The following is a 111,726-nucleotide window of genomic DNA, read 5'->3' on the forward strand; positions in this document are numbered from 1 at the left end:
TTTCTCCAAAGAAGACATACAGATGGCCAACAAACACATGAAAAGATGCTCAACCTCACTAATCATTAGAGAAATGCAAGTCAAAGCCACAATGAGGTATCACCTCACACCAATCAGAATGGCCATCATCACAAAGTCTGGAAACCACAAATGTTGGAGAGAGTGTGGAGAAAAGGGAACTCTCCTGCACTGTTGGTGGGACTGTAAGTTGGTACAGCCACTATGGAAAACAATTTGGAGGTTCCTTAAAAAACTACAAATAGAACTACCATATGATCCAGTAATCCCACTCCTGGGCATATACCCAAAGAAAACCATAATCCCAAAAGAAACTTGTACCATAATGTCTATTGCAGCACTATCTACAATAGCCAGGACATGGAAGCAACCTAAATGCCCATCAACAAATGAATGGATACAGAAGATGTGGCATATATATACAATGGAATATTACTCAGCTATAAAAAGGGATGAGATGGAGCTATATGTAATGAGGTGGATAGAACTACAATCTGTCATACATAGTGAAGTAAGTCAGAAAGAGAAGGACAAATATTGTATGCTAACTCACATATACGGAATCTAAAAATGGTACTGATGAACTCAGTGACAAGAACAAGGATGCAGATACAGAGAATGGACTGGAGAACTCGAGGTATGGGAGGGGGCGGGGGGTGAAGGGGAAACTGAGACGAAGCGAGAGAGTAGCACAGACATATATATACTACCAACTGTGAAATAGTCAGTGGGAAGTTGTATAACAAAGGGTGTTCAACTCGAGGATGGAAGATGCCTTAGAGGACTGGGGCGGGGAGGGTGGGGGGGACTCGAGGGGGGGAGTCAAGGAAGGGAGGGAATACGGGGATATGTGTATAAAAACAGATGATTGAAACTGGTGTAGCCCCCCCCAAAAAAAAAAAAAAACCGCTGCTGAGCTGGTACAAATAGAAGTATTCCCACAAAGGCAAAAAATGAAGTAAAATCAGGAAGCCTGGGAGATGAGTGCCAAAGTCAGCTTTTCTCTCCAAAGGTTTCTGTGAAACACAGGAGACCTTGAGTCTCTCCCAGACTGCAGGAGACAAAGAGATAAAGCCCAAGGCTCTACCAAGATAGTGGGAGATTTGGGCATGTGATTAGGATCTCCTACAAGCTCAGTATAAAGGCATGTGGAAACAAAAACCAAAACCCATTTTAGGAAGGAGGGAGCAAGGGAGCTTGCCTGTCTCCACCTTGAATGGAAGAAAAAATAATCTTTCCCCAAAACCTGAAACTACAACCCAGCCCTTCCACCGTTTGTCCTGAAATTCACACTTGAGGAGCCCAAGAAAACCTTCACAAAATGCAAAGGCTTCCCAGGTCACCAGTGCAGCCGTGCACCAGGTGAAGGCAAATACCCATTCTCTCTATAGGTATGCCACTTTGATCAAGGACTCAAAGTTCTCCCACTTATCTAATTCCAAGGAAAAAGAGCAACTCACAATCTAAAGCAATAAAACACACAAGCAAACCATGAGTTGCCGAAAGAGACCACAGAACTGCACCTGCAAAGACCGGGGCCGCGCCAAGTCACATCAGGGTCGAGGCAAACAGGGAGAAATCATTCACATGGATCCTTTTAAAATTTAAAATGTTACCATTTCATTCATCATGGATTTTTACATTACTTTTGATTTTTAAAATATTGCATTAAAATATCATTTATCTTGATGAGGTTTTTTTCCGCCCCTTAAATTTTGTGCCTGTGGAGAGCACTGTGCTTGCCTCGCCCTGGCAGACTTCACTTATCTAATTGCCATTTGTGACAAGATGGATGGACCTTGAGGGCATTATGCTAAGTGAAATGTCAAACAGGAAAAAGAAATACTATATAGGGTCTTCCCTGGTGGCCCAGTGGTTGGGACTCTGCACTTCTACTGCAGGGGGCATGGGTTCAACCCCTGGTCGGGGAACTAGGATCCCACATGCTGCATGGCATGGCCAAAAAATAAGAAGAAATACTATAATCTCACTTACATGTGGAATCTAAAACAGAGCAAAAAGTAAACTCATAAAAAAGGAAATCAGATTCGTGGTTGTGGGGGTGGGGTGGAGGAATTAGATGAAGGTGGTCAAAAGATACAAACCTCTACTTATAAAATAAGTACTAGGGATGTCATGTACAACATGACTGTAGTTAATACTGTTGTATGGTTACACTGGAAAGTTGTTTAAAGAGTAAATCCTGAGTTCTCATCACAAGAAAAAAAGCCATTTCTTTCTGTTTAACATTCTATTATTCCATCAATATACGGTGAAAGAGCTGTCTGGAATTATGTTCACCAATTGCCAACAGTAATTCAGGGGATTGAGGAGATATTTTTTTCTACAGTGCTTGGACTTTTTTATAATATCCTTTTATAAAAGCAAGTCCTCTCTTTCAAAACAATTTAAGATCTAAATTAAATATTGTAAAATCATATCTACCATCTAAAATCTTAGTGATAAACTAATAGATCTTGGTCATGTTACTTTCTAAACAATCTTTTGAAATATTTCAGGGAGTTCCCTTGTGCCCTAGTGGTTAGGATTAGGACTCTGGGCTTTCACTGCCATGGCCTTGGGTTCAGTCCCTGATCAGGGACCTGAGATCCTGCAGGCCACATGGCCAAAATGCAAAGAAGAAAGGAACTAATGAAACGAAATATGAAATGGCCAACTGAAAACAGCAAATTATCACCAAGTCCTTTAACATAAGCTTTAAAACATATCCTAGTATCCATAATTTGCTCATTGTTGGTTTGAGGCCAAAACAGACTGATTAGAAGTGTCTCGAGAAACATGCAGGAAAAATACCCAAAGAAATTATGCCTCCTGGTGGTGGTGGTAAGGGTAATAAATTTTTGTGCTTCTGTGCTGCACCTTCTGTACTTGTCTAAGTTATGTATTATGGTAATCAGTAAAATTAGTTAAAAAGATGTCATGTCAATATTGCTTTAATGCAGAACGAGGCCTACATCTATCTGTTCAACCACAAAGTCAGGACAGAGCAATGCCTGGCACAAAGTAGGTATTTGTCTGGTGAAAGAATGTCCTGTCTGCGTGTTTTTCTGCCCCTGCCCCAACAACAGGGATCAGCTAACATGTGATATATGCGACAGCATCCCAGGCAGGCAGCAGGGGCCTGGGTGTTCTTGCCTCCTAATAAAGCACTCAACAGACAGACCTTTGGTCAAAATTAGTAAACTTTATTTAAACTTCAAAAAATAAAATAACAGACAAGAGGCAGCTTTCGCTTTGTTCTTCGAGGATCAGATGTAATGACCCAGAGCAGGAACTACCCCTAAGAAGTTAAAATACCCTTTACCCCTCAATCAAGCCACAGGCAAGAAGGATCCTGCATCTGGGGACAGGTCTGGGGTAGGCGGGGCAGGAAAAGGACCACTGCGGCGGGCGAGTGGGTTCCAAGACAGCACAAGTGGAGAACAAGACAAAAGCCCCAGCAGAAATGGGACCAGAACCTCCACAGGGAACTTTGTCACGAAGAGCTATGTACAAGGCAGCTGGAGCGAGGCCGGAACCCCACGGGTGGGGAGGGCTACAAGGCGCCCCAGAGCCGCCCGTCACCCAGCCGGGTGCCCGCACCCTCAGTTCTCCTCATCGCTGTCATCCGGGCTGATGGCTGGGCTGCTGAGGCTATAGGTGGGGCTCGTGGGCGAGTAGCCAGGGGAGGTGGGTGAATAGGTCGAGCCTTTGGGGGAAGTAGGAGAGTAGGTAGGGCTGGTGGGCGAGTACTTGGGGGAGGTGGGTGAGTAGGTGGGGCTAGTGGGTGAATACTTGGGGGAGGTTGGGGTATAGACCGGAGAGGTTGGTGAATAAGTAGGAGATGTTGGCGAATATTTGGGGGTGGTGGGCGAGTAGGTGGGGCTGGTAGGAGAGTACTTGGGGGAGGTGGGTGAATACTTTGGGCTGGTAGGTGAGTACTTGGGAGAGGTCGGGGTGTACTCCGGTGAGCTGGGGCTGTAGGAAGGACTGGTTGGGGTGTACTTTGGTGAGGTTGGGCTGTAGCTGGGCGAGCTGGGGCTGTAGCTGGGTGAGCTCGGGGTATAGGTGGGAGACTGTGGTGTATATCGTGGGCTCGAAGGGGAGTAGCTTGGCGAGGTCGGGGAGTAGCTGGGGGAAGTCGGAGAGTAGCTTGGAGAGGTTGGGCTGTAGTTGGGGCTTGTCGGTGTGTAGTTGGGACTAGTAGGTGAGTAGCTGGGGGATGTTGGGCTATAGCTGGGTGATGTCGGGGTGTAATTGGGACTGGTTGGAGAATAGTTAGGGCTGGTGGGCGAGTAACTTGGGGAAGTTGGTGAGTAGCTCGGTGATGTCGGCGAATAGCTTGGAGATGTCGGCGAGTAGCTGGGCGAGGTGGGCGAGTAGCTGGGTGAAGTTGGCGAGTAGCTGGGAGAGGTGGGAGAGTAGCTGGGAGAGGTTGGAGAGTAGCTGGGTGATGTGGGCGAGTAGCTAGGTGATGTGGGCGAGTAGCTTGGGGAAGTGGGCGAGTAGCTTGGGGAAGTGGGCGAGTAGCTGGGCGAGGTGGGCGAGTAGCTGGGCGAGGTGGGCGAGTAGCTGGGCGAGGTGGGCGAGTAGCTGGGTGAGGTGGGGCTGTAGTTGGGGCTGGTTGGAGAATAGGATGGAGAGGTAGGGGAGTAGGAGGGTGAAGTGGGGGAGTAGGAGGGACTCTGGGGCGTGTAGCCCCCAGGAGAGCGGGGCTCGTAGGCAGGTGACGTAGGGGAGTAGCTGGGAGACATGGCACCCCCTGTGGGAGAGAAGCAGAAAGGCGTTAAGTGATGGAGAGACTCACCCAGGAAGAAAGATCAAGGACAAAATAGAGCTGGCCTTTGACAGACAAGGACAACTCACCTGGTGAGGGGATGTATGGGCTTGAGGGGCCCGGGGAGCCTGGAGAACCCGGTGTGGGAGACCAGGCCGGGGAGTAACCAGGGCTGAAGCCACTGGCGTCTGAAGCAGCACTGGGAGAGAAGCCTGCTGCCCCCGGGGTCATCCCACTCCCTGCGAAGTGAGAGAAACATTAGTTAAAACCAGAGCTGGAGCCCAACACGTTCCCAGAACCCTAGGGCCCCCAGCGTCTCCACATGGGGGACCCCTCATGAGCCCAGGCCACCCGCCCTCTGAACCACCCAGAGGGCTGTCTTCCTGGTGGCCACTCACCAACACTGGGGGACCAGGCGCCGTAGGCTGGGGTTGCGCCCTGGTTCCAGGGTGTCATGGCTGGAGAAATTCCTCCCATGGGACTGGGGGCTGAGCCGAAGAACATGCCAGTGGCTGCAGAAAGGCACATGGTGACTCACAAGAAATGGCACCCAGGGATTGGCTGCCCTCCCATGCACGGCCTCCCCACTGCCCCACCTCCACCTTGTAAGACCCTCATACTCACGTCCGGCAGCCCCCAAGCCGGGGATGTTGGTGGGGATCTCCATGCCATACTTGCACTTCTCTGCATCGAGCAGGAGGTCAAAACAGCCAGTGCCGGCCGGAGCCAGCTGGCCCAGCATGATGTTCTCGGACACCCCCTTCATGGGGTCGCTCTCTCCGTGTGCAGCCGCTTCCATAAGCACATCCACCTAAACCCCAGAAGAGGGGGGGTGCCATGAGACCCCGCCCCTGCATCGTCACAGCTGCCCACCCAACAGAGAGGAGAGTGCACGGAGGCCCATCACACTCAGTGCAGGACGCCCTCTTCCCACAGCCATCCCTCCTCCCCCCGCTCTCTCCTCCTACCCTGTCCAACTTCTGCTATTACCGTTTCCTCAAAAGAGCACTTCATGAGAGGTCCGGTATCCTGGCGGTTGACTCCGTGTCGGGTGATGGCCATCAAGTGGCCGCGACAGGTCATGGTATCACACAGGAGCGCCAAGTGCCGGTAATTGACGTAAGAACCATCAAAGGAGATAACGTGGTACAGCTCCCGCTCCAGGGCCTTCCGCACAGCTTCTATGCCCAGCACCTGGCAAGGGGATGGGGGGCGGGGGAGGGTCAAGACCAAGTAACTCTGCTCTCCGCCCGCTGCCACTACCACCCAGACCCAAAGAGGGGTAGTCAGGAGTCAGAGAAGCCCAGACACAAAAGTGGATTCAGGCATAAAACCACCTGAGCAAGGAAATGCGCTGAGGGGAGAACAGGGACCACAACCACTGCCCAAGAGCCAGGGAGGGGGCCTCGAGCCACCGGGGTCTGGGAAGAAGGCTCTGAGGGGCTCACCGTGAAGATCTCCACGATGTCATTGGACGTGGTGCGCACGGGGTCCACGTCCTTCTCGCTCAGCACCCGCATCAGGCTCACGCCGTCTGTCTCCAGGATCCACTCCTGCAGGGCCTTGAACTCGCCGTCCTCGGTGATGATGATCTTCTTCTTGTTGTCTGTCTGCGGCAGGTGCATGTACACCTGTGGGGGGGGGGGGGGGGGGGCAGAGCGTGCTCAGGCTGGGGGCGGGTGGGGGGGTCAGGGCCAGACGGGCTACGCGGAGGGACCGGCTGACCTTGCTGATCTGCTCGATGCCCTGCAGGGTCATATCTGTCAGCATGTTGGACTCGATGCAGCGCAGGAAGACGTCGTCATCCATCTTGTCCACCACCTCTTCTTCCTGCGACAGGAACGCGTCAGCCCTCCCAGAGTCCTCTGGCCTCTCCCCGGCCTCACCCCAAACCACAGTCTGACCTGGAGAGCTGTGTCTGGCCCAGACCTGCCCTCTTCAGTTCCAGTGAGGTTATTTCCTGTCATGTTTTTACGATGGTATTTAAAGAAACCTCAGGAAAGGCAGCCGCACCCCACCACCCTAACACAATGCCCACCCTGTGTGCCACTCCAGGGGCAGCAGCAAAGCGCACGGCCCCCCCACTCTCGTCCTGACGCTCCCGTGCTCGCCTCGCACTCGGCCGCCCACCAACGCCTTGACATGCGATGGGATCTCACACTGTCCTCCCTCAAGACACGTCCATGTGTTCTTAACCACTCTCCTCCGGTTCAATAGCAAGTTCTGAGTTTTTATTACTAAAGCACCAGGCATCCACATCTGCTGAACAACGTTTTAGGAGCCATGCCCAGGAGTGAAGTCACTGGTCAAACATTTTCCTGGGTCTTGTTACACCCACTGTCACACCACTTTCCCTAGGACACAGCAATTCCTACTGTCCGACCTGCCCTCACGCAGAAGCCGCAGCAGGCTAAGGGGACGCCCCCACAGCAACACTGTCTGTTTTGGGTTTTTTTTTTTTTGGCCACACCCCACAGCCTGCTGGGTCTTAGTTTCCTGACCAGGGACTGAACCCACGCCCTTGGCAGTGAAAGCACGAGTCCTAACCACTGGACAGCCAGGGAAGTCCCCAACACCATCTGTTTTATCTATGTGGCCGCTACTTCACGTTTCAAAGATTTCTTGCTGCTAAAAGTTTTGAAAATCACTGCTACCCACCTTCCCCCCCTCTCTACTTTAGGTGGTGTGACTGGCACTCAACGCTGCTTTCACTTTAATGTCTTTGGTCAGGAACCGGAGTTAACGGTTTCTGTGTCTGACGTCTAATTTCGCCTTGGGTCCCATTTACCTCTTGCATCTTGTTCTCATCACTGTTCATGATGCGGATACGGAGCACCAGCTTCTCTGCGTTATCATCGTTAAAGATGCAGTTCAAGTCATCGCCGAAACCTGGGGAGAAACAAGAATGATGACAGCTGCAGGACTGCTTCCACTCACAGCTTGTCCGCAGCTCTCCCCATATGGGCTCTCTTTCGGCTTCCCCTCTCTCTTACAGAACCCTTCTCGAAAGAGGGAGGGGAAACAATGAGAAGGAAAAGGCAGTGCAGAGGGGACCTAGAGAAGAGGTGCCATGGAGGAGCAGAACCAGTGTGTGGAAGGTGGTGGGCTTGGGCGGCTTGTCTGGGACGAGTGCGCAGGGACAGGACGGGCAGCTGGGGGAGCCTGGGCAGGACCTCCCAGCCTCACCAGCATTGATCTTTTCAGCAATCTGCTCCATGGTCAGCTTCCGGTCAGTCATGTGCTTCCGGTCCAATTCCACCCGCAAAAGCCAGGGGGAGATTCGGGCCACGTCAAAGTCAGGCATCTCGTAGTAGACATTCACCCACTCCTGATCCTCCGCCACCACTGTGCTCTGGGGGTTGGGGTCATAGTAGATGGCCGTGTTGGCAGTCACCTTCCTCAACGTTGTATGTTCCAGGCGGCACAGAATATCCTGGCAAGGAAAAGGGATTCATGACACAGGCATCTGGGTGGCTCCAAAGGCCTCTTCAAACCCACCTGCAGAGGGAATCCCAAACCTTTTACTTAAGGGAAGGAGCTCCCCCCACCATCCTCCTGCCAAGAAGCCCCACCTTGGCTCTCTCAGCATCTCGAGCAGACTGGCCCAGCAGGAAGACAGTAAGTGAGGGAGTCTTTGGCTTCTTGGAAATGTTGATGAGCTCCTTAAGTCGGGGCACACCCAGCGTCACGTTCTTGGCGGACACACCAGCATAGTGGAAGGTGTTCAAGGTCATCTGGGTGGCAGGTTCTCCGAGGGACTGTGCAGCCAGAGCCCCCACCATTTCCCCAGGATGGGCCTGGGGAGTGAGAAGAGCCAGGCTCAGAAGAGCAAATCCCTCCCCATCGGTGAACAAGAGAGAGATGCTGTCAGGGCTGGGCAGAGGCATTTGGAAACGGCAGAGACTTGAAAAAATCAGTCTTATTGGATCATCCCCTTCCTCAGACGGCATTTCAATTCACGCCTGCCATTTAGCGCCTGACATGCCGCACAACCAAGAAAAGGGAACACGCCATCTAAATCCCACATTTGTAAAAGTAGTACATGCTAAGGTTACAGGGTAAACATTCTTTTGATAAATGTCTTCTATACGGCAAGCACCCAATGCATTGTTTAAATTGAGACAGAATCACATACCATAAAATTTAATTTTTTTAAAAGATTTTTTTGATGTGGATAATTTTTAAACTCTTTTATCGAATTTGTTACAATATTCCTTCTGTTTTATGGTTTGGTTTTTTGGCCACAAGGCATGTGGGATCTTAGCTTCCTGACCAGGGATCGAACCCGCACTCCCTGCGCTGGAAGGCAAAGTCTTACAGACTGGACCACCAGGGAAGTCCTCAAAATTAAATCTCTTAATTGGAATCATCCAGTATGTAGCCTTTTCAGACTAGTTTCTTTACTTAGTGATACTATGTAAGGTTGATCGCTGTCTTTTTATGGCTTGAGATCTTGGTACTTTTATCTCAGAATAATATTCCTTTATGTTGTTCATCCTTCATCAATGGATGAACATTTAGGTTGTTTCCACTGCTTGGCTATTATCAATAATACTGCTCCAAACAGCCGTGTGCACGTCTTTGTGCAGACATGTGCTTCCGATTCTCCTGGGCATATTCCTAGGAGTGAAACTGCTGGGTCATATGGTAACCCTATGTTTAAACTTTTGAGAAACTGCCACACAGTTTCCCAAAGCAGTGCAACATTCCCAGCAGCAGTGTATGAAAGCTCCAATTTCTCTACATCCTTGCCAACACTTGTTTATTTTTCCTTTTAGGCATCCTAGGGGCAGGAAGTGGTGCCTCACTGTGGTTCTGAGTTGCATTTTCCCCGACCGCTAATGATGTTGACCATCTTTTCACGTGTTTGCCTCTCCACAGCTCACTTTTTGTTTCTGCAACATGGGACTAACAGCCCCTCCCCTACGAGGGTCGTCTTAAGCCTGCTAAGGAATAAAGGTATAAAGCTCCCAACACAGGACTTGGCTCACGGCAGTGTCTCAATGAATGACACCTACCATTACGCAATTACGGGCAGAGGTGGGCTCTTTTCAGAACTCAGAGAAGTCAATAGGACAAAAGAGAGAACGCAGGTTAGGGTGAGGAGTACGACACTCACAATAGCTTGGTTGAACTTGGACTCAATCTCTCCGAGCAGCCAGTCGAAGGCCTCCCCGCTGAGCCGGAACTCCTCGGCCATGCGGCGGGCGCACAGCGTGGACCGCAGGTGGATGTTGAAGAGCAGGGTGGCGTTCTCCTGCGCCTGCCGGCTCAGCGGGTCATCCCCATTCACTATCACCAGCTTCTTGCTCAACTCTTTGACGCCTGGGGGCCACACGGGGGATGAAGAGGTTGCAGACCAGGACCCTGCTGGCGGAGCCTGGCCTGGCGGCCCCAAAGCAGATACTCACCCTCTACCACCTTGATGGGGTGCAGGTCGGAGGGCAGGCGAGGGTTGATGTGGAAGATCTTCTGAGCGTTCCAGATCATGCGCAGCAGGTTGCAGGGGAGGACAACCTGAGGCAGGGGGAGGGAGGCAGGACCCCAGGTCAAGGACGGCCACGTGGGGCCAGCCCTTCCCCACTCTAGCCCTTCCCGCATGCACGTACCTTGCTGTCACCAGTTGGGAAGATGACCCTGAGCACCTCCCGGTCCTCACGCATCCGCTCAAATTCTCGCTCCAGCTCGTTCTGAATATGTGCGTTGCTCAGCACGTCCTTCACCACGTCCTCCTGCAGGGTGCGCCTCAGGGCCCTCTCATTGGTATAATCAAAGCGAAACCTGCAGGTGACAGGGGTGGAGTCAAGGGGCAGGTGGGCCCTGATCCCAGCAAAGAACAGTGCAAGGTTCCTGAGATGTGCGGCCCACAGGAACAGGGCTGTGAAAAACCCTGGGCAGGGAAACATAATAAGATCCAGACCCAAGGGCGTCCAACGGGCCTTGAGCTTGTGCCCACCCCTCTGGACAAAGTGGGGATGGGTCTCAATTCTGCTCTCCATCTGCCCTCTCCCATCTCACAGCTGCTGCCAGATGGGTGGGGAAGGGGCGGAATAAGGCCCACTGCACGACATGGTCCAGGTGATCTCACCATGTGTGGGGAGGGGAACCCCTACAACTCTGGCCCTGAGCCCAGGGGCAAGAACCACCCCGCCTGCCGCCTCCTCACTTCTTCTCGAAGGCCTTGTTGGAAGGCTTGAGGGTAGCCAGGTTCTGGAACTCAACGCTCTCGCCCGCCAGGCCGTCCTCGCCATAGCGCAGCTGTACCACCTGATTGATGGAGTTCCGCACGGTGGCATCATACTTCACCATCACCGACTCCATGGACTTGATCAGCCGCCGCTGGATGTATCCTGGGGGGGGGGGGGGGGGGGGAGGGGGGAGGCGCGAGGAATCAACTGAGGGACCCAGAGCAAGAAGAGGAGCCTCTCTATCTCATCTGGTCCTCAGGCGAGCCAGCTAGGAGCCCCTTATCCCCAAGACCTCTCAATGAAAGCCATGCCCACCACCAGACGGAACCAGGGCCCAGTAGAGACCCCCAGGAACCACCCCCCACGTGACAGGTCAGGAGCCCAGACCCTGAAGCTCTATCCCTGCATCACAGAATGCTGCATGGCAACCAGAACAAGGGTGTTTACATAACTCCTGACCTTCAGTCTCCATTCTTCCCACAAAGACCAAAACTACTTCTCTGGGGACAGAAGACTTTAGCCTGAGAACCCCACTCAGACCCCCCAGGGGCTTCCCTGCCTGTGGTCCTCCCTGGGACCAGCCCGCGGAAGGGCCCTGGATCCGAAGGCCTCACCTGTCTCAGCAGTCTTGACAGCGGTGTCGATGAGCCCCTCACGACCGCCCATGGCATGGAAGAAGAACTCGGTGGGCGTGAGGCCGGCCAGGTAGGAGTTCTCCACAAAGCCTCGGCTCTCCGGCCCATAGTCATCTTTGATGAAGTGAGGCAAAGTTCGGTGCTTGAATCCAAACGGGATCCGCTTGCCCTCCACGTTCTGCTGCCCGACGACAGCAATGACCTGGGGAACAGAAAAGGTGGGGTGCATCCAACGCCCTCTGCCTCGAGAATAAGAGTTCCCTGTACCTTTCCCCCAACTCCCACTGAAGCAGCACACCCCCTCCGCCTTCAGTGTGGCCCCACTTCTGGAAAGACAAGGCTCCCCACCTGGGAGATGTTGATCTTGGAACCTTTAGCCCCAGACACAACCATAGACTTAAAGTTGTTGTATTCAGACAGGGATTTCTGGGCAGAGGAGCCAGTCTTGTCTCGGGCATCGTTGAGAATGCGGTTCACCTGGTTCTCAAACGTCTGCCGCAGAGTGTTCCCTGGGGTGGGCTCCAGCTCGTTGTTATGCGCCTTCTCGATGACCTGGGTGCAAAAGAGGAGGAGTTCTCAGGGAGACATCAGTCTCTTCTGCTCCCAGTCCCTCTAACCCCGACGTCCCCTTCACTCCTCCCCAGTTCAAAGCCACTGAGAGCCTCTTATTCAGTCTTTGCCCAGCCTTCCCTCTCACCTCTATTACATCCTGCTTGGCCTTCTTAATAGTGTTCTGAATATCTTGGTAAGTCTTAGAATCAGCGATGGAGTCCCCAATGCCAATGGTATGACCTAGAAATAAAGAAAACCATCACCAACTGCTTCTTTGGACTCCCAAGAAACATGGGATGGAATCACAGCCAAAAGAGTAGATGAAGAGACACCAAATCCAAGGGAAGAAGAGAAAGGGATGGAAGACGAGCAGGAAGAAGTGAGAGGGATGGGATTTATAGAGAGGATGTAGTACAGCCCCAGGATGGAAGACGAGCAGTAAGAAGTGAGAGGGATGGGATTTATAGAGAGGATTTGGTACAGCCCCTGGGCTTACCCTCAATGAGGAGCCAGTTGTTAATGACAGTCTGAATGTTGGAGTAGAAGAGGCGGGTGATGTCATGACCCATCTCTAGGTAAGAGATGTGGACCAGAGAGCCGGCTGATGTGCCCAAAGACTTCTTACACAGGATGCCCATGATCAGCTCCCCGTTCTCCACCACCACCTGCAGAGAGAGCACTGCTCACCACCCCTGCTGCAGCTCCCATGCCCAAAGCCGTTCCCCACACATCCAGAAGCCAGGCCCTACCTTGGTGTCCCCAGGAGAGATGTGTTTGTAAGGGCCACTGTCCTCATCATCGGGATGGGTGCTGTGGGTACGGATACAGTTGATGTGGCCGGGAATGATAAGTGAGAAGATCTGCTTCCCTGTCCACAGCGGCCGGGGCTTCAGGATGGCCGGCTGCGGGACCTTCCCGTCCCACGTGGACAGGAACATCAGGAGGTTCATCACTTCCCCCTGGCAGAGAAAGAGCAAGAAAGACAAGAGGTCAGAACTGGAGGCCTCACCTCTTGGGAACGTCAGGGGAGGCCTCCCTGCCTGAGGGGGAAAGCCAGACTTCGGAAGCAAAAAGATGGCAAGAACAATGTTTTCCAAACTTTTACTAAAGAATTCACTGTGAAGTGAGACTTTGGGTTTGTTTTTCTTTAAACAGTCAGTACAAATTACTTTTAATAATTAGGAAATAAGGAGAAAGTAAAAAGAAATAGATACATAGAATCTTAACAAAGTCATTTATTTTCTCCTTTCACCTTTACTTTCCAGGTGACACCTTAAATTACACAATATTTTAAGGAACTAAATGGGGAGCTAAAGCCATACACCATCTTCGGCCTTGATCTCTGCTAACCCCCTTCCCTTCTGCTGTCTCACATACAGGTCAATGTAGAGCAAGTCAGGGCACCAGTCACTGCTCCTCCCCTGGTCCTCACTGTGCTGGGCCCCTGCCCACCCACACCAGGTTTCCACCGCCCCGGCCTCGGCCCTGGGACAACACACCCGCTCCAGGAAGACGTCCCTCTTGGTGAACTTGCGCACAGCCGTCAGTGTGTCCTGCACAATGCCCATGACAGGGCGGTTGCTCTGGGGGGTGACGATCATGCGTGGCACCATGGCGAGCTCCTGGATCTCAGCCCGCGTCTCCAGGGACTGTGGCAGGTGCAGGTTCATCTCATCCCCATCAAAGTCGGCATTGTACGGGGTTGTCACACTACAGTGAAAGAAGGAAGTGAGTTGGAAAGATGCCACAGTGAGACCCAGGGAGCAGCCTAGCCCCAGCCACCAGACTGACCTAAGATTCAAGCGAAAAGTAGACCAGGGCAGGATGCGGACCCGATGTCCCATCATGGACATTTTGTGCAAAGTTGGCTGCCGGTTGAAGATAACAATGTCCCCATCGCACATGTGCCGTTCCACCTGGGGAGGGGGTGTGGGAGACCTCAGTGAAGGAGGTGTGCTGAGAACGGCAGTGACAGGGGACCTAAGACGCTTTGAAACAGATGACACTGTGGTGTTAATTTCACCTGAAATGCTTATCAACCACACCTGCTTTAGGCTAGGCCCTGGGCTAGATTCCAGGTTATGAGAGAAAATGAAGACTTAGTCCCCAAACCTCAGCGAATTCAGCTGGGAGAGAAAACCGCGAGAGACTCTGAACACGAAGCCTTCTGCTCTGTTTCCCCCCCGGATCTCCCTTCCTGCCACGTGTCCCTCAGGCTGCCCGTGGGTTTATGTGACGCCCACCCTGAATGCCAGGGGCTGGCAGTTACAAGCTTGCCTAGGACAGCAGGAATCTTTTAAAAGGGCAATAAGTTTGGATTCTAACGAAGAGGACAGCCTCAGACGGCCCGCTCCTGCTGGCCCTCAGTCCAGAGAGCTTCCTGCTCAGAGAGCTTCCTGCTCAGATAAGAGAAACCCTGGTCTATTACATGCCTTATAGCCAGTCTGCAGGTGAAGGTCACTGGGCTTGGGGTGGAAACGCAAGTCAATGCGATCACCATTGTCCCGGATGATGTACTTGGCCCCTGGGTACTGGCTGTTCCCTCGGCGCACTAGTTCCTGAAGCCTGGGAAGGAAAGAGGTGCAATGAACAAAACGCTTCCCGAAAAACCCTTGTTGCCAGCCTTACTCCAAAGTCCCAAGCGGTAGCCCGAACTTCTAAACCTCGATGGCCTCTCCTTCTTGCTCTGAGCCCATTTCCCCCTGGCCTGGCATCCCCAACCCCACCAGGCAGGGCTGCTGAGCTGAGCACACCTGTCAATGTTGAAGGGGGTGACGATCTCCGCAAAGGTCATGTTGGCGGCAATGGAGCGAGGCACGCCGACCTGGTCAATGGAGAGGTTGGGGTCGGGGGTGATGACAGTGCGGGCCGAGAAGTCCACCCGCTTGCCCATCAGGTTCCCGCGCACACGGCCTTCCTTGCCCTTCAACCGCTGCTTCAGGGACTTGAGGGGACGCCCAGACTTCTGCATGGCCTGTGAGGAAACACAGCGAGGGGGGCGCCCCAGCAGTCAGTCCCGGCCCCCACCCCGGCCTCCCCCTTCCCCCAGGCTCAGGGCACGGGGAGCCTGCCCACTCACGCGAGGCAGGCCGGGCAGCTCGTTGTCCACCATGGTGGCCACGTGGAACTGGAGGAGCTTCACGTCCTCGGCGATGACGTGGGCGGCCGCGCCATTCTGCTCGTTGCGCCGAAGCTGATTGTTGATCTTCACGATGTCGGCCAGTTTGTGTGTCAGGTCATCCTGAGGTGGGAAGTCAGCACCATCACAATTCAGCCACCCCTGAGCACTCAGCCTGCACCTGCCAGCACGCAGCGCCTCTCTCCCCCTCACACCACCCTGGGAGGTGGCTCTGGGCTCTCGGTTCACAGATCCAGAAGCACCTTTGTGAGCTTTAACCTCCTTAAGGGGCTCCCTAAAGGTCACACAGCCAGCATGTGCAGGGTATCGTCAGGCCCAGGTGACCTGTCGGTCACCCCTGTACACCTTCGGCCCCAGCCCCGGGCTCCCTCCGCTCAGACACCGGGCCTAGCTGAGAGGCAGGGTCCTGAAGGCGCTGACCTGGTTGCGGGCAGAGCCCTGCATCACGACGGCGGGCCGCACAGACAGCGGGGGTACGGGCAGCACGGTGACGATCATCCACTCCGGCCGGGCGTAGCGCGGCTCCATACCCAGCACGAAGCACTCCTCATCCGAGATGCGTTTGAAGATCTCGTGCACCCGCTCGGGACTCAGCAGGATCTTCTTCTCCTGAGAGTCCTCGTTGACGTGCTTCCACTCTGCGTACAGCTCCAAGCCGGAGCGCCGGATCCTGGGCTGGTACCGCCCACAGCCGCCGTGACCCTTTCGGGGAGACAGATGGGCCATCAGAGCCCGGAGGTCAGGTCTTCTCCCCCACACCTGGCCGGGCCAGCCCCTCACACTCTTCTGTGCCTTTTGGGCTCCAGCTGCTTCTACCGCTTCCCCTTCTTCTTCCCTCCAGGCCTCTAGGACCAGCCCTCACCCCCTCCCTAGAGTCTGGGCAGCCCCGGCTACCTTTTCTTTGGTCAAATCCTCATCGCCCTCAGGCTGCTCCACGCCGAACTTGTTGTCCATCTCCTCCCCGCCCTCACAGATGTTTTTGCCCTTGCAGAGGTCATAGACGTGTGTGAGCCGCTTCTTGGGCTGCCCCTTGGACTTAGCCAAGATGTCCTTGATCTTTGGGTTGTTCTGAGGACAGAGCACAGCAGGGTCAGCTGGGGCTGCTCCCCTGCCCCCCACCCCAAGCAAGCCCTCCCCCAGGCCAGAGCCCATCTTCCACTCACAGAGTCCACAAGCAATTTGGAGCAGAAGAAGCAGACGCAGCGCAAGACTTTCATTGTCTTGACCAGGAAGCCGACGTGAAACACAGGTTTGGCCAGCTCAATGTGGCCAAAGTGGCCGGGACACTCTGTCATGTTCCCTGTGGGAACACACACCGGCACTTTCCTCCCAGCACTCATCTCAGAGACCAGGTCTCCAGGTGTCCACCCTCAGTCCCAGTTTTCTGTAAGGACAAGCCTCTCCCTCCCTCTTGGGGTCCAGGCCAGCCCTCCGTGCCTACCTGCACATGTCTGGCAGCGGCCGGTCCTCTCAATCACCCCCTGCCTCGGATCCATCAGCCCCCCAAGCTTGGGACGGCCTCCCTCGGTGGTCTCTGGGTATTTGATGCCGCCCTCTGTCACAGACATTCGTTTCTGCAGGAAAAAAAGGCCAATAACAACTAAATAGGACTCCTAGTTTCCAGACTTCGAGGCTGGGGAGCTCTGTACTAAGGCCCCAAAGATCCCCAAACTACTTCCAGAAGAACTAAGCAGGTTTAGCCCGGAGCAAGGGGAATGGGGGTCAGTGTGTGTGATATTCAACTCTGGAACCGCCAAAGTCAGATATCACAGGTCAAAAGCTCTTTCCAGTCACTGTCTGAGCGGGAGAGGGCGCTCAGACTAGTGTGTGGTCGACTCTGGGCTCCATACAAAGTCACCTACTTCCAGGACTTGAACCCTGGATATCCCACGGGGTTGAATTCTAGGTCACTGTCATCCACAGAATTTAACCACAGAAGAAACAGAAGTTGTTTCAAGGGGGAAAAACTCAATGCCTTGTTTCTTTCCCGAAGCTGAAATCAAGGCCAGAACCTCCCCGTGCAGCACCCCCACCATGACAGCTCAGGTGTCCTGCCCCAAGACACGCCCTGTCAGCTCTAACTGCAGCTCCGAAAGTTACGCACTCTTTGCCCTCATCCTTGTCACCTCTTGCTTCTCAAGGGCCTAGACCAACCTGAACCCTTCCATGTTCAGATACTTCAGGGTAAGACAGGAGAGGAGGGCGCTAGACCAGAGGGGTGGTGAAAATTATTTCGAGCAGAAGCGAACCCTGGAGCCTCAAGAGATGGAGGTAGAGCCAAGGGCCAGAATCCTGGGACAGGCGGAGCCAGCACTTGGCAGGACCAATTCAGTGGGGGAAAGGGAGAGAAGGAAAAGCTCAGAAGTAGGTACAATTTGAAGAAGGGATTTCTGCTCTGAGCTAAAGGCTATTCGAGGAAACCTTTGGCATCTTTTCACACACTGAAAACCAAGAACTTTAAAATTAGTTAAGCTTTGCTCCACTAAACTTACAGAGGGAAGAACTTAGAAGAATTTAATGAAAGCTTCTATTTGAGTGTCAACTTCATACCAGACACCAAACGTACCTAATGTACCTTGTTTCTCTAACCCTAATCACTAACCTTTGAGAACTGAATTCCTATCTCTTAGACACGAGAAACCTGAGGCTGTGTGAAGTGACTGCCCAAGGCCTCAACCTCAAGGAGCCAGAAGTCAAACCCAGCTCCCTCTGATGCCAAACATATGCTCACCCTATTCTACTGTACTGCAGCAGAAACAACTCTTTAAACTCTAGGATACGAAGCAGCACTATTTACAACAGCCAAGACATGGAAGCAACCTAAATGCCCATCGACAGATGAATGGATAAAGAAGATGTGATTCATATATACAACGGAATACTACTCAGCCCTAAAAAAAGTGAAATAATGCCATGCGTAGCAACCTAGAGATGGACCTAGAGATGACCATACTAAGTCAAGTCAGACACAGAAAGACAAAAATCATATGACATCACTTACATGTGAAATCTAAAATATGACACAAATGAACTTATTTACAAAACAGAAACAGACTCACAGGCATAGAGAACAAATTTATGGTTCCCAAAGGGGAAAGGATGTCTTGGTCTGCTCCTTAAACACTGCCATGCCCATCGTCTTTGCTCTTGCACACTTCTCATCGCACCCAAATGCTATGCTGTGATTCTCACTATTCACTCACAACAGATCTCTCCCCTCCAAGCCTTGCCTGTCTTCTGGACTGCAGCTTAACGTATCAAACCACCGACTGAACCCCCTGTAGATATTCCCAATAAATCAAATCCAACATGTCTAAAAGCAAACTCCCTTCTCCAGGAAAACCTCTCCTTGTCCTTTAGTCCCCATCTAAGTCAGTGGCACTCAAGTCAGAAATCAATACTTACCCTTCCTCACCCGCAGGCGTAAAGCAGTGGAACAAGCATGGCCTGGAGTCAGAGTCCCTAATTTGCAATTCTCGCTCTCTCTCTTATCATCTATATAACCATTAACCTGGATTTAATTCGCCTGCTTAAATCGAGGACGGTTAACAGGTGTTCAATGTATGATAGCTGTTGTTATCCAGTCATTCACCAAGTGCCGGTCAATTTTACCTCGTGAACAGTTCTTGAATCTTGCCCCTCTTCTCCACCCTTACATCTGCTGCCCTAGCTCAAGCCTGTCCTGTGTAGTCTATACCTGAGCATTCCACAGGTCACCAGGTCACCAGCCCGTCTCTCCAACCCATCTATACTATGATCAGGGTGCTCTTTCTAAAACGGAAATCTAATATTCATACCCTCTTGTTCTCAGAATGACGTCCAAATTCAGCAGGATGGCTTACAGAGAGTTTTATGACGTTTCCACCTTCCTTTCTTCCTCCACATCAGTAGCAGAGCCCCCGGCGGCCTCCCTATCACCCAGCATATGTGCTGCACTCCATGGAGTCTTTGTATCTTTGCTTGGGATGCCCTCCTCACAAGACAAACTGCCATCTGAAGTCTCAGCTCAGGCACTGCTTCTTCCAGGAAGCCTTTCCACAGCCTCCCTAGCCAGAATGGCACCCCTCTCTGTGCCTCCATAACCCTACCATCACTGCACATCTCATAATGCAGTGAAATGATCTATTGGGGTTTGTCTTCCGCATAGATTATAAGCATCTCTCAGGCAGATAGCATTCCTCTATCACCCTGATCCGATGGCTCTCTATAAATGTTTGTTAAACGGAACTAAAATGCTTAGGACCCTCTACTGCAGGGAAGTGCCCTCAAAGAACTTGAAAAAAAGAAAGAAAAAAAACACTCAATAAGAGAGAGAAGGTTGTCCCCTGACAGTCAAACCAATAATCCTCTCATAATGGATCTGATTAGCCACTTGCTGGTCAGAAACCAAAATAATCTACAGATGCAAGGCTAAGAGGTTCTGAACACCCACAACGCTCGTCAAGATGACCTGACGAAATCTCAGGGAGACAGGCCAGTGGTGACTAAGTTCACAAAGCTGGAACTCCATCTGCTGCATCGTGTCTCGTGAGAAACACAAAGCAGGGGTTTGCTCACCTTGAATGAGACACAAAAAAGCACGAGCAGGCCTGAACTCGGTTGCCAGAGGAAGCACCAGTCACTAGAGAGAGACCTAAAGAAAACCACACTCAAAGCTTTTCACCTCCCTCTGCTCCAAGTCCATGCTCACCACTCTCTCTGCTTTCAGGCATTGAGGCTGGGCAGGGGCTGTCCCAGAATGTTCTGGACTAACCCGCTACATAGTTATATTTTGGATTATATACAAACTACTTTAGCCCCCAATCCTTCATCCAAATACTGGTTCTCACTGCCCTCATGATAAAGCCCCCGCCCTCAACATTTATGCTCTAACTACAATCGATTTCTCAAAATTCCTTTTCTTCAAATGCCCCCCTTTCCAGCAAACTTCTATTCATTTTGAAGACCCAGTTCAAATGTCACCTCTTTATAAAGAATCCTCTAACTCTTCCTAGTCTTATCCATACCCCAGCAAGGTTCTCAGCCCAACTTTAATTACCTGTTTACACATTTGTCTCTCCCACTGGACTGTAATCCTCGAGGGCAAGGATCATGTTTCATTTAACTTTATATCCTCAGGGCTTAGCAAAGTAACCAGCAAATGGTAGGGGCTCAGTAATTGTCTGTTGCATGTAGAGGAAACCCCCAATGAGTTATAAATAATTTGAGGACAAGGATAACCTCCTGACTCACCACAGTAGCCCACACTCTACCTAAAAGAGTATATTGCTGTTTTAAATCCCTCTTGGAATAAGTCGGGGTATAAACATATTGAGTTATGCTTTCCACGGCGGACAACCGCTTTTAATGAATAGGGAGCAACTCGGACTGTGATCAAGAGCCCACTTCCCCTGATTCTGTACAAGCTTTGCACAAAGCCCCAGCACCAACCCTCCTTGCTTCCTTCCCCTCACTCGGCAACATCCAAACCCTTCTTACAACACCAAGGAGAACTGCTCTATCTTGCAGCCAATTCTAAGAGCCCTCTGTATTTTGATACATACCCCACCCCAAGACTTCTGGAAAATATTCTACTTTTAAATACTATCTGTGCCACAAAAGGCTCCTTACCCACCCATCCTCCTAGCCCAAGCAGAACCATGTTATTCCCTCTAAATACTGGAGCACTATATAAACTGAAAGCCATGGAGAGCAAAATCAGTCCCCTATAAACCTACATGCCAGAGAAGATGCCTGTGAAGTTCTGTGAACTGCCTTTCATGCTTTTTAAAAAATGCAAGTATGTTCCCATTTTTACATAAATGGGTCCTCATTCTGCATACTGTTGAGTAACTTTTTCATTTATCCAGATTGCAAAACTTCATCAGTTCACAATGCCCTTAATGCCTCACTACCTTTCACAGCACTCCCTAGGCCAAAAGAGATCCTCTTACTAAATACCTAGATCCAAACAACTTAATAAGTATTTACATTCTAGCAACTTAATAGCCATTAAAAAAAAAAACACACATAAACTGAGACAGATATTATTTTAATATATTAAAATAAAAATAACATTTTTACTTTATTTCCCAAATAACCACAATTACTTATGGCACCTGTTGGGCACTGCACTTCTCAAATCTTGGAATCAGACAGGACAACACCACTCTTACCTCCTGCTCTGATTTTGGCTTACAATTTTTTTGCCCAGTATTTAGCAACTGCTATAAAAACCCAGCTTCACAAAGATATGACGTCATCCAAAGGGCTCTGGCGCCACCTAATGCTGAAAGGGAACTGCCCAATCGACTAGTTCCCAGGGCGACAGGCAAATGCTTCATGCTTCTCTTAAAAATGTAAAAGCTCTCCCTGGGCCCCAGTTGAGTTTGCTGCGGTGCCTCAGCAGTTTGGGAGCAGGGGATCTGGGGGTTTAACCTACTGGGAAAGTCTTGTTCTATCGTAACAAACCCTGAATTATTCAATAGGATTCTTATTAGTAAATATTTGGGTGATTCGTAATTTCAAACAATGTTGCAATAAAAATCCTTCTACATGTATCTCTATATACCTTTCCAATCATTTTATTCACTCACTTATTCAAATAACTTCTATTACATGCCTACTATGTGCCAAGCACTATTTGAGATGCCAGAGAAAGAGATGAATACAAAGTCCCTCACAAAATTTACATTCTGTTGAGGAAGCAAGAAACTAACAGAAAAACTAATCCTTTTAGTAAAATCAAGCGGAGACTTGGGGTTAGAGAATGCAAAGGGATGCTACTTAAATAGGGTGGTTGGGGAACAGTGCCTAATGATATGACATCTGAGTGGAGAACATACGGACATAAAGGAACAGACCTACAGAGGTCTGAGCAATGTTGTTATAAGCAGCAGGACCAGCGAATAATAAAGTCCCCGAGACAGGAATGAGCTCCTAGCTCTGGAAGAACTAGCAGGTCAGTGGGGTTAAAGAGAAAAAAGGAGATTGGGAATGAGATGGACAGGCAATCAGGGGTCAGACAGCACACGATCTCACAGATCTGAGTAAGGAATCTGGATCCTCTGAAGAGGATTCCATGCAGAAAAAGAGACATGATTCAAAGATCTCTCTAGCTGCTCTGCGAGCTGTAGGAGGAACAACTGGAGTCTAGGACTACTGGAGTACTGCATGGGAAAGATGACTGCAGGGTGGGCAAGGTGGCCAAGACAGTCACAGATGGATGGATTCCACATACATTTTGAAAGGTAGAACCGACAGACTGGCAGATGGGATTGAGCAGAGGTTGGGAGAAAGAGAAGAATCAAAAAGATGGCTTTTAGGTTTGGGGCATCAGCCACTTGTTGAAACAGGCAAGACTCTGGGAGGCGCATGTTCCAGGGAAGACCTTAAGAGTCTTTTATTTAAGGATAGATTTTTAGAAGTGTGGCACTCGGCCAAGGAATCTGCATATTAACCAAGTCATAAAAGGGTCAGACTGTCCTCTAAGGTTACACACCAGTTTTTCCTACCAAAAACTGTGTAAGCAACCCTATTTCCCAATATTTTTGTCAGCAGGGAAAAATCAGGAGAAAATTTTTTATTTTAATCTGCATGTTTTCATTAGTAAGCTGAATGTTTTTATTGGCCATCTGTAGTACTTTTGTGCGCTGCCTACTTGTATCCATGATCCATTTGTCTAGTAGATGTGTGCTTTCCTTACTGATTTGTCGGTGCTCCTTGCACATTAAGTAATCTAATCTTGTCCGTCACATTGCAAATATTGTTTCCCGGTGTATTTTTTAGCTGCCCCTGGTGTCTCTAATAAACAGAAGTGGCTCTTATTTTTATGTAGTGAAATCTGCTTTGCTGTTCCTTGTAGATAAAATGCTTAGCTCAGTACCTATCAAATAATAAGCAGTCAATAAAACTTACCTACAATTCATTCATTAGTATTAAGGGTTTCTGCCCCTGGTATCAGCCTCCAAAAGCCTTCTATATCTTCCGAGTGTTTTACATTTCTGTTTTTTAGATTTCAACCTCAACTCCACCTGGAATTTATTCTGTGTGGTCTAAGTTCAGGTGGTTCTAACTCCTGACAAAACTTTCCTACAGCTGAGCCTCCACCTCTAGCAAAACCAGTTCACTCCACAAAAGAGTCCAAGTTACCAACAGCTCTCCCTCCTCCCTGGTCTCTCCTGCTTCCATTCTTAGTCCTCCTCCCCAGTCAGTTCTTCACAGGACGTAGTAATTTTTTTTTTTAATGTAAACTTGATATCACTCTCCTGCTTATAACTCTCCAATGGCTTCCAACTGAAAATAGAATGAAATCCAGATTCCTTACGGTGATTTATAATATCCCACTTGGCCTGCCCAACTCACGCTTCTCCAAGAATGGTTTAATAATACTCTCCTCTTCCACTAAACCCCAGCCATCCTGGCCACCTTTCAGTCCCCGGGGCCCCTTTGCACTTGCTCTTTCCTCTGCCTGAAAAGCTCTTGTCCTAGAATCTATGGCCGAGGAGACTGGTTGCTTCTCATCATTCGGATACTGTCACCTCCTCAGACAGGCTTTCCCAGACCCTGACACCGATCCAGCTAAAGTAGCCTCACTTTGGGCACTCTCCATCGCACTACACCGTTTCACTTTATTCAAGGCACCTGCCCTTATCTGAAATATCCTGCTCATTGATTTACTGGCGTTTATTGTCTGTCTCCCCCGCCCCTTCCCCAAAAAAGTGCTCTAGAAGGCAGGGTCCCCATCGGTCTTGTTCAACTCTGCAGCCCCACCGTCTGTTATGTCTATCAGGTAGCAGGTGCTCAATTAATATTTGTAGGAGGTGGAGGGGAAAAAAATCTGGGGCTCCGTTTCTCATCCAAACTTGCAAAGGCCTCCTATAGGATTCGTGTGATCTCGTTTAACGTCGGGAACTGCGATGTGGAGCCAATCAACCTTCTCTCCCTCCTTCTCACCCTCCAGCCCTCCTGCGGCCGGGCCCCCAGCTCGGACACAGCGCTAAGCTTGCTGACCCCCTGGAAAAATTTAAGTCTGGTTGCCCGCGAGGCTGGACCCAGCACTGCCTTGGCGCCGCTAACCCATCCTCCCCGCCTGTACCCCTTGGGCAGGGAGAAGCGCCAAGTTTCCGCGGCGGCCGTCAAGCCCCGCCCGCGACGCGGGAGGAGGAGTGGGAGGGCAGAGCCGCTTACCAGTTCATCCGGACTGAGGACTCCGAACTGCACTCTCTTGATGGTGCGCAGCGGGCATGCGCTGTCCCCGGAGGGGGGGCCACCCCCGTGCATCGCGCAGGCAGGCGCGCTGCGCAGGCGCAAACCTCACTACAAAAAGCCTGAGCCGCCTCCACCTAGGCGCTCAGACCCCGTCGGGGCGGCCGCCGGGAAGGACCTCCCAGAGTTGGGAGGAAAAAGCCGGGGGAGGGAAAGGTGGGGGAGGGAAGGAGGCGGGGAAACGAAAAGGAGCGAAAGGAGCTCTCCTCCGCCTTTGAGGAGATTTTTCGTCTCCAAAAAAGAAAAAAAAAAGAGGAAGGGAAAGGAAAAGGTTTGGGGGGAGGAAGAAGAAAAAGGGTAACGAATAAATAAGTAACCGGGTTCCTGAACGGCAGAGGTTACGGCAGTTTGTCCCTCCCCCTTCCGGGAGCCGCCTTCTTCTCCAACCGTTCCGGCCGCGCTCTCGGCGCTTCTGAGGAGCGAACTGGCCGGTTGACGCCCTTTATAGCTTCGCCCCGGCATTCCCCCGCCCCTTCCTTTCCCGCCCTCCCTTGCGCTACGGGGTCGCCTGCGCCGGCGTGCACGGGGCGCGCGCTCGCGTCGTTGATAGTCCCTCCCCGGTTCCCTGGCTGGGTGACCTTTTGAAACGACGAGGTGGAAGGGAAGTTTTTATCCCGCCGCCTCCCCTCGCTACTACCTCCCGCCCTGAGGTTTAAGGTTTGAAGATTCGAGGGTAAATATAGGCCGCTTTTATTCTAGTTCAGCGTGTGGTTTCATCTTTAGCCAAAGTTTCTCATGAATATCACCCCCCCACGCTGGAAAATGGTCTGTTCTGAGAATCGGTAATGAAGGAGGCGGGGCCGGTCGGATCCTCCCAAGTGGATTCCCGACGCGGGGGGAGTGCTGGGGCCATCCTTGGTCATGAATATGCAGTAGTCGCGCTGAATATGCAAGAACAGATCAAGATGGCGAGGCCAATTGCTGGTCCGGAAGTAGCTGATTTCGGTTGAGCGGCCTGCTGGGACGGGTGGGCATCTCCTGGTCTCTAATGGGGCGCTGTACGGAGCTCTGGTTCTGGATCCTCGACCTGAGCCGCTCGAAGGAGCCTCATTTCAGAGGCCCTCTCCGGAAGGACGCTGGCCACTGTCCGGGAGAGATCACGGGACCGCGACAATCCAGGAAAAGCAGATTAGCCATTGGGCGGGACACAGACGTCCTGAGGGACTCAGGGTCAAGGCATCTGAACATTAGGAAATCCTCCCCCTTCTAGACTATTTCAAAAATAAGATGGGGGGGTGCGGGGATCCCAAGGGATTCTCCAATAAGAGCAAGGGGTAGGACTTACACTGTCCTTCCGAAGCAGAGATGACACCAACTGCACAGCTACATTCAGAGTGATCCTTGTTTGATGTCAATATCACGTCACCACCCCAAGGTGGGGAGGCATGACCACGAGGAAGGGAAACCATCGCTCAGGGGAAAAAAAGCACACTCCCTTCCCCCACCGCAGCTGCTTGCTCTGTTTGCCTGAAAGCCCCAAACACTGCAGCCCCAAGGCCCTTTTCTCTGCTGCGGAGGGAAAAATCCTCCCCGTGACTCAAGGCTTTCCTGCCTCAGCCCCTTTGATCTGCTCCTCAGACCTCCCTTCAAGCCCCAGGCTAGACTCCAAATATGTTGGTGTCCAGGCTTGTTCCAGGTCTTCTAGGCAGCCCCTCTCCACCGAGTCCCCAAGTCACCCTTGACTGCAAGGACTGTCCCTCTCCCACATCAGTTCTTTTCCAGTCACTTGTTCTCCCATGTTTGTATTCCAGTTTTTCCTTCTATTTACCCAGCCCCGCCCCCCCCCCCCCCCCCCCAGGCTCTCAAGTTCGATCTCACTCCTCCACCTGCCCTTCCCTCTCCCAGCTGAGGTTCTGGGCGGTGATGATGGCAATGCTGCCCAACACGACCCCTGCCCCCATGATGTCAGAAGGTGCCACGGTCTCATAGAGCACGTAATACTGCAACATCAGGGCCACCACCACCTCAGAGTGCAGGACGGCACACACCAGGGCAGGATGGGCCTTGGTGACTGCATAACTCACACACACAAAGGAGACCAGGGCGAGGATCCCCACTGCCCCCACACAGCTCCAACTCAGAGGATCACTGGGCAACACGGGGGTCTGCAGCATAAAGAGGCCTGGCACAGAGCCCACCAGCCCCACCAAGCCAAACAGGAAGGCCACTGTGGGTAGACAGGAGGGGAAGTCCAGGGAGCGATACACCAGCAGCCCCAGGGACAGGGCCAGGCCACCCAGGAAGGCGAGCACATAGCCCAGGGCAGTGTAGAGGCCCGTGGTCCCCTCCTGCAGTGTCCCCAGTCCAGGTCCCACGATGATGATGAGTCCCAGGGTGCTGCCCAACAAGCCACACCAGTCATAGCCGCTGAGACGCTGGCTCTCGAGGCAGAGGGCGAGGAGAGCAGAGCAGACGGTGGAAGAACCTTTGCGGACGGTGGCAGCGTTGCCAGCGGGCACCACCTGAACCGCACTGTAGGCACATCCGATGCTGAGGACGTTGAGCAGGGCGTGGAGGCAGGCCCGGCCCCGGACATCGGGAGGTCCCAAGAGGGGGTCGCCACGCAGTTTAAGTAGCAGGGCAATGGGGAGGTGGAAGACGCATCGACAGATGAGCAGCTCCAGTGAGGGTAAGTGTGAAGCCTGGTAAGCCATACGGGAGAAGGGGCCCACGAAGCCAGCGGGCAGGCCCCCACCCAGCAGGGCCACGAGCAGGCCCTTGGTGGCGTCAGAGGGCCGGCAGCGCTGGTGCGAGGGGAGGCTGGACGGAGTGGAGGGCGGTGATGGCTGGGTGAAGTCGGGCAGGTTGAAGTAGGGGTGACTGCCAGCCTGTTAGGGAGAAAGGAGCTTGGGCATTAGGGCAGCCATAGCCCAGGGGACCTGGGGCAGGACGAATGCCAGGCTGGGTTCTGGGACCCTGTGGGGCAGTAGAGGGGCAGGCTGTCTTGCTAAGGAACTCTTGGGAGCTAGAAAGGGCCTGAAAGATGTTTGAGGTGGTACAGTGTGGGCCTTAAGCCTCTAAAGCAGGAAGCAGGGAGTGAGCAGTCCTGGAGCATTGTGTTTTTCTGGGTAAGTTGTTCCTGGGAGGAGAAAAAGAGGACCCAGGGATGCTCTGTTGGTTTGAGGAAGGGGAAGTGGCCTCAGATGCTGTGTGTCTGTGTGATGTCACAGGTTCCAGGGACATCTGGGAACATCATTACGGATTTCACTTGCGGGTGTCTAGGAAAGCTGGGAAGTTTTAGGGAAAGAAGGGAAAGGGAGCAGCCAGGAACTACAGGGAGGGGGGCTGTGCGCCCCTGCCCCCTACACTCACCATCTTTCCTTGGACTTCCTGCTCTCCTCCTGGTTCAGGGGCCCTGGGCCCTTCAGAGCTCAAGCCATTGTGACCTGGTTGGAGGGGTCGTGGGGTTCTTCCCTGGAACCTTCCTGAGGTGGGGGTAGGAGGTTCTTCCCTGGAATCTCCCTCAGGTGGGAGTGGGCCTATTTTCTTATTGTTTCCCACTCTGCTTGCTTTCTGTTTTTGTGATTCCAGAGCCTCTCTGATTCTTTTCTTCCTCTTTTCAACTACTTCTGTGATGAGACGTCTTCGGTTTTTAGTTAATTTGTTTATTTATGTCTTGCCCTATTTCAGAAAGGTTTTATGGAAAGGACCGCTGAGGGCCAGCTCCTCTGTCTCCTCAGTTGGTGAATTTTTTGAACGCCAGGGAGGAGTCCCTGGGACTGTCCCTCTGGAGTTTCAGGATTGTGTTTCTTCTCTGTGTGCTTCCACCTGGTGTTGTTGGTGCTGTCCCAGGAGGTCCACACCAAATCCTCTGCACTTACGCAGAGTATAGAGATGTGGATATTTCTGCCGGTGGGAACAAAATAGCAAGCTGCGTGTTCATCTTCGCTGGTAGTCATTTCTGTGTACCTGTTCTGTAGGGCTGAGGCCTTCCCAACCCGCGGCCGGGTGGGGGGTCCCTGTACCTTTCTGAAGAGGGAGTGTGTGGGTGTGTGTGTGTGTGTGTGTGTGTGTGTGTGTCTCCAGGGTTGCCCCTGTGAGTTTGTTGAGCCTGGGTCTGCGGGTCCCACTGGGCCTGACTGTGAGCCTGCCACGTTGTGTGTCTGCGGAGAGGGTGTGCGTGCTCTGGGCGATGTGCACCACTGAGTGAAGGGCGCGCAGGGGGCGGGGGCGGGGGTAGGGGCAGCCTCTTCCCAGGGACTGGGTGGTCGTGCGGCCGGGCGCCGCTGCTGCTGCCTCCAGGCCGGCGCCCAGCTCGGTGCCCACTCGTCCGGCGGCCCTGCGTGGCGCCGCTCCCTTCCTGGGATCGTTCCGGGCGCAGGCCGTCGGGCGCGCTCGCCCCAAGTCCGAGCCCGGAGCCTGGTGTCTGTGCCGGCTGCGCTGCGCCGGCCTCCTCTCGGCGGCGGCGGCGGCGGCGCTGGGGGGGTACTGTTTCCGGGGGTGGGGGTGGGGGTAGGACCGGGGCGGGGGGAGCCGATGATGTCAGCGGCGGCGGCGGCGGCGGCGGGGCCGGGCCGGGGCCGGGCGCTGGGGGGGCCGGGGCCGAAGCCGGAGCCGGAGCCGGAGCTGGAGGCGGGCGAAACCGGAGCGGCCGGGGGCGGCCACGGTGATGAGCCGGGCCTGGCGGACGCGGCGCCATCGCAGTCAGGTGGGCCCCGGGGCGAACCGGGCAGGGCCAGGGCGGACCGGAGCCAACAGCCGGGCCCCCTCCCCGCTGCCCGGAGCCGCGGGGGCCCGGGCCGCGCCCCACGCCGCGCCCGCTCCCCTTTGGGGCTGACCTGGGGGCTCAGGGGTCGCGGGCTGAGTCTGGCCCCGCCTCCAGGCGCGCACGGCGCTGGGGGGCGACTAAGGGGGCCCGGGTACGGCGTCCGACCCAGCAGCGGCCGGGGGGCGCGATCGCCTGAGGCCGTGGAGAGGGCCGCGCTCACTCCCCACTTGAAGGGTTAATTCTGCAGCCCAGTGTCCCCCTCCCCCCGTGGGGCAGGTTGGGGGTGGGGTGGGGCGGGTGTGAGCCCGGGCCGGCGCTGCAAGCTGCTGGGAGGGCGATGGCGTAGGAGCCAGGCAGAGGGGGGGAGGGGTGGGCCGCCGAGCGCCCCAGAGTTGGGGTGTGCGGGGTGCGCAGGGCGAGCAGGGGCCCCGGAGCCGCCGCGCCGTCGGGGCAGGGTTGTGGCTGTGACTCCTGGAGCTTGTGTGTCTCCTGCTGTGTTGTGGGGCAAGGTAAACCTCTCCTGGTCACCACCGTTTGCTGGTCTGGCAGGCAGGGGTCCTGCAGGGCCCTCCGGGGCCATGGGGACAGAAAGCCAGATGGAGGGGTGTTCTGTGTTATGGGGCAGAATTACAAGATGTGGCCCTGTGGCTTTGGGTGACAGGTCTGCATTCGAAGCAGGCGCAGTACCTGCGGAGTTTGTTAGGTGTGGGGTTTTACGTATGTGTTTTCTTGCACATATGTGTCTGGTGCCGCACATGTGAACTATTTGTGAACTGCTGTTTTCTGCATAGCTGGGGAGGGGTAAGTGCTGTGGAGGGCACGGGAGTGCACGGTGTGTGTGCGCAGTTGGAGGGGACGGTTGCGTACCCTTGAGTCAGAAGGTGTCAGTCGGGTCCCGTTTCTGCGGCCCTGCCGAGGTGTGGTCCACTCTTGGCGAGGTTGACCCGCTGGATGGGTTTATGGAAGTCCGTGTGACGATCGGGTGGCACGGGGTTGCATGTCTAGAACTCAGGTCCCGCAGGTCCTGCGGGAAGCGAGAAGCCCCAGGGTGTGTCTCAGGTACCCGTGGGACAGCTGGCACTGGTGTGAGGGGCTCTGGGTGGAACGTGCAGGTTGTGTTTATGGGATCCGGGGCAGCCGAGCTAGGGGAAGGTTGTGTGCAACATTCCCTACGGGATTCTTTTGTGACGTTGTTTGTGGGAGCCCGTCTGTGCTGTTGGGCTGGGAGGCGAGCTGGTCAGAAAACACTTGTGGGGAGGGAGGTGGCGTGACAAGGGCAATGTGGGCCTCAGACTCCGGAGATCAGGCGCGAGCTGTGTGTGCGTGCCTGCTCCTGCGTGTTGAAGTGGCCGTGTGGGGCTGCTGGGGGATGTTATGAAGAAGGCGGGGAGATAAATATGGGGCAGAACAAGGGCAGCAGGCGGGAGGCCTGGGTGTTGTCGGGCAGCCCAGCTAGTCTGTGCAGGGTCTGTGTGCTCGCCCCTCGCCGACCCACCCCGCGCGTCAGGGTCACCGGGAGGAGAGGCCTGGTGGCTGCAAGGAAACTGAGCTTGGACAGAGTGGCTCCTTGGCCATGTTTACGTAAAGGCCGGGTGTGACTCTTGTCACTGAAATGGAAAAAAGAAACACGAAGTTTTCAGTCTCCTCCTCCCGCTTCACCCTCTCTCTGCCCGCCTTGCGGGTATCTCTGCTTTTCTGTCTCCTCTGTGACGCACACTGGGCCGCTCCTGCGACTGTGGAAGGGTCTGGGAACGGAATTTGCTCGCTAGGCAGATTCCTCAGAACAGGTTTTCCTCACCTTTTGGGCCTGCGCCCTTCTGCAGATGTGTGTGTGTGTATGTGTGTGTGTGCATGTGTGTGTATGTTTGTGTTCCAAGTGTACACACCGCTGTGGTCTCTGCCTGGCCTGGCTGCGAGGGCATATGTGGATGGGGGTAGGGAGGACACTAGGGCTTGGGCCCCCCTGCACGGGGGCGTGCTGGCTGCTGTGTCAGGCCTGCACAACAGGTGCACCACGGCCTGGTGGAGGGGGAGGACGCCTAGACTAGACTCGAGGAGCTCAGGCTCTACCACTTCCTCGCTGGCACTTTCCCTAAGTGAGCCTCAGTTCCTCATCTTTAAAATGGGGCTAATCACCTGCCCTGTCCATCTTCCAACAGGGCTGTAGCTAGGTAGCCCATGGGAAACGTACCTGGAAAGTAGCTACAGTTTGGGGACTCTGCCTGTGCCAGCCACTGTCAGTCCTCTGCCAGCACTGAGCCCCTTCTTGGGGCTAGGTTAATAACAACAGCAAACACTTACTTAACAGTGGGTACCAGGCACTGTTCTCAGTGCTTTCACATATGATCACTTACTCAGTCTTCCCAGCGCCGGGTGGAAGTATGAATTCTAGTTACCTCCCTTTTTCAGATGAGACAGCCGAGGCCCAGAAAAGTAATTTGCCCAAGGCAACTTAGTTAGTAAGAGGTAAAGCTGGATTTGAACCCAGGCAGTCTGATTCCAGATCCTCTGCTCTTATATGCTGTCCCCTACTGCCCTTCTGAAGCTTTCTGTGGGCCGCTCTGTGCACCCCCGCCCCCCAAACACACACACACTTCTGCCTAATTTCTGCAGAATTTAACACCTGCACCAGTCCATTTCAGAAGACTGGTGTGTTTAGACAGTGACTCAGGGAGTCCCAGCCTGGGAGGGAAAACCTAGCATCCGCTGCTGGGTGCTGGCCACAGGGGGACAAAACATTAATGAACCGGGCGAAGGAGAGATTGTCCTTGTCCTGAGGGTCAGGGAGGGCCAAGAGGGAGGTGGCATTTGAGGTAGATCTTAACATTTTGGAGGGATTTGGGGAAGAGGCTGGGTTGTATTTCTGGCAGGAGAACCAGCATGGGCAAAGGCAAGGAAGTGTGGGACCACTGAGGCTAGAGAGCACGCCGGGTGCTCGAGGTCAGACTCACGCAAGGCAAGGGTAGAGAGGAAGATGGGAATTGGACTCGAAGTCTCGGCTGAGGAATTTGAGCTTTTTATTCTGGAGTGGAGGCCCATGAAGGTTTCTAAGCCCCAGGAGTGATGCCACTTGAGCTGCTTTGGGGCCACTGATCCTCAGTGAGAGGAAGGCTGGATAGTAGAAGCTAAGGCCGGAAGCAGGGGACTAGCGGGGAGGCCGTGGCCTTGGACCATGAGGGTGTTAACAAGGCCCTGAGCTAGTTTGGGGGCCAGAGGCAGGTTAGAGGGAAGCGCCATTTCCAAGCTGGGCCGCAGGGAATTCCCTGGTCGTCCAGTGATTAGGACTCCGTGCTCTCACTGCTGAAGCCTCCCCTGGTTGGGGAACTAAAATCCCGTAAGCTGCACAGCGTGGCCAAAAAAAGAAAAAGAAAAAAGCTGGGCCACAGATCTGACCAGACTCGGTGGCTGCTGGACATGGGGAGTGAGGGAGAGGGTGGAATCAGACGTGACACAGTTAGCATTTAGCACGTGAGACTTTGTGTGGTGATTTGGGCAGCCTGCTGGCCAGCCACAGCCCCCTTCAGGCAGGACCTGGCGGTGTGGCAGAGGGAAGGACCCAGCATCTGGCTTCACACAGGCCTGGATTTGAATTTTGACTCTGCCGCTCACAAACTGTGTGACCTTGAGCAAGGTAAACCCCTCTGTGAGCCTCACTTTCCTCATCTGTAAAATTGGCATAATATAAATACCAACTTTGGGTGGCTGAGGAAACCATTAAATGAGGCCACGCATGTAAAGCTCTGGAGATATATCAAGCAAAGGGTGTGCACCCCGGAAGTGGTCAAGTTACACTCGCCACCCCCAGCTCCTGGCCAACTGAGTCCAGGACTGAGGATGGCATCTTTCCTGAAGGTGGACACACTCCAGGCAGACTTTAAGAAAGCAAGTTCATTCATTTACCCAAAATGTTTTGAATCTCCCACTGTGTATCAGACACTGTTACAAGCACTGGAGGTAGCAGTGAACAAAGCAGACAAAAATCTCTCCCTCCCTTGGAGCTTGCAGCCTAGAGATGAATGAACAGTATGTCTAACTAAATGCCAAGGAGGAAAATAAAGTAGGGGAGAGGGATAGGAATTTTGGAGAGGTACGCGGTGGCAAGGGAGGGCCTTGGGGAAAGGTGACTTTTCAGTCAAGGCTTAAAGGAGGTGGGGCAGCAAGGCATGAGGCTGCCCGAGGAAAGAACATTCCAGGCCGAGGGAACAGCATGAGGTGGAGTGTGTCTGGCGGCAGCACTCAGATCCCCACCTCAGTCACACCTCTAAGATCACACAGCCAGTTAAGAGTAGAGAAATGGTGAAAACAAATAAAAAACTAAAAACCACAGAGCCATCAAACCTACCGTGAAGCCCGATTTCTGCCCCTTGTTCTTCACCACTTCCCCCCACCATTTTCCGGGACTGAGTTCCAAGATGATAATAAGAGCTCGCACTTCCTGAGCATTTGCTGCAGGCCTGGCACTCTTCTAGGTACTGCCAGTCATCAGCTCGTTTATTCTTCACAGCAACCCTACAAAGTGGGCACTTCTCATGATCCCCACCCCATGGACAAGGAAACTGACATACAGAGAGGTTAAGTAACTTGCCCAGGGTCCCCTAACTAATGTCTTCTCCACCTCCCATAAGCCTTTGGAGGGCAGTGGCCAGTGGTGGGACAGTTGAAGTCAGGAGAGCTGGGTCCAAACCCAACTTGGTTAGCAGTGAAGCCAGGGGCAAATCATCCCGCCACTATGTTCTCTCTACCTGCAAGTGAGAAGTCTAGAGTATTTAAAGCCTCGGTTTCCTCATCTGTACAATGGGGTTGACACTAGCCCCCGCCTCAACTGTGGTCCTTTTGGGTGTTGAGAGGATGCAGATAAAATGCTTAGCACTGGATTTGGCACATAATATCTGCTTCATCGATGGCAGCTCCAAAGACCATAATGATGATAGTTCTAGATGATCTTCAAGGGCCAGGCCAGCCTTGGACCTCTGTGGTTCTAAAAAGTCTTGATAGGCCTTGTCCAAATAACTTGGCAGTCAGCACACAGCCATGCCTCAGTAGGCACCAAGCCCATACGGTTGTGCAGGTGCGCAGGCCTGGCCAACGGTGTGAGCAGGGGCCGGAGTCAAAGCTTTACTTTGCTCACGTGTGCAGGGCTGTTACTTCGTGGAGGAAGAGGCTTTTCCTCTATTTTTTTGCCCTTCCTCTAATTTTCACAAAGATCCTAGATGTGCTGATGGGGGCGCCAGTGGGTGCTGTTGAAAGAAAAACACAACTTTTTTCCTAGACACTCTACTCACAACACTTCTGACACCAAACGTGTGGGTTTTTTTTCCCACAGTGACCAATTCTCTGACACTAGCTGGGTGTCCTACAATTCTGATATTATCTGCCTGGAGATGGCATCAGATCCCAAAGGTTAAGGGCTCAGTCCCACAAGACTGCTCCCACTTCACATACCAGTTTGCAAGCCCAGACCTCCTGTACATTTTAACTTTTTATTTATTTATTTATTTGGCTGCACCACGTGGCTTGTGGGATCTTAGTTCCCCAATCAGGGCTTGAACCCATGCCCCCTGCAGTGGAAGCACAGAGTCCTAACCACTGGACCACCAGGGAAGTCCCCAGACCTTCTGTACTTCTGACTGACCAGCAAGAAATTGGGCTTCCTCACAACCCCCTCCTCAGATTTGATAATTTGCTAGGATGGCTTATAGAACTGAGGGAAATACTTATGTTTATTGGTTTATTATATAATAAAGGATATGATAATAGCCAGATGAAGAGGTACGGAGAGCGAGGTCTGAAAGGGTCCTGAGTGCAGGAGCTTCTGTCTCCACAAAGTTGGGGTGCCCACCCTCTCGCCATGGGGATGTGTTTAGCAAACGGAAGCTCTCCGAACCCCATAGTTTAGGGTTTTTATGGAGGCCTCATCACATAGGTACGATCGATTATTAAACTCAGTCTCCAGGCCCTCCCCTCTCCCCAGAGGCAGTGGGAGACTGGGGCTGAAGGCTCCAAGCTTCTAATAGTGGCTTATTCTTTCTGGTGACCAGCCCCCATCCAGGAGCCCACCAAGAGTTACCTCATTAGAACAAGAGACCCTTCTATCACCCAGGAAATTCCAAGGAGCTTAGGAGCTTGATGTCAGGAACTGGGAACAAAGACCAAATGTTAGAATAAGATGCTCCTAGCACCCCTATCGCTTGGCAAATTACAAGAGTTTTAGGAGCTCTGTGTCAGGAATGGGGACAAAGACCAAATATATTACAGTTGACTCTTGAACAATGTCGGGGTTAGGGGTGCGGGCACTCCATGCAGTGGAAAATCCAAGTATAGCCTTACAGTCGGCCCTCTGTATCCAAGGTTCTGCATCCTCGGATTCAGCCAACCTCGGATCGTGAAGTACTGTAGTATTTACTATTGAAAAATCCACAAATAAGTGGACCTGTGCACTTGAAACCCGCGTTGTTCAAGGCTCAGCTTTATTTCTTATTACATCAGTCTCCCAGCTTGTAAACACGTCCTTCATCCTGGTGGGATATAATCAAGAACACAGGCTTTTGAGCCAGACTTCCTGGGATCAGATTCCAGCCCTGCTCCTAACTGGTCATATATCCTTGGGCAGCTACCTAGCATCTCTGAGCCTCAGCCTGTCACTTTAAAGTCAAGAAGCGCACTGCTACCTTTTAGGGTAGTGATGAGGGGCAAATGAGGTAATGCAAGTAAAGCACCGAGTCTTGGGGGGGCCCCTGTCAGCTGCTGGCTGTCACAGAAGGGAGTGGGAGGCCTTGCTCTCTTTCCCCATTTTACAAACAGAGCTGAACACCAGCCCACGAATGGGGCCCCTTCCCCTGGGTTCCTGACCCACCTGCAATCCAGCAACTGATGGGGTAGCACTTGACCTAGGTGTGTGCCTAGCATTCGGGACTGTCAGAACTTTTGACCATCACCCCTGTTTACCACCTTCGTCCTCCTCCAGGAGAGGACTCAGAGCGGTCTTTCGGGAACATAAAATGGGCTGTGGAGGGAGGGCCTCTTGGTCCAGATAGTATGAGTAATAAATGGGAAGAAAGCATTTTGGGGGGGTGTGGGAATTGTATGAGGAACGCCCGATGCAGGACACCTCAGAGGTCGTGTGTGACCCAGGGCGGGGGGAAAGGGAAGGCTCGCGGGCCTCGTGGAGGGTGGACGAGAGAGGCCGAGAGCTCAGCTCTCAGGTCAGCAGGCCTGGCTCTGTGAACAGCCCCCCCTGTTATGACCAGCTCTGTGTGTCTTTGGCTAAGTTACCCAATGAGATCAGGAACTCAGATCTTCAACTGAAAAATGAGCCCCCAAGGCTGGAGCTGTGAGGTGCTTTCTGGGCAGTGACCGCCACAGCTCACACTTGGGTTGCCTGCTATTCCAGTTGGATGCGCCTCCCAGCAAGAAGCGAGGTGGGCGTTGTACTCCCCATCTCTGCTTTTTAAGCCGAAGTCCCAAAGCCACCAGCTCTCAGAGTAAGGAGTGGGACTCAAGCTTCCTCACTTCCGGTCTGGTGGCCTTTCCAGCGCCCTCCACAGAGTGGAGCAAGCTGGCACGTGTGACAAGCCTGTGGTCTTCCGTGGTCACCTGGCACCTAGGCCAGAAACCCCCTCTGAGATTTAATGTGAAGAGATCCTCTCCTAATCTGAATATCTAGCAGCTCGGTCCAATGAAAAATCGCAAACATCTATTTTGATGTGTAAATGAGACTATTATAATGAAAGACAACATGCAAATCTTTGATTTCCTTGGCGCCCTAAAGATGGGGCCAAAGGGAGATGAGAGTGATCCAGCAGGCTTCCCCGGACCTACGGGATTGAACGCCGCTGCTGGACTGTTTTTTTTTTTTATTTTTATTTTTTTTTTTAATTTTTTTTGGCACACGGGCTTCGTTGCTCCGTGGCATGTGGGATCTTCCTGGAGCTGGGATCGAACCCGTGACCTCTGCCTTGTCGGGCGGATTCTTAACCACGGCGCCACCTAGGAAGCCCTGCGGGACTGTTTTGAGGCCAGTTGGGAATACGCAACTTATCTTGTTCCTGTACTTCTGGGGGCCAGCAGAACAAGGCGCGGCGCTAACCTGGCTGCCCTCCTAGGTCCGACGGGAGGCAGCTACGCAAGTAGCCTGACGGGCTCCCGGGAGGGTCGGGGTCTGCAGGGAAGCCCGGGCCTCTTTGGCCCTGCGCACGATGCCACCCCCCACCTCCTGGGTCCCCTCCCGCCCTCCCCGTCCCCTTCCTGAGGACGCGGTTTCTGTTTCTCCACAGAGGGAAGAGGCCCGGCAGAAGGGACTCGCTGAGCCAGCCCCGCTCCGCTCCATGTTGGCTGTGCTCTCAGGTGAGGCCTGCCGCGAGGGAGGACGGGGCCTGGCAGCAGGCCCCCCACAGAGCAGCCGTGCTGTCCAGGCTGGGGGGTCCTGAGACGCGGTCAGCAGCGGCCGTGGGGGCTTCCTCCTCCTCCCAGTGGCAGAGAGGGGTCCACTGCTAACCTCACTAGCCTGTGACTTGACGTCTGGACCCCTGACCTTCGTCAAGACCTGAAGGATCCCTGGCCTCTTCCAGCCCCAGATGTCTGACGCACGGGCGTTGGACGCTGGCCAACATGGGGTGGCGAAGGTTAACCCCTCACTTCTGCGACCAGAAGGCAGTCGGCCTTCCACCAGTCTCTGGCCGACAGCCTCCAACCCCTCCCAGCTCACCTCTCTGATCTGAGATCCCCCTGCCCTCTGCCCAGCCTCTGAGATCCTCCCCGGCCTCTTCTCCTCCATCTAGGCTGGCGCCATGCCCCCCCCAGCAGAGGTGACGGACCCGTCCCATGCCCCCGCCGTCCTGCGCCAGCTCAACGAGCAGCGGCTCCGTGGCCTCTTCTGTGACGTCACCCTCATAGCCGGAGACACCAAGTTCCCTGCTCACCGCAGCGTCCTGGCGGCTTCTAGTCCCTTCTTCAGAGAGGCCCTGCTCGCTTCCGCCCCACTGCCCCTCCCACCAATTCCTGGGGGCTCAGCCCCCCCCAACCCTGCCACCACCACAGCTGCCTCCTCTTCCTCCTCCTCCTCCTCCTCTTCCTCCTCCTCCTCCTCTTCCTCCTCCTCCTCCTCTTCCTCCTCCTCCTCCTCCTCTCCCCCTCCGGCCTCACCTCCTGCTTCATCCCCACCCCGGGTCCTGGAGCTGCCAGGGGTCCCAGCAGCTGCCTTCTCTGATGTCCTCAATTTCATCTACAGTGCCCGGCTGGCACTACCTGGTGGTGGAGGGGACGGGGCAGCCGTGGCAGAGATCGGCGCTCTGGGGCGGCGTCTAGGCATTTCCCGCCTGCAGGGCCTGGGGGAGGGAGGTGATGCCTGGATCCCTCCTGTCCCAGCCCCCATGGCCACCTCTCAGCCTGAAGGGAACGGCTTCGGGCCTGGGCCTAGGCCAGCCGGGGAGTGGGAGGGTGACAGGTCTGAGGCCCAGGCCCCTGACTCACAGCCCCCCCTGCCCCGGCGGCCCCTCCCCTGCCCCCGATGTGGGAAAAGCTTTATCCATCCCAAGCGGCTGCAGACCCATGAGGCACAGTGCCATAGGGGGCCCAGCACGCGGGGGCCTGCAGGGTTGGGAGCCGGGAGCTCTGGCCCCAGTGGCCCCGCAGGAGTGGACGCCTCCGCCCTGCCGCCGCCAGTGGGCTTCCGAGGCGGTCCCGAGCACGTGGTGAAGGTGGTGGGCGGCCACGTGCTGTATGTGTGCGCGGCCTGTGAGCGTTCCTACGTGACCCTGTCCAGCCTGAAGCGGCACAGCAATGTACACTCGTGGCGGAGGAAGTACCCCTGCCGCTACTGCGAGAAGGTGTTCGCCCTGGCGGAGTACCGTACCAAGCACGAGGTGTGGCACACCGGGGAGCGCAGGTGAGGGGCCTGCAGGGCCGGGGATCAGGGCTGGGCGGGGGTGGAGGGCTCACGTGGGACCTTGTCCGCTCAGGGAACACAGGGACAGGGAGGGAAGGGGCAGAGTGTGGGACCTAGAAAATCATCCTGAGATGCCTGCTCACCTACGGGCCCCTGCTCACCTGCTTTCCATCACTCGCCCTTCTGCCTCCCTCCAGCCCCATTTCCTTCCACTGATGTTTATGGGCACCTCCAGGTGTCAGGCCAAGGAGGAGAAAGAAAGTTGCCTCATGGGACAGGCCTATGGGGAGCGCAGGCAGGTCCACCAACAGTTATAATGTACCCTGTGCATAAGACATTTCTCCATTCTGTCACGTGAGCTTCAGAAGAAGGCTTTGGGAGTTAGGCAAGGTACGTGATTATTCCCAGTTCACAGGTGGAACAGCTAAGGCCCGGCATCTCATGGTCGGGGACGGTGGGGGGGGGGGCACTGAACTAGGACTGGTGTCCCTTCTGAGGCTGGCAGGGTGAGCAAATGGCTGGGGCAGTTCGAGGTCTGAGAGGAGGCAGGAGAGGACACGGGAAGCTGAGGCCCTAAATCAGGGCCCCTGACTCAACGGCCTCTGTCCCTGCCCTGTTCCCTGCTGTCCTGGCCCAGGTACCAGTGCATCTTCTGCTGGGAGACCTTTGTCACGTACTATAACCTGAAGACCCACCAGCGAGCCTTCCATGGCATTAGCCCGGGCCTCCTAGCAAGTGAGAAGACGCCCAATGGAGGCTATAAGCCCAAGCTCAACACCCTCAAGCTGTACCGCCTGCTCCCCATGCGGGCAGCCAAGCGACCCTACAAGACCTACAGCCAGGGAGCCCCCGAGGCCCCCCTTTCTCCAAGCCTCAACACTCCAGCCCCTGTGGCAATGCCAGCCAGCCCACCACCTGGCCCCCCACCTGCCCCAGAGCCTGGCCCCCCACCGTCTGTCATCACTTTTGCCCACCCAGCGCCCTCTGTCATTGTACATGGGGGCGGCAGCAGTGGGGGGGCAGGGAGCGGGCCGGCCAGCACAGGCGGGGCCCAAGCCGCCTCAGTCATCACTTACACTGCTCCCCCACGGCCCCCCAAAAAACGTGAGTACCCACCTCCTCCCCCCGAGCCTGCAGCCGCACCAGCCAGCCTGGCCACAGCGGGCGGCCCAGCCACGGCCGCAGGGCCTGCCACAGCCGCGGAGGAGGCCAAGGGCCGGAACCCACGGGCCACAAGGACTCTGACCTACACGGCCAAGCCAGCTGGTGGGATTGGCGGGGGCGGGGGTGCCCCTGCAGGGCCTGGCCGGGGTCCCTCTCAGCTACAAGCCCCACCTCCCCTGTGTCAGATCACTGTGCGAATTGGTGAGGAGGCTATTGTCAAGCGCCGCATCTCAGAAACTGACCTGCGCCCTGGGGAGCTGAGCGGAGAGGAGATGGAGGATAGCGAGGAGGAGGATGAAGAGGAGGACGATGAGGAGGAGGAGGAGGAGGAGGAAGAGGAGGAGGAGGAGGAGGAATCGAAGGCTGGGGGGGAGGACCAGCTCTGGAGGCCCTACTACTCGTACAAGCCCAAGCGCAAGGCTGGAGCTGCAGGCCCGGGCAGCAGCGGGGGCAGCGGGATGCCCAGAGGCCGCCGGCCGCCTCGCTGGAGACAGAAGCTGGAACGGAGGAGCTGGGAGGAGACCCCAGCGGCCGAGGGCCCCGCAGGACGTGCCCGTGGCGAGCGGAGGCACCGCTGCGGGGACTGTGCCCAGACATTCGCCACCCTGAGGAAGCTGCGGAAGCACCAGGAGGCCCACGGCGGGGGCTCCCACAACTCCCGGGCTGGACGGAAGCCTTCCTCCCGCTTCGCCTGCCCTCACTGCGCCAAGGTGTGCAAGACAGCAGCCGCCCTGAGCCGCCATGGGCAGAGGCATGCTGCCGAGCGGCCCGGGGGTACCCCCACACCTGTCATTGCCTACTCCAAGGGCAGCGCTGGCACCAGAGCCGGGGACGTCAAGGAGGAGGCCCCCCAAGAGATGCAAGTCTCCTCATCCAGCGGAGAGGCGGGTGGCGGGAGCGCTGCTGCTGAGGAAGCTTCCGAGACCGCCTCGCTCCAGGACCCTGTCATCTCAGGGGGGGAGGAGCCCTCAGTGGTGGCAGGAGGGGGCACCTATGCATACCCCCCTGTGCAGGAGTTTCCACTGGCTCTGATTGGGAGCGGCCGGGAATCTGGCAGTGGCAGGGGAAAAGCTGGGAGTGAGGGGCCAGTGGGGGCTGGGGGTGGGGACCGGATGGAGGGGATGGGGGCTGCCAAAGTCACCTTCTACCCTGAGCCCTACCCACTCGTCTACGGCCCTCAGCTCCTTGCCGCCTACCCTTACAACTTTAGCAACCTGGCCGCTCTCCCGGTTGCTCTTAACATGGTCCTACCTGATGAGAAGGGTGGGGGAGCCCTTCCCTTCCTACCAGGGGTCTTTGGCTACGCAGTCAATCCTCAAGCAGCACCCCCTACCCCCCCAACTCCACCACCGCCAACTCTCCCTCCACCAGTGCCCCCTAAGGGAGAAGGGGAAAGGGCAGGGGTTGAAAGAACCCAGAAGGGAGATGTGGGGTGAGCTCTGGGCCCAGATCCCCCCTTTCACCAGATGCCGCCCTCCCTGAATCCCTGCCACTACCAGCTCCCTGGCCTCCCTGCCCCTCAGGAGCCCCTCCACACTCTTGTGCAGGGACTAGGGGGCCTCTGGAGCTCAGGGGTCAGGCTGCTTTGTGTGAGATTGTAGTTTTCCCACCACCTGGGAAGGGATCTTTGGTGGTTCCCCTCTCAGTTCTCCTCCAGGGAGTGGCCTCCACGAGGGGCAGGGCCAGCTCCCATCCCTTCTCCAGCCCTTGGGGCAACTGAGCAATATACGTAAACAAATCTCCACTCACAGCCCCCACCAGCTCTGAATGTCTAACCTGCTCCCCTGATTCGTAAACCTAGGGGGAAACCATCTCTCACCTAATGTTCCCCCCTCATTCTGAAGCTTTCTCTAAGCCCTTGCCCAGATGCTTCCTAGCACATTCCATCCTTTGTGGCCCAGGGCCTGGACCAGACCATTGTGATACCTGACACTTACCCACCTGGGTGTGTGGCTTTCGATTCCATTCTTCCCAAGGGTGGGTTTCTGTGTCCCTGTTTCCTTCACATGACGATGCCATGCCTTCCTTGGCTTCCATGCCTTTGGATCTTCCATATTCCTCCTTATACTCCTAGACTCTGGAGATGGCCTCTCCCATCCAGGTCAAGGAGGTGCTGGGAGGAGGGCTACCTATCTGTTCTACGGCTGAGTACTTTCCCAGCCCAGCGCAGCGCCAATCTCGGCCCTACTTTGACCCTCAAATCTAGTGAGCCCTAGACTCTTCCAAGGCAAGAGAGGTGAGTAGATCACACCTCTTCCTGCCTCTACATATGGCCTCTTCTGGGCTAAACCAGATTTGGGGGCCAGAAGGGAGGAGCTCTCTAAGGGATGGGGAAGGGAATCAACTTTCTCCCTGTTTTTTTTCCTGATGGTTTCTCCCAGACTAGACCAAATAGCCAGAAAAATGATGGGGGTTGGATGGGTGGGTAAGCCCAAGATTTGCACATGACCTCCCATCCTTCCCTTAACCCCCTTCTTCCCCCAGTATCACTTCCCTCACCAATCACTCCAGATGGTTTTTGGGGAACCATCCTACTCCCTTGGTGGGCTTTGGGGTATCCCCACCAACTTTCCCTCCACAATAGCACCTTATGCCCCATCTTTGACTCAGTTCCCCACACCCAAAGATCCCAGCCTAGGGATGGGGAACAGGGACCTTATAAGTCCCTAATCCCTAATTTGCACTAGTTAACCCTGGTCAGGGGTCCCTATGTTTCCTTCCAGTGGGGGAGCTGAAGAACTGTTTGCTCCTAATTCTCTTTGATAACTGGGCCTCCCCCCTCTGATTGGATGACCATTACCCATCCACCCACCTCCCCCCCCCCAAAAAAAAACAGCTCACAAGGGGAGAGCCAACTTGGGGGAGCAAAGTTGATACATGGGAATTAGAGGAGTGCAGTTTAAAAAGGGGAAAAGTGGTCCTCGAAATGGCAGCCTTTTTCCCAGCTACTGTGTTTTGGGGCCAAGATGGCTGCCCTCTCAACTGATGCTGAAAGGGCAAGATCATGGCTTTGGAGGGAGGTGGTTTGGGGGGAGGGACAGGAGCATCCTCCTGCCTCCTCTCGCCCTGCCAACATACGGAAAGGGGAGGATTTTGACAGGCTCCCTGAATGTTAACCACGGAGGAGTGTCACTCCTTCACTCCTCCTCTGTCTCTTTGCACTTTTCTTGGTCTTGGCCGCAGTCCGAGTGAAGAGTTTCCTACTGAATGTACCGAGTTCCAATTTTTAAAGGGGAGAAAAGTTTAAAACGGGGGGAAAAAATGCAAAAAAAAAAAAACTAAAAAAATTCCCACAAATCTTGTTTCTGGCACTTTAGAAAAACTGCGAAAAACAGTACATAATAAAGAATGCATATATATATCTACACACAAATTATATATATAAATATATATATATATACACAGCGGAACCACAAGAGAGACTGAGGAAGGCCTTGGAGGCAGGGGGCAGATGCGACGACAGTCCCCCTATATCCTTAACCTGCACTCCTCTGAGGCAAAAAGGCACAGGAGATGGAAGGGGTTGAGGATGGACCAGGGAATTTGAATTTCAGAACAGGTCAAAATTCTAAAACCATGGACATTTTGGGAGAACTGAGACTGTAGACATTTATTTTTATGATTTAGGAAAATAGTTTCCAGAATTTGGTGGTTCTGGGCAACAAAGGAGATTGTGGCAAAATGGAGATTAAAATACATGTATCTGAGCTGGGGAACTTGAATATTGTGAGTTTCAGATGTTGGAAATTTGGGATTTTGCAATTTCGTCTTTTGAAAATTATCAAGTCTTGTCAGTTTGTGCCCTCTTTCCCCATGTTCCCTGGGAAGAAGGGTGACGGTGGAGTGGGAAGGCCACTGGTTCTGTGCCACAGCACGCAAGATTTAGAATTCTACAGACTCTAGCTCTATACGTAGTGAGGACCCAGATTTAGAGAAACTGACCAATATTTATCTCCGCCATTTGTGTGTGTGTCCAACTCTCTAGGCCAATAAACCAACAAGACAAACGAACTGTGCTCCGCAGTGGGATGCCAGGTGCAATTATTGGCGTGGCTGGTGGGTCTGGCTGGACAGGGACACGCTAACCTTCTCCCACAGGGATCCCTACGAGTTGTAGCCCTGTTCTCCCTCTTAGGACAACAACTTCCAGCAATTGAGTAGGTGTGAGAGCCTGTTGACCCTAGGTACTTCACTGTAATTGCTGCAGCCAGTAGGCTCAAGCTGACTTTGCTCTGACCTCCAGTCAGAAACATTAATGCATTCCAGTTCACACAGCCTGTGGGGCTCAAGATCTTCATGGCCCAGAAAGGCTCTGCCTCCAACCAGGTGCAACCCTTTCTCCAAATTGAAAGTAAACTGAGGCACAAAATGTGTGATGACCATAAGAGACACTTTCTTGTTCCACTCTTGGCTTCTCATGAGCTTCAACTCCTGTCCCCTCTCCTCACCCCCCACCCCCCACCCCACCCCCGCTGGATTTTGTCTAGTGTTACACAGGGATGGGCAAATAAAATAAGAGCTCAGGTGGGTGGCGGCTTTGAGGAATTCTGGTACAAATACCTTGACCAGAGTGGGCAGCCTCTAATCAGCTCTAGCAGGTTGCTGCCAACAGGGGAATCAAACCGGGTGTTACTGTAGTTCTTAAAAATTTTTAAGAGAAGCCAGAAATCCAAATTTCTCTGTGAAATATCCACATTTTAAAAGTAGCACACCAATTCAAATTTTAAATTCTGCTGACCAACAGCATGGGCCAAACAAAACACACCAGTTTGTAACCTCTGATGAATAATGCTTTTGTTCTCATCTCATATGATCCTCAGACTAGCGCGCAGATACTATTATTAGCTTCATTTTACAGGTGGGGAAACTGAGGCATGGAGCAGTTTAGTAGCTTGTCCAAAGTCTAAGCACCAAAGCTGGAACTTCAGGTTTTTAAAGTGTGCTTTTTTATCCTCATTACAAATGCATCCTTTTAGCAATAACATTTTTTTTATCCTAAAGATATTACAAAATACAATAAACTACAGAAAGGTTAAAAACAAAGAAAAAATGATCACTAGTCCCAACATGCAAACATATGCACTATACTTAGTGTATTTACAGAAAAATTCTGTAAGTACACTGTAGAATTTTTCTATATTTACAGAAAAAAAAGTCCCTATTCAGTCAGTCAGAGGTACCTGCCATATAGGTTAGGACCTGTGCTAGATGCTGGGGGACTTACAGTGAACAACACGTAGTTCCTGCCCTCAGAAGGCTTACAGTCTAGTTCTTGTTCTTTGTTCCATTCATTGCCAACCTAGGTGTTAATATCCAATGGAGCTTCTTCAAGAAGTCAAAGAGTAAATAAGCGCATAGTGCATTTCAGGTGGGCCCAAGGCCCTTATCTGCCCAGTCCCACTTAGGCTTCCTCCCTAGAAACAAAATGATGAGAGGATTGGACTCCTAGTGAAGGAGTTAAGATGCAGAAAGGGATAGGGCTTGAGAGGACTACCAAACTCTCGATTCAACTGGCTGAGGACCTGTCTCGGCCCTCCCGTCCTCAAGGAAAGGGGTCGGGAGGGGGCAAGTGGTACGTGGCGTCCAGAAAGATGACGAGGGTCCCGACGCTCGTGAAGATGATGAAGATCCACAGGAAAAGACGGTCCACTACCATGGCCACAAACTGCCAGTCCTCCTTCAGCTGGGGGTAGGCAGAGGAAACTGTTCCTGAGCTCCAGACCCCCAGGGAAGGCCGGCCCCAAGACCCTGCAGGCCCCCTCCTCCCCTGCCCCCAGGTCCTCCTGCCACGGCTTTGAAACAAGAGCGGCCTCAGAATAGCCGAGAGCGAAACTGCGGGAGATGGACGTGAGTAAAGAACAAGTCGGAAAGCAGGGGGCGGGACCAAGTGAGGCAAACTTCCAATCAGAAATAAAACTGAGTGCTGGGGGCGGAGCCTGAGTTTGCGGGTGGAGCTAAGGCCAAGCAGGCCTTGCCCCGGTCCACCCTCTTTGGACTTACCGCGTCGTGGTCCTCCTGTTCCTGCAGCTGTCGAGCGATGTAGCTGATCGAGGAAACGACCTCCCGTAGCTCGGGAGGCAGGCCCACAGCCCGGTTTGGGCCATCGATAAATCGCCGCAGGTCCGGGGCAGACAGTTCGGGCTGGAACCTGGAAGAGGCGGGACTGTTTGGCCACGCCCCGAGCGCAAAGACAGCCTGCGCGGGTGCTCTAGACCCCTCCCCAACTCCCTCCTCCAACGCCTGCCTGTCCAGGTTTCAAAACCTGAGAGGGCCCTTCAGGTTCTCGCCGAAAGCTGTGACCTCTCTAGCCTTCAGCAATTCCTCCTATCCTCTTACGCTTTAGTTCCCACCTCTCCGCAAAGTGGGCAACAGAAGGGATACTACAACTCCCATGATACTCAACCACAACATCCTCTGGGAGCTTAAGCCGCCTGCCTCCGCACAGTCTTTTGGGAACTGTAGTTCTCCCTCTCCCTTCTATGTGGGCGATGGGGAGTAGATACTACCTGTTGGGTTTGGGGAAGAGAAAATCATTTGGTGGCTTGCGGATGAAATATTCATCTGTTCCCCGACCCCAGCCACTTCCTGGAGAATCGCTGAGAGCTATAGGAGATGGCTCCGGTATCTGGTCTCTCTCAGGCTTGGGCCTCTTCAGACCCAGGTACAGAGGGAGTTTGTGGATAAAGATCTGCAAAGTAGAAGAGTCTTGTTGGAGGGGGCTCCCATGCTTTCAGACCAGAAGGGAAGCCGCCAACCACCCGCACAGCAAGTGCCCATTCCTGCGCATGCGTGCATGCATCCCACAGAGGAAATGCAGCCACACGGCCCAGAGTTCTTAAGTAGGTTAGGAGGCACCCTGACTGGAAAGAAGAGTTCTGAAGGCTTCCACCCCGATAGCACCTAACCCTGAGAATACTTTCTGGGGACCCACGATGGGCAGTATTGATGAAAAGAGTCTGGGATCTACGCAATGATGGGAGGATACAATTAATTGTGCAACATTTCAACACTCAAAGACCTCGGCACTTGGACACTCTACCAGGAGTTGTAGTTCTCCCTCAGGTCTGTATAAGGGAAGGTTGAAGTTGGTGGGAGGGAGGAGCGATACCTGGACAAAAAGCCAAATGCTAGGATTAAGAGTTAACACAGGTTGGAGGAGATCTTCTTACCTGACGGACCCAAAGGGGCATTTGGTGGGTGTGGGGTGAGCGATGGTGCAGGTTGAGGACTACGACGCTAAGGATGACTGAGAAGGTGACGAGGACCATGGTAAACATGAGGTACTTGATAATGATGGGGACAGACAGGGAGGTTTCAGGCACTTTGTCCGCCAGCAGCAGCAGGAACACAGTAAGGGTCAGCAGGGCAAAGATCGAGAGCCCCATCTTCTCTCCTTGGGGCACAGAGGGGAAGGTGGAAGGATTAGGCTTTGCCAGAAGGCAGTCTCTCTGGCATAATCAGTGACCACGTTTCCAGCCCACTCAAGGACAGGAAGGGCCAACTGCATGCAAATAACTCCTACATTTATACCTCTAACCTGGACTGATTCCCCAAATTACACACATGTATACACCTGCTTACTTAACCTCTCCATTTGGGTGTCCAATAGACACCTCGAACTTAATGTGTCCAAGACTTCATTCCCTCACAACCAACTCCCTCCCATAGTCTTCCCCATTTCATAAATGACAACTTGGTCTTTCCTGTGGCTCAGGCCAAGTCCCTTCAAGTCATTCTCAACTCTCCTCTCTCTCATCCTATATCCAATCCATACCAAACCCTATGGGCCCCACCTTCAAAATATATCCTGAAACTGATGACTTATCACATCTACCTCTACCATCCTGGTACAAGTCACCATTACCTCAGGTCTGAGTTATTATAAAGGCCTCCTCTTTGCTTCATCCTTTGCCCCCCTGCTGGCTGTTCTCAACAGAGCAGCCAGATTGATCCCCTCAAAATGTAAATCAGATCATATCACTCCAGTGGCTTCCCAACTCGGTTAGCATAGAAGCCAAAGTCCTTACTGCAATCTACAAGGCTCTCTGACTTCATCTCTTACTGTTTTCTCTCTTGCTTACATTCAGTTACACTGCCTCACTCCCAGCACAGGGTCTTTGCATCCACTGTTAACTCCTCGTGGTAGTTTCTTCCCCCAGATATCTACCAGGGTCATTCTCTCACTTCCTTCAAGTCTTTGTTCAAATGTTGATCAAATATTCCCTTTTTAGTGAGGCATTCACTGACCATCCCATTTTTAAATTGCAACCCCTGTGATAAACCATAATGGAAAAGAATACAAAAAAGAATATATATACATATATATTATAATGGAGTCACTTTGCTGTACAGCAGAAATTAAACACAACATTGTAAATCAGCTATAAATTACAACCCCCTACCCATTCTCATCCTGCCCAAACCCTCTCCCTATTTCATTTTACTTCTTAGGACTTGACCTCTTCTAACATACTATCTAATGGATTTATTTATTATGTTTATTGACTGTCTCCCCCACTAGAAGGTAAACTTCATGATAGCAGGGATTTTTGTCTCTTAGTCACTGATGTATTCCCAGTGCCTTGCACATGGGAATACATCAGATGCTCAACAAATACTGTTGCATGAATGAATGGACCAACCCCTGCAAAAAAGGCGTGGGGGGGGGGGGGGATGTTGGGGGAACTATATAGCAAATTGAAGGATCTAAAAATAAAACAAAGTATACAAGAATATGCTAGGTGGCTGGTTATTCCTGTGGCATACAACAGGCACTGCAAACTTCATGGAAGGTATTGAAATAAATAACTTGTATGGTCTGTTCTACTTTAGTCCTATAATACTAGGTTCCAAGATTTGCCTTGCTCCAGGGAGAAGGAGAAGTTACATGTGGAAGTGTGTTCTAGAGCTGCACCACTCTCCTTCCCTAGACAGGGAGGACTTGATTCCAGAGAGAAGGAAAGCATGTGTTTTTTGTTTGTTTGTTTGTTCTGTTTTTTTTTTTGGGCCACAGCAGTGAAAGCCCGGAATCCTAACAACTAGGCCACTAGGGAACTCCCAGGAAAGCATGTCTGAATACCAGAGTTCAGGACATCAGTCTCTGAATCAGACTGGTACTAACCAGGGTTGGAATAGCAATACTGCCTCTCTCTGAGTAATGCCAGGTGAATGACTTAAATTCTCTTAGCCTCTTTATCCTCCTCTGTGAAATGGGAAGACAACTCAGTACTTACCTCACAGAACTGTGAAGATTAGAATTGAGTTAATATATGTAACACATTATTTGTATTATCTTATAGCAAGTGCTCAGAATTAGCAAAGACAATACCTACACTTACACAAAGCTTACAGAATACCAGGCATAGTTCTATTAACTCAATTAATCCTCAAAATAGTCCTATGTGGTAGGGACAATGACTGGCCTATTTCTACATCAGGATACTAAGAGATTGAGGAATTTGTCTAAGGTTACATAGTACTGCCTCCCAGAAAAATGTTGGCCATTATTTCCAAGGGAGATAGGAGGTTAAGGGACCAGTAGGCATCTGACAGGTGGGGGAGGGAGGATGCCAGGAATGGGAAAAGGGAAAGGAAGCATTATCTACGCCTGGGAGTTTGTTGGTCAGAGGAGTGGCAGTTCCAAGGCTGAGATCCTAGGATTCTGAAGGAAAGAGTTCAGAAGTTACTGGGTGCAGAGGAGCGAGCAGCAGAGGGGAGGCAGAGCTTGAGGTTGGAGGGGAAACCTGGATGCAGATGCAAAGGCTCTTTATGCAGGGAAAATCTCGGTGAGATTTCTGAAGCACTATTCATGATGGCTTGAGTTGGCAGGAAAAACTTCCCTGTATTATGGGTGAAGAGGAAGAAGCTGAGCTATTGGTAAGAAGGAGTGCAGGGCCCCTTCTCCCCTTACCTGCATCTGGTGGCAGGTAGAAGACGAAGATGGCCAGGAGAGTGATGAGGATGCATGGGGCAATGACGTTGACCAGGTAGAAAAGAGGCTTCCGGCGAATGATGAGGTAGAAGGTGACTTCTTCACGCCGTCCTTCCCCCCGTCCCCTAGGATCCACTGGAGGCTGGATTAGCCGGGAAGGTTTGTGGATAATCTCCCATTGGCCATTCTCTTGGAGGGACAGGGGGAAGAAGAGAAGGTGACACAGATGTGGGACCTATCTTTATTGGTTCCAGATATATGGCCTTCTTTCTTTCTTTTTCTGTTTTTGTTTGTTTGTTTGTTTGTTTTGGCTGTGCCACACCACTTGTGAGATCTTAGTTTCCTGACAAGGGATTGAACCCGGGCCCTCAGCAGTGAAAGCACGGAGACCTAAACATTGGACTGCCAGAGAATTCCCAGATGTGGCTTTCTCTGCCACATTCTAGAGCAGGGGGGACGGATGGACTAGTCAGCCCATCTCTGATAAATCTGAACAAGTCTCAGTTTCCATATCCACAAAATATAGATCGTTATACCTATCCTGCTGACTCCACAGGGACTCACTGCTGGAGTATATTTGTCAGCCTGTTAGAAACTGGAAATCATAAAGCCCATGGATGTGGGAGGCATGCCCACTCACCAATGAAGGTCCCTTCGTGAATGTGCACTTCCTGCCGCTCCTGCCCATCGGGACCCAAGCCAGTCTGCAGGCTGACCTCTGAGCTGTCATAGCTATAGGAACTGAACACCATGGTGCAGTTCTGCCAGTCAAAGGGGAAGTAGGTGACCTGGATGGAGTGGGGAGTCACTAGAGCTGCCAGAGAGCTGGTTGGGGCTGGGGGAGCTGGGGAGGTCACAGGGCAGATAGGGGTCAGAGGATATGGGGCGCTAGGGATATAGGGACCACCAAGGGAGATCACAGAGAAGTGGAGTCACAGAGGAATCAGAAGGTTATTTGGGGAGGCCATGGACAATGGAGGGGGTTCTGAGGAAGACTGGAAGTCAGTGAAAGTGGACACAGAAGATGAAACTCAACGGAAAATCAAGAGGGCAAGAGAGATGTGAGGGTCATGGGGATACTGGAGGAGGGATGTTTGAGGGAAGGTTGCTACGAACGCCTTGAGCTTCCCAGGTGGATCCCAGAGACCTGGATGCTGCAGCTGCTGCGATAGATGCCCGGGGGCTGCCAGCGCACAGAGCCGTCTGAGGACACCACGACGTTGATGTCCAGAGCAACATCAAAATTTCCGTCGTTGCTGCAGAGAAAGAATCTTCTCGTCTGGGATCAGGTCCGGCTCCCGGAAGCCACGCCCCTCTGGAGGCCCTGCCCCACTTCCCAGACTTTGGGAACAACCTACTTGTTTAGGAGCACCACGTCTGGCAGCCACACGGATTCGGCTGTGATGCGGAGTGAATCGATGCTCTCGTACTCCTTAGGGTCCCAGCTCAGCCTGTAGTCAGTCCACTCCTAGGGAAGCACAGGCTGAGGGGCTGTCTGGGGCTGAAGACTGGGAGGAGTCTTGGGATGTGCAAAGGAAGCCCGGGCAGGGAGGGCAAAGGAGGAGAGCGGCGTAGCCATGGGCTGTGGTTCTGGAGGCTGGGGCTCTGATTCCGGCTCCACCTGCACTCTTTGGGACCCCATCAACTAATTTCCCCTCCCCTCGCATTGGGCCCCAGTTTTTTTCTTTCTGTGAAAACGAGGGGGTTGCACGAGCTAGCCTCTAAACCTGTGGTTTTCAAACTGCAGTTGACGACCCTTTTAATGGGTGGGGAATCAAATGAGTGGCCCCAAACCAGTTTAAAAAAAGAAAAAAAAATTTAGAATGGAAAATGCAAGGAGTGCATCTCCCATAGTAATGAGACGTATTGTTTCCTGAAGCTTCTGTTTCAGTTATAAATGTGTTTTCTGAGGTCGTGATACAAAAAAAATTTCTTACTGGGCGAGATATTCGAGGAAGTTGTAAAGGCAGGGGACGCCCGCCCTTTCCCACCCTGCGGGGGTCTCCGTACCAGGTCTAAGTAGACCTTTGTGCTCATCTCCTCATCCTTTTCGTTCTAGGAAGGAAAAGTTTAAAGGGTAGATATGATGTAAGTGTAGAGAAATGAGGGGGTCGGTGGGTCAAACTCTCCCTGGAAAATCCCCTCTTTTTCTGAGTTCCACCCTCTTGGGTTAGAGCCCCACCACCTATAAACTGTTGGTTTAAGCCCCGCCTCTATCTCGTAAACTTCTTGATCCCTGCTGCCAGCCAGTTCATTTCCCAGCCCCGCCCCCGGCCGGCCTGAATCTCCGCCCGCTGTTGTTTATTGACTCGGTCCGGCACCAAGCTCCGCCCCAGCCTGTGACCGCGCCTCAAGGCCCACCCTCCGGCCAGTCCAATGGCCCCAGCTGCACTTCAAGATCCGCCTACAGGCCCGCTCATCATCCTACACGGCTCTATTCTCGCCCATCCAGCAGCCATGCCCACAGCTTGTCCATTGGTCCGATTTCGACCGGATCTCTACTAACGGCCCGTCCTCTCCGAGCCAGGCCTCGCCCCAGACCCCGCCCCCAGTGGTCCCTGGGTCCCGCCCTGCCTAAAGCCACGCCCCCAACCGGCTCGTGGGCCAGACCTCAACTCCCCGCCTGCGCCCTCACCAGGCTGATGAGCTGCGCCAGGCTGAGACCGACGCTGACCCTGACGCGGTCTCCCACCTCCCGCGCCGGCCGCACCGAGCTATCATAGCCCGAGAAAAGTTTCTCGCGTAGTCTGCCCTCTGCCTCCGAGCCGCGGGCGCCTGGAGGAGGAGAGAACTGAGTGAAGCCCCGGTGCCCGGCCCCGACGTCTGGCCCTGTCACTGCCCCTTTGAGGCCCAGACTTACCCGGGGCAAACGGCGCCCCCAGCGCCCCCAGCAGCAGCAGCAGCGCCCCTGGGGTCATAGCCCGCCCGCGTCGCGTCGCTCAGCGAGTCCTCTTGGATGAGCCGCCGGGACAGCCAGGGCAGGGGAAGTGACGAGGCGCCCAGGAATGTGCACCTGTTATTGGGGGGGCAGCCGCCAGCCCACCCGCCCCGCCCCTGGGGCTTGATCCCGCCCCGAACAACTGCCAAAGCCTGCCACCCACAGATGACAGACAACACGTCAGTCGTATAAATCGTCTTTAATTGAGAAAGCATGGAGTGGAGACCCGGTCCCCTGGGAGCAGAGCCAGGAGATGGGTGGAGCCTGAGTGGGATCTGTGTGGGTGAGGGGAGCAGCCACCCCTCTCGCGATAAGCCAGAAGTAGAAAGAGCCTGAGGAGAAGTGACCTGTCTCTGAGCCCGAGCCCCTCCCTTTAGGGCCTCCTCAGTCTACCCGGCCCAAGTCTGAGGCTACTCAGAGCCTCCCTCCTAGTTCACTGATGGGCTCCTGATCTTTTCCAGGCCTGCCCCTAACTCTCTGCATTTTTTCAGAAAAATGTAGTTGGGCCCTTTTTGGGTACCTAAAACCCAGCCGAGGTTATAAGCTGTAAGGTAAAGCAAGTTCTATTCAGTTAGAAGCTGGAGGGGTGTATAAGATCTAGAGACCAAGAGGCCCTCACCCTCCTTGGCCCGACCTGTGGGGGAGAAGGGTGGGACTTATTGCTGAATTGGGGTCTCCTCATTGGGGGGGGGTCAAGGCTATCTCCCATTTGTCTTTTTTATTCTAGACCCATTACCCTAAAGACCTCAGCTTTAAAGGGGACCTGGAAGGAATTCCTGCCGAGGTACCTACATGTCCATGTCCCCCCAACCCAGGCACAGGTCCAGTCGTCCCATAGTTCTGGCCCCTTCCCCATCCTAGCTGCCCTTCTATGAGCCAGGGATTCCTTCCAAAACCCCTCTGCCCTTCCTCAGACTCTATTTCCCTGGCAGGACCCCAGCTGAGTTGCAGGACCTAGAAACTGCATGTAAAAATAAGGTTAGCATTCTATAGGAAGAATAAGATTTTTAGAAAATTATCTAGGGAAAACAAGAAGTGGTTCTTGATCCATCCAGAACTTAGTTCTTTGTGAATCATAGCTGGGTCCTTTCCAGAGCTCATGCTTAACAGGTATCACTAGAGAAGGCGGGAGGGTGGGTCTAGAACTTACTCTAGAGCAATAATATGGCTATACAGGCTCCAGTTCCATCGTAGAGGGAAGGGCTGAAAGTCGTGGTCTATGTCCTAGAGCTGAGATTCAGAAGGAAGTATGGCTCCATATGTGTCTAGAACACCATGCTCTAGAACTGGGTATCTCTGGGATAAAAAAGTTAAACCTGTGGTGATCTGAGACTGGTCCCAGTTCAGGCCAAGGCCAACAGCTGGATAGGGCTCAAATCCAGCCTCTCTCTACTTGGAAACGAGGGGTCCATCTGGGTCAAGAACAAAAGCCTGATGGACCCAGAACAGAGCCTGAGTGCAGAAATGGCCCTGGCTGGGGCGCCTGCTGTTCCAGAACCCATCCAGAACAAGGCAGAAAGTGGAATAGGGAAAGAAGGAAACTAACTCCTGAGCTCCAGTGGACCTACAAATCTATGGCTCAGTGGCAATGAAAAGGGCAAAGGGCTCCAGGAACTGGCTGAGGCCCTGGTGGGGAGGATTTATGCCCTGGTTCTGTCAGTTTGGGAACCCCTGGCGCCATCTCGGGAAAAGGCTTTTGCAGGGTGTGAGTGTGAAAGGAAAGAAGTGATCAGCCAGGACCATCTTCAGACATCCCCGTCTCTGACCCCCTTCCCGGGCCCAAGGATCTAAGGGTCTCAGCAGCCCTGGAAGTCACAGCTGGCCCCTAGGCCCCCTCAGGGTAGAGCCCCTGGTGGGACCTGGCTGCTCAGGGCATGTGTGTGTCAGCAGGGGTGTCAGCAGGACCGGGAGCAGGGCTGGAAGACAGGCTATGGTCGTGGCTGGCTCAGTGCGAGTGCAGGGAGCCTCCCCGTCCAGGGACTACATTTTAGGGGGCCGGGGGACTGGAAGGGGAAGTCTCAGGGACACTGTGGAGAGAAGGCTCCCGGTACATGGCCACTGTGAAGGGGAGAGAGAGGAGCAGGAAGGAGAGTTAGGCACCAAGAGGGCTCTGAAAGGGCTCCCTTCCCCTTTACTCCTCCTCTAGGAACCCCAACCCACAGAAGGAGAGCTTCCCAAACCCCCTAAGGTCAAAGCCTTCCTGGCTTGACCTGTCATAACATGTGTCCTCTTAAAACACTTATAGTCCCGGAGCTATGTGTCACTAAATGTCCATATCAAGGTCAACACCCTCCCACGTGACCTGCCTCTTCCCAGAGGGTCCATACTCACCCTCCAGGAGCTTGGGCACAAAGTGGGCGGCTGCCTTGGTCTTCTTGACTCGATTTCCCTTCATGACTCGGCCCTCCTTGTCTAGGCCCAGGTACCAGGCCCGGCCAGAACGGCGCTGGCGATAGAGAGCAGAGGCGTACAGGACATAGTAATTCTCAAAGACGCACTCCTTAAAGCGACACTCAGCTGTGAAATGTGGCTGAGGAGACAAAGACCCAGAAAGGCACACACAGAGAGACAAAAAGACACATCACTGGACAGAAGGGAGCCCTGGGAAGAACAAGGCAGGATATAATCCACACATTTGAGGCTGGGAGAGCCAACTTCTGAGTGCAGGGAGGATGAGGAAGTCTCGTAGGCCCCCCGAGGGCCGGGAACTAGACTTCTGGGGGCCTGGAATAAGAAGATACTGTTTCCCTGCTCTACTCCCAACCTCTTACCATCCAGGGGACCTGGAGGGAATTCCTGCTTGGAGGAATTCCTGAATCCTTCCCCAATATCCCAAATGACTCTGGGGAAGTGAGTAATAATGAGGTCTAGAGGAGGTAGGAGGAGACACAGGGGTCATAAAAGGTTGAAAGAGTTGGACATAAAAAGAGCCTGGGGGTATTTAGGTGGCTGTTCCAGGAGGAGGGATTGGAGGGACTCTAGGGGAGGTGCTTGGGAGTGGGCAGTGAGGACAGGGTGTTGGCAAGAGCTAAAGGGAGAGGAAGCCCTGAGCTGCAAAATATCTGTAGTTGGGAAGGCTGTAGCTAGGGGAGTCCCCAGACCCCAGGCCACCCCCCCCACCTCGTCTCACCGAGCTGTACAGCAGCCCCTCAGCATTCATGGCCACGTAGTGACCCAGCTTGGCGCTCTGGATGGTGACTACACGGAGCCCCACGGGGATCAGGTTGAAGTGGGCTGGGGGTGGAGAAAGGGGGCATCGGTACCCAGGCCTCCAACCCCTATCTGAGCCCCCCGCCCCCACCATTCCGGTTTCAGTTCTACTTCTTCCCTTGGGGTGGGGTGTCAAAGAGCCAGACTGAAAATGACAGAACCTGAAGTGGCAATAAGATTGTCATCTCCTATGCCCGCTCTCCCCCTTCCCACCCAGCAGCTGGCTTCCCCTCTCACTGAAAGAGCTGGTGTCCTCTGGGGTGCCCTGGATGCTCCCGTCGGGATTCGCCTGGAGGTAGAAACCCTGGCGGCAGAACAGTTTGGTGACGATGCCTTTGAGCTGAGGCTCTGGAGAGAGAGACATTCATCTTGGAACATGACATCTCTGTTTCCAGAAACATTCCTACACTTGGCGGGCTCAAAAGAGAGAAGGAAAGGAGAATGGAGGGAAGGAAGAGGGTCCCAGGGCCCCAGCTTGATGACCCTCCAAGCAAGCTCTCTCCCACATCTTTTTGACTCCAGAGGAAGCTGGGGTGCGGGTCCCTTCTGCTTCCTCTAACCAGCTTTCAGTTTAATCTATTGAAATTTATTTAAAGGCTTAATTCCTACTCCACAGCTCAACCAGAAGGGGGGGAGGGGAGAAGAGGGAAGAGGAAGGGGAGAGATACATCCAAAGGCAGAGGACAGAGAGAGACAGGCAGGGCTGCTTAAGGGGCGGTGTGTTTGCCAATGTGAGGGGCAGTAAGGTGACCACAGGGTAGGGGCGCCCCCTCAGGAGTGGGGGTGGGACTGGGCCTGACGCTGACTCAGCACCTGCTGCTGCGGCTGCCGCTCGCTTGGCGCGGGCCTCGCCTTGGCCCAGCGCCGGCCTGTCTGACACTGACCCATCTGTCTGTCTGTCTGTCTGTCTGTCTGCTGGCTCGCGGGGGCCCAGCCCTCCCTGAGGCTCAGCCTCTCCCCTTCAGCCAGGTAACCCGCCTAAGATGGGGGATATTCGGTACCAAACCAAGGAAATGGGGGAGGGGGCCGGGGAGCTGGCGAGGCAGGCTGAGTCACGTGGGGGCCCGGTCCCACTCAAAGGGTGGGCTGCGGACCGTACCACTGCCGAGGGCCGCCGGCGGGGGAAGGGCGCCGGTGGGGTGGGGTCTCCCCCTAGGGGAGCTGGGAGCGGGCGGGAGCGAGGCCAGAGGGACTCCCTGCCTGTCGCACCTGGACGGGGACCACACGCTAACCCTCACAACTCTCCTCCCCCAACGCTCGCTCCGGGCCGACTTCCCGGTACCCCCTCGTAGGTGGTACGACCCCCAGCCTCGGTGCTGGTCGCCTGCAGGGTACTGTGTCTGAGTTCCTCGCGGCAAAGGGTGCCCTGAGCCCGTGGGACCCGATTTCGGAGTCGCGTAGGGGGCCACGGGGGGTGCCCAGCTCCTTTCTTGAAGCGCAGGTCACGGGAGGAGGGCGCACAGAGGGGCGGGCTGGCGAGGTAGCTGCAAGGACACCCGGGGGAGAGCTGGGGAGATTGGCGCCGAGCCACGCAAGCTCGGCCAGCAGGAACCGAGCCAAGGCTCGGAGGAGCGGGAGAACCGGGGCGGGGGCGGGGCTGTCGGAGCCACAGAAACCCTCGGGGTGACCCAGGCGTCCGGAACCCCCAGGCCCCTCGGCTCGGGATTGAAAGAATCGCGAGAGCCGGCACGTAGGCGGAGGACGGTGGGGGGTGGGGACTCCTGTGTTGGGGGTGGGGCGGCGAGCGGGAACTGCCAGGCTTCGGGGCACCAGGCTTAGCCCCTCAAGCCTTCCCTTGCCCTCGAAAGCAAGGAGACTCGGGGTTATGGGCAGAAGAGAAGGGAAACTGAGGCATCGTCTGGCCGAGACTTTGTGGTCCGGGCCCACCCCCTTTCACTTTCGGGGAGCCCCCCCTCAATCGGGCCCCGCTCTTCGATGTCCCTGGCCTCAACCTCCCAGGCAGAGAGACCCCTAGGCCCGGAGACCCCGCCCCAGCCACTCACCCGGGCCGCGGTCCGGCCGCGCGGGCCGCCCCCCGCACAGTCGCACCTTGGACAGCAGGATGAGGAGCTGCTTCTGGCAAAGGGATTTGGTGCCGCGGGGACACACGCGCCGCTGCGCTGACACGGGCCGGCTGCCCCCGGGCTCGCGGACCTCCCGCTTCTGCCGGATCAGGCTACTGGCCAGTGCCGCCATGGCGCCCCGGGAGGAGACACCCCCAAACCGGCAGGCGCCCGGAGCGCGCTGGGCACCCCCCCCTCCCCCCCCGCCAGAGAAACCCGCTCGCTCACCAGGACATGCTCTTGACTCTCCGGTCCCGACTCACCGCCTCACCCCCAGGACCTGAGGATAAGCCCTAGACAACCCCCAACCAAGGCACCAGCTCCCACCTTTGGGCCTCGTGCTAGCTTTGCTTCACCAGACCCAGCAGCCTATGTACCTCTCAGTTGACCCCACCCTCGACTTTCGCCCCCTACAGAAAACTTCCCCCTTCCCTGATCTCCAGTGTCGCTGTCCCCCACTAACCCTATCCCAAAGCCAAGACCCTCAAATTTTTCAAGATGTGGTTCTAATATCCCCAGGCACCTTTCCACCCTATTTCTGGGCCCTGCACTCCTGCCAAAGCCACTCTCGTAATCTTAAAGGTGTGGGTCCTTAGCTTTGGGGATCTTAGCTCACCCCACCCCTGCTGGGGTGCTGCCAGTGTCAGGGAAAAACCCAGCCTTGGTGTCTTTTCCTTTGCCACCCTCTAAGTGAAGAATCCCCCACTTTTCCCCACTGAAATCCCCCCAAAACTATGTCTTGAAATATCCAGACTGTGGCCGTTCAGCAAGAAGAGGTTCCCAGACCCTGTCTCTGGACAATACCGGTTTTTACCAAGTCACCCCCATTTCTAGTGGCACAGGGTTCCAGCTGCTGAGCCCCTTTCCTCACCTTGTTACCCTCCACTCCTTTTGAAGTCACCTCCAAATCCGCCCTTCCTAGTGGTTACACCAGGTGGTTGTCTGGAGGGCCCTCTGTCACCTCGGAATAAGGAGCATAGGTTTTTGGTTTTTTTGTTTTTCTTTCTGGCAGCCCCTTAATTTCCTCGGGGACAGCTGGTGCTGTTTAGATCCCACGCCCTCCAATCCAACCAGCCCCCCAAGAGGAGTGCACCCACGTTGTCACGGGTCCCCAAATGTGAACAGACCCCCTGTAAGTCAGAGCTCATCAGAGCTTTCTGCGACAGGGCTCCCTCGTCCTCCCCGGGGTTGCCTATAACACCCCCTCTTCCTTCCCCGACGCCCCTCAACCTGTCCTGTCTTGTCGATCCGGCGACGGCTGGCGCTGGCTCCGGTTCCAGTCTCCTCCCTCCCTGTACCCCGCAAGCGGAGCTTCCCCCCACGCCAGGCTAGGCGTCCCGGACCCCAGGATGGAGTGAGGGTGTCTCCGCAGAGCGCCCTGGTCCGGCGAAGTGAGCACTGGGCCTGGCGGCTGGACCAAGCGCAGCGGCGGCAGCGGCGGCAGCGGTAGCGGCTGTGGGAAGCTGAGGCGGCGGCGGCGGCGACAGCAGCTCCCCCTCCTCGGAGAGCCGGCCCGGGGGCGGGGCAGGGGGCGGAGACGCTGGGAAAGAGGGGGGTGAAGCTGGGCGGGCGGAACCCCGGGGTTCCTTGGAGGCAGGGAGTGGGGACGGTCTTAGAGGCAGGTGGAGCCGAGGCAAGGCCGCATGTCTCGGGGTTCAGAGGAGGGACGAGGAGGCGACTCCACTGAACGGAACTCTGGATGGGGGGAGAGGTTGGGCTTAGATAGATGGAATGGCGGACGCCCTTCCATGGAGAATGGAGGAGACCCTACTGCGCGGGATGGAGGACAGAACTGGATGAGGAGAGTGGGGGCAATAACTGAAGAGATAACGGTGGTGCTGAGGTGTAGCCTGGGGTGAAATTCGGCCTCCTTAATATCTCTGCTTTTGTGTGAGCCAAACTGGTCAAGTCCCTGCTCTCCATACCTCTCTCCTTTCCACGTTTCGTCAGCAAATACATTACCCCCATCCCTATTGACTCCTAAGAGAAAAGACCGTAAGAACTGGCGGGAGATGGTTGCCAGAGGCTGCACCAGAGCGGGAGGGGTGCTGGCCACAGATGTGGAAAGTGGAGAGGCCGGAATGGAACGACCCATGCCAGGGTGAGGCAGGAGGAGGGTGGGAGGATGGAGAGGAATCGGCAAGGAGGCCTTCTAGAACGGGTTCTTCGGCCCGAGGCGCTCAGCCTGTCTCCCAGGTGAGTCCCCTGCACACCCCGCCGGCCAACAGAAGCACTTTCCACGTTAGCAGGAACAGCGTCTTTAATGGGCCCCGCCTCCCACGCCGGCCAAGCCGCCCCCCTTGCGCGCAGCCTTGGCCTCCTCCACAGCGGCGCGCAGGGCGCCGGCAGGGTCCCCGCGAAGCAGGGCCAAAGTCCCGAGCAGCGAAGCGGCGCCGTCCCCCACACGGAGCTTTTGGCCACTCAGAAAATAGTGGGGCAGCGTCCCGGCCTCGAGCACCCGGCCCAACTCATCCAGGAGCCCGAGGCAGCAGGCGCCCGCATTCTCGGGCCGCGCCAGATAGAGCGCGGGCAGCCGCTCGCACGCCCAGTAGAGCAACGTCCGCAGGAGGTAGGGCGCCGCGGCCCGGGTCCCGGCCACCAGCGGGCGCAGCAGCGCCTGGGCCGCCGCGTGCGCTTGCAGCAGCGGAGCGGGTATGCGCGCCTTGAGCGCCAGCTCCTGGCGGGCGAAGCAGAGCTGCCAGCCGGAGGCGCCCGTCCGCTCTGTGCCGCCGCCGCCGCCGCCGGGCACCAGGTAGAAGGAAGACGACTCCGAGGCCAGCGTGCCGGCCCAAAAGTGGCTCCGAGCCCCCTGGGGCCAGCCGGCTACGGACACCACGGGGATCAGGTCGAAAAGCAGGAGGTGGCGCGGGGGCCCGGGCGTAGCCAGGAGGATGGTGGTGACCCCCGCGTGGCGGGCTGCGTGGACCAAGCGCGGGGCACCCGGGACCGGAAACAGGGACTCAGCGACCGCGGCCAGCGAAGCAAAGAACCAGGCAGCCACCTGGGCGGGGCACAATGTGGGCCATGCCTCCCGAGCCTCCGACGGCTGTGGCACTGGGCTGATGTCGGCTGCTTTGGTGACGTCACCATTCGTTTTTTTCAATGGTGAGGGAAAGTCAACATCGGTTACGTTGCGCCGAGGCGACTCTGGCACTGAAACATCACTAGGTGATTCTTCCAAAGACTCGTGTGCCTCGGGCTCAGTGACATCACCATGTGGCTGATCCACGGAGCTTTGCGGGTCCTTGGGACTTTCTTTGCTTTCGGTTGGGTGGATCGAATCACATCCTCCTGGGACTGGGGGTCCTAGACAATCCTGCCATGCTTCCCGGAGCGAGGTTCCACGTACCTGCTCTGGGAGGCAGAGCCATGCGTAACGGGATCCCACATCCAGCTGTAGCTCCTGCCCAGTGCCATCTAGCGAAAACACAGGCACCAGGAGTGTGAAGCCGGCGTCGTAGTGAGGTCCCCGAGCGTAGGGACCTAGAGGCACAGGCCCCAGATCCAGGGAGCCCTCCCGAATCCCACCACGAAGCAGCAAGAGCTCTGCCTGGGGAGGAAAGCGAGGGTCCCGGCGGTGAACCAGACCTAAGAAAAGAAGGGATCGGAGAGGCGTGATCCAGTGCCGGGGCAGGGTGAGGCGGAGCTGAGAGCTGCATGTTCCCAAAGGCTGGGAGGGTTACTTACCAAGCAAAGAGAAAACAAAGTCCTTGGCCTGGAGGAGATCTGGTCCCGGCTTGGGCCCGTCACTCCAGCTCTCCTGCACACCCAGCTCCTGGATCAGCTGGGTTAGTTCTTGCAGCTGCGCCCCAGAGCAGAAGTCGATGTCTGTGAGCGGCCGGGCTGGGGCTGGGGGCGGTGGCCCCCACCAGGGAGCACTCCCCCATACCGTGGAAGCCATGTGGCTCTATCGTTTGGGGGCTAGGAAATACACAGACGGGAGGAAACCCAGACCGGTTGTTCCTTTTGCTGCGGAAAACTGGCCCCCGCTCTTTTCTCTTTCCGAGGCCAAGAGGGTGCCCAAGACACAGTCCGCCAATAGGTCTGCAGATGAAGGGCTCTAAATTTAGTCTTGAAAGCGAACAAATAAACACCTCCTCCGTCCTTGCCCTTTTCTCATATGCTGGTCCCCACCCCCCAAGGACCGGTTCACCTGACTCAGCAGGTAAAAAGTAGCTGTTTGGCCCCTCCTACGGAATGTTATAGCCAGTCTCCTTCCCCGCCCCTTGTCTACCTCTCCTTACCTCTTTTTCGGAAGAGGCTAGTGGTTTGCGGCTTCCCTCTTAGGGGTAGCTGCAAGGGCTGGGAAGAAAATGGATAGGAAGATTCAACAGGTAACTTCTTCCTGCTGCCCACAAGGCCACGCCCCTAAATTACAACCACGCCCCTTTATGGAGGCTCTCGGGGTGGTTCCGGACCGCCCGGACTCCAGAGTTACAGTCACTCCTTTCGCTCTGCAGAGATCTCGGGGCTATCCTGGGAGTTGTAGTTTGTCTTCCAAGCTACCAAGGCGTTGGGGCCACGCCCCCACATCCTTTCCTGTTCCGTTGAAGTAGTGCCTGATGGAAGTTGTAGTTTCTATGGAGATAAACTATTCTGTGTTTTTCCAAGGCCAGGTCAACTGCACACAAACATTCCTTGGGGTGAGAGCAGAGGTGTAATAGAATGCATCTGAATAGCAAACAACGATGGGGGAGCTAGCCTAGGGCCTGGGGAGAAATAGGGGTCTCTATCCCATGTGGAAGTAGAGGAGCCCTGGTCACTTAAATCTAGAAGGGTTGTTGCATGCAAATATAACCTCATTTTAGAGATGAGACTGCAAGCCTAGAAAGGTTGCACGTGACTTGTCCAAGGTCAGAGCCGAGCCAGAGAGGTGTTGGAAAGGGGCTCCCCAGCTGGGATGTATCTCCTTGGAGTCGGTGGTGGTAATGCTGGACAAGAACACATAGGTAGCGACCCAGGAATGGACATCTGACTCAGGGGAAGGACATATTAGTGATGCCCACCTCAGACACACGAGTGGTGGCACGGAAAACACTTTGGAATCTCGCAGCTCATGTGTGGATAGAGAAGAGTTAAAAGGACTGAAAGTGAAGTCCAGAGGAAACTCCCAGCTGGGCTGGGGCAGGGCAATGGAAAACTATCAGGGGAAGGAAATTGCTTTCAGCGACCAGTGCTATCGTGGACACAGCTTAAGTCCAGGATGAAACTAGGAGCCAGAACCATAGGACAGAAAGGTAGGAAACCAGAGACAGGCTCACAGATTAGACCAAGGCATGCCAGACCAGGAATTCTTACATTCCTTTTTTCCCAGGGGTCTGTCTCCACAGTGAACTTGGCCTAAATCTATGGGCAAGAAAATTAAGTAAAGACACCTCGAAAAAAGTAGAGGTCTGTAAAGGAGGGGGCCCTCAGAATCCAAGGCTCAATTTGGGAAGCCTAAAACTCAGGGGTTCCTTGTCACTGACAAAGAGAGGTCTTTTCCCTCAGTAACCAAGAGCTCCAAACAGCCCAGAATTGGGGGGCAAGTTTCCATACATTTGGTCGTGACCCAAGAGACCAGATCAGGAAAACTGAGGCCTGGGCTCTTTCTCACAGTCTGGGGAAATCAGGCATTGGGCATCCATCCCTACATCTTACTTCCTCCCTAGATTGTGGCTTCTGAGCCACCCTAAAAAGAACTAAGTTCTCTGGGCTCTGTGGGAGCTTTAAGATGCTGGGGATAGGTGACAGGGAAAGGAAAGTTGCTCTTAACTCAAAAGCATTGCTCTCCAATAACATCCTCCATCATGATGGAAATGTTCTAAATCTGTGCCATCCAGTACAATAGCCACTAGCTCCGTGTGGCTACTGAGCACTTAGAAGATCATGAGACTGAGGAAGAGAATTTTTTTTTTTTGCCATGCCTTGCAGCTTGTGGGATCTCACTTCCCTGACCAGGAACTGAACCCTAGCCACGGCAGTGAAAGTGCCAAGGCCTAACCACTGGACCTCCAGGGACCTCCCTGAGGATCAGAATTCTTAACTTTACTTAATTTTAACTAATTTGCAGTCTAATAGGCATATTTGGCTAGTAGCTACTGTAATGGAGAGTGCAGCTCTAGGGCCTTGGGGATAACGGGTTTAGCTAGAAAGTGATGGGAGGGAAAGCAGGGATAGCTTAGGTCCTCCTCAGGCCCTGTGGGATGGGGCTGGGGTGGATGTCCTCAAACAACCACAGAACACTTCTCTTGCCTCTTTATTCCCCACGCACATATGTCCCCTCTTTTTCCAAGTTTCTCATCACACACTGATATCCCCATTCCTTGATGGTCTCCGGTGAGTTCTTGGATGTCTCTCGGCAAAGGCGCCTGGGAGACAGAGCTTCACACTTGTCCCTGCCAGCTCTGAACTGTCTCTGGCGGGCATCAAAGACCACATGCCCTACCCGGGTGCCTGGCCCAGGACAGTAGGGCTTCCAGTTAGTTTTGGGAGGCATAGACATCTGGCGATAGTTCTGGCAGGCTGGAGGAGCTGTATCCATGGGGTGGTACACACAGTCTTGGCTGCCTGCTTGCCGGAAGGATGACTGCAGCTCGATGAGTACAGGTACCTCTGAGAAGGTTTGCAGGTCATTGTAGGTCACCTGGGCCTTGGGAGAGCAGGAGTTCTGACTAGGCGGGACAGAAGTCCATGGTACATGCTGCCCTGCAGCCTCCTTTTGAGGAACCTCCTCAGATATAAATGACTTTTGGGTCTGATGTGGGCCCCAAACTTGGACAGAGTCAGTTCCTAGAGGGTTCTTGTAGAGGCCAGGATCTGGGATAAGGCGTGAGTCCTTGTGGAGGCCTGATGTCTTGGTAAGGCCCTGAGTCTTGGAGAAGCCAAAGTCTTGAGTAAGTGCCGGGCCCTTATGGCGGACAGGATCTTGATTAATTCCTGGGTACTTGTGGAAGTTAGGGTTGTGGGTGTGCTCTGAGCTCCTGTAAATTCCAGCATCTTGGGTAAGGCCACATCTTTTGACTCCAGTGGCTTGGGTGAGGCCTGGATTCTCATGCAGGTCAGAATCTCGAGTAAGACCTTGGCTCCTGCAGACTCCAGAATCTTGGGTAAGGCCTGGATTCTTGTAGTCTCCTGAGTCTTGGGTAGGGCTTGAGCCCTTATGGAGGCCAGGGGTTTGCACAAGGCCTGGGCTCTTATGGAGACCAGATTCCTGGGAAAGGCCTGAGCTCTTGTTGATTCCAGAGTCTTGGGCAAGGTATGGAGTCTTCTGTGGCCCAGAATCGTGGGTAAAGCCTAGACTCCTAAAGGCTCCTGGATCTTGGGCATTACCTGTGCTTTTGTAACATCCAGAATCTTGAGAAGGGTGTGGGATATCATGGAGGCCAGTTTTTTGGGAGCATTCTTGACTTTTGTAGAGTATAGTCTCTTGGTTTCGTTCTAGATTCTTACAGATTCCAGAATCATGCATGAAGCCTGAGCTCCTCTGAATGTCAGAAGTTTGGAGAAATGGTATGTTCTTGTGGAGACCAGAGGGTTGGGTGAGATATGGGTTTCTAAAGAAACTTCTATCTTGAGTAGAACCTAAGTTCTTTTGGGGGCCAGCATGTTGGGTAATGACTGGATTCTTCTGAAGGTCAGAGTCTTGGGAAAGACTTGAATTCTTACAGAGATTAGTGTCTTGGGTAAGGCCTAGGTTCTTGTGGAGGCCTGGGTCTTGGGTAAGGCCTGGGTTCTTGTGGACGCCTGGGTCTTGGGTAAGGCCTGGGTTCTTGTGGACGCCTGGGTCTTGGGTAAGGCCTGGGTTCTTGTGGACGCCTGGGTCTTGGGTAAGGCCTGGGTTCTTGTGGACGCCTGGGTCTTGGGTAAGGCCTGGATTTCTAGAAACTCTAGAGTCTTTTGAAGGGCCTGGAGTCCTTTGGAGGCCAGAGTCTTGGTTGAGGCCTAGACTCTCATGAAGTTCAGCGGGTTGGGGCTGGTTTGGGGTCTGAGAAGTAGTGGAGAATTGGGGAGGGATGGGTCCCTGGGAAGAGAGGACAGGCTGAGGAGAATTGGAGGCCACGGGAAAGGTGGAAGGCTTCTGGTGGTTGCTGTGTTGATGAAGGATAAAGGATCTGGGAGAAACAAGAGGCAGAGAAAGCATGCATGGTGAAGGCACAGTGCATGGTGAGCTCTGGGCACTGGTTGGAGAATGGAAGCAAGGCTGAGAAGGTGCAGCATTCTTGGAGTATACCAGGAATTTGGGGTAGACTGGAGTCTGGGAGTCTGTGTTTCTCTTCTCAGAACTGCAAGGATGGAAGCTGCAGTAAGGGAAGGTCTTGGACTGTACCAGTTCATCTTTGGCATCATTTGAGATCTTCCATTCCATATTCCCCAACTCCAGATAACCCAATATGGATCCTGTGGAGGGCTTGGCACTGTCCCCACTACATTGGTTCGATGTTTTCTCAGCTGTACCAGAGCTCACCAGCCCATGACCCTCTTGGGGCCTGGAGAGGGTACCCAAGTCCTTTCTGGAATACCCAGAGTTCTGAGGGGGACACACATGGAATAATTCCTGCTTTACCCTGCGGGCATCATAGACCACATGGCCGGTGGAGAGGCCTTGGCTGAAGGCAGACAAGGTAGAGGGAATAGAAGCTAAGACGGAGGTAGGGGTGGTGGAAGGGACTGGAGTGGTCGTCAGGGCCATGACCAGTGCTGGGACAGGGGTTGTGGTAGAGGTCGGGACAGGTGCTGGTGTAGGGGCTGGGGCAGGAGTAGTAGCAGGGGCAGAAGTTGGAGGAGGAACTGAGGCAGAAGTTGGGGGAGGGACCAGAGTGTGGCCATGGGTATAGGTTAGAAGAGCATGGGTCAGGGTACAGGCAGGGGTGTGGCCCAGGGACTGGGCTGAGGCCTGTGAAGGGGCCTGGGCTTGGGCCTGGGCTGGGGTGTGCTCAGAGGTGAGGGCTGGGAAGGGGGTCTGGGCCTGGGGGGTGGTGTGCTCAGGGGGGTGGCTTGAGGAGAAGGTCTGGGCCTTGGCAGGAGTGTGCCCAGCGGGATGCGCTGGGGAGAAGGCCTGGGCCTGGGCGGGAGTGTGCTCATGGGGGTGGCCTGGGGAGCAGGTCTGGGCCTGGGGTGGGGTGTGCACAGTAGGGTGGGCTGAGGAGAAGGTCTGGGCCTTGGCAGGAGCGTGTCCAGGGGGCTGGACCGGGGAGCGGGTCTGGACCGGGGCTTGGGCCTGGGCCTGGGCTGTGTCACAGTCTGGGGTCTTAGTCTTGCTCTCTTGGGGCAGGCGGAGTGGAACCATGTCCACCTTGCTCATCCTGCGGAACTTGGAAGATGTCTCTTGCCTGAGGTAAAAGGTGCCTTGGGTCTTGAGGCATGTGACCTGAGGGGCCTCCCCAGCTCCCATTATCCCCTCCTTCCACAGTTCCCCTGGAGCCGCCATGGGCGCCCCCACGTGTCCACACTGAGGCGGCATCCAGCAGCGCTTAGAAGCCTTCTCATCGTTCATGTCTGGTATCCAGGAATCAAGGTGGTGTGGGTGCCCAAGCAGGAAGCTTGGGCGACGGTGGAAGCGGGAAGAGGCTCTTGAGCACAGGGCGTGGCTGCCTGCACAGCTGGATTGCTTGTCTGCGGGGAAAGGCGAGATGGGACGAGGCCTGGGTTCCCCAGGGACTGAACATTGGGACAGGGATAGAAGAAAGGGGACAGGCCCACATCCCCTGAGCCCACACGGGGGCCCACTCACCTTTGGGGAAAAAATGATGGAAAAGAGTCCGCAAGGAGCTCTTCAGATGCCTCCAGAGCTGAGGGAAGTGGGGGAGGGGAGAGTCCGGGAGCAGGGTGAGCCCTGAGGTCCAACCCTTGCCTGGCCACACCCCAGCAGCCCTCCCACCTCAGCCCCTTCAAGACGCCAGGCCTCCCCCAGCCCCGCCGCCCAGCTCCTGCCCTGACCAGAGTCACCACGTTGATCCCCACGTTGAGCAAGATGAAGCTGCCCAGGATCAGAAGAATCGAGTCTCCTAGGTCCTGGCACTTCCTGGGGTTGGTGCCAGAGCACGCTTGGGCTCCGTGGTGGGTTCGCTCACCCATGGCCGGGGGTCCCAGGACTACCTGGGCCCCCTGGCCTCCACATACTCACCAGGAGCCAGACTCCTCTGGTTGGGGAGGGGGAGAAGAACTGGGTCACAATGGGGCAGGTGGCTGGGATCACAATGAGGGAGGGGGAGGAAAAGGAGGGACCAGGGTAGCATTCCCTGGTAACCAGGCTCAGGTAAGCCGAGCCTGGACAGTCAAACAGGGCCCGAGGCCAGCACATGTCCCCTCGCGTGGTCACTCATGCCCTCACTGCCCGCTGACTCACTCGTTTAAACAACACATTCCATCACCTTGACCACTCCTGAGACTAGGAAAACCTTGGCCTCAGAGCCCTGGGGAAGGCCTGGCTGGAGTCCACAGCCTTGGCCTTCCTCATGCCCTTCACTGTGCGTGGACCTGGACATGCCTAGCTGTGGAACCTCCCGGTTTGGAGGTCGCTTCTTGGATGAGCTCTTTGGGGCAGGGACAGCTGAGACACAGAGTAGGTGCCCAGAGACCAGTGGTTTGGAGTCTGCAGCTGCAGATTTACTTAGTGCATGGTACAGGACCAGGAGGGGCCTGCTGGCAGGACTGTGGCCACTAAACCAAGGGGATCCTCAGGCCAAGAAGGGGACGCTGGCTTCTCATTGGAGGAAGCCAAGGGCAGGGACCCAGGTTGGCAGAAGGAGCTGCGCTTCCAAGCCACGGACCACCCGTGTTTCCTGGACTCTGCTGTTTATTCCTTTCTCCATGCCCTGCCCCTCACCACCCACCTTTGCTGCCACTTCAGTTTATTTTCCCTGCCCAGCTCCTGTGCAGAGAGGGCCTGGAGGCCGAGGTGGAAGGTGGCAGTGAGCTGGCCCGAGCTCTGCTCTCCTGCACTTGCCGCTTCAGCTCCAGGCTGTCATACACCTGGTAGCTGGCATTGCCCCCTGGGTTCCGGCTGAGTGGCATGAAGGTGGACGGGGGTGGGGGGTGCTCAGTGGCCTGGACGTCGGGCAGGGGCTGGGAGCAGCGGAGGAGCAGGGCTGAACTGGGGGCCGGGGCCCGCTGGTATGAGGCCTCGCCCAGCAGGGTGAGGGAGGCAGAGGTGGTCAGAGGGTGCCGAGGGGGCAGGGTCTCGGCCCATTCGGCCGCCCGGCGCCGTACCTCGTGGGCATCCCGGGAGCAGTTCAAGTGTCCCGTGGAGGGGTAGGGGCTGCGGTTGGGTTGACTGTGAGCGTGGCTGGGGAGGCTCCGTCGGTGGGCCTGTGGGGAGCAGTGCTCCGGGGCTTTGGGCCGGGAGCCCCGGGGCACCAGAGCGGATACAGGCTCAGAACCCTCCAGACCACGCCGCCGCTGATCCCAGGAGTCATACAGGAGCTGGCCCCTTGAGGGGTAAGTGCTGTGCCCCCCAGGGACCCACGAGGGGTTAGGGGGCAGCCGTCGGGGAGGAGGTGGAGACGAGGTCCACTGGTCAGCCTCCACGGTGCCCCAGATGCCGGATGGTGAGCAGGGGGGCCCAAAGGACTGCAGCCTTAGCTCGGACTTGGCCTCCACACGCTTGGGCATGCGGCGCAGCTCGGGTGACAGGTAGATAGAGGGTGGTGGCAGGCTGGCCAGGATCCCACCCTGGCGGCCCCAGAGCCCCACGTTGGAGGGCAGGCCCATCCGCTGGTAGAACCCTCCCCAGCCCCCCTGCGGGTACTTGGGATGTGGGAAGGAAAGGTCATCCTCCTCCTCCAGGTAGGAGTCCAAGTCCTGCTGATCAAAGGAGGGCATCGGCCACAGCGGTGACATCTTGTGGCTGCGATGTGGCCTCCGGAAGAATGAGCGGCTGTAGGGGAATCGTCTGCGGTTCTTTGGCCTCTGCTGGTGGCTGCAGGGGCGGCCACGGCTTCGACTGTGGCGGCGGGGGTGGCAGGGGCTGCGGCTCCGGTTGCGGAGATGATGGGAGGAGGAAGAGGAGCAGCAAGTGGGCCGGGCCATTTTCACATCTACAGGGTCCAGGGTGCAGTGGATGTGGACGTCTTGGGCCTTGGCTGGAGGATATTTGGGGGAACTTTCACAAGCCTGCGAGATTTCATCTGTGGGAGGCGAGAGTCCGTGAGTGCAGGGCAACTGTCTGAAGGGTTCAGGGCTGGGAACACTGGGGCCTGGGTTTCTAGGGCCTTGGGAGTGGCAGGGGCAGGGTGCCACCTACCTGTCTTCCATACTTACTTTTCTGATTAATCCAATAGACGGCCTTGTCTAAGGCATTCTGGAGCCCATGCCACATCTGGGGGTGGGGTGGGGTGGGTGAGAATGAAGGCCAGGCTCTCTACCCTCACCCCCCTCCCAGCCAAGACCGTCCTGCAGGCGGAGGTGCAGGCTGCAGCTGGCTCTCGCCCTCAGCCCTCTTCACCCCACGACCGGTCCCCAACCATCACTGACCATAGTCGCCACGTTGATCCCAATGTTGACAAGGATGACAAGGCCCAGCAGCAGGAGTAGGAAGCCCTCCGTATCCTGGGTACTCTCTTGGTATTGATTGCAGCACCCCAGGTTGTCATACCAGAGCTGGTTTTCCATGGAGGGGGGGTCCTAGGGCCACCTGGGCCACCCCCCCCCCACCGGCCCTGACCCACCCTGCACTCATGCTGGGACCTTGGGACACCTACCAACAGGTGAGGAAACGCGGTCACAATGAGGCATGTTGCAGGGAGTCACAATGTGGAGGCGGCAAATCTTTCATCCACTCAGCCGGCCCTTTACGGGACCATCTCTGCCCTCAGCTCCTGCTAACTGGAACTCAGCCCCCAGAGTTCAGTCTGCCTTTCTGTCTTCATGGGGGCTTGCTTACCTCGATTTGAAAACATAGTTGCTACAGTGGGGAGACAGACTTCACCGGGACAGAATCACGCATAAAGGATTTCCTCTATTTCCTTGTTCAAGACATTATGGCAGCTTCAGTAGCCTATTGGGACTCCTCACCCATGCCTGCGTAGGGCCAGCAGCGAGGGTGACTAGATGGATGGGTGACAGTAAGAGTCCCCTCTGGGGTTGCCCCACTGCACCATTTCTTCCCTGTTCTGCCCATTTCTCATAACCCCTCTAGCACCCACCACACCCACCCCTTCCTGGCCAGGGATCGCAGCCTTAGGTGTTGGTGATCACTGAGCCCACTCGTCCCTTCACTTCAGAGCAAGGGGTTGCCACCTTTGCCAGAGACCACCCCCAACCATGGTTTCTCTCCTTCCTAACCAACTGCTCTCCCCTTGAGCCACCCCTCCAAGTTGAAAAACGGTTAGCTGGCATCTTAAGAAAACCATGTGAAATTCACAAAGCACGAAATAGACGTAATCGTTGATATGACAAAAGGAGTCTACAGTTTAAACCGGGTTCATTGTTTGGGTCTGTGAAAGTGGTGCTGGGGGACCTCAAGTCATTTTGTTTGCAAAATGAACAACTCAGCAGAAATAGAGGAACAGGGAATTCCCTGGTGGTCTAGTGGTTAGGACACCACACTTTCATTGCAGAGGGCCCAGGTTCAATCCCTGGTCAGGGAACTGAGACCCCGCAAACCACGCTAAGCGGCCAAATATAAATAAATAAATAAATAAATAAATAAATAGGAACAGCCAGTGGGCATTTCCCATCAAGCCTCCAAACACATAGTGGGTGCTCAGTATAGGCTCACTTAAGCTGGAATCAGCTTAAAATGATCAATAACATTAGTCAATTGAAAATGAACAAAGAGGCAGGGTGATTCACTAAAGGCCTATCTGCTCACATTCCAGGAACCCATCTGGTATGGAAGGTGAGGTCTAGTCCTTCAGCCTGGCTCCTTGTTTCCAAGTTGTGTGCGTGTGTGTGGTCCCAACTGTCTAGAAGCAGGTAGGGCCTGGGTTTCCCTGCTGTCCAGTGGATGGAATGCTCTGATGAGTTCACATGGGAAACAGAGAAAAGCGGGAGACTCTGATGGGCCAGGCTGACTCAGTAGCAATGGGCATCTCCCTGTGGGAGCAGGGGGACAGAGCATCTGAGGCCATGAGCTTGATCTTTGCTGTCCATGTGACCATGGCTCAGTTGGCCTCTCTGAGCCTCAGTCTCTTCGTGTGTGACACGGAGGTGCTGATCAGAGGAGTGGGGTCACAGGGGGCTGTGACGTCATGTGGCGGCAGCCCTTGAGAGTGTCCTCCACACTTTATCCTCTGCTCCAGTCCTGCTCGAGGGTACAGGAGCTTCGGGTTCTGACTGGGGAACTGTGAGGGCCTGGGTACCCTCACTCTCAGCATCCCTCCCCAAAGAAACCAGGGCTTCAGAGGGACCACGCCTCACCTGTAGCTGCGACCTAAACCTGGGCTCTCTGGCAGGAGCCAGACCTCTGAGGGGTTGGGGCCATGGGGATGAGGGTCTCCCCTCGAGTACAGTGGGATCTGGAGTGGGATCTGGGCAGCTTCCCTGGGCACTAAAGAAAACAGAGTAGAGGCAGGTGGGGGCCTTGGAACCAAGAAGGGCCTGGGTAAAGGCTGAGGACAGGGCCTGGTGAAGCCAAGAGGTTGATGAGGGTCCTCAGGACTCTGTAGGCCCTGTTGCCAGGGAGATCATTTCCTTAGCAACCAGGCTTCTGGGTGCTGTGTGGGCCCTGGCACCCCCGACACCACCACAAACCACCTCCTCTCTTCTTTTTATTCTCCCAGTCACCTCTCTGTCAGGGGATGGTATACCCAGTCCTTCCCCATCCCCTCAGCCATGCTGGATCTGGAGGCCAGGGGGTAACAGTGGGACAGGGCCTCCACCTCCCGGGTCAGCTCCCGCAGCCGCCGCCTCATGTCTCTGGCATCATAGGCTATGCGCCCTGAGGAGCGGCGCCGAGGGATGTCCGGAACGTTGGCTGGGCCCAGGATGGGTGGCTGGGCTGGCGAGCTCTGCTCCTGCTCTGCCTGGGCCCCCCCTCCACTGTTCTTGTGGCTCAGGACCTGAGGGCTGGGGGGTGGGGGGTTCACAGGGTACACATAGGCCTCTAGGCCCAGCTCTGACTGCATCTCTCTTTTGAGGGGCCTTCCCTCTACAGTTTGCTGGAAGCGGATGGTCTGGGTAGGCGGCTCCACAGCGTCCTGGCCCCAGGGAGTCCAGAACGCCTGTGTGGATTGTAAGCCTTCCCAGTCCTCGGGGCAATCCCAGTTGTGGGAGCAGATTGCTGTGCGCTGACGTGGGGCCTTCTCATCTTCGTCATCAGTGTCAGGGGCCCGGGCTGCGGGGTGGTGGGCACGGCGCACTGAAGAGCCTTGACGGCGATGGCGGCGAGTGGGTGGGGGGGTCACGGTCATTTTCACAGGGTCCATGGTGCATCGAAGGTGGACTGCAGGGGAGCTCTGCTTCAGGGGCTGGGTCTGCTTCCTAGGTGAGCATAACTTAGAAGCTTCTGTGGATCGGGGAGAGGTGAGAGGCTGGTGGGGAGCCTGGCTCCTACAGGGATGGAGAGGTAGGGTGCAGGAAGAGAAGCTGCACAGTTATGGTGTTTGGGAGAGGAGAGTGGGAGGGGAAGGGACCAGCTTAAGTTCAGGGCCAGAACACCTGGTTTCTGCCCTTCCTATGGGACTCCCCCATCCCCCACTTACCTTTCTCACAAATGACATGGAACGCTTGGTGTAAGAAGCCACGGAGTCTGCGCCAGAGCTAGGTGGGGGAGGACACGGTTACCCCAGGCAGGCCCTGGCCACCAGGCCTGCCCCCCAGCCATCCTGCCAGCACCCTCCCACCTGGCCCTGCCCTGACCAGCGTCACCATATTGATGCCAATGTTAATGCAGATGACCAGGCCCAGCAGCAGCAGGATGGAGTTGCCCAGGTCCTGGCAGTTGTTAGTGTTGGGGCTGTGATATGAGGCCCACCCGGGCCGGGGCCGCTCAGCCATGGCCATGGGGGTCCCTAGGGCCACCGGGGCCCCTAGACCCCCAGCCCACTGTGCCCACAGTACCCATCAGCCCGCCTTCCTGTCCCAGAGGCTCCTGGGGGTAAGCGGGTCACAATGATGGGGGACTCCCCCTCACAATGTGCCAGGAGGGAGAGTCCTGCGCCCATGTTTGACCCTCCAGCCTGGGCCAGTCCTTAGCAGAGGCCAAACCCTTCACCTTGCACACCTCTCCAGTAGCCAGCCACCTGGACCAGCCCATAAGCCCTCTGGCCTGCCTGGTGTCTGCCCCTATCAGCCCCTGCTCGGTCTTCTATGCCAGGCTCTTACCCCTGCACAGACACTAGTCCTGATCTTAACTCCCCCCAAAACCCCATTTCCATGACGACCTCACCCCAGCACCCACTCCCCCTTTCTCTCAGACCTCAGAGCTGTTCACTGAAAAGGGCTGTGGGCCCGGACCCCCTCCTCCTCCCTCATCGGCAGAGTCACTTCTCCAAGGCTGGTTTCTTTAGCGCCCCTCCCCCACCTCCTAACACAACAGCAGGCAAAACCAACAGTTAAACTTTTATATTTACAATATTCTCTTCATCTTTTGCCAGGTTTAAAAATGTGTACAGAGCCGCGAAGGGTTGGGGTGGGGACAGGGGATTGTCAGGGAATTGTTCTGGGGAGAGGGGCTGGGCATTGGAGTCCGTGGCTGAATCATGGGGTCCCCCAGCCCCCCTCCCATGCCCCAATTTTGGGGGCATCTGTCTACAGGGTTCAGGGCCCAGGTCCCTAGTGTTTAGAGGGCATGGCTGTTTGGAAAGGAGCTAGACCAGGCAGGGGAAGGGGTGGAAAAAGAACTAAGTTTCCATGGGTGGAGGTGGGGGCAGAAGGGACAGTCAGGAGGCAAAGTTCTGGGGAGCCAAGACCAGGGATTCTGGATTCGGGCGGCAGTGGAAGACAGCACTCCACCGCTTGCTCACATTTGGCACTAAGGAACCCACGAAAGGCCAGTGGAGAGGACTGGCTCCGTCTCCGCTGGTGTCCCTTGAAACCCTCCCTGACATTCTTCCTTTCCCCAGAGGCCCAAACCCTTTCTCTTTGGGCAGTCACCGGACACGTGTCCCTTCGAATCAAATTCTTCCTGCTGGTGTCTGCCCAAGCCCCGTCCCCCACCATCTGTTCCTCAGCACAGCTGACCCCATTCTCCCCCCAACCTGTCCTGGGAAGCCTTTCTCCCCTGCTCTCCTCCCCTTCCCCCTCCACCGCTCCTTCCCTTGTGCCCTGGCGGCCCAGGGGAGAGGGGGCAGGCCAAAGGAGGGGGTGGGCAGCTGAGGGGAGAAACTGTCTTGACGTCAGGAAGGGTCGGCTTCAGAGGGGGACAGCAATGAGGGGAGGGAGAACAGAGGCAGAGAGGGAGGGGTGAGACACAGTGAGGAGAGAAGAGGGACACGGGCAGGACCCCTTTAGCTGCCACCTCCCCCCCTCCTGCATCCCACCTGCCCTGGCCCAGGACGGGGGAATCCTTGGCACACTTAGGGGGTCTTTGCCCCTCAAACCCACCTCACCAGTTTGGCACGGATGAGCAATGGCCTGAGGACTGAGGGAAGGGCTGCCCTCAGACCGCAGTGAGGGCTTTGGTCAAACATGCATGGCCTCTGTGGGTGGCAGGTGCTATGCCTCCCGCCCCCCCAACTCTAGGGGAAAGAGGGGCAGAGCACCCCGCTCAGGGTTTGTCCATCCCCCTCAGCTTCTGTCAGTTTGAAGTCCGTTCCCACCTGCTGTGTGAGGAGATGTTAAGTGCTGGGCCCAAGGCCCGAAGATGCAGGGAAGTGCTGGAGAGACAGGGGCCGTCTGCATGGGAAAACATACATCCACATGCAAGAACATGTCTCCACTCAGAAATGCGTCCTTGACCCATGGGAAGACAAGTTCCCAGGCAGCACAGGGATGCAGGATCTCCTCCCTTCCCCCCCCGCCCCCCGGCAGAGGTTCTGTGTCTGTCGTCATGGAAGGCGAGGCCTGCCTGGGGAGACCGTGCTTCACCTCACGAGTGCCACGGGGGATACACATGCTTCGCCGGGGCCGGAGGGGTGGGGGCTGTGATTTCTTTGCTTCTTCCCGGGCACCACCCTGTGTCCTCTGGTGGCCAAGGGTCGCTGTTTGTGAACACACCACTTCCAGGGTCTCCAGGGGGGTGGGAGGAGGGAGGAGGTGGGAGAAGGCATGAGGGAACAGGATTCTGGGGTACAAATGCCCGCAGAAATTCTTTGAGGGAGCCAACATGTGTCCAGGGCGGCAAAAAAAAAACCTCACCCTGCACATGGGAAAACACACCCCCTCGTGAGAAAGCACACCTCCACGTGGGAAAATACTTCCACGTCTCCTCACACCGAAGACGGGTGTCCCGACGGAGGGGAAAAAAACACCCCCCCGGTTGTTCAAAGGCCCAGGTCCGGAGAAGAGAATGGGCGCGGGAGAAACACGCATCCCGGTGAGGAGACCCATGTCCACCTAATGCTCCTCGACGTGTGACAGCTCCACAGGACAAAAGCCTGTCGCCAAGTCCTCCTCCCTGCCTTCCGCGTGGGCCGGGAGGGCTGGGGAGGGGGGCCTCCCCGAGCCGCCCCCTATACCCGAGTGGTGGAGTGGGGGTGGGGGAGCGTGTTGTTGTGGCTGGTAGCAGTGGGGGGAGGCGGGGGGAAGGGCCCGAAGGGATGGAGGGAGGGGGGCGGCGGGGGCGGGGGCGGCCCCAGGCCGCTGGGCAGCAGGGTCAGGGCCCCGGGGGCCAAGAGAGGCACATCGTCCGGCGCCCGGCGCAGGGCCAGGGTGTAGTCGGGCGGGCAGGCGGGGCGCAGGGCCTCCGCAGGGTCCGCCCCGACGCCCCCGCCCCGCTTCAGCTGCAGCGACACCAGCTCCTCCTCGGGGGGCAGCTCGCGGCCGGCGGTGGGCAGCAGGGGGCCCCCGCCGGGCACGCCGGAGCCCGAGCCGCCCGGGGGGCTGAGCCGCCGGCACCGCAGCTCCTGCCGCCGGTCCCGCTTGTAGTAGAGGGCGGCGAAGGCGAGGATGTTGAGGAAGAGGAGGGAGGCGCCCACGGCCACGGTGACGCTGAGCTCCGTGGAGTAGTCCCGGGAGTCCCCGGGGAAGCGGTCGTAGGCCCGGGGGCCCGGCTCGGGCTCGGGCTCGGGCGGCAGGGTGGCGGGGGGCGGCGGGCGGCGCGTGCCCGGGGCGCCGGGGGGCGGGCGCGGCGGCCAGCGCGTGGCGTGGGGGGGCAGGCGCGTGGTGGTGGTGAAGAGCTCGGTGTGCAGGTTGTGTAGGTGCGGCACCAGCTCCAGCCAGAAGGCCACCTTGTTGGCGCGGTAGTTGTCGCGCACGCGCGGCTTCAAGCCGATGTGCAGGTACTGCTTCTCCTTGCTGTTGAACTTGCTCCACACCACCTCCTCGAAGCGGTTGGGCTTGGTGTGGATGAACTTGGTGTCCTGCGGCACCGGCTGGTTGGGGTCGCTGTGGACACAGGGGGGCGCAGGGAAAGGAGGAGTGAGGGCGAGGCTCCCGCCAGAGGGTGGGGGCTGTGGGAAGAATGCGGAGAGAGACAGACAGAGCTGCAGTAGACCTGGGGGGGCGGGGAGAGAGGCAGAGGGGCAGAGTCGGATGTGAAGAGACAGAGAAACTGCCAGAGACAGGGACAGACAGAGAGACAGACAGGGAGGAAGCCAGACTGCCAGAGATAGCCTGAGATGAGGACAGAGGGGCAGAGAGGGCAGAGAAAGACAGACCACCAGTGACAGACACAGAGTCTGAGACTGAATGAGATAGAGACATATGGAAGCAGAGAGACAAAAGCACGTGAGAGACAGCCAGGGGGAAACCAGCGAGCAAAGAGTAACCAGATCAAAGAGAGCAGAGATATCAATGGATTTCAAGAGAAAGAGGTAGAGACAGCCATAAAGAGACAGACAGACACAAACCCTTACACATACTCAGATACACAGACGGGAGCATTCAGACACAGGGCCGAGCGCTGGGAGGAGAAAGAGAGGTGGGTGCGCACGGGAGGGAAGGAGAGACAGACACAGGACCAAAGCCACCGAGTGAGCCCACCCCCCAGAAAAGACAGGGGCGTCTCAGGCCAACTCTTCTGAATCTCCAACACGCACAGAGGAGCTGTCCAGCAGCTGTCTGAGCTGGGAAGGCAAGAGCGCCCTGATGGAGGAAGGATGGCCGTGTGCAGGAGAAGGAGAGAAGGGGCTGAGGATGGAGGGTGCGTGTGCCCTGACCTGCAGGGGTGCCCCACCCAGCCCCTCTGGCCCTCACCCAGTCTTGGCGAAGTTGGTCCAGTAGGTCATGACCACGGCGCTGAGCATGACGTCATTCTTGGAGAAGTTGCAGGGGAAGAGGTCAGTGGCACCCACCATGGGCACACCGAAGACGTAGGGTAGCTCATCCCCATGTGCTGCATCTGCCCATTCGGGCCGGCCCTCAGCCTGGCAGTGGTGGTAGAAGGTGTAAAAGTAGACAGGGGACTGGTAGTCGGCGTGCAGCTTGGCCGTGGCCACAGCCGGTGCCACCCACTGGTGGTCGGTAAAGAGCGCCAGCAGGGTCTTGCGCCGCATCTCGCCATTGTCCCGGTCGGCCCAGTCCGTGTACATAAACTTGATGGTCTCCCGCAGCACATCCTTGCCCTCCGGGTAGCCGTACAGGTTGTCCACAAAGTTGGAGACCGTGAAGTCGAAGGCGCTGGCGGACACACCGTCCTCGCTCTCTGCTGAGTCCTCCACGAACTTGAGGCCCTCTCCTTGGTTGACACCGATGAGCATGTCATAGTTGAGGAACTCTCCCTGCTGCATCAGGATCTCAGGGTCATCAGGGACGACATCACCGTCCACCACGGGCCCAAAGGCGATGTGGTAGCTGGGGAGAAGGAGTCAAGGTCGCATCACTTGTTCACTGGCCTCCTCTCAGCTCACAGCCTGCTGAGCCCTGTGCTCGGAAGACCCCTCTCTCCTAGTTAAAACCTTCTGAACCCTTCAGGGCACTTGGTCTCTGGGGAAGTCCTCCCTGAAGTACTTCATGGCGCCTCGTGCACACTGGCTCTGTTTGGACACCTCCGCCTAGGGAAGGCTTCCGGGAGAAGGCGAGGCCACGGGAGGGGCCTGAAGCCCACCTCTCCTGGATAAATGGAATGCCTGTGGCCTGCGGGCACCTCTCACCCTCAACCTCATCAGCAAAGAGAGTGGAGGCCTGGACCTGGCCTCTCCCACCTCCATACCGGGCAGGCTGCACGTCCTGGTCCACCAGCTCCCGAGAAGGCTTCCGGCGCAGACACTCCACCGCCTCAGCGCTGTCCTCCCGGTCACAGCCCACCTTGGCCGCCAGCAGCCGCGTGTACTTCAGCGGCTGGTAGTTGACGGACCAGCTAGAAATGGCAGTGCCGCTCTGGGCAATGGCCTTCTGGAACAGCCCTGGCGGGACAGGCGGGCTTTAGGCTGGGCTGTGTCAGCCTGAGGGAGGAGAAGGGGGACCTGGTGGGGTCAGGGGTGTAGGAAAGGGGACAGGAGGGGCAGGCTGAGGAGGTGGCTGGTACCTTCCGAGTGGTGGGAGAGGATCAGAAGGTTGACACAGGAGGCCCCTGCCCCAGACCCGAAGATGGTGATGCGCTCGGGGTCGCCCCCAAAGTGGGCGATGTTCTCACTGAGCCAGCGCAGGGCCTGGATCTGGTCCAGGAGTCCATAGTTGCCTTTTGCAGCCTGGTCCCCGGTGCTGAGAAAACCTGGGGGTAGAGGAAGAAAGGGGGCTTCCTGGGGGTGTCACAGCGTGCTTGCCCTCTTTCTGGGCAGCTCAAGTCCAGCCCAGAAGCCATTCTGCTTCTGCTGGGTTTAGAAGAACCCCACCAGCAGGCCCTCCTCCCAGACTCCAGACCCTAGAGTTGGCTGCCCACCCTCACCGAGCACCCCCAGCCGGTAGTTGAGCGTGGCTACAATGACGTTGCCATAGGCAGCCAGGACAGAGCCATCGAACATGTTCCCGGTACCCTCCATGTAGGAGCCGCCATGCAGAAACAGCATCACTGGCTTCTTCCCGGAGTCCCGGATATCTGTGTGGGGACGGGGTGGGTGGGCCGGGGGTGGGGGACAAGGACACAGTCAGACCAGAAGCAGCACCGCCCAGCTCCCAGGCCTGCTGATTTCCAGCCCGGAGCTCAGGGGACATGTCACTCTCAACCCTGGGGGGCAAGACCGGATTCCCCTCCCTCCGTCCCCAGCTCGCCCTGGCGGACGGTCCCTCCCCACCTCCTGCTGGCCTGCCCCACAGAACTTCTCCAAATATCTGGCAGACCTTCCAAGAAGCCTAACAGAGGCAGGGGTGGGGGGCGGCCCTCCTCAGGGCACCTGCTGGATCCAGGGGAGCCCCTCCCCACACACACACAGCAAATCTCCTTCCTGCTCCTAGGAAGAGCGAGCTCCCAAGGCTGGCACTAGAGCTAGAGATGCTGGGAGGGTCCTGGCGTTTCCTCAGACTCAGGCCTTGGGCCTCAGCTCCACATGGTAGCCTGGTCTGTGGGTGAGGGGGTGCCAGGCCCTAGGGTCCCTGGGGGCTTGGTCTCCTCCCCGCCCTAATTCCTTTCTAGGTCGCCTCCCCAGTTACCATGACAACCCCCAGCCTAATTACTGTGGCAGGAGGAGGCAAGGTGGGAAAGAGCCTGCTTAATGAAGCCAGGGTGCAGCTCTCTAGTCTCAGATCCCCCCAAACCCGCCTGAGCCCTGAGTTCTGCACCCCTCCTGCCATGTGCCCAAAGGATCCCATGATCACTGCCATATGTAGAAGGCCCTTGAGGCACTACAGACTGGACTGAGGGATAACTAATTCTAGAAGAGGGTGGGAATCTGAGAGGGCTTGCCAGGGTCCCAGACCCCGCAGCTCTTCCAAGATGCAGCCACAGTGCCTGGGCTGGCATTACTCTTGGCCTCCAGGCCCTCCTCTTGCTTGACACCTGCAATCTCTGACCAGCCTGGGCACTCAGCAAACAAGAGCCAGGCCTGGGCCTCCACAGCTGGTCCCCAGTGCCTCTGCCTGCCTCCCTCCTCCCACTAGAAACTTCCCTCCTGGCAGAAGGTCAACCAACAGGTCACTAAGACCTCCTCTCCGCCCCACCCCCACCCCCCAGACAGCTTCCTGCCTCCTGTCTCTTAGACCATCTCTGCCACCTCCTTCCACCTGACTTTGGCCAGAAGCTCCTAGGTGGGCAGTGCCCTCTGTGTGTCCTCCCCAAATCCTGTTCTTCCCTTTGTTCCTGAACCTCCAGTGGGCTTCCAACAGTTCAGGCTGGTCTCCTTCCCTGCGAGGTCCTGTCCTAAATGTCCTCACTCCTCCCCCCTCTTCCCCACCCAGCACCTCCACTCCCAGCAGTGGGGGGGGAGGGGGAGTCAGAAAGGGAAGGAGCAGGAAGGGGGGCTGGGGCAACAAGAATTCAAAACCAACAACAAAAAAACAGGATCAAGAAAGAAGAAAGAAAGAAAAAACAACAACCAAAAAGCCAGAAGCTCTCGGGGCAGATTCAACAAGATAAGAAAAAAAAAAAAACCGAAAAAACAAAAAACCAAAAAGATCCATTTTTGGAAAAAAAGAAAAAAAGAAAAAAGTTCTTTGTACTTTTTCAAAATTTTGTGGTGAAACTTCAAGATATTGGGCCCTGTTTTCAAAAATTTCCAAATTCTTTAATTTGCTTCAAATGTGCGTTTTCTGCATTGGACAGGCTTTTTTGTTTTGGAAATTGTAGCAGGTTTCTGATGTTTCAATTGTGTCATCAATTTGCCAACTTAAATTTTTTTTTTCAAATGTCGCTTTGCTCCAAATTAAAATAGTTTTTTCAAATGTTACATTTCACAAGTTTCAAAACAGTCCAAGTTTCCGTCAAACTAAACATTTAATCCAATTCTTTGGTGTTTTGTGTTTTTTGTTTTTGTTTTCTGTCATTTCAATTTCTTTTTCCACTTTATTTTTGCCAGGTTTAAGTTTTTCTTGCCGGTTTTCTAGTGGGTCCAACATTGTTCAAATTTCGTTTGAAGTTTTCATAATTCTTTTTTCCAATTATTACAAATTTTTCTTTTCTTTTCTTTTTCGTGTTTAGTTGGGAAAATGACTGTGGGGCCTTGAGGGCAGTGGGGGCATTTAGTTAGGGGCAGGGCTGAGAACGTCCTCTTATCAGCAACCACATGCAGCAGCGGGATTTTTAAATCTACCTGTGTCTGGCGGATTGAGCGTCGCCTCGTCACGTTTTTTTGTGAGCGGACCTAAGACCGGGAACACAAAACAGAGAAAAAAGGACAATTTTGTGGGGAAAGATGGGGGTCGGGGGGAGGTGGTGGATGGGGAGGGGAGGAGAGAAAGCAGAAAAGGGGAGGGTGAGGGGCAGAAAAAATAAGCCAAAAAAAGCAAAATTTGTTTGCAAGAAAAAGAAACCAAGAAAAGAGAAAAACTTTTCTACAACCCAAATTTTGTTCCCCTCCCCGGAAAAAGTCATGCCCCAAAGAAAAGGCTGGTTTTGGGGGGGTGGGGTGCCTGAGTGGGCTGAGGCCTGTCTTAAGACATATTGAATTGGCTGGAAAGGATTTGGCTTGTCCAAGTGTTTGCTAATTGCTGGAAATGAAACGCTGTTAGAGGTGGGGTGGGTGGGAGGGGAAAGGAAGCCAACCCGGGAGCTTGGGAGCCCAAGGCCAGCTGTGCCCCCCGCTGGGGGGTGGCCACCACTCATGCAGGCCCTCTTCAGGACCAGCCAAGCACCTGCCCACTCCCCCAGGCTGTACAGAGGAGGGGTTGCAGCAGAAAGGACTCTGCTTCCCTCTGGACCAATCTGGAGGGCAGAGGGTAGGATGGGATTGGGGGCAGCCCGTCCCCGCAGCTCACAGCCCCTGGAAGCGCTCAGCTCTCCACTGGCAGGCTGGGAGAAGGTCAGCAAGGGCTGCCTGTCCACCTCCCCCGCCTCTCACCAGCCAGCATTTCCCTTCCATCCACACTCACAAGCCTGACTTCTCACCCCATCTCCCAGTGTGGGTTGAAGCAGGGAAAGGGGTCATCAGGTCTTGCCCTCCACTCCTCTTCCCTCTGACCCCCCACCAACCTCATCCCTTACCCAGGCCTGCTCTTCTCCCCTCCAAATGGTAAACTTTCCACCAGGGGCACCAGCCCCACCCCCAGCCCCTGCTCTAAATGCCAAAAATCCCCCCTCCCCAACTGGGGGTTCAGTCCACAAATAGGGCATAGGAAACACAGTGCCCTGAGCCAGCCTGACATGTAAGGTGCCAGGAGGTACTGGAAGGCACACAGTGTGCCCCAGGTCGAGAAAAGGCCCCAGACTGGGCTCAGAGTTTGGTTCTAGGCTTCTTTCAGATTGGGGGATTGATCAAGGGAGAACTAGAACCCAGAGGGTCTGAGGGGTTCTCCCAGGCTGATCAAATTCTCCTCGATGGCCTGGAGACCAGTATGGGGAGGGATGGGTCAGCAAGGCTGAGGCTGGAAGGCTTCTCCCAACTGGTGATGATGGCCCCAAGGGGACCCATTAGGATCAAGGCCTGTTCTTCTCTGACCAGATGGGGATGGGGATGAAGTCAGCAGGGCATATGTGTGCGTGAGAATACTAAGTGTGCGGGTGTGTATGTTTGAGTGTGTGTGACTGTGTGTGTGTGTGTGTGTGTGTGTGTGTGCGCGTGCACGCCTGAGTCAACCTCTTCCTCCCAGAGCTGGTGTGAAGATTCAGTGAGATCACCTGAATGTGTCAGGCCCCAAGCAGGTCTGCAATAAGCGATGGTTAAAAATACAGAAGGTGTGGGCATGGGTGGTATGGGGGCGGGGTGGACTATTTGTGTGGAGGTATTGGGGTGGACAGTCCCTTGGTTGGAAGTGCTGGGTGGACATTTCACATGAGGGCTGATGAGACAATAGCCCACTGAGCAGGGCGCTGGGGGTGGGGGGACAGCTTTCTACCTGAAGGTGTGGGTGGAGAGTCCACGAGTGGAGAGCGTGGAGACGGATGATCTCTTGGAGGCACTGGGGTGGCTGATTCCCTGGTAGGAGGGCACGGGGGTAAGTGGTCCACAAGAGGGCAGGGGAAGGTGGAGTGGATGGTTCTCATGAGGAGGGTGTGGGGGTACTGGGGAGGATGTGTGGAGCGTATTGGGGTAAATGGTCTATCCGAGTGCTGGGAATCGGAACAGGATTGAAGCAGATACTTCTGTGCATTATGTGTGTGTATGGGTTGCTAGGAGGCGTGGCTTATAGGGGGAGGGGTAGTGAGGTGTTCTGTGATTGGCATGTCCTCTGGGTACAGGGAGCAAGGCATTGGAGTACTTGAATTGTGAGTAGGGGGTAGGGTTGCCACCTGTGTTGTTACAGCCTGAGGTATGATACTGATGACCTCTAGGCCAGAGTTGGGGTAAGCAATGTCTGAGAGGTGTTGAGACCGCTAGGGACTGCGCTGTGAGTGGCCCATTGGAGCACATGGTCCAGGTGCCTGGTTACTGGGGTAAAAGTCTGTGTATGGGTGTTACTAGGGCACATGATCTATATCCAGGGATACTGGGGAGCCTGGATCTCTGTGGGTGATAGGGTACACAATTCCAGAGACGTGTTGGCGTGTGTGCTGCGTGAAGGTGCTGGGAATTTTGATATGTGGGATGCTAGAGCACACGCTCAGTGTGCCGGTCAGTTGGGTACATGACCTGAGTGGTGAGTAGTTGAACTTCCTGGTCTCTAGTGGGACTTGAGTTCATGATGTGGGGGTGTTGGGTGTGTAGGGTGTACACATGGGATCCCTGGGTACCAAACCTATATGTAAAGTTGTTGGAAAATGGCCTGTGGGGGTTATTATCAGAGTGGATGGTCTCTGTGGGTGTCAGGGTGTTTTGGAGTGGTGACACGGGGTGCGAGAAGGAGGACGTGGGGGCTGTTTGTGAGGATGGTCTGTTGGGGTGGCTGCAGGCCTGCTGATCACCCTCTGCCGTGGGCCGCTGTAAGGTACTGACACCCTGGTTGGTCTTGATGTGCTGAAGGCTGGCTGCTGGGGAACTGTCCCGGGGAGTGTGCTGGGGACTATGAGGAGTGCTGTGGTGAATTGGAGAGTTCACTGTCAAGAACAGTCAGCTCAGAGCCCTGGGAAAGTGTTCTGTTGGGGATGGGCCGGCTGTGATGTGAGTAGAGGGGCCCTTGGCAAGGAGCCTCCCTGATCCTTCAGGAGTGTATAGGGATCAGGAGACAGAGCATCCTGGGGAAGAGGCACTCAGCTCAGGGGAGGGGCCCTGCATGTGACTCTGTCCATGCTGGCCTGGGGAGAAGGAGGAGTCTTTGCTGTCCTTGAGGTGGAGGTGTAGCTAAAGTGGGCACTGGCTGGGGACAAGCCCAGCCCTGGGGGTGGGAGATGGGGCAGAGCCGCAGTGGCTGTCTAGGCAGCTGACGGATGCCTGCACCACCTGATTGCCCTCAGTGTCCCCTCTGTGTGTGCCTCTGTGGGGAGGGGGTGGGCGGGCTCAGCCTAGTGCCTGCTGCCCTCGCCGTCGACTCCTGGGCACACAAAGAGCTTCTGCGCTGGCTGTGGGATTTGTTCCTGGGACTGCCTGGTAGGGACCCGTACCACCCTGAGAGGGCACGCAGAGCCCGCAGAGACACAATGCCCCTCGTGGCCCCTCGCGAAGGCCCAGCTCCCGGCCCGGGGCGTGCCGGCGCCCGAGGGTCTGCATGGACGTCTGTGGGCTGTGTCCACCGGGGGCCCGGCCCGGTGCCCGCGCCCTTACCGTCCTCGGTGGGCACGTAGAGGTTGAGGTACAGGCAGTCCTCGCTCTGGTTCTGCACGTAGGTGGCGGCCGCCTCCAGGTTGTCGGTGAACCACACGGGCAGCATGATGGCGGGCAGCGCCCCGTGCAGGTTCTGCGGGCAGGCGGGCGGCAGGGTGGTGGCGTTGCGCACGCCGGGCCACGAGGCGGGGGCCTCGGGCGGCTGGAAGCGGCGGGCGCCCAGGGGGGGCGTGGCGTAGGGCACGCCCAGGAACTGCACGACCGGGCCCAGGATCTCGTTGTTGAGCTCGCGCCGCACGCCGCGCACTCGCCCGTAGGCCGTGTTCACCACTGGGAAGCGCTCCTCCCCGAGGCTGCCGAGACCCAGGCCCGGGCCGCCCGGGGCGCCGCCGCCGGGACCCCCTCCCCCCCGTTGAGCCCCCGCCAGCCCCACCAGACACAGCGCCAGGAGCCACATGCTGATCGGGGGACCCCCCCTCCCTCCCCGGGACCCCCCCCCCTCGGAGAGAGAGAGAAGGGGGGGAGAGGGAGGGAGGCCCCCCTCGCCCCAGGAGGGAGGAGGGGGCGGGGGAAAGGAGGGAGGAGGGGGGTGGGGAGGGACCTGGGTTAGACTGGACAGAGAAAGGGTCTGTTCCTCTCCATGGAGGGGGCGAGGGGTGGGGAAGGGGAAGGAAGTGGGAGAAGGTGAAGGCAGGCCCGACCTGCGGGGAGGAGGGACAGACAGACGGACAGACAGAAAAATACGAGGAGAGGTGCAAGAAGGGAAGGGAAATTGGACGGGGCAGACAGACAGGAATGGGGAAACAGAAGAGACAGGTGGTTAGTGACTCGGAATTCAGACCAAGTTGCCCCCCTTCTTCCATCCTCAGGCCCCTTGGCACCTCCCCCCACCCCAGCCACCACCCCCTCCTCTCAGCAGGGACCCAGATAGAAAAGTCTGAGGCTGGGGTGAGGTCAAGAAGTGTTAAATGTCTAGGACAGCCAGAGGGGAAGGAGGGGAAGGTCCCCAGACCCAGCACTTCCCCTTCCAGCTGTTCATCCCTCCCAGGCAGGCTCTCCTCAGGGACTCAGGAGTCCCAGTTCCCACCTCCCTGGGAGGGATGAGATAGACAAGGAAGAGAAAATAAAAATACCAAGTCATTAATTAGCAGGAAGTGGTGGGTTTGTTTATAGGTGTTAATTACTCCGGAGCTGTAATTTCATGGCACTGAACCCCCACCCCAGGCCAGACTTGGGCCTTCTTTGGGACTGCACAAGCCCAGTACCTTCCCCTCCCTTCAACATCCCATTCTCAACGGATTTGTGTAGTGGGGGAGACCCCTGTACCCCAGGCCCTCTCCATTTCTCCCCTTGGAAGTTTAGGTGTTTTGAGGCAGGGGCTAGACAGCAAGGGGATGCTGGAGGGGCAAATCCGGGGACAGATGCGTGATCTTGCAGCCGGTTGCTGGGCGACGGGATGCTGCCCCGCAATGTTACCTCGGCAACGGGCTGCAGCTTTAACCCTGGAGGGGGGGTCTGGAGGAAGAGGGGAAGGGGCTGGGTTGATTATGGGGTCCATTCAGGGCATGAAGAGGAGAGCAGAGGCGTGAGTCAGAATGCTAGAGTTTCCCCCAGCCTTAGCAGAGGAAGAAGTATATATGTTGAGGGGAGCTGGAGACTGGGGGCGTAGAGAACCCTAAAAAATCTGCCTCTTTCCCCTTGTTGGCCAATCAAAACCTAGCCCTAGTGACCAGGCCTCTGGCTGGGGAGAAGGGATGCTGAGGTGGGTTTAGGGAGAATCAGATGCACCCACCAATGGCTCCCTCCCACAGTCTTGAACAGCCTTGAACCCAAGACACCTCCTCTTCCATGCATGGCATTTTGACCCATGCCCTGGGGGCAAGCCTTGGCTTCTTCTCATCCCATTCCAACTATATACCTCCCTTCCCCTTGCCAGCCCCCCACAGTTGCTGCCTTGATGCCTGGGTGCTCAGGGCAGCAGGGGCAGGACAAGGGAACAGATTGGACTGAAGGGGCAGACACCTAGGTCATCTCAGCAAGCCCCCCCCCCGTCCCCCCCCCAGCCGCCAGAGCTGTTTGCTGACGCGGGGTTTTCGGAGCCAGGCGCCAGCCCGCGGGTGGCTCTCTGCAGGTGTCAATTTATTCCAGAGATGAGGACACAGGAATCCTTACCACACACACCCAGTCATGCCCTCCCTTTGATTCAGGTCCTCTTAAGCTCCTGTTCCCCCATCACCTGGAGGGGGCTTGGGGCTGGCTCCCTCAGGTCTCCTCTGCCTAGGCCAGGCTGGACTCAGCTTCCATGGCCTTGCTGCCCCCTCCCCCTCCCACTAACAAGGTCTGCCTCTGTCACCCCCCTCCCCTTAAGGTACTTTGGGCCCCTGGCCTCCTCCCTGCTAGCTTCTCTCCCTTCTTCCCTCCCATTGGAGCCCTCCCCCCCCATCTCTCTCCTCTCCATAGCGCTCCCTCAGAGCATCTTTCCAAGGCCTCTTCCAGCTTGCTCCAGCTCTTGCCTTGTCTCTCGCCCCTCAGTCTTTTTTCATCTCTCTCTTCTACACCTCCCTCTTTGGTGTTTCTCATCTTTCTCTCTCCAAATCCCTTCCCCAGATTTCTCCCTCAAGCCCCTTCTATTTCTCTCTCTTTCCCTATCTCTGTCTCCCCCATTTTCTCTCCCCTGCTCTCCCCATCTCTGTCTGCCACATCTTGCCCCCCCCCCATCCTTCTGCCTTGCTCGCTCCATTCCTGCCCAGGCCTGACTCCCCCAGCCAGGGAGAGTTGAGGGACGGGGGCTCAGGCCGCAGGCCCCCCCTTCTTCCTGCAGTGGGGAAAATGGCTTGGCCGGGAAGGGGAGAAGGAGGGGGAGGGGGAGATGGGAACACACGGGGTCTGTGGGCCCATTCAAAGGATCATTCATGGGCTGGAGAGAGGCAGAGACAAAGAGACCGAGACGCAGAGACACGGCGAGAGCATCCCTAGGCGGAGACACGCAGACAGAGCAGGCTGGGGGAAACCAGGCGCAGGGAGAGAGATGGGGAGAGGGAGACCCCAATGGACCGCCACGCAGCCCCCTCCACCCGGCCCGGTTTAGCTCCTACCTGGCTCAGCCCTGGGGCCGTGGTGCCTCCATCCAGGGCTCCGAGTAGGGGGCGGACAGGCTTCGGTAGGGGGGCGGCGGCCTCTGAGCCCCCCGCGGCCCCGCAGGCCCAGCCCCCGCCCGCAGCGCCTCACCCGGCGGGGGAGGGGGATCGCCCCAGCCCCGGGGGGCGGGGCCGGGATCCAGTCGATCCCCGGGGAAAGGAGAGGTAGGGGAGGGGGTCAGGAGGAGCCCAAGAACAGGGAACCCCGCAGTGGGGACGGCGGAGGGAGGAGGAGGCAACGGGACAGGACTGGATTAGGGATCCACTGGCTCCGTGGGCTGGCTTCGAGGGACCAGAAGGCGGTACAGGCGGAGGATCCTAAGGGATCGGGTGCGGGAGGAGGAGTCCACGGCAATCCCCAGGGGCCCGAAGCCCGGGAGCGCAGGATCCGCGGTGCAGGGGCAGGGATCCAGCCGGAATCCTCAGGGAGGGGGAGGGATCTAGTCGATCCCGAGGGCGGGCGGGAGGGGGAGGTCCGGAGAGTCAGAGGAGGGCGGGAGCCGAGTCTGGAGCCCCAGGGCGGGGGTCGGCACGGATCCTAGGAGGGAAAGCAGGGGTAAGGGGGAGGCTTCGGGGAACGCTCAGCAGCCGGGAGGCCCGGACTCCTGGCCCCGCGCGCCAGGGCCCGCCCGCCCCGCGTCCATCCCAGCCCGAGAGTGATGATCCGCCGGCGGAGCAGCCGCAGCAGCCCCGCGCGTCACCGCGCGGCCGCCTCCCCCGCCCCCTGCCGAAAGAGCGGCGCACACCCCTCGCTCGCAACCGCCTGCCCGCCCGCCCTCCAGAGTGTGGGGGGGATTGGAGAAGGTGGAAGGGGGCGGGAGTGGACAGACCGACGGATGGACAAAGCAGGCTAGCAGGACAGGATGGAGACATCCCCCTCCGGTGATCTCCCACCCTCCGGGTTCTCGCAGTTAGTTGGGGGGGGGGGGGGGGGGTGAACTCTAAGGGGCGGGGCATCATACAAAAAAGGCGGAGCCTTCGGTTCTGGAGGAGGGGTCATTTGGGTTGTGGGGCGGGGTTTAACGGTGATGGGTGGGGCTTCGCTATCCGTAGGGCCGCCTCTTTTGGTGAGTGGGTCTGCTTTAAAGCTGAAAAGGAGGAGCTTGTGGGGAAAGGGGCGGAACTTCGCAAGGCGACCGGGATCTTTGGAAATTGGCCGCGGGTTAGGGGGGAGGTGTTAGAAGAGGGTATCAACTTGGAAAGTGGGCCAATCCGTGACGCAAATCCTCTAGTCCCGCCCCCCCAACCCCGCCTCCACTGCTCTGCTCCTCCGCTCCTAATTGGTTCTGGTTTCTCCGCCCGCCAGACGTCTTCGCCACTCAACAGAGGTTTTACAAAGGCCCAAGTACCCCAGTGAGGACCTGGGCGCTGAAATGAACACGGCCCGGATTGGGCACCTGCGGACCTTATTTGCATGGGAGGTCGGGATTGGCTGGCCTCTTGGGTGGCCAGGGCGGTGTTCGTCCGGCGCGTGACCATCCGCTGCCATGGCCGGTCCGGGGGCTGCTTTCCGCCGCCTGGGCGCCTTGTCCGGAGCTGGAGCCTTAGGCTTGGCCTCCTACGGGGCGCACGGTCAGGGGGCTGGGGATGGAGCTGGGATTGTGTTGGGGTGATATTTAGGGTCTGGTGCAGAGGCGGAGTCTATGCGAAGCGTCCAGCCCTCGGATCGAACAGACAGCCCGCGGAGCCCTAAACCTTTTAAAGTCCCTCAGCCTGGTCCAGTTGGTTCCAAGAACTGCCCGATGCGTGTTTCCACCAATCAGAAGCCTACTGGGAGCGCCCTTTCTCGCCCGCATCCACCTGGGTACCCCCAGGAGTGGGGGCGGTCGAAGTTGGCGCTGGGACTGGTAACCTTTGCTTCTCCTTTCCACAGGAGCCCAGTTTCCGGATGCCTACGCGAAGGAGGTGAAGTAACTGCGCTGGTTCCTCTCGGCTTCGGGGTCTATGAGGGCACAAAGTCTGGGGTCCCTGAGGGAAGCAGGGGACGGGCGGAGCGCGGGTCTCTGGAGGGGCAAGGCATGCAAATCTGAGGCCTGGGTGCCTGAGGGAGGGGCAAGCTGGGACTTGAGAGGTGGGGTCGGAGGACGAACTCTCGTCCGTTGTGTCCCGCCAGGATCCTGCGTTGCTTTGAAGTCCCCCCATTTCTCTTTTTCTTACAGCTCTTTGAGAAGACCAACAAACATCACTTCTTACACAGCCTGGCCCTATTAGGGGTGCCCCTGTGCAGAAAGCCCCTCTGGGTAATTCCCCCCACCCCCACCCCAACCCTGACGAAGCCCCACCCACTCCCTCTAGCCTGCCCTCTTCTTACCGGCTTGCATTCTTCTGTCTTGTATCTCCTTCAGGCCGGGTTACTGCTAGCTTCTGGAACTACCTTATTCTGCACCACCTTTTACTACCAGGCTCTGAGTGGAGACCCCAGCTTCCAGCGTTTGGCCCCTGTGGGAGGGAGCCTGCTACTCTTGGGCTGGCTTGCCTTGGCTCTTTGAGATTCCTTGTGTCTAATTTCTGGGTACTTTTTTTTTTAGAATTGGAGCAGGGAGGGGATTAAAAGAGAAAGGCAAATAAAGAACTCTGGAGTCTTTGTTCCTCTAACCTCTTAAAGGAGGAAGGGTAGAGATGACCAACCTTTGAACTCCTTCCCTTTCCTGAGACCGATTCAGCAGGACTTGGGTCTGGGTGGAAAGTCACTGTTCACTTCTAGTTAATTTGTTATGAGGTTCTTAAATTGGTGAGCATTCGAGTCATAAAGAATGCTTGAAATAATGCAGATTCTTACCAAAGCCCTCTTTAGGGCCTGGGAATCTGTATTCTAATAAGCTCATCTTGTGCTTCTGATGCTCACTAGCATTAATACGAGATTTCTGGGGACTCCCCTTGTGGCACAGTGGTTGCAAATCTGCCTGCCAGTGCAGGGGACATAGGTTCAATCCCTGGTCCAGGAAGATTCCACATGCGGTGGAACTAATCCTGTGCGACACAGCTACTGAGCCTGCACCCTAGAGCCCACACGCCACAACTACTGAAGCCCACGCACTCTAGGGCCTGCAAGCCACAACTATTGAGCCTACGTGCTGCAAATACTGAAGCCATGCACCTAGAGCCCGTGCTCCGCAACAAGAGAAGCCACTGCAATAAGCCTGCGTGCCGCAACTAGAGAAAGCCAGCGTGCAGCAACGAAGACCCAATGCAGCCAAAAAACAAAAAACAAACAAACAAAAATGCTAGATTTCTGTAGGGTAGTGGGTTTTTTGAGCACCACTTACTCTAGAAGTCAGGGTTAAGAAAAGGCGGGGCAGGAGGAGTGTCATTAGTTACAAAATACTTTGTGGTTCAAAGCAGGGACAGAACATCACGTGTTGGGGGTCAGAAAATGCTTCACAGTGCTTGAGATGATTCTTAAAAGAGCTCTGTCGTGTGGCTGAAACAAAGAGTGAACAGAGACAGAGGTGGGAGGGGAGGGGTATGGGGCCACCTGAGTTCTCACCGTGGGCTGTTTCTGAGTCAGGCAGAAGAGGAGTGAGAGTAGGCAGCAAGGTAGGCTGGAGTAGCACCCACAGCAGAGACCTGGATGGCATTCAGGGGACAATTTTTATTAAACCAGTGGTTGTCAAGTGTTGGTCATGTGTCAGACAGACACATGTTACAAGGATATTGAACTGTGAACAAGACACCCTCTTTCCCTCGTGGGGTTTTCCATCTAGTACTGGAAACAGACCTTAAACAACTAAACACACATGTATCACTGGAAGGTGTGCTATGTGCTTGAAGGAAAAGAACGGGGGGCTGGAACAATGGGGCAGTGGAGGGTGTGCTCCTTTAGATGGGAAGGCCTTGCAGAGGAGGTCCCGCTGAAACTGGAACTAACCATGTGCAGAGTAGAGGGGAAATGTGTTTTTGGCAGAAAGAATACCTGGCAAACAGGCTGAAATGAAACCATTTGAAATCCTTGAGGCAGGAGAGAACTGGGTGGGGTGGAGAAAGAGCAAAAGCAGTGTGGGTGACGTGTAGTGATTAGGGGGTCCCCAATGGCCAGTGCAGGCCTTGCAGGCAGTGGTGAGGCACTCAGAATTTGTTTGCAGCACAACAGTAAGTCATCGAAAGGTTTAAAGTGAGAAGAGTGCTAGGATCTAATTCATATATTTCAAAGATCTGGAGAACCAATCAGGACAGCAGGGATGGCAACCGGGAGACCAGCCAGGAGGCCACTGAAGAGGTTCAGGTGTGAGATGGTGATGGTGGCTTGGCCGAGGGTGGAGGAGGTGATTAAAATGTTCAATTCAGATAAACGAGAGGGAAATTTCTGGTTTACGCACCGGGTTGGATGGAGGTGCTGTCACTCAGCTGAGAAACACTGAAGGGAGGTGCAGATTAGAGGCAGGCAGATCAGGAGGTCAGTTTTGGACAAGTTGCTTCTGAAATGCCTGGGAGGCATCCAAGTGGAGGTACCAAGCAGGTAGTTGGGGAGCTCAGGGAGCTGTGTGTGTGCTAGGGAGAGAGATTTGGCCTCAAGTTTACTCTGCAACCCACTCTGGTCAGTCTTCTATCCCATCTCTTCCCCATAAATACCCTTGGAAGGATCCCACGAATCACTGTGACCTCTTGGTTACCAGACCTAGGGGATGATTTTCAATCTCACCTTCTTTAGCTTCTGCAGCGTTTGACACAGATTGGCCACACCGTCCTCAAAAACCTCCTGTTCCTTCTCTGACACCACTCTCCTGGTATTCCCTATGTCTGTGGTAGCTTTGCCTGCTTCTAGTCTACCCAGTTTAAGTCGATGGCTTCCAAATTTTAATTTAAAAAAAACAGAACTCATATGTATGCATGTTTTAATTTCACCTTTTAAATTTTTCTTTTCTTTTTTCTTTTGATATGGACCATTTTAAAAGTCTTTATTGAATGTGTTACAATATTGGTCTTTTAGCCGCAAGGCCTCTGGGATCTTAGCTCCCTGACCAGGGAAACGAACCTGCACCCCCTGCGTTGGAAGGCGAAGTCTTAACCACTGAACTGCCAGGGAAGTCCCTAAAATTTATATTTTTGTGTATATTTTATAAACATGTGGTTATCTGTATAGTATACTGGGGGTGCATAATTAATTTTTCTGAAGGTGTGCGTTCAAAAATGTGCAGACCATTTAGCTGAGATGATTTCTAGGTAATTTCATTTGGCCCCAGAGCTTTAATTACAGTCTGCACACTTTTAAATCTAGGATTTATCTCCCACCCTAGTCCCTGATAAACTCCAGACCCCTGTAGCAGCTGCAGTGAGCACAGTGTTCAGTGGAGACCTGTAGGAGTTAGGTGATGAGGAGGGAGAGGGGCGTGTTCCAGACCGAGGCAAGAGACAGCCCAGTGCCTTCGAGACCAGAAAGAATTCCTGGTGGCTAGCTTGAAGATCACAAGAGGGTCAGTAGTGAAAAATGAAGGCAGATGGGGCCAAATGGTGGAGTGCCTTGTGCTGAGAGGTTGGACTCTTCTGAGGGCAATGGGGAGCCACTGAAGCATTTATATCCAGGGAGGAGGCATAATTTGAGGTGTATTAGCAGAGGATCACAGTAGAGGATCACAACTTCTCTTTATTTTAAAGATGAGGGGAATTCTCTGGCAGTCCAGTGGTTAGGGCTCTGTGCCTGTTCACTGCTGTAAGCCCGGGGTTCTAACCCTGGTTGAGGAACTAAGATCCCACAAGCCTCATGGTGTGGTCAAAAAAACAGAATAAACAGGAGTAAAATAAGGCCTCAGAGGGGAGCTCCAGAGCCGCCCAGAGTGCCAGTGGCAGAACCAACACTGGATGCCCAGTCTCCTAGCTCCCAGTCCAGTGCCCTCGCTGCATTTCCATCCACCCTTCATCTCAGGCAGCATCTGGAGCGCAGGGACCCTCCAGGTGGAGGAGGCCCCGACATTTGGCACAGCCACCATCCAGGTAGTGTATCCCTAATACCTTTGCATTGATCTTCCCAGTGGGTTGGACTCTTGGGGAACCAAGATAAATAAGGCCCACGTGGTAACTGGTCTCTATTATCACTGCACATTGTGTCCAGTCATCTCAACAGTCCTGCAAGTCAGTGGAAAGTGAAGCTAAGAGAGGCAAAGCAACTTGTTCTATATCATACAGCCCGGACCTGGGGAAGCTGTGATTCAAACTCTCTTCTCTCCAATTCCCACAGCTAAGTTTTTTCCTTCTTGTACATATCAAGTCACTCAGATCTCAGCAGTGAAGACAGACCCTTTAAAAAATAGTTTGATACAATGTTCAGTGTTACAGGTTGATATGGAGGTGGGCTTGTTTTGCCTTTGGGGACTGGTAAGACTTTGGTTCATTTGCTGAGCTTTCAGCATGCATAGTTCACCAGAAGAGACAAGATTTTACTGGTAACAAGTCAAGAGGAAAACTGGAGAGGTGGAGCTCAGGATGGAGTGAGCCGGCAGGAAATGACCAAGCAGTAAGAGTGCAGGGTCTCCTGGGCCAAGCCTGAGTCACCTTTGACTTCCCTTTTCCTCACATCCTATATCCAAGCCATCATCAAGTCCTGTTGGCTCAAATACATAACTGTAAACTGACCTTTTCTCACCACCTCCATTGCTACCACTCTGGCAGCTGGTTCACACTACCTTCAAATCTCATCTAGCTTTTTGCAAGAACTTCCCTCTGCCCTTGCCTACCTACAGCCTACTCTGGACAAAGCAGCCTGAGAGAGGGAGAGAGAGAGAAATTCTTCCAATACAGTCATCCTCAGCCTCAGCTACGATTTAAAATCTGCTGGGGACGTCTCAAAAAGTTCCTGTGTCTGCACCTCACCCCAGATATTCTAACATAATTGATATGAATCAGGACCCAGCCAGAGGTATTTTTAAAGCACTCTAGATGATTCGAACTTGCGGCCAGGGTTGAGGACCACTGTTTCAGTATGTAAATCTCATCTCTTCTCTAGCCAAACCTTCCAACACTCTCCATTTCACTCAGAGTAGATGCCAGTGGTCTACAGGGCCGATGTGATCTGGCCTCCTGTGACCTCTCTTTCCTCCCTCTCGTTCATTCCATTCCAGCCACACTGGCCTTTTGATTCACTGAACAAACAAGGCACACTTCTACCTCAGGGCCTTTGCCCTCGTTCCCTCTGCCTGAAAAACTCTTCACCTAGATGTCTGCATGGCTTAATCCTCAACCTCCTTTAGGTCTTTGCTCAGCCATCACCTTCTAGTCCGTCCTCTTTAAAATTGCAACTCCTGCCCACCATTCGCCATCCTTCTTATTCTGCTCTATTTTTCTTTATAGCACTTGTCACCTCTGACTTCCGAAATATTTTACCTACATTGTCTGTCTCTTCCCCACTAAAATGTAAACCCAGGAGACTGGGAAATTTTGTTAATTTTTAAAAAACTGCTAAATACTTCTATTACCTATCTGACATATAGCAGGTGCTCATTGAATCTCTGTTGGATAACTGAACTTCTGTATGTCTGTATGTTTTGGTAGAGGCTGGCACATGGTTTGGGCCAGGTAGAATCTGAGGCACTAAGGGACACCAGGGGAGAGGTCCAGCATTTGGGTTTGAAGCAGATGATGACTGAAGCTGTAGGACCACCCTAGAGGAACATGGACATAGGAACAAAGGAACCGCCAAACCTACTTCTCCCCATGTTCATCTGGATGGGTGAGACCTCCATTTGCCTGGTTACCAGATGGGCACCTGAGGTCACCCTGGATTCCTTACCTCCACATCTCACCTCCCAAACAAGTTCTATATTATTGTCTAAATATCTCCAAAATCTGCTACTTCTGTTTGTCTGCAGTGTGACAGCCATCCTCTCCCCCCAGACTACCACCAACCCAGCCTGGGTGCCTCCGTTGGTCTCCACCATGCAGTTTACATGGTTTTCCTAAAACATTCGACCTTCTCCCTCCGTCTGAAAATCTTTCAGTGGGCTCCCTGCTGCCTTGGGGGCCAAAGCGCAGCTCCCACAAGGCCCTCTGTGCACATGGGCCGGACTGTCTCTAAATTCATCTCTTGCCGCTCAGCCTATAGGCCCCCAAGGCACAGGACTTCCTCAGACCTGCGGGCCTGGGCTCAGGACTGAAACAAAGCTAAGGAAGCCACTCTTGTTGGGAGAAGACTTCCCTGCGGACCGCGCCGCCTCCTCTGGCCCCGCTGAGCCTCACCTCACGCGCCCTCGTTACTGACACTGTCTGGCGGCTTGTCCCCCGCGTGGCTGGGGGCGCCTGAAGGAAGTACGGTAATTGCAGGGTGTCTGTGTGGGTCACTGCTGCGCCAGGGACAGGAGACTGGCAAGGTAGCCCCAGGGAGGCAGAAGGGGCGGCAGGAGCCAGTCCTAGAAGCCAATGGGCGCGTGTGCAGGGTGTTCCGCTGCGTCAGCGAGGCCCGAACCGCCCTCGGGAGGAGGAGCCTGGGGTCCAGCGCCGCGCAAGCGGCCCTCGTTCCCATCAAGGGGCACTGATCACTCTCCTCCCGCGGACCTGGTGGGAGTCGCAGGGCTAGGGCTCACCCGGCTGCCCTCCCAGGCGAGCTTCCTCTCCGGGCTTCTGCATCCGAGCGAAAAGGGAGGGGCCGCTCACCAAGCCGTGTAGCCGGTGGCCTGGGGTCCGCGGCCCCGCAGGAAAGCCGGCCTTCTTTCTGCGCAGACGCGCCGCTCAGGCCGGGAGGGGCGGGGCCTGGACGGGCTGGGGGCGGAGTCAGCTCCTGGGCCCGCCTCCACTAGCTCCCGTGAACAGCCGAGAGCTGGGCACCGGGGCTATTCTAGGGGCTTCAGGTGAGCAGGGGCAACAGAGGGGTCAGGAGACCTCCCTCGAGGTGGGCCGTCGGTCTGGCCGCGGGTCCGTCTGTCCTGCCGTCTGCCAACAGCCGCCTCCGCGGAGAATGGGAGAACAAAGGGAGGGGGCGGTTCTGGGGCCCCTGAGGGAATCCAGGGTCCCAGGGTCCCCGCCTTGCGCGCTGACACTTTCGGTTTCTCCCCGAGTCAGACGCGCCGCCCTAGAGACCCGGGGCCGGCGCTGGGCGCAGCTGCCTCTCCGCGTTTGCCTGTCCGTCTTTGTGTCTGTCTTTGTGTCTGTCTGGCTGTCTCCGAGCTTGCCTCCACTTCTAGAACTAAGCCTCCGGGACACCGACATCCCGCGAACCCTCGCCCCTCTCCCATGGCAGGTAAGCGGGCGCAAAGGCAGAGGGTCTCCGTTAGCCCCCCCACGGATTTGGGAGCCCGGTGTCGGACGCATCCTCCGGGAATGTGCTCGGACTGGCTGTGTGGGGCCCCTCCCTTTCTCCAGAGAAGCCGCCGCCCTGCTCCCCCGCCCCATCTTTCTCTTCTCTTCCCACCACATTTTCCCCGCAGCCTCGCGGCCCGTGGGCCGAGGGGTAAAGGGGTGAGGTCGGGGCCCTCTTCTAATCTACCCCTGTCCCCTCACAGGCTACTTGCCCCCCAAAGGCTATGCCCCTTCGCCCCCACCTCCCTACCCTGTGACTGCTGGGTACCCGGAGCCTGCACTGCATCCTGGGCCCGGGCCGGCGCAGGCACCAGTGCCTGCCCACGTGCCTGCCCCTGCGCCCGGCTTTGCTCTCTTCCCCTCACCCGGCCCTGGGGCCCCGGGACCAGCTGCCCCCTTCTTGCCACTGCCTGGGGTGCCTTTTGGCCTCGAATTCCTGGTGCAGGTGAGTGGGAGGGAGGGAGGGAGGAATGACAGGGCGGGGACCCAGGCCAGTAGGCCGGCCAGCTGATGTCTGCTTGGTCCCTACTCTCTTTCCAGATTGATCAGATCTTGATTCACCAGAAGGCTGAGCGGGTGGAAAGTGAGTGGAAGGAGGAGTAGGTTGGGCCTCGTGACGGGGGCAGGTAGTGGGCTCTTGGGCAGGCGCTGGTGTCCGAGCCTCAGTGTGTCACCCCTTGGCAGCACTCCTGGGCTGGGAGACCTGTAACCGCTACGAACTGCGCTCGGGCGCGGGACAGCCCCTGGGTCAGGCGGCAGAGGAGAGCAACTGCTGTGCCCGTCTATGCTGCGGTGCCCGCCGGCCCCTGCGTGTCCGCCTGGTAGACCCCGGGGACAGAGAGGTGCTGCGCCTGCTCCGCCCTCTCCGCTGTGGCTGCAGCTGCTTTCCGTGTGGCCTCCAGGAGGTGGGCAGGGAAGGCTGGGGCCAGGGAGAAACTTGAGTAGGGGACAGGCCGGTGATGGGGGCAGGGCCATGATGAAGCATGGGATGAGACTGCCTCTGGTGGGAGCTGGCCAGCAGGTGGGATGGGAGGTCTAGTGAGAGGGATGACGGGTGGTCTAGCGAAGGGGATGGGAGGTCTTGTGAGGGGAGACAGGTGGTTAGAGTAGAGCAGTGAGAGTTTGGGCCACGGTGCCCCGGCTGGGCAGTGATCCTGTCTGCCTCGCGCTCCAGATGGAAGTACAGGCTCCACCTGGCACCACCATTGGCCACGTTCTACAGACCTGGCATCCCTTCATCCCCAAGTTCTCCATCCAGGACGCTGACCGCCAGACCGTCCTGCGAGTGGTGGGGCCCTGCTGGACCTGTGGCTGTGGCACAGATACCAACTTTGAGGTATCAGGAATACGGGGCGATTCTGGGACCTTCATAAACCAAGGTGACCCATGAGGCAGGATGGCCAACAGGACAGTCAGGAGCTCATCAGTCCAAATCCACTGTGATGCCTGCCACATTGCCAGTTTTCCTCTTTTCAGAAATAGGATGGCCCATGGTCTTATAAAAGTATGGCAAAGAGGGTTTCATCTTAAGGGCCAATGCTGCTTGTTGATCTGTAGCCCTGTGTTGAGGGAGAAAAAAAAAAATTCTTAAGGCCAGGCTGGATTTAGGGTGAAGGATGAGTATTGAGTGTACTATGGGCTGGGCCCACGTGGCTGCTGTGTGTGAGTTGGTGAGTGCAGGCCCTGGAGCAAGCACTGATTTAAGCTGTTAACGTCCTGTGGCTTGCCCTGCCAACCTAGAAGCCCAGATGTCCACCACCCAGCCCCAGCCTGGAATCCAGGCGATATCCTTCTTACCATGCATTCCAGTCACCAGCCTGGACCCTGGAGAACCCAAGTGGTGACCAATTCAGAGTAAGACCTGGGAAACACCTTAGTTTCTAGAAGACAGAGGCACTTGAGTACATCAAGGGATAATTACCTGTGTAGATAAGGGAGAAACAACAGGTATAACCCAGTAGCCTTTCCAAGGCTTCTGATGAGGTGCCCTACCTAAGGTTACTTTTTTGTTTGTTTTAATTGGCTGTGTTGGGTCTTTGTTGCTGTGTGCCGGCTTTCTCTAGTTGCGAAGAGCGGGCGCTACTCTTCATTGCGATGTATGGGCTTCTCATTGCAGTGGCTTCTCTTGTCGCGGAGTACGGGCTCTAGGCATGCGGCTTCAGTAGTTGTGGCGCACAGGCTCAGTTGCTCCGAGGCATGTGGGATCTTCCCCAACCAGGGATCGAACCAGTGTCCCCTGCATTGGCAGGCAGATTCTTAACCACTGCACCACCAGGGAAGTCCCCCTAAGGTTACTTTGAAAACCTGAGTCACCTTGGGGGAAGCTTCTGTGATGGGGACTGGTGGGGAAAGAGGTAACTGGGTGACCTCTGGATGGGAATAGGTAGACTGTGGGGTTCTCACTGGGCCAGTCTCCCTTTTACATAATTATGAATGGTCCACATTTGGGGCTGCACTCTTGGGACCGCATGGCTGGCTGGGAGAGGCCCTGCCCACCCTGGGACTGGTCTGCAGGAAGTGCCTGCCCCAGGGCTGTAGGACTGTGGGGGAAGAGAATAGGAAGGACATCGCTCTAGTTCTAGCCTCTGGAGAGTGAGCATAGGAGAAAGTCCAGGGAGTCACGGTGAATTACCTTCCACATTGGCAGGGCCTGTTGCTGCTGGGCCCAGAGAGGCCAGTGGAAATCCTGGTCCTCGGAGGCCACTTTCTGCTGCCCCTCCCCCCACTAGATGGGCTTGGATCCACCCTGGATGGGGCTTGGATCCACCCTGGATGGGGCTTGCATGCCGTGCTAGACAGGGCCCTCCCTACCTTGCAGATGAGAGGACAGGCACCCCTTCGGGCCTTCTAGCAGTCTGGTCAGCTAGTAGAGTGCAGCCAGGCATTTATCAGCCTCCCTTGTCCACTTGGCCAGACTACTCTGTGCAGGGCACAAACTGCACCAACCGTGGGTGGCAGGGACTTTGGTAACCAAAACAAACCCAGCCACCAGCCATCCACTAAGGAGATTAGACTGGATTGTGCTGCTGTTTCTCCCAACACTGATGTTTAGTAGTCACATGTGGCCTTTCAAGAGCAACAGATCCGAGTCTGCATCCTGATTTTTGCTGTGCACTCGCAGTGTGACCTCAGGTGCCTCAGTTTCCCCAGATGTCACACGGAAACCCAAGGCTTTGGGAGGATTCACTAGGCGCAGAGCCCACACAGCTCATACACAGTGACAGTGGGAGTGAGACTGGAGGCAGATGAGATCAGGCACATGCTCCCCACGTGGGTCCTCCCTCCCTCCCCGCCGCCAGGTGAAGACTCCAGATGAATCCCGCAGCGTGGGCCGCATCAGCAAGCAGTGGGGGGGCCTGCTCCGGGAAGCCCTCACCGACGCCGATGACTTCGGCCTGCAGTTCCCGCTGGACCTGGATGTGAGGGTGAAGGCTGTGCTGCTGGGAGCCACGTTCCTCATGGTGAGTCGGCTGCCCCCGCCCCTTCCCCATCCCCCCCACCCCCTTCGGAGTCACTCTGAGGCTCTGAGCACTTCTTGGCCTCCCGCTAGGAGAGGGTCAGGGACAGACTCTATGGGGGTGTGCGGTTCCAGAGCTGGTTTGTGACCGCTGAGCCAGGCTGGCCCAGCCAGGTCTCCTGCTGACCGAGCCCTCCCCTCAGGACTACATGTTCTTCGAGAAGCGAGGAGGTGCTGGGCCCTCCGCCGTCACCAGTTAGAGGCCACCTCAGAGTGAGGAGACCATCAACTCAACCAGAATTCAAGATGGTCACCTGCCCTGCTCCTCCTCAGAGGCAGCCCCTTTCCTCCACGTACACTCGAGGGGAGAAACAGGGATGCCTGGGAGGCTGGGGGCTTGGTGCCCCATCCCTCCTCTGCTCCGCTGGCCCACTTCACCTGTGGCCCCTACAGAAGGGTGTGCATGAGAGCCCTTCCCTGCTGCTCCCCAGCACCGTCTCCAGCAGTCCCTCAGCACGCAGGCGCGTCGGCTTTCAGACTTTCCCTGCCCACTTCCTCCCAACCCCTTCCAGGGCCTCTGCTCCACACGAGGCCTTAGAATGCAGGGCTCTGAGGTTTTACGACAGGGCTGGGGTGGGGAAGGTTAAGAAGCACCAAAGATGGCAGACCCGGCCACCCTTTCCCCGCATCAGCTTGGCCAATGAGTTCAGCCTCAAAGGATGGCACTCTGAGAGGATCCCTACCTCCCCACCAATAGCTATTGGACCGGGGCCCCAGTGCCAACTTCCTGTCCCTCAGCTGGTGCTTGCTGCAACTTCCTGTGCCTTAACCACCCCTTCCACCCTTGCCCTAGGAAGGAAGCTGCATCTTTGTATGTTATCTTCATATAAACTTTGTAACTTTTTGGATATTGGAAGATGTATGTAATGGGAGAGGGTAGGAGGAAGAGTTGGGTGTGGGAGGAAACAAAGGGAAATATGACAGCTGGGGTGGGCGGGGGCTGGCCCACCTCATAAGCCATGCCGCCAGGATCAAGTGTCCTCGAGTCTAAGAGAGCCATGTCATCACCCATGGTGGCCCCAGACCAAACCAAGGCAGTTTGGTCCATTTGTCCCAAGTCAGGATGGCTGTGCCCGTCATCCAAGAAGGCTGCTCCCACAGAGCCCAGTGTGGCAGCTGATGGCAGTTCAGGGTGGCTTTCCCGTGGCCCAGATGGCCTCTTGCTCATTTTCTGTAGTGACAGAAGCTTCCTACGGGTGTGATGTGTCGCAGCTCTGTTCCTCCAAGTCCTCCTCTTGTAGGGAATGTGGTGGGCCGGGTGGATGAGATCCTCCTATGGGCAAGCAAGCTTGCGCCCTCAGAGCCAAGGGGCAGGGTGAGGAGACACCAGTGCCCGATCCTGGGCTCCTCCCGTTCCTGCTACGGCAGGCTCTCCCCAGGTGGGCAAACACCCTGTCAGGACCTTGTTCCGGTTCTGCTTGGTCCCACGTGGCCAGGCCCTTGGTCCATCTGGTGTCCGTGCCCAAAGGAGCAGAGCTCAGGGCCGGGCCAGGACGTAGCGACTGGCGGCTGAGAGGTCCCACTGGTAACGCTCCAGGATGCGCCGGCAGTCCGCTTTGGACCAGCTGCTGAGGTAGAAGAGCTGGTCCACCTGTGGGCAGGAGGAAGGGCAGCTGGGGGCCAGAGGGCCAGGCAGGAGGGGCGGGAACCTGAGGGAGGGGTCTGACGGTACCTTGAGGTTCCGGATGGCAGAAACCACATCTCCCCCGGTGGCCCTTAGAGCCTCCTGGCACTCCTTGTGAGTGACTCCGTGCACGCTCATCTCCACCTGCCGGGGACGAAGCCTCAGTCAGGCCCCTTCCCCAGCCTGTAGCCCCTTCTGGACACCAGGACACTTCAGGGAGACCTCACCTCCATAATCCTCCTCTGCAACTCGGGGTCAGGCAAGGGTCCTCCAGAGGGGACGGTGGCTTTGCTGGCTCCAGGCGCTCCCCCGGGGTGACTGTGTGGAGGTTCTCTTTTGGGCCAGGGAGGCCGCTCCCTGGGAGGCTGGCTGGGCTGGGAAGAAGAGCTGGCGGCTACGGGGGGGCGGGGGGGCAGGCCTGGGGGTCCCTGGGGCACAGTTCTGGCATGTCGAAGTTCGGGGGGGCTTGACCCACCTCCTGTGGGGCGGGGTCGCAGAGACAGAACCGACTCTAGACTCTTGGAAATGCCTGCACATTGGAGAAAAAACAACTTGAGAGGAAGTCCAGCTGCCTTCTTCCCATTCTCTGGCTATCTGTGCTGTGCTCAGGGTGGTCCTTGTGTTGGGGGGACAAGAACCAGGTGTGCACGATGGACGCCCAGGACGAGGCAGCTGAGGGCCCAAGAACTGCCAGGGGCTGCGGTGGGGAGATGCTGTCTAAAGTACAGCTGGGATGTCAGCAGGCAGAATGGGGGGCAGGAAATCACAGCTGCGGGAATCATATATGCAAAGGCATGGCTTCAGAGCAGGGAGCATTGCTGGAAGCTGCTTCTTTTCCTTTTTTTTTTTTTTTTTTTGGAAGCTTATTCTTGACCTCCTTGGAGACCCTGGAGGCCATGTCCCCACCACCATGCCCACCTTTCGTCCTCTGCAGGTCCACATTCCTTCTCTGGCCCCGAGCTGGAGGGGGGTCCCGAACCTTCGCCTTCACTCTGTCCCTGTCGGAGAGTGTTCCAGCTCATTCTCCACACACCCCCACCTCCAACCCCTATAGCAGTGCCCCGTCCCGAAGAATCTCTGGGGCTTCCAGACAGGCCAAGACCCAGAGTGGAAGCTCCAGCGGGAAGCCTCCCCTCCAGCTTTCCTCCGCCCGCCCGCCTCCCCAGCCTCCCCTTCCAGAAAAGTTGCTGGCCTTGGTTGGTTCCCCCAGCCCAGCTCTGCCTCCCACTCTTTCAGGTCCTCACCCATCTCTGTTTCCCTGGTGTCGCTCTCCCCGGGCAGGGGAACCTCTGAGGGCTGGACGGGTGGCTGGTGAGTCTACCAGCATCACTGCCGAGGCTGGGAAGTTGCCCACTTTGAATGTGCGACCATTCTGGCCCTTCCAAGTGGTGGAGTCGGGGCTGTGGGAAGAGGCGCTGGTGAAGGGGATGGGAGCGAGGGGAGAGTGGGGGCTGGGCTCTGGCCCACATTCAGTTCACAAGCTGTGCGCGATGGAGCTGCATCTGCCCAGAGGAAGGGAAGCTTTTTTCTCTCTAAAACAAAAGGGCTCTATGGGCCAGCGGTGGCTCCAGCCAGGACTGTGGTGGAGCTCTCAGGGCCTAGTGGGGAGAGGAGGCAGAGGATCGGGGTTCAAGGAGCTGGAGAGAAGCTGAGCCAGGACCAGTGGCAGGAGGGTAGGGAAGGAGACCTCCCCCTGAAGATGGGTGGGAGGCACGAGGCCCTCACCTGCCCTCGATGACAGTGATGGGGTCACCAGGCTCCATCCTCAGGGCACCAGGCTCTGTGACTTCCCTCACACAACATCCCTCAGGAGGCGAGGCCTGTAGGGACAGGAAGAAAGGGTGGCCCGGCTTGTGGCCTGAGTCCAAAGGGTAATATCCTGGGAAGCAGAGGAGAGACTGTTCGTGCATCCACCAAGCAAACCCATACTAGGTGTGTCCTCTGTCCTGAGCCCAGGGTGGGACTGTCTCTGTCCCTCAGTTGTAATCCAGCGGAGGACACAGACCTAGATTCCATGCCAAGCTGGACACAGCCCACAGGTCTGGGCACAAGAAAGGGGGGCCCTGCCTCTACCTAGGGGGACCAAGGGGAGAGTTACCCTGTACCCTGCTTTCACTCCACACCCAGGCCCATCAAGTCTGCCTCCCAAGCACGTCTGGGAATTTTCCACTTCTCTGCAGCACCACTGCCTCGCCCCTCAGCCACCCTCTTCATCTCACAGCTCACACCTCACACCTCCACAGCTGCTGTGGCCTACTGTTCTTTCCACCCTCGGTATCACCCTTCTCATCTGTTCTCGCACCAGGCCAGAGTGACATGACACGTAAAGGTGGCTTGTAACTCCCCTGCTCACAACCCTTCCATGGCCCCCAGGTACCCGCAGAGTTAAGGCCTAAACTCCTTTAATAGCCGACTACATGGTGATTTAGGGCACAGCTCTGAAGTCATGTTGACGGTTCAGATCTCCAGTCCTCCACTTCCTGTGTGACTTTAGGTAAATCACTTCAACTGTCAGGGCCTTAACTGCCCCCTCTCTCAAATCGAGCTGGGTTGTTGTGAGGATTAAATGAGTGAACATGTGTAAGGATACATGCAGAGCACTTAGTGCAGTATCTTACACAGATCGAGAGCTCTAGGTGTTAGCGCTGCTTATTTACCGTGTCTTACAAGTCCCTCCTTGGTGCACCCTAAGATGCTTCTGTCAGCTTAGTCACCGTACTTCCCTCTCCCACACTGAACCTTTCCAATGCCTGTCAAACACCCACTGCCTCCTACTGCTCTGGGCTCCCTCCTCTGTGCCCCAGACCCCAGCCCCTAGCCCTTCAGCCTGCATCTGCTAGACTCCAGCTGTCACCCTGGAGCTCTGAGCGCCCTGAAGGCAGGGACTGGATCTGCTTTGTTCAGAGCCAGGTCCCAGACCCCAGGCCGGAGATCAGCATACATTAGTCTTGTGCATGGAACCCTGGGAGAGAGAACGGAGGGAAGAGAGACTGAGTGTTTCTGGGGAGGCAGGAGTTCCCACCTCTTGGAGCAGCCCCTCTAGGTAGGAAAAGGTGGGCCGGTCAGCAGGGTGGGGGGCCCAGCAGCGCAAGGCGAGGGCGTAGAGGGCTCTGGAGCAGAGGGGAGGCCTAGGCAGGCGAGCTCGGTCCTTTTCCAGCCGCTGCAGGATGAGGTACGGCGGGACCCCGGCCCAGGGTTCCTCGCCCCGGGCGAACATCTCCCACAGCGTCACCCCAAACATCCACACGTCCGAGGCAGAAGAGAAGGCGCCGTGGCGCAGGCTCTCTGGTGCGCACCTGCGGAAGCAGAGCTGAAGGGGGCCGGATGTGTGCCGGGTGCACGCCCCGGGGTGCCCACCTGCCACTGGGCACGCCCCCTCAGTGCGCCCGCCCACGATCCTCTGAAGTCTTTTCCTGGCCCTTCCAGACTGGACGACTCCTCTAGTCCCCGCCTCCCTCAGAGGACCAGCCCCTCCACACCCCTTCAGCTCCTGCTCTTCAGCTCCCACCCCTCCGCCCGGGGCCCTCACCAGGCAAAGGGGATGCGGCCGGGCCCGCCCATGATGTAGCGGCCCCGGGCGCCGCACAGCGGCCGCATCAGCCCGAAGTCAGCCACCTTGATCGTGCGTGGTGAAGCCAGCAGCAGGTTGCGCGTAGCGAGGTCTCGGTGCACCAGCCCGCGGGCCCCGAGGTACGCCATGGCCCCCGCCACCTGTCGCAGGAAGAGGCAGAGCAAGGCCACGGGCAGCGGGGGTGTGGGGGCTGGAGTGGTCAGGCGCATGTGCAGGGAGCCCAGGGGTGCCAGCTCCATCACCTGCAGGAGCAGAGCCCTGTGAGCGGTGGTCCGGCCCTGCGAGACCCTGGTGCTCACCCTCCTGTCGCACACGACCCCTGGGACTGTCCCAGGAGTCAGCGCCTGGGTCTGCTCACCATCTGTAGAGGCTGGCCCAGCACGAGGCCGTGCAGACGCAGCACATGTGGGTGCTCCAAGTTCATCATGATGGACACCTCTCGCAGGAAGTCCCCTAGCTCAGTGCCCTCAGGGCCTTCAGGACCAACCCGGAGGGACTTGACAGCCACTGGGACCTGGGGGTGGGCAATGGGGAGCACCGTCAGAAACCATAGGGAACACTTAAGCCAAGGCTAGAGCAGAAAGGCACACAGAACAGAGGGAAAAGCTGGCCCAGGTACCCACAATGAAGTAGGCTCCCTGGCCACTCACAGTCTGTCCGCTGGGCAGTGTCCACAGCCCTCGGTGCACCACACCAAAGCAGCCGGAGCCCAGAAGCTCCCCTCTGCACACAGCCCCATCTGGGATCAGACACTTGAGTCCCCCATCTGGCTCAGGGAGGGATGGAAGGCTGTCTGAGGGTGGGGTGGTCTCCTTCTGCCCAGGGGCAAAGCCCCCAAGGATCTGAAACAGGGATGGGAAATCAGGTGTGTAGAATCCTGCATACACCCCTCTCTGCCACTCAGCCCACCGCCTGCCCAGGCCTGAGCTGGCTCTTTAAGCCTCTCACCCCCTCCACCCCAAAACACACACCTTGTAGACCCAGTTCTTAGACTTGAGCCCCGAACGGTGCCTCTTCAGAGCTTCGGCCAGTCTCCGCTGGGCTAGGGAGGCCAAAATCAGAAGAATGGGGTAATGGGGGAGGCGGGGAGCAGGAGGAAGGGATTTGCGGGCAAGAAAGGGGCTGGTGTGTGTGGTGGGAGGGGAAGGCGAGAGCAGGGCCTCATGGCGGGGGACCCTCACCAGGCCGGCCCATGCCAATGCCATCCAGGTCCTCAGGTCTTACAAAGTCGAAGTGCTCTGGCCGAGTGACATTAAGCTCCTCATGGATGGGCCGGTAAAACTGGGCCAGCTGGACGTCCCGGAGCAGCCGCAGCAGCCACAGGGAGCCCGCCTCGGGGAGCATGGCTGGAGGAGGAACCCCGATGATGCCCTGTCCTCCAGACACATGGCCCAGGGTGGGCACCCAAGACACTCAGCACCAGAGACGTGGCCACCAGCTCCACCCTCAGCCCCTCAGAAATACTCAGGTACAGAGGGAGGGATGTCGGGGAGAGCCAGGAATCCGGCCCTCACACACACAGGAAGAATGTTCTCCTCACACCTAAGATTTCAGCACTGCGCAGACTTCAAGTGTGTGGCCCTGCTTACTGTGAGATATTACGCACACGGACCATACCCCTAGGCCACCCAGATTCCCTGGCTCTGCACCCTTGTACACACCCACTCAGGTACACCTGAGACATTCTGACCCACCACCTACACTCCAGAGATGCCCAAATACACTAACCACACCATACCTCAGCCTTAGACACACAGGTACACATACACACCTATAGATATGATGCAAAAGACACCTGAGACACCCAGCTACATGTCCTCTCAAAGCTGAAGCATTCCAGTATACACTACCATACAACATCAGGCTTCCTGCCGTGTACCCCTCACACACACCTACCTGAGACATGTTGAGTTCACTGCCTCCAAGATACACTGCCCCTCACGTCTGAGACACCCAGGTCCACACAAACACACAAGGCATCAAGCTGCGGTGTCCACACATACTTGAGTTATGCCGGCAGACTGCCCCCTCTGCCCAGCGACGCCCAGGGTCATTGCCTCTTCTACACCCGAGGCAGCAACACGTGAAATGAAATCGGGCATTTGTGATGAGCGGTTAAGCTCAGGAACTGCTCAGAGCCACCCAGGCTGCCAGGTGCACAGTCCCTTCCACACCCACCTGAACTCAGCTCCAGGTACAGAGCCCGGCCAGCACACCTGAGTCACTCGCTCTAAGCTGGCTCCAAGGCAACTTCACGGATCTTTATTAAATAAGGCCCTAGGTGCTCTGGGTGCCGGCTGCCTGCACACACATCGGGCCCCCTCCCTCCCCCTTACTTAGTTAAGCCCGGGGGAAGCAGAGGACCCCAGGCTGGGTCCAGATGGACGCTCGGAGATGACGAGGATTGGCACGAGCAGGGGCGGGGAAGGAGAAAGCCCAGGACGCCGGGAGATCCGGGCCAGTGGTCAGGTGAGAAGCGGAAAGCAGGAGACAGGGGACAGGAGGAAACGCGGACGCGCCCCCAAGCGACGACTGCCCCGCCAGCCCGCCCTCCAGCGCCCCTGCCTCTTCCCGACCCTTACCTGGCGAAGGCGGAAGCGGCGGCTGGGGAGTCGCCCAGGCTGCCGGGACTAAATCCCGGGGGGGCGGGGCGGGGCGGGGGCGGGGCCTGGCAGCCTGGCCTGAGTTCCCGGGTGGACTAGGTGAGGACGGCTGGTGGCCGGTTCCCCGCCAGGCCAGACCCTGAGCAGCCTGCCTTCCGCTGTCCTTTGCTCGCCTCCTTCCCACCCTCTTTCCACTTTCCCACCCCCTTTCCAGACTTCTCCAAAGAACTTCGCACCCCTCCCCAGACCTCCTCCTCGGTGTCCTGTCCCCCGTGCCACCTCTTACCAAATCCTCCAACTTTCTCAACCAGAGCTCCACCCCTTGAATGAATAAGCACCTGGTAGAGATATCCCTCCCAGACTCCGGGAATATAAGGCTAAACGGGTCATAGTCCCAGCTTCCTGGGAGGGAAGAGGGCTTCCTGGCGCTGTGATGAAGAAAGCGGGCCTGATGCAGCGGGCTTCGGAAGGGCGCCGTGGCGGAGGTGTTGATCGTGCTGCAGGAAGTCAGCCCCCAGCCTGAACAGAGGCTAAGATTGAAGCCACTGTCCTTTTCCCACCTCTGAATGTCCTTTTCCCAGTCTAAAGTGCTGCCCCTGAAAAGACCTTTTGGGAGTTCCCCAGGGAGGACCATGTGGGGGGTCTTGTGCAAGGGGTGAAGACAGCTTCTGAGTGGCTCCTCAACCCCATCCCAGCTTGGTACCTGTCTTGGTGATCAGGGGCAGGACTCCATGCCTCAGGGTATGCATTCCCATCCCTGGCCCTTCTTGGCCTCATTCTGGCATAAGCCCCTCCCCCATGTCACCTCTGCTGAACCCAGGCCCCTGTGTGCTGCTACTTGGCCTGTGGGGCAGGGACACAATCTGGCTCCTAGCAGACTCTGAGGAGTGTGCTCTCTCCCTTTCCCTCAGGGCTCCCAGGCAGGAAGCCACCAGTCTTAGGCCATCTGGCCTGTCTCCCATCCCAAGGAAGGCTATGTGAGCAGAGCGGCTGCTGTCCCCAGAGTCCCTCGGAGGGAAAAGCCCACCTCGTTTTGGTAACCACATGGGAAAGCCCAGCATTGATGGGAAGATCATAGTTCACAGTTCTACTTCTATGATTTTCTTGCCAATTCTCTTGCCCTCCAACCAAGCCAGATGACAGATGTGTTTGTTCCCTCCACATCTGTCGCCTCTGATACACTGTGGGCTAGTTCCACATGGTAGGGGCTGGATCTCTTTCTTTCCTCCTAAGGTACCTGGGACAGGGTAGGCATGTAATAGGTGCAATGCATATTGGTTATGAAGAAGTCTGCTCAGTCCTTTGTAGGCGATCTGCCTTTTCTCCCTGCTTTTAAGATACCATGGGTGGGACTTCCCTGGTGGCGCAGTGGTTAAGAATCTGCCTGCCAGTGCAGCGGACACGACTTCCATCCCTGCTCCAGGAAGATCCCACATGCCGCGGAGCAACTAAGGCCATGCACCAGAACTACTGAGCCTGTGCTCTAGAGCCCACGAGCCACAACTGCTGAGCCCATGTACCACAACTACTGAAGCCCGTGCACCTAGAACCTGTGCTCTGCGACAAGAGAAGCCCCCACAGTGAGAAGCCCATGCACCTCAATGAAGAGTAGCTCCTGCTCTCTGCAACTAGAGAAAGCCTGTGTGCAGCAACAAAGACCCAACACAGCCAATAAATACATAAATAAATTTATTTAATAAAAAAAAGGATATCATGGGTGTTTTGTAGTTACGTTACAAGTGATACGGTGCACCTCAGATTGGGATTTGAACCCACATACCAGGACTTGAACCCAGCCGAAACCCAGGTTGGGACTTAAGCTCACAAGGCTGGGACTCGAACCCAGCCAAAACTCACGGCCTTCTGAGATTTCACACCTAACGAAGCTAAGGTTCTTGATGTCTCATCGCAGAA

At 55.9% G+C, this 111,726-nt stretch overlaps 13 protein-coding genes across 35 annotated transcripts; 3 read left to right on the forward strand and 10 right to left on the reverse strand.

Moving 5' to 3' along the window:
* Positions 1–3,203: 3,203 nt before the first annotated feature.
* POLR2A (RNA polymerase II subunit A) lies at positions 3,204–24,702 on the reverse strand. The gene is made up of 29 exons (XM_057715796.1): positions 24,478–24,702; positions 16,751–16,883; positions 16,473–16,609; positions 16,204–16,377; positions 15,730–16,011; positions 15,250–15,411; positions 14,924–15,144; positions 14,603–14,735; positions 13,962–14,086; positions 13,670–13,880; positions 12,920–13,129; positions 12,667–12,835; positions 12,316–12,410; positions 11,967–12,170; positions 11,598–11,820; positions 10,962–11,145; positions 10,405–10,576; positions 10,207–10,312; positions 9,915–10,120; positions 8,368–8,592; positions 7,982–8,228; positions 7,584–7,684; positions 6,521–6,625; positions 6,244–6,426; positions 5,786–5,989; positions 5,420–5,606; positions 5,194–5,307; positions 4,885–5,034; positions 3,204–4,780 (listed from the first exon to the last, which is right to left on the reverse strand). The coding sequence occupies exons 1-29, from the start codon at positions 24,568–24,570 to the stop codon at positions 3,624–3,626; spliced, it is 5,913 nt and encodes a 1,970-aa protein (XP_057571779.1). The 5' UTR covers positions 24,571–24,702; the 3' UTR covers positions 3,204–3,623.
* A 1,656-nt stretch (positions 24,703–26,358) lies between these two features.
* Positions 26,359–29,843, reverse strand: SLC35G6 (solute carrier family 35 member G6). The gene is made up of 4 exons (XM_057715747.1): positions 29,792–29,843; positions 28,636–29,455; positions 27,868–28,153; positions 26,359–27,383 (listed from the first exon to the last, which is right to left on the reverse strand). The coding sequence occupies exons 1-4, from the start codon at positions 29,841–29,843 to the stop codon at positions 26,370–26,372; spliced, it is 2,172 nt and encodes a 723-aa protein (XP_057571730.1). The 3' UTR covers positions 26,359–26,369.
* CHRNB1 (cholinergic receptor nicotinic beta 1 subunit) lies at positions 28,152–53,206 on the reverse strand. 5 transcript variants are annotated; one of them, XM_057714941.1, is made up of 12 exons: positions 53,102–53,206; positions 52,877–53,016; positions 52,252–52,296; positions 51,600–51,709; positions 51,389–51,497; positions 50,882–51,029; positions 50,221–50,430; positions 47,480–47,703; positions 46,817–46,998; positions 46,311–46,458; positions 30,131–30,287; positions 28,152–28,401 (listed from the first exon to the last, which is right to left on the reverse strand). In XM_057714941.1, exons 1-11 carry the CDS (start codon positions 53,157–53,159, stop codon positions 30,138–30,140), a joined length of 1,524 nt encoding a protein of 507 aa, XP_057570924.1. In that variant the 5' UTR covers positions 53,160–53,206; the 3' UTR covers positions 28,152–28,401; positions 30,131–30,137. The 5 variants fall into 5 exon arrangements, with proteins under 5 accessions (XP_057570924.1, XP_057570929.1, XP_057570927.1 ...); XM_057714946.1 differs by lacking the exons at positions 52,877–53,016; positions 53,102–53,206 and adding an exon at positions 52,670–52,702; XM_057714944.1 differs by lacking the exons at positions 28,152–28,401; positions 30,131–30,287 and adding an exon at positions 35,641–35,778.
* Positions 28,991–44,321, forward strand: ZBTB4 (zinc finger and BTB domain containing 4). 3 transcript variants are annotated; one of them, XM_057714938.1, is made up of 4 exons: positions 28,991–29,203; positions 37,537–37,606; positions 38,041–39,146; positions 39,784–44,321. In XM_057714938.1, the coding sequence occupies exons 3-4, from the start codon at positions 38,050–38,052 to the stop codon at positions 41,744–41,746; spliced, it is 3,060 nt and encodes a 1,019-aa protein (XP_057570921.1). In that variant the 5' UTR covers positions 28,991–29,203; positions 37,537–37,606; positions 38,041–38,049; the 3' UTR covers positions 41,747–44,321. The 3 variants fall into 3 exon arrangements, with proteins under 3 accessions (XP_057570921.1, XP_057570922.1, XP_057570923.1); XM_057714939.1 differs by lacking the exon at positions 28,991–29,203 and adding an exon at positions 29,631–29,772; XM_057714940.1 differs by lacking the exon at positions 28,991–29,203 and adding an exon at positions 36,014–36,681.
* Positions 53,207–53,380: 174 nt separating the features above from the next.
* FGF11 (fibroblast growth factor 11) lies at positions 53,381–61,869 on the reverse strand. 3 transcript variants are annotated; one of them, XM_057716325.1, is made up of 6 exons: positions 61,802–61,849; positions 58,393–59,992; positions 56,627–56,737; positions 56,310–56,413; positions 55,511–55,625; positions 53,381–55,237 (listed from the first exon to the last, which is right to left on the reverse strand). In XM_057716325.1, the coding sequence occupies exons 2-6, from the start codon at positions 58,583–58,585 to the stop codon at positions 55,167–55,169; spliced, it is 594 nt and encodes a 197-aa protein (XP_057572308.1). In that variant the 5' UTR covers positions 58,586–59,992; positions 61,802–61,849; the 3' UTR covers positions 53,381–55,166. The 3 variants fall into 3 exon arrangements, with proteins under 3 accessions (XP_057572308.1, XP_057572307.1, XP_057572309.1); XM_057716324.1 differs by having other exon boundaries at positions 55,511–55,709; XM_057716326.1 differs by lacking the exon at positions 58,393–59,992 and having other exon boundaries at positions 55,511–55,709; positions 61,802–61,869.
* On the reverse strand, positions 60,701–62,830 carry TMEM102 (transmembrane protein 102). Its single transcript, XM_057716322.1, has 3 exons — positions 62,697–62,830; positions 62,140–62,373; positions 60,701–62,040 (listed from the first exon to the last, which is right to left on the reverse strand). Exons 2-3 carry the CDS (start codon positions 62,351–62,353, stop codon positions 60,713–60,715), a joined length of 1,542 nt encoding a protein of 513 aa, XP_057572305.1. The 5' UTR covers positions 62,354–62,373; positions 62,697–62,830; the 3' UTR covers positions 60,701–60,712.
* Positions 62,831–64,734: 1,904 nt separating this feature from the next.
* SPEM3 (SPEM family member 3) lies at positions 64,735–68,508 on the reverse strand. The gene is given in 5 exon segments (XM_057715748.1): positions 64,735–64,770; positions 64,772–66,123; positions 66,196–68,046; positions 68,165–68,222; positions 68,371–68,508. Coding segments are annotated over 5 exon segments (3,435 nt in total).
* Positions 68,509–69,279: 771 nt separating this feature from the next.
* On the reverse strand, positions 69,280–71,046 carry SPEM2 (SPEM family member 2). The gene is made up of 3 exons (XM_057714091.1): positions 70,906–71,046; positions 70,693–70,750; positions 69,280–70,559 (listed from the first exon to the last, which is right to left on the reverse strand). Exons 1-3 carry the CDS (start codon positions 71,041–71,043, stop codon positions 69,280–69,282), a joined length of 1,476 nt encoding a protein of 491 aa, XP_057570074.1. The 5' UTR covers positions 71,044–71,046.
* Positions 71,047–73,124: 2,078 nt separating this feature from the next.
* SPEM1 (spermatid maturation 1) lies at positions 73,125–74,443 on the reverse strand. The gene is made up of 3 exons (XM_057717169.1): positions 74,233–74,443; positions 74,076–74,133; positions 73,125–73,879 (listed from the first exon to the last, which is right to left on the reverse strand). Exons 1-3 carry the CDS (start codon positions 74,374–74,376, stop codon positions 73,155–73,157), a joined length of 927 nt encoding a protein of 308 aa, XP_057573152.1. The 5' UTR covers positions 74,377–74,443; the 3' UTR covers positions 73,125–73,154.
* A 495-nt stretch (positions 74,444–74,938) lies between these two features.
* NLGN2 (neuroligin 2) lies at positions 74,939–91,712 on the reverse strand. 5 transcript variants are annotated; one of them, XM_057713907.1, is made up of 9 exons: positions 91,587–91,712; positions 89,234–89,813; positions 86,139–87,653; positions 82,596–82,646; positions 80,300–80,449; positions 79,940–80,125; positions 79,625–79,817; positions 78,670–79,266; positions 74,939–77,859 (listed from the first exon to the last, which is right to left on the reverse strand). In XM_057713907.1, exons 3-9 carry the CDS (start codon positions 86,593–86,595, stop codon positions 76,986–76,988), a joined length of 2,508 nt encoding a protein of 835 aa, XP_057569890.1. In that variant the 5' UTR covers positions 86,596–87,653; positions 89,234–89,813; positions 91,587–91,712; the 3' UTR covers positions 74,939–76,985. The 5 variants fall into 5 exon arrangements, with proteins under 5 accessions (XP_057569890.1, XP_057569889.1, XP_057569888.1 ...); XM_057713906.1 differs by lacking the exon at positions 91,587–91,712 and adding an exon at positions 90,106–90,175; XM_057713905.1 differs by lacking the exon at positions 91,587–91,712 and having other exon boundaries at positions 86,139–86,839; positions 89,234–89,989.
* Positions 90,706–91,870, forward strand: TMEM256 (transmembrane protein 256). The gene is made up of 4 exons (XM_057713923.1): positions 90,706–90,847; positions 91,149–91,180; positions 91,435–91,515; positions 91,621–91,870. The coding sequence occupies exons 1-4, from the start codon at positions 90,763–90,765 to the stop codon at positions 91,762–91,764; spliced, it is 342 nt and encodes a 113-aa protein (XP_057569906.1). The 5' UTR covers positions 90,706–90,762; the 3' UTR covers positions 91,765–91,870.
* A 1,566-nt stretch (positions 91,871–93,436) lies between these two features.
* On the forward strand, positions 93,437–102,862 carry PLSCR3 (phospholipid scramblase 3). 10 transcript variants are annotated; one of them, XM_057713914.1, is made up of 10 exons: positions 93,437–93,497; positions 94,203–96,935; positions 97,075–97,515; positions 98,261–98,438; positions 98,701–98,942; positions 99,038–99,080; positions 99,182–99,402; positions 99,672–99,833; positions 101,797–101,958; positions 102,048–102,168. In XM_057713914.1, exons 4-10 carry the CDS (start codon positions 98,432–98,434, stop codon positions 102,138–102,140), a joined length of 930 nt encoding a protein of 309 aa, XP_057569897.1. In that variant the 5' UTR covers positions 93,437–93,497; positions 94,203–96,935; positions 97,075–97,515; positions 98,261–98,431; the 3' UTR covers positions 102,141–102,168. The 10 variants fall into 10 exon arrangements, with proteins under 10 accessions (XP_057569897.1, XP_057569899.1, XP_057569900.1 ...); XM_057713916.1 differs by having other exon boundaries at positions 97,301–97,515; XM_057713917.1 differs by having other exon boundaries at positions 94,203–95,451; positions 96,758–97,515.
* On the reverse strand, positions 102,852–108,553 carry TNK1 (tyrosine kinase non receptor 1). Of its 2 annotated transcripts, XM_057713909.1 has the most exons (12): positions 108,391–108,553; positions 108,181–108,251; positions 107,860–108,051; positions 107,568–107,723; positions 107,168–107,451; positions 106,661–106,934; positions 105,364–105,458; positions 104,883–105,038; positions 104,557–104,636; positions 103,866–104,167; positions 103,687–103,782; positions 102,852–103,605 (listed from the first exon to the last, which is right to left on the reverse strand). In XM_057713909.1, exons 1-12 carry the CDS (start codon positions 108,551–108,553, stop codon positions 103,492–103,494), a joined length of 1,983 nt encoding a protein of 660 aa, XP_057569892.1. In that variant the 3' UTR covers positions 102,852–103,491. The 2 variants fall into 2 exon arrangements, with proteins under 2 accessions (XP_057569892.1, XP_057569893.1); XM_057713910.1 differs by lacking the exon at positions 106,661–106,934 and having other exon boundaries at positions 107,254–107,451.
* Positions 108,554–111,726: the final 3,173 nt, after the last annotated feature.

The sequence above is a fragment of the Hippopotamus amphibius genome, chromosome 17 (genome assembly GCF_030028045.1).
Source record: "Hippopotamus amphibius kiboko isolate mHipAmp2 chromosome 17, mHipAmp2.hap2, whole genome shotgun sequence".
In the NCBI taxonomy this organism is placed as follows: Eukaryota; Metazoa; Chordata; class Mammalia; order Artiodactyla; family Hippopotamidae; genus Hippopotamus; species Hippopotamus amphibius.

Coding starts and splice junctions, on each gene's coding strand:
- POLR2A (XM_057715796.1), bottom strand. CDS start 24,570: ATGCACGGGGGTGGCCCCCCCTCCGGGGACAGCGCATGCCCGCTGCGC. Junction 6,626..7,583: donor ATGAGAACAAGATGCAAGAG/GTAAATGGGACC, acceptor TTCCTGTCGCAG/GAAGAAGAGGTGGTGGACAA. Junction 5,035..5,193: donor CGCCTGGTCCCCCAGTGTTG/GTGAGTGGCCAC, acceptor CTCACTTCGCAG/GGAGTGGGATGACCCCGGGG.
- SLC35G6 (XM_057715747.1), bottom strand. CDS start 29,843: ATGGCCCCGGAGGGCCCTGCAGGACCCCTGCCTGCCAGACCAGCAAAC. Junction 29,456..29,791: donor TGCCAGACCAGCAAACGGTG/GTGACCAGGAGA, acceptor CCACGGCCTCAG/GCGATCGCGCCCCCCGGCCG. Junction 28,154..28,635: donor CACAACGTGGCAGGCTCACA/GTCAGGCCCAGT, acceptor AATAAACAAATT/AACTAAAAACCGAAGACGTC.
- ZBTB4 (XM_057714938.1), top strand. CDS start 38,050: ATGCCCCCCCCAGCAGAGGTGACGGACCCGTCCCATGCCCCCGCCGTC. Junction 39,147..39,783: donor TGGCACACCGGGGAGCGCAG/GTGAGGGGCCTG, acceptor GTCCTGGCCCAG/GTACCAGTGCATCTTCTGCT.
- CHRNB1 (XM_057714941.1), bottom strand. CDS start 53,159: ATGACCCCAGGGGCGCTGCTGCTGCTGCTGGGGGCGCTGGGGGCGCCG. Junction 53,017..53,101: donor GGGGGCGCCGTTTGCCCCGG/GTAAGTCTGGGC, acceptor CTCCTCCTCCAG/GCGCCCGCGGCTCGGAGGCA. Junction 51,498..51,599: donor GACGTGGTGCTCCTAAACAA/GTAGGTTGTTCC, acceptor CTTTCTCTGCAG/CAACGACGGAAATTTTGATG.
- FGF11 (XM_057716324.1), bottom strand. CDS start 58,585: ATGGCGGCACTGGCCAGTAGCCTGATCCGGCAGAAGCGGGAGGTCCGC. Junction 56,738..58,392: donor GCGGCCGGACCGCGGCCCGG/GTGAGTGGCTGG, acceptor CTCTCTCTCCAG/AGCCTCAGCTCAAAGGCATC. Junction 55,710..56,309: donor AGGGGCTGCTGTACAGCTCG/GTGAGACGAGGT, acceptor TTGTCTCCTCAG/CCACATTTCACAGCTGAGTG.
- TMEM102 (XM_057716322.1), bottom strand. CDS start 62,353: ATGGCTTCCACGGTATGGGGGAGTGCTCCCTGGTGGGGGCCACCGCCC. Junction 62,041..62,139: donor CTTTGTTTTCTCTTTGCTTG/GTAAGTAACCCT, acceptor TTCTTTTCTTAG/GTCTGGTTCACCGCCGGGAC.
- SPEM2 (XM_057714091.1), bottom strand. CDS start 71,043: ATGGAAAACCAGCTCTGGTATGACAACCTGGGGTGCTGCAATCAATAC. Junction 70,751..70,905: donor GGATCAACGTGGCGACTATG/GTCAGTGATGGT, acceptor CCCCACCCCCAG/ATGTGGCATGGGCTCCAGAA. Junction 70,560..70,692: donor CTATTGGATTAATCAGAAAA/GTAAGTATGGAA, acceptor CGCCTCCCACAG/ATGAAATCTCGCAGGCTTGT.
- SPEM1 (XM_057717169.1), bottom strand. CDS start 74,376: ATGGCCATGGCTGAGCGGCCCCGGCCCGGGTGGGCCTCATATCACAGC. Junction 74,134..74,232: donor GCATCAATATGGTGACGCTG/GTCAGGGCAGGG, acceptor TCCCCCACCTAG/CTCTGGCGCAGACTCCGTGG. Junction 73,880..74,075: donor CCATGTCATTTGTGAGAAAG/GTAAGTGGGGGA, acceptor CCCGATCCACAG/AAGCTTCTAAGTTATGCTCA.
- NLGN2 (XM_057713907.1), bottom strand. CDS start 86,595: ATGTGGCTCCTGGCGCTGTGTCTGGTGGGGCTGGCGGGGGCTCAACGG. Junction 80,450..82,595: donor GCTCAATCCGCCAGACACAG/GTAGATTTAAAA, acceptor GTCCCCACACAG/ATATCCGGGACTCCGGGAAG. Junction 80,126..80,299: donor CTACCGGCTGGGGGTGCTCG/GTGAGGGTGGGC, acceptor CTCTACCCCCAG/GTTTTCTCAGCACCGGGGAC.
- TMEM256 (XM_057713923.1), top strand. CDS start 90,763: ATGGCCGGTCCGGGGGCTGCTTTCCGCCGCCTGGGCGCCTTGTCCGGA. Junction 90,848..91,148: donor GGCCTCCTACGGGGCGCACG/GTCAGGGGGCTG, acceptor TCCTTTCCACAG/GAGCCCAGTTTCCGGATGCC. Junction 91,181..91,434: donor CGGATGCCTACGCGAAGGAG/GTGAAGTAACTG, acceptor TTTTTCTTACAG/CTCTTTGAGAAGACCAACAA.
- PLSCR3 (XM_057713912.1), top strand. CDS start 98,157: ATGGGAGAACAAAGGGAGGGGGCGGTTCTGGGGCCCCTGAGGGAATCC. Junction 98,439..99,037: donor TCGCCCCTCTCCCATGGCAG/GTAAGCGGGCGC, acceptor CTCTCTTTCCAG/ATTGATCAGATCTTGATTCA. Junction 99,403..99,671: donor TTCCGTGTGGCCTCCAGGAG/GTGGGCAGGGAA, acceptor CTCGCGCTCCAG/ATGGAAGTACAGGCTCCACC.
- TNK1 (XM_057713909.1), bottom strand. CDS start 108,553: ATGCTCCCCGAGGCGGGCTCCCTGTGGCTGCTGCGGCTGCTCCGGGAC. Junction 105,039..105,363: donor ATCACTGTCATCGAGGGCAG/GTGAGGGCCTCG, acceptor CTCTTCCCACAG/CCCCGACTCCACCACTTGGA. Junction 103,606..103,686: donor CTGCCATCCGGAACCTCAAG/GTACCGTCAGAC, acceptor TCCTGCCCACAG/GTGGACCAGCTCTTCTACCT.